We start from the raw sequence: 144,179 nt of genomic DNA, 5'->3' as shown, positions 1-144,179 counted from the left end.
CGAACATTTCCTATGGTTAGCGCGTTAGCGCTCCATAGAATATTTCCGATGTCAACTGCGGGCATTCTACCGTATACGTAGTCAAAATGAGGTACAATCCTTATATTTACAGCAAGCAAATCGTTTAAATACAATACGAAGAAATTACAATGCAGGGTGTTTTGCAACGTTGGTAACTACGACAGCCGTGGTTGCTAAGATGATACAGATCCAGTGAATCTACGTACGTGGAACAGTCGGACAACCCTGTACCCGGCACATTATTAAGGATTTTTTCTTTTCTTTTCTCGTAATTCAAGTTTCGGATAAACATACACGTAATGTTTCTACGCCTAGGTTTTTGTAATTCCGATGGTACCTGTCACTACAAAGCCGTGACGGCTATTGTGTCCTTCCCAGTTCGTGATTTACCCAATACGTACGTCATATCAGTGACGTCATGGGTTACATAATACCACTACTTACGGGTATATATGATATATATCCTATCAAACACATACTTATTAACAATTCAAAGGAACGATATCGGGAAGTGGCTCTCAACAGTCCAAATACACACAATGACAGCATCAATAGGGATTCTATTATTCCGTTACGAAATTAGCTGATGTGGCCGGAGTTTTATCTCATCAAAAGGGCTGGCTAATCCTTTAAATCTTTTAATGAAAATATTGAACAAATAAGTAAAAGTGTGTATACTCGTATATAACACCGGGGTGATCCAGTGACCGGAATAAACGAACCTTTCCCGGTCACCAGTAACGTCCCCTCGTGACACGAGCCGAATCACTGTAATGTTTATACAAGACCTAACACGGATATTGTTTCCTTTTCACTCAATCTTGGATGTTAATCCATTTCACCAATCAAGAGGTTTTGATAAGGTGCCGAAATAGACATAGTAATTACATGGCTGAATACCATTTAGGTGAATTTAACAATGCTATGAATGAATTAAGTCTGAGGTGAGATATGTTGTCCTATATCGAGAAAGCAAGGAATTCCCACATCGAAGAATTTGACCAGGGGCTATCATTGAAATAACTTTAAATATTTTTTATTTCATAATTGTTCTCAGTCTTTTATATTTAGATATTTAATCTGTCTCCTTCATAAACCCTCACAATGAAGTTACAATGTATTAAAATACACAAAAGTGGTTTATTATAAATCGGGCGCCAGGTCAATGGGTTATCCTGAACCCCCCACCACCATTTGAATTAAATAAACCACACGTGGTCTTAGCTCTCTTGCCTGATTAATCTTCAAATTTCAGGAAACAATACGAGATGTTATGATCGATACAGATCCTGGGCCGATCTTCTGGAGCGCTGCACTTTGTCAAATCCCCCTGGAATATTAAAATTGAAAATGTTTTGCCTACAAAACGTCAAAATAAACACGAACAAAGTAAAGAAAGAAGTGAATTTAAAATGTTTGTTCACAATTTAAAGTTTTCAAAACTGTGATAGAAGAGAAAGCACATACTATTATGCCGTAGGAAATGTAAAATGTTCGCCTGGCTTTAGTGTACAGAAAATTATCCTGAAGAAAATATAACCTATTGTTCTGTTCAAGAGAAAATATAAACTGGTGTACTGCTCAAATGAAAATATCATCTGGTGTACTTCTCAAATGAAAATATTATCTGGTTTACTGCTCAAATGATGAAAATATCATTTGGTGTACTGCTCAAATGAAAATATCATTTGGTGTACTGCTCAAATGATGAAAATATCATTTGGTGTACTGCTCAAATGATGAAAATATCATTTGGTGTACTGCTCAAATGATGAAAATATCATTTGGTGTACTGCTCAAATGATGAAAATATCATCTGGTGTACTGCTCAAATGAAAATATCATCTGGTGTACTGCTCAAATGATGAAAATATCATCTGGTGTACTGCTCAAATGAAAATATCATCTGGTGTACTGCTCAAATGAAAATATCATCTGGTGCACTGCTCAAATTAAAATATCATCTGGTTTACTGCTCAAATGAGAATATCATCTGGTGTACTGCTCAAATGATGAAAATATCATCTGGTGCACTGCTCAAATGAAAATATCATCTAGTGTACTGCTCAAATGAAAATATCATCATACGTATATTGTATGTTAATTCTATAAGTATATTATGTGTTAATTATATATGTATATTACAAGTTAATTCTATGAATTTGAAATGATTTAAGTACAAATGGTAGTATGACCCTTAGTGAGCACGTGCTTTTCTTTCACTACAAATAGTAGGTTTTATTTTTACTATTTTCCTACTACTCATTTTGATAATAGTTGGAGATACGTCCTTGTTCCTCTAATTATATTTATGTATTTATAATACCGGAAATCTATAGGAAACTCCTATTATAGACCTAGACTGTTGTCCAATCTCCTTTGTCAATACTGTGACAAATTGTTTATTTATTTATTTTAATCTATTTTATTTCATTTTATTTTTGCAATAAAATATTTTGAAATGAAACCTAACTTGCTACAAAGAAAGCCCAGGTATCATATACGGGTACTATCTATAAGGTATAGCATTCCGGGCATTTATTTCAAATGACATTATATTAGCTCACGTGATCAGTGAATTGGAATGATAACAAAAGGAAGCCGGATACCTAAACATGTTTATGGTTGTAATGTGGGTCCCAGAAAAAAATAGTAAAATTGCCAACAAATAAAACTTTTCAGTAATGCGATACTTGTATCTGAGAATGAAACATAAGTTATAAGAAGTTTGAACCTTGTCACAATCCCGGGTCGTTACTGTCGATAAACAGCACTGGAATGCATTGTGTTGGCGAACTATTGTTCGCCGTCATACCACCACATCACCTGATGGTAGATGAAAGGGAAGATACAATTGTGTACTTTTATAAATTACTTCATCCAAACACTCGGTGGCATATGTCGCGTGGGCCCATCCTACCTCAATCTAGGGGCCATACCAATCTCGATGTTCCCTAACACCCTAACTGTCAGTCAGACATACCAGACATGCTTACCCTAACACTTACAAGCTTTAGCTAACCCTTAAACGTCCCTCACCGATACTATGGTAGAAGAACACCTGTAGTGTCTATCTGCCGTATTACATTCCACTGTCCACCATGTGGGCGGGTTTGACACCCGTAACTCTCCACTACCTACTTATGTAGATCTCCCACTTTGGTAATTGATTATATCAGCCGGGTAGATACAGTTAGCCATAATGAGAGGATAACACCAACAAGCTGTGTCCGTGCTAGAAGGTCTGTCACCTATTTGTTCCGCAGTCAACAACTTACTATGGAGATTTTCAACACACACTGTTTGATAACGAACATTGTGTGTGTCTTTTGTTTAATCATTTCTTCATCTTGCTGATCCTAAATTTTTCACCGTCAAACAAGTACAATGTATTATTTTTCCAAACCATAAAGGATTTTTACCACTGAAATATAAGAAATGGTCACCTTGATATAACTTATATCATCACAGTGATATAAGAATCTTATATAATTTCTCTGATGATATGACTTCTTTTGACCAATCAGAACTGCGCTTTTTATTCACCGCATTGAAGTGATTATTTTGGTGCATTTCTACAATATACATTTGTACATTGCAGTTTTTACATAAAATATGCACTTCACATCAGTTTTGTAAAACAAAATTTTACCAGGAAACAAAAGAAAAAAATTGAAATTATCGTGAGTAGCCCATTCAAATAGCCCTGAGTAGCCTAATCAAAATGGCACCGTCTTGTTGTGAAACGTAACGCCTTAACGGTACGACGTCATCGATTAGCCTTCCTATTCTCGCACATTGTGGTTTTCATTCTTATCGTCTTTACAAAAAACAAATGAAATAAATTGAATAGTTTTCTATTGAATATAACATATTTCACAGACAGAATGAACCGATATTTTTTCGCTCAAGTGAAAAATATAGATATTCTGTTATATTTGTGAAATATATGATTTATTCAACCCTATCATATCCTCTATATATTTGGAGACAGGGAAATCCATTTCTGTAGGAACCTGCCCTGAGTTAGTCACAATGCTCAATTTAATGTAATGTAAACTATTAAACATTATGTTTATAGGAATGACAGATATTTAAATCATTACCGGTGACGTTAATGTTGCAGAACGTTACCTAATATTAACATAAAATATACAAGAACAGGTTTCACAACTTCATAAATCAAATGGCTTTACCTAAAAATGTATCCGCATCAAATTATCCTGAACCTGTTTATCGGTAAGTAATGCCTGGTCGTGGATTAACTGTATAAGATCATGCTGATAAGTAGACATTCCTTCATTAGTACGCTCGACTAAATGCAAAGTCATCTCTGTCACAGAGAACAAATATGTACCCGAAACAGATAACAGGCCTTGTGTTCCATTAAACACGCCACATGTCTGATAATATAACCCGTATGATATGTAATATTTATTGTGATATATCTGTTTTGATATCATTCCAAAAATGCCGAGGCTATGTATAAAATACTGCAGCACGATATCTGATTTAGCCTAGCTACCCGTAAGTCGAATTAATTGGCTTAGTGACATTGTCAACAAGTTCATGTCTTATGATATAAACTTACTTATCATAACGAGACGACTGTGTAACTTTTCAGACTAAATAATAAATTCAAATCGAGGTCAAGACGACACCCGCCATGCAAATCTATGGTAGTGACAACTACACCATTGGCCTTGATAATAAGGGTACATTAAACGTTTTATCACAAAATATAAGTACGTGTCTCGATAAAGGATTTTGCAAGACACACAAGATATTAGCAACTTTCTTAGATAAGGGAAGCCGGAATATAACCATCTAGAAACGGAAACTTTACTGAGGGAATGTTGATATCATTTCGCTAATATACCTCAGTTTTAGCTGCCCCCTATTGGCCAAGTTAATGTTGTTAGTCAAGATCGAGGTAAACAAATATGACAGCGATATACATAATAACATACATCTGTGCATGATGTGTCACTATCGTGAAAATCTGCACTTGTTACTATATACAACATATCTACAAGGCATATCTACAACGCCTGTAATTACCCCTACTCCAAAAAATAAAATATACTAATTTCAAGGTGACACGATTTATAAAAGAGCCTGGTACATCAATGTCAAACAATATCCCAATATAAATAGATTTAATAAGGCGAGAAAAATCTCCAATACACCAACAGGAATTAAAGGAGTATAAACATTTCCACTTAATAAAAAAAATGGACACAGTGATTAGACAAACAACAATATACAAGTCGACATATAAAATTGTCTGTATATTCAGCAAGCCATTTCACATACAGCTTAATTTCAGATACTGTGGGATTCAAGTTCAAGTTCAAGTTCAAGTTCTTTATTTCCTTGAGCCTTACGGCTCATCGGTTCAACAAATATATACATGTACAGAAATGATACAATACAAAAACCACACACTCGCATACACACACTCACACACAACCGGACTAACACATACATTGTACAACAGGTAGAGTGTAGAAGGACATTTTTTTTTTATACTAATAAAAAATCTGTTCTTTGTTTATTACTGTATTTAATATATTTTGCTAAATTTGAAAGATCTTTTTTGTTTACTGTTTCTAGAAGTTGAATAAATTTGTACATACTAGGTTTATTATAATAATATTTCTTAATAAAACGTTTTCTTAGGTCTAAATGAAATACACATTTAATAATAAAATGAAATTCATCTTCAATGTCTCCACTGTTACAATAGGAACAAATTCTTTGATTTCTTTCTAAGTTATTAAATCTACCAATTTCAATATTTAATTTATGTGATGACAATCTAATTCTAGTTATTTCTTTTAAATTAGAAGTACCTATTGGTTTTGATAAATATGGCTGTAAGTAGAACTTTTCACTAATAAACTTGTACAGTGAACACTTGGAAGATGAATTGATTTTTTCTTTACATTCTTGTATAAATATATCACATAGTCTGCATTTAACAATATTCATAATATAATCAGCTGTATAAATATCCCCATTTTGCCATATATACCCAACACCCATTCTATACAGTTCTTCTTTTACTTCATTCAACCATTCATTCCCGTTTTCTAACATATCTTGATAACAAGCATTTAACACACAGTTATTGGTTTGTTTTAATTTCAACCAATATTTAAAAATTCTAAATTTCCTCACTATTACAAAAGGTAATCTCCCTAATTCTTGGTAAATCATACAATTAGAAGTACTTTTCTTAACCCCCAATAATCTTTTTAAAAACTGTAAGTGGATTTTCTCTATATCCGGTGCTTTATGAAAACCCCAAATTTCAGCCCCATAGTTAAATATACTACCGACGTATGTATCAAAAACATGTAGTTGGGTTTCAACGTTAAAAAAAATTTTCTTTGATATTCCCGAAATTGAAAATAATGCTTTTCTTCCTTGTTCAGCAATTTTTTGTTGAGTTTTCTTAAATTTATCATTAAAATTCATTTGTATCCCCAGATAATTAAATTCATCTACGGTTTCTAATACACATCCGTCATATAACCACTTTTCTTCTTTTCTTAATTTACCACCGTTTCGGAAAACCATTACTTTAGTTTTGGTAGTGTTTACAGTAAGGTTCCATTTCTTTGTGTAAAGTAATAAAGTATCTAACATTTTTTGCAGTCCCTCGGGAGTTTCTGCCATTAAAACCATATCATCAGCATACATAATTAAAAACAAGTTAATAGTATATAACGCAATAGATGGACATCCTTCTGTTAGGAAATTCATTTCACAGTCGTTGACATACATGGAGAACAATAATGGTGACATTATTTCACCTTGGAATAACCCATTTTGACATTTAAAAAAATCGGACATATTATTATTATATTTGACACAACATTTCACATTTTTATAAAGTGCTCTTATAATATTCAACATTTTCCCTTCAACACCTTCTTTAATAAGTTTGTACCACAAATTTTGTCTGTTTATAAAATCAAAAGCTTTCTTGTAATCAATAAAACAGCAATATAGTCTTTTCCTATCTTTTAAAATTTTACTTATTAAGGTTTGTAAAACAAAAATGGCGTCTACAGTAGATAAGTTTTTCTTAAAGCCAAACTGAGCGTCACTTAATTTAGAATAATCACTATCAAATTTCATTAGGCGCTCATTTAAAATTGATGTAAAAATTTTACCTAAACAACTAACTAGTGTGATGCCCCTGTAATTATTGGTATCATTTTTATCACCTTTCTTGAAGATAGGTATAATATTGCCTAATGACCATGATGAAGGATAAAAACCAGATTTAAAGATATTATTGAACAATTGGACTAAGCAAGGCAAAAGTACCTCTTTTCCTTTAATAAAATACTCATTTAATAGTAAGTCTGGCCCACAAGCCTTAGAATTATTCAAGTTTCTGATAGCTTTAAGAACTTCACTATCAGATATCTGATTATCTAATTCATGAAACATATTATTTGGTACATTTATGTCATAATCATTTAAAAAATCATTAACCATTAGATTATCCACAGGTTCTGTTGTTGATAATTCACTAAAATAATTGTAAAAATCTTGTTCGTTAAGATTACCATGAACAATATTTTTCTTTTTCCTGAATTTACTGTAAAAAGCTTTAGGATTACTTTTTCTCAGAAAAGCCATCATATTTCCCTGTTGAGCTACATATTCACGTTTTAATTTAGCTTCGAGTTTTTTATAAATACGCTTTTTAGATGTAAAAATGTTTCTATTTTCTTCTGACTTATCAGAATTGAAAATAAATAAAGCGTTTTTGAAATCAGTATATCTTTTCTTACAAAGTTCATTAAACCATGGCTTGTCCTCTACTCGAGTTTTTCTAGTCCGTCTTGGTGTACCTGTAATAGTATTTAAAGGCAATAACAATTCATTTAACATATTTGTAAACTTATTGACACTTTCATCTATACATTCTTGGTTATCTCCCCTTATGTTACAAAATTGTAACAGTTCTATACTATGTTCCTCTAAACAATAAAGCGACCTATCTGCATGGTCCTCAATCCTTTTTGCCTTAGTATATGGACTTTTTGCATTTTCAACAACAGGTATAATACTAGTTTTTACCTCATACAAATCCACTGTAAAGCTAACTGGAGAGTGGTCTGAAAACACATTAAAAATGCCACTTTCAAAATAAAAAAATTTCTTTAAAAAATCATCGGACGACAATACATAATCTATTAGACTTTACCCTCTACTATTTAAAAATGTTATATTGCCATTAATATCATCTTTATGACGCCCATTTACGATTCTTAAGGACGTGGTTTTATATAATGTCAATAGGTGTCTACCAAATTGATTAACACAGGTGTCAGAGTTGGCTCGTTTTGGAGGTACAGGATCACTCGAATAATTAACAATATTTGAAACAACATGCTCAGGACCTTGTCTAACAACATCATCAGTAATATAGTCATCACAAACACCAGTTCTACTATTAAAATCTCCAACTACAATCACTTCACCTAGTGCTTTATATTCATATATCATTTCTTCTAGACTGGCAAAGACATCGATTTCACATTTGTGATAGAAAGTGCTATTTACTGGTGGGAAATAACAAGCAAAAATGTACACATCACTACCTTTGGTTCTGGAATTATTACATAACTTTAGTAAAACAATATTATCATTAATGTTATTTATTACCTTACAAATACCACAAAGAGACGATTTAATAAAAATTACAATTCCACCACCCTTACCATGCGTTCTAGGAAACACACAACTGACGTACCCTTCCAATTCCACTTCATCGTCTTTTTCAACCCATGTTTCATACAAACATATAATATCAAACTTATTTATAATATTTACAAAGTCTTCTATGTCTAATTTGTCCGTGATGGACCTACATACATTCCATGAAATAATGGACAGTCCTTCCACACAATCCTAATAGGAAATGTCGTGGTCCCTACTGGGTGGCTCTTGTCGCGAAGATGGGTTTCTCCACCGACCTCGTGCCGCGTGTTGATATCGTGTATGCAATGAACGAAAATCATGGGAGAGATGAGGTATACAGACGACAGGGGTCGTACTCTCCTTAAAAAACAATATGCTAATATAATAGCCGTCCAATCAAAATACTTTGTCAACAATTGATGATTTAAAAAAACAGGTGCAATAAAATATGGTGCGGAAGAACAAACTTACGCGATAGTTCACACAACATAACTTATTTAAAATAGTTACGAATTGATACACTTAAAAAAATCATACTTAAATAATTATGCTTGTCACATAGCTTACAAACCATGTGAACCAAAGTCGCTGTGGCCTAGTTAAACTCAACCAAAAAGGTCGTTTCCGATCAAATGAAAAGCTATGTGATCAAAGTCGCTGTGACCTAGTTAATTCCAACCAGAAAAGACATCTCCAATCAAATGACAAGTTATTTGAACCAAAGTCGATGTGACCTATTTAACCCTAACAAAAAAAAGCGTTCAATTTCCGATGTGGATACATTAAATATATACTTATATTGTAATAAAACAGAACTTATATGTTGCCAGATGACTGATTAAGTGGAATCCACATTTAAATGATTGTATCAGTGTTATCAACCATAACACCTGCCAGCATTTCGTCTAGATAAAACTAAACAGGTGTCGACTCAATGATTACACACACCGACCAAATCAAAGTCGAGGGACCCATTTGGATCCATCTATTCTTACGCGTGACAAGTTACACACAAATATCAAAACATAAATATCTATATGTAATATAATAAATAAGACAGAAATATATAATATACTGATAAACTAGGGTACAAAAAGGGGTTCGGTAGGTGGTTAGAAGTACCTTTACATGCTGAACACTTTTTATCTACACGCTGATGTCCAGGACACAAGGATACACCAGTACAGATTTGTGTCCAGGAAATCACTCATTGCTAACAGCTTTATTCTGCATATCGAAGAGATAAGTTGAATATAAAAACGACGTCCATATTGATTATTATACCGGGTATATTAATTGTACCTTTTTTTTTTAAATACAATGCATATAAATATCCTTTTCCATTGTTTTCGTTTTGATAAGCATGTGTTATCCAACAGTTCACATTTTTTTACTCTTTAAAATATTTTACAGTACACCCAATAGGTAGGAAATCGTTAAAGGAAAGTATATTATGTATATGATTTAATTGCCTGGTCGTTCTCTACAGCTGTGTAATTTGTAAGCTCGTGCACGGCCTTCAGGACGTGTGGATCATACGCTTGGCTACCTACCCATAAGCATTTTCGTTCTACACAATCATACCTTACACGAGAAGTCGTCTAGAAACATGGCTCGTTCTACACAATCATACCTTACACGAGAAGTCGTAATCAATCGACGATGCCTTAATGCATATACCCAGCAATAGAGTAGAAAGGAGCCAGTCAGCAATATTTTAAAGTGGTGCCACCCAGCCAGAAAGTCGCCAGAAACAAGCACCAGTCAGAACAAAGTGTTACGAATCACCTAAATTATCAACAATTATTACAAGTGTAATGTCCTTTCGATATTTTACGAACAAATGGAACTATTTATAGATGTAGAATAACACTATGTAAAGATGTAAAATAACACTATGTAAAGATGTAAAATAACACTATGTATAGATGTAGAATAACACTATGTAAAGATGTAAAATAACACTATGTAAAGATGTAAAATAACACTATGTATAGATGTAGAATAACACTATGTATAGATGTAAAATAACACTATGTATAGATGTAAAATAACACTATGTGTAGATGTAGAATAACACTATGTATAGATGTAAAATAACACTATGTATAGATGTAGACTAACACTATGTATAGATGTAAAATAACACTATGTATAGATGTAAAATAACACTATTTATAGATGTAGAATAACACTATGTATAGATGTAAAATAACACTATGTATAGATGTAGAATAACACTATGTATAGATGTAAAATAACACTATGTATAGATGTAAAATAACACTATGTATAGATGTAAAATAGCACTATGTATAGATGTAAAATAACACTATGTATAGATGTAAAATAACACTATGTATAGATGTAGAATAACACTATGTATAGATGTAAAATAACACTATGTAAAGATGTAGAATAACACTATGTAAAGATGTAAATAACACTATGTATAGATGTAAAATAACACTATGTAAAGATGTAGAATAACACTATGTATAGATGTAGAATAACACTATGTATAGATGTAGAATAACACTATGTATAGATGTAAAATAACACTACGTATATAGGATTGTGCTAGTATGTAAAGTCAATGATGGTCTTTAAACGGTCGATAGTTCTCATAACCGATATCAGGTTGATAAATCACTAGCACATCCGTGGAGGACATAGAAATGTACATAGTTACAGACTTTCTTAAAGGTTTGGAAGGATAAAAAGAGCAGTATTAAGTATAGAGAAAGTTTAAATGGGCAAAGAGCCGAACAGCGACCATGATGAAGGCATACCACGTTAAAAGGTAACTTCACCTTATACATGTTTAACTACCCCCATTTGCTTTTATTACTAAACGTCAATTGGGAGTTGGAAAGACCAAATTGAGGAGATACATGACAGGATGCAGCTATTGTCTTACTAAGTACAGGACATGCTTCCAACCATTTTACCTCGGGTAAACAGACAACGTAAAGAAAGATCAAAGGGCGACATCAACTTGGTAGATTTGTAATGGCGGATACAAAAAATACTCTACAGAATACGGGAATAGAAGCGACAACATCTATATAACTTTGTAATGGCGGATACAAAAAATCTACTCCTCGTGTCAGTTAACAATCGATAAAATCTTTATTTTTAAGTTGAGAACTATTTGATTACATTGGCAGTGTATTTAATAGGGAAGACATTTTGATATTACCCTTTATTATCGCCAATTTCGACAACTACTTAGCGGCTGTCAGTGGCGCGAGACCTACCCGGAGGTATTACTTACAGGTACTGACCCAGTAAACACGACGCTATCAATTATAAAATACCTATCATTTCGTGGAAAGTATGTTCTAGATGTTATCTGATAGTCCACATCACCTGTCATCTAAACACTGGAGGGGGTCAACAAACAGCACAGGTAGGCTTAAATTACAACACATTCTAAACGAATTGCACAACCAGCCGATATTAAAAAAGGTTGTATAAAACAAACAAATACCAGCTTGTCATGGCACATTAGTATAGATTTATTTCTGCCACATAGTAAATGACTTCAATAAAATTAATGACTGTCTACTATTCGTTCTATTCCAGACTCCTAGCGAACATAGAAGGATGAAACAGCTGTGTCCCTAACATTAATGACGATTTATAGAAGGACGAAGCAACTCTATGATGATCTTTACATCACTGACGAGTCCTAGAAGGACGAAACAGCTGTTTGATGTCCCTAGCATCACTGACGAGATCTAGAAGGGCGAAAGAGATGTATGATGTCCCCAACATCACTGATGAGTCCTAGAAGGACGAAGCAGGTGTATGATGTCCCTGACATCACTGACGATACCTAGAAGGACGAAGCAGGTGTATGATGTCCCTGACATCACTGACGATACCTAGAAGGACGAAGCAGGTGTATGATGTCTCTGACATCACCCACAAGTCAGATCCGCTGTGCGATTATCTGGTCTGTGCCAAAGCTCCATTGTCATGACACGTTATGGCATATTCTAAACCTGATATTTTCATGTTTTATGTCTAGTGTGAAAATAACATGTGCACATCGACGTCGTGTGATATTCGAAAACTTATTCACAACCAGTTGTGCATTCCGTTTCGATGACTACACTCGGGTAGAATGCAATGTCTACAGCTTAACACAATACAATTCGGTTCATTCTAAAGAAACAGAGTGAATCTGAATGACATACAATTTAATTAACTATATTGTGCACGATCGTGTATTCAAATCAACTCGAAAGTGCCCGTTGGGGCAGTGGACCAGTAAATGATACCCGGATGTAAACCTCGTGTATTTGATATGTTCCTATAGTGGTCATCGGTCAGTTGACCAGAAATACCCCGGTCCTCGCCTGTCTGACACATCAGGTGTCCGTCTGGTCAACACTGTAGACCTATCACACCATACAATCACATGTATTATACTACTGTTAGCCTCAGGTGACCTGAAACCAATAGTATATGGCGTTCAGAGTTATTCTTTAGATTTTGATTATACTTTACATGCAGGTTTTGATTATACTTTACATAAGGATTTTGATCATACTTTACATACAGATTTTATTATACTATACATACACGTTTTGATTATACTTTACATACAGATTTCGATCATACTTTACATACAGATTTCGATCATACTTTACATACAGATTTTGATCATACTTAACAAAGATTTTGATTATACTTTGTATAAATGTTTCGATTATATTTTACATAAAGATTTTTTATTATACTTTGGTACCGGTTTTAACATTCTCGTCAGTTCATTTTGTTAATTTTAACACGGAGAAACATTTCACCATATTTGAAATAATGAATGAAAGTCAAACAGGTAATTCGTGTAGGAGATAAGATAACTGATTGTGTTAGTATCTATTTATCATTACATTTATCATAACAGTTAATATTTGATAGTTACAGCTCGTCATCGTACTTGTCTATACGAAACGGTTTATTGTGTTTACTGTTGGAGATAAGGCCAGTGCTATATTGTATACTATATTATGATGGCTCTTCGTACCACAAAGCTATCTACTATACCGACATTATAGACAACAGTATCACAGTCTTACACATGTTAAGTCCTTGGCAGTCACAGAATTATCATAATTGTGAACCACTTACAGTACAACTCTGTAATCAAACGCGGTTTAGAGACAATTGGTCGCAGTTCATTCAGGCATGGCTTCACAGATGGATGATTTCCAGCCCTGATATAACCTATCCATATTCAGGTGAAGATTTATCGACTGTGTTTTCTTTTATAAGTCTGTCACATTTCTATGTAAAATATCTAGCAGAAAGGAATGTACGGGAGGGTACATGGTGGTATTGTGGCTGGACATTGTGATCCTTGGAACAAGATGAATGGGACTTGTATTTGTTTGGTAAACACCTGTGACCTTTGTTTGATAAACACGTGTGACCTTTCTCTCAACTCTTACTCGGTTTCATCAGATAATTATCCAACAAAGTTTGTCCTAGAAACAATCGGTGTGAAAATAAACGCGTCCTCCATTGTGAGATTGCGTTTACGGGAGTGTGAATGAGTAAAAGACCCGGCCGAGACTTTCTCGTATTGTTTTACAAACAAATATGGGCGGAAAATCTGTCTAGAGATAAACATCACAGATTCTAACTTAGGAAGTATGTGTTACAAGTAACGATACCGAGTTTTCTAGTGACAACTACAGAACTCCCAAACATGGCACTGAAAAGTCAAGCAATTGTCCTAAAGTAGACAACAGGTTGAATACAGTCAACATGTTGGTAGACTGGCTAGACTCGTATCGATTTAGCAAGAATTACATTTTTGTTTGATTTTTTGCTACTCCCTATATTTTTAAATAAACTACTTCGTCGGTAATTGACAATTATCACTTAGTAAGTTTACCAGAAGCTAACAAGGATGGAGAAGAGGTTTAAGTAATGAAAACTAAAGAAACACCAGTATGTCTTCCGAAACTAAACAGGGAAGTAATACTACTAATATTTACAACTTAATGATATTGATTTTAAAAAGCTATAAAATCATTCAACATACATTGTATGGCGACAATGGCGTCTAACAAGCAACCTTTATACGGACAACTATACTAAGGGAGTTGACAAAGACATGTAAATTGTTATCATTAGAAACTCTGTATTTTACGTGAAATCTAGAGATAGTCTACACCAAAACATCTACCCTGATTACTATATAACCAAGATATAGTCTACACCAAAACATACCCTGATTACTATATCTATAACCAAGATTACAATTTATCGATCAATTTATTAAACAAAAGCAAAAAACTGCCTACATCTCGCTTGTAAGATCAATTATGGAATATGGATCTATCGTCTGGGACCCATATATACCAAACCAGAAACTGAGAAGCTAGAGAGAATTCAAAGACAGGCAGTCCGGTTCATAAATAAAAAATACTCCAGCCGAGAAGGATGTGTGCCAAAAATGCTAAAAGATTTGGATTTACCATCACTCCAAACAAGAAGAACAGCACAACGCCTCATCTATATGTTCAAAAATGTCGAGGGGTTGGTACCAGCCATACCACCATCTGATTTCCTACAAAAATCTAGACCTAAAAGAGCCATCAGAACACCACGAAACTTGGGCAACTTTATATCAACAAACATTATGGACACATACACAACCAACAACAGTAAACCATACCAAGTACAACGAGCCACAACAAATCCTTACAAAAAATCTTTCTTCATAAGAACAGTAGTTGACTGGAATCATCTGGAAGATTCGGCTGTGTGCGCCGAAACAGTCGAGGGATTCAAAGTATTCCTATCAAAGCCGTGTCAATAAAGGCATTGCCCTCTCTCTCTCCGTCGCGCAAAAACCAGAATTAGGACCTGCGACGTCACGATACAGAATCAGTCTAGATACACACAGTAAATAACAAAATCGTCTTTTCGGTTTGTACTTGGAACACAGCCTAGGTATGGTATAGTTTTATACACTCTATGAATAGTATTGGTTATAGAGACAGGTAATTACTAATTAGATGTCGCGTGATTATGATTGTCTTCAGGTGTGCAAGTGATCAAGACATCTCAATAATTAACAAAACCTTTATCATTGGTAGCTTAAAATAGGTGAGTTAAAACGTAAAAATTTTAACAAGGCTGGTTTATTCCAGCACTTAACATTCTTTAAATGTTGTAACATTAATAATTTCAATAGTTCTCTTCGCTGTATTGGTGACATACAATAAAAGAAAGCGCTATGAATTCCTTTATCTAATACAGTCAGATCCCCTTTGTTTCCCACAGTAACATTGTTTAACGGCTGGGTATATAACAACAAAACCTGGGTAGGTTGATAAAGGGACCAGTCGTGGTTATATTAACGACACGTGACAGCCGTTAATTATAGTTCGGATACGACTGGCACAATTACATAAACACAAAAAGTGTAGCAGTACAGTGCATTACCTGGGACAATGGGGAGAGTGATCGAAAGTCAGGGCAAAATCTCAACATCAGCTCCCGTTAATTTGAAATGTGCAATTTAACAAGGAAAGTTTAAACTGAAGACAGATGTGCTCTCCTCACCCCCCCCCCCCCCCCCCCCCCCCCCACCCCCCCTCTTTTTCTCTTTTTTTTTTTTAAAAAGATGTGGTGTGATGTTGGCGTAAGATTATCGCGAAAACATTAAAATTATACAATACCTAAAGAGGTTACACAACGAGTTGTTGTTTTATTTAGTATAAAGCGAGTGTTTCTGGCAACTAACTCGAATGAAAGGAGTACCATATACAATGACCTCTCGTTGTGTAACCTGCTTCCAACACAATAGAAAAGCTGTTTTGAGGATAAATAGGCGTTTTGTGTCCTCTTGTTTTCTTTTCACAATATCAGTTTGGGTGTAAGGATATGACCTATAGTGAAATGCCACTAATGAATATGCAAAATTGACACTTTCAGAGAAATGTGTAGAAATATTACAATTTATTACAAATCCTAAAAATAATAAGCAAGTTTATCATTTTCAAAGCAATAATTTGATAGCAATTGATGCATTTTTTTGAAAATATGACAAAATCCAACAAAAAACAACGAACTACTTCTTGTGGGTTATCATTTCCGGGAACATCCTTAAACGGCCTTCAAACGTTAGCCAATAAAACCGCGTTGAACCACGTGATTAAAGAATATTCCTGGTCAAAGATCACCGTGTCAACCAATTAAAAAAATATAGTTTATTCCACGAGTAGTATAAAATGAATGTCATTGAACAGTTATAATGGGACATCATACAACTGCTCCGTCCTTCTTTAACACGTCACTGATGTTAGGGACATCACACAGCTGAATATATATATATGCAAAATGCTCACGTGTGTTCCTGTGGAAAAATACGCTATATGTAAGCTGTGTAGAAAACCGTTATATGACACTATAAGACATTTTGTTACAGACTGTACCAATACCTTTACGCTAAGGGATACATTTTTAACAAAAGTGGTTGATTATTATGGAGTGCAGCCTTATCTGATAATCTCTAATCTGTCAGAAGAGCTCCTGCTTCAGACAATATTCAAAGGGAAAATCTCAGACTTTGAATTTGACAGTGATGTTTTAACTGAAGAGTTTACCAAAGACTGTGCGTACCTACTAAAGAAATCAGCTGAAATCTACTTCCGCGCCTAAGTGATGTGAAATAAGATATGCTACTCAGAATGAGTCAAATGGAACAGATCAGATGTGATTCTTAATCACGATGTGCAGTTAACGTTATAATTCAATGTAATTATGTCCATTTCAATTTAACTTCTTTTTCTTTTCTTCCTTTTGTACTCTCGAATTTTGAGGAATAAAGAATGATGATGATGACAGCTGTTTCGTCCTTCTAGGACTCAACAGTGATGTTTGTGACATCATACAGGTGCTCCGTCCTTCTAGAACTCTTCAGTGATGTTTGGACACCACACAGTTGTTTCGTCCTTCTTGGACTCAATAGTGCTGTTAGGGACACCATACAGCTGTTTCGTCCCTCTAGGACTCAATAGTGCTGTTAGGGGAATCATAAAGCTGTTTCGTCCCTCTAGGACTCGATAGTGCTGTTAGGGACATCATACAGCTGTTTCGTCCCTCTAGGACTCGATAGTGCTGTTAGGGGAATCATACAGCTGTTTCGTCCCTCTAGGACTCGATAGTGCTGTTAGGGGCATCATACGGCTGTTTCGTCCCTCTAGGACTCGATAGTGCTGTTAGGGACATCATACAGCTGTTTCGTCCCTCTAGGACTCGATAGTGCTGTTAGGGACATCATACAGCTGTTTTGTCCCTCTAGGACTCGATAGTGCTGTTAGGGGCATCATACAGCTGTTTCGTCCCTCTAGGACTCGATAGTGCTGTTAGGGGCATCATACAGCTGTTTCGTCAGTGTTGGTATGGGGTCAAAGTGTGGAAAATCAAACTGAGCGAAAAGAAATGATAAAACAGACGGAGATGTACTTATCACATAAAGCCCTACCACAGATAGAAGTGTTACAGGTCGAACACTTTAACAATTCAAGATGCAGGACAGGAAATGATATATTTGAAAAATTTAGAACATAAGATAGAGCACAGTGATTTTAGCTGGTCACAAAAAAAAGAGAAGAATTTTGCGAATTTAGGAAATAAGATGGATTGTTGTGTGACTAAGCCGGTTACACAACAAAGATGGTACTACACGACCGAGAACTCTAGAGAGATACACTGAAATGCATTCATCACGTCATAAACGCATGAAGGAGAGATACACTGAAATGCATTCATCACGTCATAAACGCATGAAGGAGAGATACACTGAAATGCATTCATCACGTCATAAACGCATGAAGGAGAGATACACTGAAATGCATTCATCACGTCATAAACGCATGAAGGAGAGATACACTGAAATGCATTCATCACGTCATAAACGCATGAAGGGACGTGTGACAAAGCAAAATATATCATTGACTGGCAGACCATCAAATCAAGATGATAAAAGTTGGATTAAAATAATCTCTTTGTAGATCTCCTTAGATCGGCAGGAACTCAGAATGTTATGGCACAATATGAAGTATCTAGTCCTGTCTACTGTAACAAAGCTTGATATTGGTGCAATGCCGTGCACGTGATATCGTGTATTTTAGTTTCTAACGTTATTACATGGTATTAATATAAACACAAATATAGAATTACTTTTAAAAGGCATATAAATATTATAACTTTCTTTTGAAATTTTGCTCGTAAAAAATTGTTTTAAGATACGTTTACAGCATTTACAGAAGTCGGAACTAATTTAAGTTTAAAATTAGATAATAAAGAATAGAAAAGAGGACCTAGTCTGGTTAGGTGATTGGTGTCGAGACGCCACAGTAAAACATCAATCTGTCTCTAGAAAACAGTGTATAGAACTCGTGTTATTATTATTTAATTGCATTGATATGCTTTGAAGTATAAATCGGTGAATGTACTATTGAGTAACCTAGTCTGTGTGAGTGTTATAGGGGAGACATACTGTAAAGCGAGCACACAAACAAGCACTGTTGAGATATACAATTTAACCCCCTGACCTAGATACCCGACAATGAACATATCAAACATTCATCATAATCTGATCTGTGTCGATGACAGCTTAACACACATCTCTCGAATTCTCTGATGACAGATAGAGTTACGTTGTAGCGACCAACAAAGGCCAGGCTACCCGAGCCATTCTATAGGCCGCTACTATAAGGCAGTATTGCTTGTAGGATTGCCAAAAGTACAACGCCAATTCAAAATGATTATGGTAGGTGATACAAAAGATGATAGGTATTGAGGTAGCATACCTTAGGCTACAACGCTCCCAGACCAAATGACCCTCCCAGAATACTTTTATTGGGTGAATCTTGATTGTGTGCTGTTAACATGTTTCATTTAAAAACAACGTAATACGATTTTTTTTTTTTTTTTTGGTGCAGTTTTATATTTGAACTGTATGGCGCAGTTTGATATTGGAAATATAAGGTGCAGATTTATCTTTAAAATATATGATGAAGATCCATATCAATCTTTCGCCACTTACTGGATGATTTACTCAATCTTTATCTAAATGTTCTATTCATCTGTGTTTTGTAGTCCTTTGATATATATATAAATATGTTTGTTAGCAATTACAAAAGTTTGACAGAATCCATCAAAATATCATTTGTTTAAATCAAAATCAATTCCATTATAAATACATAACCACTATGATAATGACGTGACTGACAGTTCATTTCATTATAGAATAATAAAAAAAAAACGTTGAATATTTGTATTACATTGTATAGTGAATATAGGCCGAATTGAAATTAATTATTAATATGATTAATGCCGATAATTAAATTCTTCTGATCAACGGTTTATTAACCTACGGACAAGGCACCAGATGAATTATTCATTAAACGATATAAATCAGTCCACCAGTCGAAGTATTTTACATGACAAATACTTATAAAGATCACGCTTGGGTCAACAACTAATGTCGAAAGCGTCCTATGTCGTCAACATGTTTTTTCTTCGTGACACATTTTATGTGATTTGAAACCGTGTCAAAGGTCAAATCGAGACTTATGATGTCGACTTAAGCTATAAGAGAAACACAAAGGTGACTGTGGCCTTAATACGGCAGGACAGACTTGTCTATCTATGTCGATAAACACATAAATCATCCCCTTCACCATTCAAACTAGAATATAGCCATTAACATCATCCGTACATAACCTAATACAGTACAGATGTTACGAAATTAAAATTTCATCAACACCAGGACAAGCCTTTATTACAGGATTGACTGAAAATATCCTAACACTTTTTACATACATCTCACGTGGTGCTATTTATATCCCCGCGGGGTCCCTATTTTGTAAAATATATAAGTATGAGATATCATCTTTCAGCCATTACAGTTAAATTTCTCATGCATTTTCCTTTACGGATATAACTTCGTAAAGATCCATATCTTGCACTTTAGATGGAAGATACTCTTTCAGTGCATGGCTTGGTCCAGCGCCTGAAGATAACATCACTGACTCATTGAATATGTCGTAACAAAATTTCTCCAAATAAAATTCACTTTAAAAACAAACATTTCCGCGACCCCGCCATCTGTGACTCTGGGACAGACGCTTGAGATTTACAAATTGGTATGCAAGTCGTCGTTTCTCGGGGTTTTCACAACTGTTGTCATTTTAATGGGATGTTACTTATACCATAAAAAAAACCAGAAATATATACTCGTATATATATTCAAATTCCTCTTACTGAAATTTAACAGTTTCTGCAAACATGTTTATCAAGTACAGGAAGTACAGGTGGTACTCTCATCCCATTTTAAGATAATTCCGTCGTATGCAATTCATATACTGTCGACACCTTCTGGTTTGAATTGTTTGTGAAGTACATTTGTACTGACGAGATTTCTACCAAGTTACTGACGAGATTTCTACTAAATACATGTACATATCTATCATATACCGCGAACGTCCAACTGTTGTGTAGGGATGTTTTTTGTCCTCTAACATGTACTGACATTTAGAATGTAACTGTTAAAGGGTTTGAACTCCATAATTCTATAAGTACTAACGTGATTTACTGTTTAAGTTCACGCATGTCTATTGATCAATCATCTGTGCACGTGACGGATCCAACCAATCGGAGCCCGGACCATCATTTGCTGGTGACTACATGTACATGCCGACTCGGACCAAGTGCAAACGAATAGGCCTATTTCACTAAATGTATTTACTAAAGCTGTTACGTATATTGTAAATGAATTTAATGATAAATACTTTTATTTTGTTCCTATTTGGAAATACATACTAATAAGTATAACATATAATTCTATAGAAGTTATAAGACGAGGAAATGAAGACCGAGGATGTCACTGTTCACTGACCACTCAGTAAACATCAAACGTATCATCTACTACTGGAGCTTATAATCCGTCATCGTTTATAATGAGTAACGTACTCATCAAAGGAGGTCTAATGGGCTTTGATAAATCTATAAGGTGTGTCTCTACTTTCTCCTCCACTCCTCTAGTTCCAGAAGGAAAAGTAGAGCGAGAAAGTCTACATCTATCAATATACAGCACAGGACAGAATCTAGACCGCCAGGATGGAGGAGGCAGAGGACAGAGAGTCAGCAATACATTAAAAGTGGTGATACAAAACCACGAGACAGCTTCTGCCTCCTTCTAAGTCCCGAGTGTGAACACCTGTCCTCTTTTATTGTCAGATCATGTCCTTCATAACTAAATTCTGTCCTACATATAGCCCCAGCCTGTCCCTCATTACCCCATCAGGTCCTAAATAGCCCCAGTATGCCCTTCATCACCCGAACCTGTCCTAAATAGTCTCATCCTTTCCTTCACTGTCCTAAAAAGCCCCAGTCGGTCCTAAATAGACCCAGTCTGTCCGACATTACGCCATTCAGTCCTCAATAGTCCCATCCTTTCCTTCACTGTCCTAAATTGACCCAGTCTGCCTTGATACATGCGAGCAGAGACGTGTATATCACATGTCTGATGCGAGTGGTACATTGCTATAGCAGACATAATTTGACTAACACCAATCCCTAAGAATGTGCACAGCGACCCTCTTACACTAAGCATTGAGGATCAAACAGGAAACAGAATTTAGATTATGTTTAGATATACAAACATTAGCAGTTATTATCACCGCATCTGATATAGGTAGTAATTGAAATCAGAAAAAGGTTCGTGTTAAAACCACGATACAGCGTGAGAAAGAGATGAAAAAGTCATTATATAAACTCGGTGAAATCGACCTTTTCAACCAGACAGAATGCTGAAAGAATTTTGATTGCAACTGACTTGCGTTCAGATTGCAATGCTCAATTAACTACGAGTAGTTTCCAGAACTTGTTTTATTGATGAAATGACCCTCAGTGTTGTTCTTATATATGTGTATAGCCATTGTTTAGCGCGAGATGTTAAAGAGATTGAAAGGATTTTGACGTGACATATTCCCATCTTGTGTAAAGTAATCAACTGTTTCCAGCGTTTATTTCCCCTAAGCTATTTTTCCCTTGGCCTCTACAAAACCTGACATGAGACTTGTAATAAACATTTAAAAACTTTCAGTCACATATTTATTTTGTAGATGCCGATAACCAAACTGTCGATTTGGTCTGGTGAACATATCTTCAATTTGATACCATTCAGAATATATCAAAATCGGGTTACCATGTTGATATTCAGCGAGAGAAAAAAGTATTCATGCTCTTCCCTGGTGTGTTAGGGGTAGCCGAGGAATGTCTGGTCGTGGCGGGCATGGTTAGTTTACGTACAGTGGTATACATAGTGAATGTAAAACTGACTTCATACAGTATTACACTATTGTTGACACGAAGAAATGTATAATTAGCCTAGTAGGTCTACGATGGGAACACTTTAAACATTGTATGTCATAGTGCTCAACCAAACGTTACACGAGACGTTAAAAGATGTATGTAAACCTACAACCTCTATCTACAGTCGGTATTATTCTGTGATAAACCTGTTCTACATCAGAATATACGGAAATGTTGTCATGTGACCAGATTGCATGCTCTAATGGTTCCCTACTGTATCACTTCAAACCCTCACACCTGGACTTATAATTACCAATTAACAAAATCAGGTATGCGAACATAATGCAGTGTTCAATTTTTAAAATTGGTCGCAGGGAAAATAAGTGCGTTCCAAAAAATCATTTATAAAATTTGCATTTTGTTTGCAGTTATACCATTGAGACTGGTGCTCCCAAGGTTACCATGCCCTTCAACGACGGTGATTATTGGACAAAAAGGTTTATCTACAGATGGAGTTACACATTCAAAATGTCCTCAACTTTCTTTTAATAAAACTTGTCCTCAATTTTGCTATTGGCATTCATCTTATCCTGATGAGATATATCATATTACTGTATCGGGACGGAAAGCATGAAGCTATATACATATATGTACAGTTCAGCACTCGTGCTATAGAATGTTTACATACAATCATCTCCATAATGGCCACATCATACCGATCTGCCTTCTGCTCCATTAGACCCGTCCCCCTACACCACACCAGAATAGTAATCATACACTGATGTGGTCTTAATGTCACATACAAAAGGTCACTGGTACCTGTCCGCAGGTAACTCTCAAAAGTAGTGTACCATATCAATTTGGAATGAAAATGCTGAAGTTTTAACGTATCTAAGATTGCTTCAGATCTATATTTGTGTACTATGAAAATTAGGACACATGTTCCTAAACATATACCTAATACAATGTAATACCAAGATTCTCCGTTTCTAAATGGTTACAGGTGTATATTACTGTAATACTAAACGGTTACATGTGTATATTACTGTAATATTAATGGTTACAGGTGTATATTACTGTAATACTAATGGTTACAGGTGTACATTACTGTAATACTGAATGGTTACAGGTGTATATTACTGTAATACTGAATGGTTACAGGTGTATATTACTGTAATACTGAACGGTTACATGTGTATATTACTGTAATACTAAATGGTGACAGGTGTATATTACTGTAATACTGAACGGTTACAGGTGTATATTACTGTAATACTAAATGGTTACAGGTGTATATTACTGTAATACTGAACGGTTACAGGTGTATATTACTGAAATAATAATGGTTACAGGTGTATATTACTGTAATACTGAACGGTTACAGGTGTATATTACTGTAATACTAATGGTTACAGGTGTATATTACTGTAATACTGAATGGTTACAGGTGTACATTACTGTAATACCGAATGGTTACAGGTGTATATTACTGTAATACTAATGGTTACAGGTGTATATTACTGTAATACTGAATGGTTACAGGTGTATATTACTGTAATACTGAATGGTTACAGGTGTATATTACTGTAATACTGAATGGTTACAGGTGTATATTACTGTAATACTGAACGGTTACATGTGTATATTACTGTAATACTAAATGGTGACAGGTGTATATTACTGTAATACTGAACGGTTACAGGTGTATATTACTGCAATACTAAATGGTTACAGGTGTATATTACTGTAATACTGAACGGTTACAGGTGTATATTACTGAAATAATAATGGTTACAGGTGTATATTACTGTAATACTGAACGGTTACAGGTGTATATTACTGTAATACTAATGGTTACAGGTGTATATTACTGTAATACTGAATGGTTACAGGTGTACATTACTGTAATACCGAATGGTTACAGGTGTATATTACTGTAATACTAATGGTTACAGGTGTATATTACTGTAATACTGAATGGTTACAGGTGTATATTACTGTAATACTGAACGGTTACAGGTGTATATTACTGAAATACTGAATGGTTACAGGTGTATATTACTGTAATACTGAACGGTTACAGGTGTATATTACTGTAATACTGAATGGTTACAGGTGTACATTACTGTAATACCGAATGGTTACAGGTGTATATTACTGTAATACTGAATGGTTACAGGTGTATATTACTGTAATACTGAATGGTTACAGGTGTATATTACTGTAATACTGAATGGTTACAGGTGTACATTACTGTAATACCGAATGGTTACAGGTGTATATTACTGTAATACTACTAATGGTTACAGGTGTATATTACTGTAATACTAATGGTTACAGGTGTACATTACTGTAATACTAATGGTTACAGGTGTATATTACAGTAATACTAAATGGTTACAGGTGTATATTACTGTAATATTAATGGTTACAGGTGTATATTACTGTAATACTGAATGGTTACAGGTGTATATTACTGTAATACTGAATGATTACAGGTGTATATTACTGTAATACTGAATGGTTACAGGTGCATATTACTGTAATACTGAACGGTTACAGGTGTATATTTCTGTAATACTAATGGTTACAGGTGTATATTACTGTAATACTGAATGGTTACAGGTGTATATTACTGTAATACTGAATGGTTACAGGTGTATATTACTGTAATACTAATGGTTACAGGTGTATATTACTGTAATACTGAATGGTTACAGGTGTATACTGTAACACTGAATGGTTACAGGTGTACATTACTGTAATAACCACAGAATTAATACAGACAATGTCTCCGAAGAAATCCTCCCCTTGGTGAAGACACAAATCAAAAGAGATCAACATAACCACACCAGTTATCCCACGTAAAAAATACGCTTTAGTCAGACTGTATCAAAGTTCCATCATCTTAAGGAATGTATGGGTAAATAAAACCCTTTTTCTGTACATAAACACTTAGATAAATGTATAATTTAACATGTATTATGGCTATTGTAACTTCTCTCAATGCATGTCAAAATGTATACATCTCTGAACGTTTTTGTCCGAGTGGTCAAAGGGAAACAACTCTAATATCACATCTTATTTTCAGACTAATCCAGGTGTTTAATACATGTGCATGTTTTACATAAAATTACAAAGGCATCAAATCAAATCTAATAATAATTTTAATGAGTACATTCATAACTCATTGTCTTAAATACAATACAACATGTATCTGGTAGAACAAACATACAACAAACTATATCTAATGGTCAGTTTTTAGTATATTTCCATTGACATGTCATGATTTAGATATGTTCATTTTATGACGTTAATATTGGTCACATCATGTGACCCAGTACATTCAAATAATATTTGTTTAACGATTTTATAATAAGCTGCATAATACCAATATGCACACAATTTTTTATGTCTCTCTCTCCCATTATTATGAAGCAGCATAACATGTTGGCTATTCAAGTAAAATATCTGACAGGAGGACAGTTAAGAAACCCATTTTTCTCTCAGACCCACCATGTATAAAATATTTGGAGTTCTCCCATGTGATACTTAACCAATAGCTATAGCTCTGCCATTACATACACAATAGTTTATATAATATTGTCAACCCTACCAGAGTAGTCAGATATCTATTGAGATAAATACAAGATGCCCATGGGCCTGAACGGTCACCTGAGATTTGAAATATTTCATTTAATTTAATTGACCCTTTTTGGCTCCATCCATCAGTTCAAGGGGTCCGTAAGGGCAACATGTGTATACCATCAAGCTGTCATCCCATGTTGATGATGTTAACAAAGTTAGAATGATTTACAATGGAAATCTAACATATCAGTCAAAATTGTGATTTCCCAATATAAACTATAGTAAAGTTTACCCCCTCCCCAGGGTCATGAAATTAATAATTTTAGTAAAGCACCTTAAGACCCTTCCATCTATGAAGAGTATTTGATTCAACCTTATTTGGGTCTTGAGGAGAAGATTTTTGAAATTTCAGTCAATTTGACCCCTTTTAGCCCCACCCATCAGCCCCTGGGGGTCTGTCAGGGCCAACATGTGCATAAAAGTCAAAAATGTGATTTCCCTATATAAACTATAGTAAAGTTTACCCCCTCCCCAGGGGCAAACGTGAGACCCCAGGGTCATGAAATTCACAAATTTGGTAAATGACCTTAAGACCCTTCCATCTATGTAGAGTGTTTGATTCCACCATATCGGAGAGTAGAGAAGAAGATTTTTGAAGTTTTAGTCAATTTGACACTTTTTGGCCCCACCACTCAGGCCCCTTGGGGGTGGGGACCATATAACTCACAATTTTGGTTGACCTTTAGCCATAGAAGCTTCCTGTCAGATTTCATTGAATTTGGTTCAACAATTTTGGAGAAGTCAAAAATTAAATTGTTTACGGACAGACGACAGACAAATGGCGATTAGAACAAGTCACTTGAGACTTCATCTCGGGTGACTTAAAAATACAGATACATGTAGTTAAATACATAGAATAGTGTGCACAAACAGCAAGATACATATAGGTTGGGTGCACATTCTTTGAATGTTGACACTGGCCAGATACGCTATGTGAAAGTAATGAAGTTGAAAATGAAAACCATTTTATACTGTTGTGGGTAACTTAATCAAAATTAAGGAGTAAAATACGTCAATCCATACTTTTACCATTGAAATAGTTGAGATATTGTTCGTCTTTGCCATTTTTTAACGTATTGTTAGCCTTTGTACAGAATGCTTGTGAAAAGTGTACGATTTTCAAATGAACTTCATTTTGATATAGATACTTCATGCATATGAAAGTGGTTTTACTTTATCTTTGTAAGGTTTTTTTTATTTCAGACATTTAATCATTTAGTTATAAAACAATATTTCTATTCAATATTTATTCCAGTAAACTTGAATTGTCCATTTAATCAATAATACATGTAATCTATTGACGTGATTAGTGTTAAGACGTGTACAATATTAATCAACAGAGATAGACTTCTTAGTGCTCAGACTGCTGAAATAAACTGAATTAGTTCCCAAAACATAATCAGTACTTTAATGGAACTTTAAGTAGCATATATAAGTACAAGTATGTTATTACATGGTATCATGTATTTGTTGCTTCATTTTTTTTTTTTACTATATTCTGTACTGCTATATTACTCATTTTGTTGAATGCATGCATGTAATTGAAAAATGCAAAAAAAAAAATGAAAAATACAATTCTAATGTATGCTGTGTGAAACACAGGTAAATCTCAGGTGACTGTACAGGTAAAAAAGGACATCTTACATCAAACAGTATATAATTGCCTTCTCACTGTTTCCTGAAACAGCACCTTCTAATTGTTAAAAAGAATGTTGGCGTTCAGAGAACACCCCTGTTAGATCATCTTTTATCTCCGGATCTCAACCAAGTATTAATCTTTTATCTCCAGGTTAAGTCCTTAAAGATCTGAGCTAGACTAAGTGTAAATAAAAGTTTATAATAAATAGCTACATTAAAAAATACATTAATCTGACTCCTCACTCTCAATAATGTCTTTCAGGCGACCAAACTTTACTCTTGGAGGAGTGAATTGTTTTATTGGTGAGGGAGAGTTTCGTGAAAAAAGGCTGTTTATTCTCCTTTTAGGCCGACCTGAAAAATAACAAAAATTTGTTTACATCAATAATTATTTCAGTTTCCTAAGATTTAAGACCAGAAAATATCAGGAGACATAACCAGTTTCTTTCATTTTAACAAATATATACGACCGTAACCTACCTTGTCCCAGAGTGATGATGTTTTCGGTGTCCAGCTCTGCTGCCTCTTTCCTCAGACGGAGTTTCTTGGCCTTTTTCATGTTTGGTTTTCCTGGAGAACAGAGTTACACATGTTATTTTAAACATTTGTTACGATTCTTTTCACATGATCATTTACGATACACTTAATTTGGAGTGACTGTGTAAATAGTGTCTATACCAAGTCATCATTACTCCACAGGGAATGTTTGGAGTGACTGTGTAAATAGTGTCTATACCAAGTCATCATTACTCCACAGGGAATGTTTGGCAGGGTTCAGTTTGAGTTAAGATAGTCCTGTAGCATTATGTACATAAGTACATTGTAGAAAAACTCATAAATCCACCATCTCCAGTTTTACTGGTACACCATCAAAGTACCAAGAGGTATATATAATATGTTCTACCTGACCTGTACCTTCCATGTATATCTCAGTTGATAAAAAAGGGTCAAGTCCAATTTTATCTCTTGGAAACATCATACATAGCTGGACCATATAGTCAGCCACATCATAATTACTATAGAATATTGTGAACATTATACAGTTTACAAGAAATCTGAATATTGGGGATGTTAGGAAACTTGACATTTTTTTTTAATTACTTAGAAAGACCAAGTGTCGCTGTAAAGGTTGTTTTCTGTGGTTCAAATAGGTTTTTAAAGCTTTTACAAAAAAAAGCAAGTATTTTTCATTGTGAAAAATTTCAGTTTTGTTTTCATGATGTGTATTTTCATAATGTTATTTTTATCCCTGAAAAAAGAGAATATTACAAGAATCACCTGAATAAAATGTTTACTGTACGCCATTAAGTACCACAAAATCCAATATTATTTTGGCATTTTTTCTTTTTTGCAAAAAATTGCTGTTGTAGTGCGGGTGTATAGATTTCACTCCAGGTTTTTTCTCTCTCCATATCGGCTGTGACCGCCACGGCAGTTTAAAAGAATCCAACACGAATCCCTGTTATTATGAAATCTTTTTCTGTCTAGAATAATTTATATAAGCTGTATATCCAGGTAAGTTGCCTTATTTGACACCTGATTAATTCATTAGCATCCCTAATTAACACCAGAAACAAGGGCCACTGCTCAAGATCACCAACACACCTGTACAACACCGCTCAATAGATCACCAACACACCTGTACAACACCTCTCAACAGATCACCAACACACCTGTACAACAATCACCAACACCTGTACATCACCAAAGAAGAAACACACCAAAAAAAGACACAACCCAAAAACCACCCCCAAAAGGATCACAACACACTGTACAACACCTCTCAACAGATCACCAACACACCTGTTCAACACCTCTCAACAGATCACCAACACACCTGTACATCACCTCTCAACAGATCACTAACACACCTGTACATCACCTCTCAATAGATCACCAACACACCTGTACAATACCTCTCAACAGATCACAAACACACCTGTACATCACCTCTCAATAGATCACCAACACACCTGTACATCACCTCTCAACAGATCACAAACACACCTGTACATCACCACTCAACAGATCACTAACACACCTGTACAATACCTCTCAATCAGAAAACAATAGAGGCTTAATCACCTTACCTGTGTTGGTCAGGACATGGGTCTTAGCTGACTGCCAGCAAATGGGTAACATTATATGATTTTATTTTTTTTTCAGGCATTTTAAGCTGATTTTGGGGTGCGTACATTGATGCGTTAACTACAGGTGTTTTTTTATCGTATTCTGTTTGTTACAGAACTTGGTGAGTAAATTAGAGGAATTTTTATGGTATTCTGTGTTACAGAACTTGGTGCGTAAACTACACAGATTTTTATGGTATTCTATTTGGTACAGAACTTCACCTTTCATTCCATGTTTCTCTAGGATCTGTTTAATCCGCCGTACAATATGAGCGTCAGTCTTACAGCCCTCCAGTTCTCGGTTACTGCGGATGGAGATGCATGCCTCACGACAAATCTTTCGTAACTTTGTGATGTGTGACTCCCGCTTTCTGACACCTGACCTCGATTTGCTCTGATGATAAATAACAGCATATTTTATTACCGTCAAATCTGATCGTTCACCCACCTGTCGTAAGTAACCACCTGTGCATCTAATTTTTTTCATTGAAGTGATTTAACAGACATCTGGACATGTGACCCTGGACCACCTGTGTAAAGTGACCGATTTTAATGTTTCCCATTGAAGTGATTTAACAGACATCTGGACAGGTGACCACTGACCACCAATGTAAAGTGACTGATTTTAATGTTTCCCATTGAAGTGATTTAACAGACATCTGTACATGTGACCCCGGACCACCTGTGTAAAAAGACCGCTTCCAGACTTACGTCCAGCATTTGACAATTTTCGTTTCATTTGGAGAGTGTTATATACATGTGTGTGATGGTATGAATTATATCGGTTGTGTTCTCCGTCATCTTGTTAAATGAATTGTAATGTATGTTTATGTATCATGTAATTCCTATATGTTGTGCTACATTCCGAAATAAAATTGAAAAAAAAAAAAAAAAAAAAAAATGAATTGTCCACCTTCGATGCCTACCTTAGGTTCCTCAGAACTTTCCGACCCACATCCACCTTCGATGCCTACCTTGGGTTTCTCAGAACTTCCCGATTTATGTCCACCTTCGATGCCTACCTTGGGTTTCTCAGAACTTCCCGATTTACGTCCACCTTTGCCAATCTTGGATGGTTTAAGAGGTTCATTATCAGAAGAATCCGAGTCGCTGCTGGAATCCTGATCAACAGATAGGATCACTTTAGCATATATTTAGTCATATCTGATACAGCATTGCCTAACTAAGATAAATCTTTAACAATAGTTCCATTAACTAGCTAAACAAGCTATTGCTTCCTTGTTTCAATTTCTTAACTGCCACACAAAAATTCAGAAAAAACAAGAGGCCCATGTGCCTTAATTATCACATATGTTCTGAAATATTTCAGTTAATGTGACCTGTTTTGGCCCAGCCTAATATTAGCCCATGTAGGTTTGTCAGGGACAACAAGTGCTTACCATCAAATTACTATCTCATACTGAAAATTTTAACCAAGTTCGCGTCAAGTTCAAAATGTGATTTCCTAATAATTTAAACTATAATAAAATTTACCCTCCTGCCAGGGACAAAATTTAAACCTCTAGGTCAGTCAAGGCCAATATGAGCATATTATCAACCTGCCATCCCATACTGGTAAAGTTTCAAAAAACCCCTACCCAGAGACAAATGTGAGACCCTAGGGTCATGAAACTCACAATTTTAGTAAAGCACCTTAAAACCATTCAATCTAGGGGTGGCTATTCAGGCAAAAAACAAAAAAACCTTATCAAGATACGAAACTAGATTTAAATTTTATGTTTTGCCAAAGATAAAATTTGGATTCAATTTATCCAGATAGTAGATTCGTTGAAAGATCTTGCTTTCAAGTATCATTTTTGTTTAGAAAAAAAAAAAATCGTCAACAAGCCATAGTTGTGGAAGATATCACAATAGTTATTGACTTGAATATATGCTGCAGACGTATTGAGAACATAGATATCACAACACATCAGTAAGTCAACCGATCGTTACACCACTACACCACATCAGTAAGTCAACCAATCGTTATACCACTACCACGTCAGTAAGTCAACCGATCGTTATACCACTACCACATCAGTAAGTCAACCGATCGTTATACCACTACCACATCAGTAAGTCAACCGATCGTTATACCACTACCACATCAGTAAGTCAACCGATCGTTACACCACTACCACCTCAGTAAGTCACCGATCGTTAACCACACACATCAGTAAGTCACCGATCGTTACACCACACATCATAGTCAACCGATCGTACACTACCACATCAGTAATCCCGATCGTTAACCCTACACCTCAGAGCCCGATCGTTACAACCATCAGTAAGTCAACCACGTTACCCACTCCACATTATCACCACTACCACATCAGTAGTCGACCGATCGTTACCACTACCCACATCAGTAAGTCAACCGATCGTTACACACTACCACATCAGTAGTCACCGATGTTACACCATACCATCAGTAAGTCAACCGATCGTTATACCACTACACCACATCAGTAAGTCAACCGATCGTTACACCACTACACCACATCAGTAAGTCAACCGATCGTTACACCACTACCACATCAGTAAGTCAACCGATCGTTATACCACTACCACATCAGTAAGTCAACCGATCGTTACACCACTACCACATCAGTAAGTCAACCGATCGTTACACCACTACCACATCAGTAAGTCAACCGATCGTTACACCACTACCACATCAGTAAGTCAACCGATCGTTATACCACTACACCACATCAGTAAGTCGAACCGATCGTTACACCACTACACCACATCAGTAAGTCGACCGACCGTTACACCACTACACCACATCAGTAAGTCGACCGATCGTTACACCAATACCACATCAGTAAGTCACCGATCGTTACACCACTACACCACATCAGTAAGTCGACCGATCGTTACACCACATCAGTAAGTCAACCGATCGTTACACCACTACCACATCAGTAAGTCAACCGATCGTTACACCACATCAGTAAGTCAACCGATCGTTACACCACTACCACATCAGTAAGTCAACCGATCGTTACACCACTACACACATCAGTAAGTCAACCGATCGTTACACCACATCAGTAAGTCAACCGATCGTTACACCACTACCACATCAGTAAGTCAACCGATCGTTACACCACTACCACATCAGTAAGTCAACCGATCGTTATACCACTACACCACATCAGTAAGTCAACCGATCGTTACACCACTACACCACATCAGTAAGTCGACCGATCGTTACACCACTACCACATCAGTAAGTCAACCGATCGTTATACCACTACCACATCAGTAAGTCAACCGATCGTTACACCACTACCACATCAGTAAGTCAACCGATCGTTACACCACTACCACATCAGTAAGTCAACCGATCGTTACACCACTACCACATCAGTAAGTCAACCGATCGTTACACCACTACCACATCAGTAAGTCACCGATCGTTATACCACTACCACATCAGTAAGTCGACCGATCGTTATACCACTACCACATCAGTAAGTCACCGATCGTTACACCACTACCACATCAGTAAGTCAACCGATCGTTACACCACTACACCACATCAGTAAGTCGACCGATCGTTACACCACTACCACATCAGTAAGTCAACCGATCGTTATACCACTACCACATCAGTAAGTCAACCGATCGTTACACCAATACACCACGTCAGTAAGTCACCGATCGTTACACCACTACCACATCAGTAAGTCAACCGATCGTTACACCACTACACCACATCAGTAAGTCAACCGATCGTTACACCACTACCACATCAGTAAGTCGACCGACCGTTACACCACTACCACATCAGTAAGTCAACCGATCGTTACACCACTACCACGTCAGTAAGTCAACCGATCGTTACACCACTACCACATCAGTAAGTCAACCGATCGTTACACCACTACCACATCAGTAAGTCAACCGACCGTTACACCACTACACCACGTCAGTAAGTCACCGATCGTTACACCACTACCACATCAGTAAGTCACCGATCGTTACACCACTACCACATCAGTAAGTCAACCGATCGTTATACCACATCAGTAAGTCGACCGATCGTTACACCACTACACCACATCAGTAAGTCGACCGATCGTTATACCACTACACCACATCAGTAAGTCGACCGATCGTTACACCACATCAGTAAGTCAACCGATCGTTACACCACTACCACATCAGTAAGTCAACCGATCGTTACCACTACACCACATCAGTAAGTCAACCGATCGTTACACCACTACGACATCAGTAAGTCAACCGATCGTTACACCACTACCACATCAGTAAGTCGACCGATCGTTATACCACTACCACATCAGTAAGTCAACCGATCGTTACACCACTACCACATCAGTAAGTCAACCGATCGTTACACCACTACCACATCAGTAAGTCAACCGATCGTTACACCACTACCACATCAGTAAGTCAACCGATCGTTACACCACTACCACATCAGTAAGTCAACCAATCGTTACACCACTACCACATCAGTAAGTCAACCGATCGTTACACCAGTACCACATCAGTAAGTCAACCGATCGTTATACCACTACCACATCAGTAAGTCAACCGATCGTTACACCACTACCACATCAGTAAGTCAACCGATCGTTACATCAGTACCACATCAGTAAGTCAACCGATCGTTACACCACTACCACATCAGTAAGTCAACCGATCGTTACATCAGTACCACATCAGTAAGTCAACCGATCGTTATACCACTACCACATCAGTAAGTCAACCGATCGTTACACCAGTACCACATCAGTAAGTCAACCGATCGTTACACCACTACCACATCAGTAAGTCAACCGATCGTTACACCACTACCACATCAGTAAGTCAACCGATCGTTACACCACTACCACATCAGTAAGTCAACCGATCGTTACACCACTACGACATCAGTAAGTCAACCGATCGTTACACCACAACACATCAGTAAGTCAACCGATCGTTACACCACTAACACATCAGTAAGTCAACCGACCGTTACACCACTAACACATCAGTAAGTCAACCGATCGTTACACCACTACCACATCAGTAAGTCAACCGATCGTTACACCAATACACCACGTCAGTAAGTCACCGATCGTTACACCACTACCACATCAGTAAGTCAACCGATCGTTACACCACTACACCACATCAGTAAGTCAACCGATCGTTATACCACTACCACATCAGTAAGTCAACCGATCGTTACACCACTACCACATCAGTAAGTCAACCAATCGTTACACCACTACCACATCAGTAAGTCAACCGATCGTTACACCACTACACCACGTCAGTAAGTCACCGATCGTTACACCACTACCACATCAGTAAGTCACCGATCGTTATACCACTACCACATCAGTAAGTCAACCGATCGTTACACCAATACCACATCAGTAAGTCAACCGATCGTTACACCAATACACCACATCAGTAAGTCACCGATCGTTACACCACTACCACATCAGTAAGTCAACCGATCGTTACACCACTACACCACATCAGTAAGTCAACCGATCGTTACACCACTACCACATCAGTAAGTCAACCGATCGTTATACCACATCAGTAAGTCAACCGATCGTTACACCACTACCACATCAGTAAGTCGACCGATCGTTACACCAGTACCACATCAGTAAGTCAACCGATCGTTACACCACTACCACATCAGTAAGTCGACCGATCGTTACACCAACACCACGTCAGTAAGTCGACCGATCGTTACACCAGTACCACATCAGTAAGTCAACCGATCGTTATACCACTACACCACATCAGTAAGTCGACCGATCGTTACACCACTACACCACATCAGTAAGTCGACCGATCGTTACACCACATCAGTAAGTCAACCGATCGTTACACCACTACCACATCAGTAAGTCAACCGATCGTTACACCACTACCACATCAGTAAGTCAACCGATCGTTACACCACTACACCACATCAGTAAGTCGACCGATCGTTACACCACTACACCACATCAGTAAGTCAACCGATCGTTATACCACTACACCACATCAGTAAGTCAACCGATCGTTATACCACTACACCACATCAGTAAGTCAACCGATCGTTACACCACTACCACATCAGTAAGTCAACCGATCGTTACATCAATACCACATCAGTAAGTCAACCGATCGTTACACCACTACCACATCAGTAAGTCAACCGATCGTTACACCACTACCACGTCAGTAAGTCAACCGATCGTTATACCACTACACCACATCAGTAAGTCAACCGATCGTTACACCACTACCACATCAGTAAGTCAACCGACCGTTATACCACTACACCACATCAGTAAGTCAACCGATCGTTACACCACTACCACATCAGTAAGTCAACCGATCGTTACACCACTACCACATCAGTAAGTCAACCGATCGTTATACCACTACACCACATCAGTAAGTCAACCGATCGTTACACCACTACCACATCAGTAAGTCAACCGATCGTTACACCACTACCACATCAGTAAGTCAACCGATCGTTATACCACTACCACATCAGTAAGTCAACCGATCGTTACACCACTACCACATCAGTAAGTCACCGATCGTTATACCACTACCACATCAGTAAGTCGACCGATCGTTATACCACTACCACATCAGTAAGTCACCGATCGTTATACCACTACCACATCAGTAAGTCAACCGATCGTTACACCACTACACCACATCAGTAAGTCAACCGATCGTTACACCACTACCACATCAGTAAGTCAACCGATCGTTATACCACTACCACATCAGTAAGTCAACCGATCGTTACACCACTACCACATCAGTAAGTCACCGATCGTTACACCACTACCACATCAGTAAGTCAACCGATCGTTATACCACTACCACATCAGTAAGTCAACCGATCGTTACACCAATACCACGTCAGTAAGTCACCGATCGTTATACCACTACCACATCAGTAAGTCAACCGATCGTTACACCAATACCACGTCAGTAAGTCAACCGACCGTTACACCACTAACACATCAGTAAGTCAACCGACCGTTACACCACTAACACATCAGTAAGTCAACCGACCGTTACACCACTAACACATCAGTAAGTCAACCGACCGTTACACCACTACCACATCAGTAAGTCAACCGATCGTTACACCACTACCACATCAGTAAGTCGACCGATCGTTATACCACTACACCACATCAGTAAGTCGACCGATCGTTATACCACTACACCACATCAGTAAGTCAACCGATCGTTACACCACTAACACATCAGTAAGTCAACCGACCGTTACACCACTACCACATCAGTAAGTCAACCGATCGTTATACCACTACACCACATCAGTAAGTCAACCGATCGTTACACCAGTACCACATCAGTAAGTCAACCGATCGTTACACCAGTACCACATCAGTAAGTCAACCGATCGTTACACCACTACCACATCAGTAAGTCAACCGATCGTTACATCAATACCACATCAGTAAGTCAACCGATCGTTATACCACTACCACATCAGTAAGTCAACCGATCGTTACACCACTACCACATCAGTAAGTCAACCGATCGTTACATCAGTACCACCTCAGTAAGTCAACCGATCGTTACACCACTACCACATCAGTAAGTCAACCGATCGTTACACTCAGTACACACATCAGTAAGTCAACCGATCGTTACTACCACTACCACATCAGTAAGTCAACCGATCGTTACACCACTACCACATCAGTAAGTCAACCGATCGTTACACCACTACCACATCAGTAAGTCAACCGATCGTTACACCACTACCACATCAGTAAGTCAACCGATCGTTACATCACTACCACATCAGTAAGTCAACCGATCGTTATACCACTACACCACATCAGTTAGTCGACCGATCGTTACACCACTACCACATCAGTAAGTCAACCGATCGTTACATCAGTACCACATCAGTAAGTCAACCGATCGTTACACCACTACCACATCAGTAAGTCAACCGATCGTTATACCACTACCACATCAGTAAGTCAACTGATCGTTACACCAGTACCACATCAGTAAGTCACCGATCGTTACACCACTACCACATCAGTAAGTCAACCGATCGTTACACCACTACGACATCAGTAAGTCAACCGATCGTTACACCACTACCACATCAGTAAGTCAACCGATCGTTACACCACTACCACATCAGTAAGTCAACCGATCGTTATACCACTACACCACATCAGTTAGTTGACCGACCGTTACACCACTAACACATCAGTAAGTCAACCGATCGTTACACCACTACCACATCAGTAAGTCACCGATCGTTACACCACTACCACATCAGTAAGTCACCGATTGTTATACCACTACCACATCAGTAAGTCAACTGATCGTTACACCAGTACCACATCAGTAAGTCACCGATCGTTACACCACTACCACATCAGTAAGTCAACCGATCGTTACACCACTACCACATCAGTAAGTCAACCGATCGTTACATCAATACCACATCAGTAAGTCAACCGATCGTTACACCACTACCACGTCAGTAAGTCAACCGATCGTTACACCACTAACACATCAGTAAGTCAACCGATCATTACACCACTACCACCAACCGATCGTTACACCACTACCACATCAGTAAGTCAACCGATCGTTATACCACTACACCACATCAGTAAGTCAACCGATCGTTACACCACTACCACATCAGTAAGTCAACCGATCGTTACACCACTACCACATCAGTAAGTCAACCGATCGTTACACCACTACCACATCAGTAAGTCAACCGATCGTTACACCACTACCACATCAGTAAGTCAACCGATCGTTACACCACTACCACGTCAGTAAGTCAACCGATCGTTACACCACTAACACATCAGTAAGTCAACCGATCATTACACCACTACCACCAACCGATCGTTATACCACTACCACATCAGTAAGTCAACCGATCGTTACACCACTACACCACATCAGTAAGTCAACCGATCGTTATACCCACTACACCACATCAGTAAGTCAACCGATCGTTACACCACATCAGTAAGTCAACCGACCGTTACACCACTAACACATCAGTAAGTCAACCGACCGTTACACCACTAACACATCAGTAAGTCAACCGACCGTTACACCACTACCACATCAGTAAGTCAACCGATCATTACACCACTACACCACATCAGTAAGTCGACCGATCGTTACACCACTACACAACATCAGTAAGTCAACCGATCGTTACACCACATCAGTAAGTCGACCGATCGTTACACCACTACCACATCAGTAAGTCGACCGATCGTTACACCACTACACAACATCAGTAAGTCAACCGATCGTTACACCACATCAGTAAGTCGACCGATCGTTATACCACTACCACATCAGTAAGTCAACCGATCGTTATACCACTACACCACATCAGTAAGTCAACCGATCGTTACACCAATACCACGTCAGTAAGTCAACCGATCGTTACACCACTACCACATCAGTAAGTCAACCGATCGTTACACCACTACACCACATCAGTAAGTCAACCGATCGTTACACCACTACCACATCAGTAAGTCAACCGATCGTTACACCACTACCACGTCAGTAAGTCAACCGATCGTTACACCACTAACACATCAGTAAGTCAACCGATCATTACACCACTACCACCAACCGATCGTTATACCACTACCACATCAGTAAGTCAACCGATCGTTATACCACTACCACATCAGTAAGTCAACCGATCGTTATACCACTACCACATCAGTAAGTCAACCGATCGTTACACCACTACCACATCAGTAAGTCAACCGATCGTTATACCACTACCACATCAGTAAGTCAACCGATCGTTACACCACTACACCACATCAGTAAGTCAACCGATCGTTACACCACTACCACATCAGTAAGTCAACCGATCGTTATACCACTACCACATCAGTAAGTCGACCGATCGGTTCACCACTACACCACATCAGTAAGTCAACCGATCGTTACACCACTACCACATCAGTAAGTCAACCGATCGTTTACACCACTACCACATCAGTAAGTCGAACCGATCGTTACTACCACTACCACGTCAGTAAGTCAACCGATCGCTACACCACTACCACATCAGTAAGTCGAACCGATCGTTACACCACTACACCACATCAGTAAGTCAACCGATCGTTACACCACTACCACCACATCAGTAAGTCAAACCGATCGTTACACCAGTACCACATCAGTAAGTCAACCGATCGTTACACCACTACACCACATCAGTAAGTCAACCGATCGTTACACCACTACCACATCAGTAAGTCAACCGATCGTTACACCACTACCACATCAGTAAGTCAACCGATCGTTACACCACTACCACATCAGTAAGTCAACCGATCGTTACACCACTAACACATCAGTAAGTCAACCGATCGTTACACCACTAACACATCAGTAAGTCAACCGATCGTTACACCACTAACCACATCAGTAAGTCACCGATCGTTACACCACTACACCACATCAGTAAGTCAACCGATCGTTACACCACTACCACATCAGTAAGTCAACCGATCGTTATACCACTACACCACATCAGTAAGTTGACTGATCGTTACACCACTACCACATCAGTAAGTCAACCGATCGTTACACCACTACCACATCAGTAAGTCAACCGATCGTTACACCACTACCACATCAGTAAGTCAACCGATCGTTACACCACTACACCACATCAGTAAGTTGACTGATCGTTACACCACTACCACATCAGTAAGTCAACCGATCGTTACACCACTACACCACATCAGTAAGTCAACCGATCGTTACACCACTACCACATCAGTAAGTCAACCGATCGTTACACCACTACACCACATCAGTAAGTCAACCGATCGTTACACCACTACACCACGTCAGTAAGTCGAACCGATCGTTACACCACTACCACATCAGTAAGTCAACCGATCGTTACACCACTACACCACATCAGTAAGTCAACCGATCGTTACACCACATCAGTAAGTCGACCGATCGTTACACCACTACCACATCAGTAAGTCAACCAATCATTACACCACTACCTGATTTATTCCTTACATTAGACGGGACATTCTTCCCCGCTCTCTTTACTGGAGTTTTCCCCTCATTTTTAGGTTTTTTCTGTTTTACTTCCTCTTCCTCACTCTCAGAGTCAGATTCACAATCACTGTCCACATCTTTGTGTTTCTGGATATAAAAGATTGTATCACAAATCTATATAAAGGGGAAAAAGAGTTATTATACATAACACATTTTTTGTCACTAAATAAAAAATATGTCTTGAAATGGAACCAATTATATGCTAGATTTAAAAAGTAACCCAATATACCAACCTGGATTTTGTTGCCTTTCTTTTGTTGATATTATAAGTATCACAAGGAATATATTCAACAACAAGTAAAGATTTTAAAATGACAGCACCCAGGCCACAGACTGAAAATAAGGCTATTCCAGACATTTCATAATTATTATTATTCGCTTGACCTGCCTAAAAAATTTTATCGACGCATATAATGAACTAAAAGCTTGTTGTTGTTTTTCCCCTCAGAATTCACTGTACAATATGCTCTGTTTTAAATATATAAACATGATCCCCAACTTCAGGTGATGTCACAGTTAGGTTTCCTGGTCTGAGTTATCCCCCTTGTCCCCTCCACTACCTGAATTATTACTAACTTTAGACGAGACATTCTTCCCTGCTCTCTTTACGGGAGTTTTCTTCTCATTTTTAGGTTTTTTCTGTTTTACTTCCTCTTCCTCACTCTCAGAGTCGGATACACAATCACTGTCCACATCTTTGTGTTTCTGGATATAAAAGATTGTATCACAAATCTATATAAAGGGGAAAAAGAGTTATTATACATCACAAAGTTTTTATTACTAACAAATTATCACTTATTTAAACAAGAGGCCTAACGGGCCTTAACGGTCACCTGAGATTTGAAATATTTCAGTTAATTTAATTGACCCTTTTTGGCCCCACCTATCAGTCCTTGGGGTCAGTCAGGGCCAACATGTGCATATCATTAAGCTGTCATCCAATGCTGATAATTTTAAGAAAGTCAGAATGAATTCCAAAAGAAATAAAACAAATGATTGTCAAAAATATGAATTCCCTATATAGACTATAGCAAAGTTTACCTCTCTCAAGGGGCAAACGTGAGACCCCAGGGTCATGAAATTCACAATCTAATTAAAACACCATCAAACCCTTCCTTTTATGAAAAGTATTTGATTCCATCTTATATAGGTATTGAGAAGAAGATTTTTGAAATTTCAGTCAATTTGACCCTTTTTAGCCCCGCCCCTCAGCCCCTGGGGGTCAGTCAGGGCCAACATGTGCATTCCATCAAACTGTTATCCCATGCTGATAATGTTGACCAGGTTAGAATGAGTTCCAATACAAATCCAACAAATAATGGTCAAAAATGTGATTTCCATATATAAACTATAGTAAAGTTTACCCTCTCCCCAGGGGCAAACGTGAGATCCCAGGGTCATTGAATTCACAGTTTTGGTAAAGCACTTTAAGACCCTTCCATCTATGGAGAGTTTTTGATTCTACCAAATATGAGAGTAGACAAGAAGATTTTTGAAATTTCAGTCAATTTGACCCTTTTTAGCCCCGCCCATCAGCCCCTGGGGGTCAGTCAGGGCCAACATATGCATACCATCAAACTGTTATCTAATGCTGACAATGTTAACCAGGTAAGAATGAATTCCAATCCAAATCCAACAAATAATAGTCAAAAATGTGATTTCCCTATATAAACTATACTAAAGTTTACCCCCTCCCCAGGGGCAAACATGAGACCCCAGGGTCATGCAATTCACAATTTTGGTAAAGCACCACAAGACCCTTCCAACTATGAAGAGTGTTTGACTCCACCATATCTGAGAGTAGAGAAGAAGATTTTTGAAGTTTTAGTCAATTTGACCCTTTTTGGCCCCACCCCTCAGGCCCCTGGCGGGTGGGGACCATATAATTCACAATTTTGGTTGACCTTCAGCCATAGTAACTTTCTGCCAAATTTCATTGAATTTGGTTTAGGAGTTTTGGAGAAGAAGTTGAAAATGTAAATTGTTTACGGATGCACGACGGACGACGGCGGACAAAAGGCGATTAGGATAGGTCACTTGAGACTTCGTCTCAGGTGACCTAAAAATAACACAATATACCAACCTGGATTTTGTTGCCTTTTTTTTGTTGATATTATAAGTATCACAAGGAAAATATTTAACAATAAGTATAGATTTTAAAATGAAAGTACCAGGCCACAGACTGAAAATAAGGCTATTCCAGACATTTCCATTTCATTATCATTATTCACTTGACCTAAACATCTCTGTTGATATAAACATGATCCCCATCATCTGGTGATGTCACGGTTTGGTTTCCTGGTCTGAGTTATCCCCCTTGTCCCGTCCACTACCTGATTTATTACTTACTTTAGATGAGACATTCTTCCCCGCTCTCTTTACGGGAGTTTTCTTCTCATTTTTAGGTTTTTTCTGTTTTACTTCCTCTTCCTCACTCTCAGAGTCAGATTCACAATCACTGTCCACATCTTTGTGTTTCTGGATATAAAAGATTGTATCACAAATCTATATAAAGGGGAAAAAGAGTTATTATACATAACACATTTTTTATCACTAACAATTTATCACTTATTTAGAAAGTAACCCAATATACCAACCTGGATTTTGATGCCTTTCTTTTGTTGATATTATAAGTATCACAAAGAATATATTAAGTTTAGATTTAATCAAAGTGTCGAGGCCACTCATAGATGCTGTGCATTAGGAAATGAAATACAGGAGAAAAGCAAACATTATATAGATATAAAATGGCATGTAATAAAAAGACATTTTTATTGTTTTTTAAGTGCCTTCCTGAATGTTTTACTGATGATTACCCTGTCATATAAAAGAATTATATTTACTATTATCAATAAAAAGGCTGTGGTTGCATTAAAGTTGTGATGAACAGTGAAGAATTACGTTTTTAAACCTCACTTGAATTGGCATACTATGATAAAGTTTAATTCTTAGATCGATTAATCCGTGATGTCTGTCATGTTTCTTGATAAACCACATCGCAATTCCCTATATATAAGATTCCTGTGAATTACTCGCCCAGTTTATTTTTGTTACTAAGTTTCTAAATTATACTCAATTTACTGCTTTTTTTTCGTGAAAAGAAACTTGTCTCCGAAATTTAATTTGTTTCCGATGAATTGGCCTACCTTATCTATTCCAGAGTCTTGTTGAATCGCACGTTCATGTTATTTATATACTTCATGCAAGCATTTCACTATCCACTGTTTTAAAACATGCAACCGCTTTATTGCTATCAGAATCTCTGTTGCGGGAACAAGCTACGTTAGATTTCGCTTCATAATCACTTCAACCAACTCAACCAGCACGGCCATTTGTGTGTGGCCTATTTCTCGGAGATGACGAACCAAACGGAAGTATTCTACTTTTATTTTAAGTATGGAACGTAAAAACAATCAGATATCAACTAGAGTGTATACGAGTTACCTCCCCTAGCACAAACCAGGAAGCAAGCATAATAATTTGGACAGAAAATAGTTCGGAATACTCAGGGATAAAACGGGTCATTGTGTACGATTTAAGCCATTTTTCTATAATCTATTTGAATTCAACAAATGTCTTCAAACATTAAGCGTGAATCATATTACTTAATCACAAATACTTCGCAGGAGACAAGATTGTCTAGTGTGATGTTAGCGTTTTCCATTCTGAACTCTGATATTTATCTTTGAAATAAGCGACATTTTGATTCCTCAAAGAGTTCTGAATGAATTTGTTTTAACGGAATTTGGCAATGACTACTTAAGGTTGCTGTTTCACAGCACCTAAAAAGTAAAACTACAGTACTGTGATTGGGTGTTATTAAGGCAGAAATGGTAATGAAAGGCATTTTGGAGACCTCTGGTCATTTATTAGAGAGTTATTGTTATTACAGGGGGGACAAATTGTGGTCACTGGTCATGTAATCAGAGGGTGGCTAAATAGAGTGAAAATAAAGAAATGGTTGCTTAGGACAGAGGGTCGCCTAAAAGAAATGGTCGTTCAGACAGATTCGACTGTATTTAACAACAGGGATAGATTTTAAAATGGCAGCACCCAGGCCACAGACAGAAAACAAGGCTATTCCTGACATTTGATAAGTCAGCACCCAGGCCACAGACAGAAAACAAGGCTATTCCAGACATTTGATAAGTCAGCACCCACGCCACAGACAGAAAACAAGGCTATTCCTGACATTTGATAAGTCAGCACCCAGGCCACAGACAGAAAACAAGGCTATTCCAGACATTTGATAAGTCAGCACCCAGGCCACAGACAGAAAACAAGGCTATTCCAGACATTTGATAAGTCAGCACCCAGGCCTAAGACAGAAAACAAAGCTATTTCAGACATTTGATAAGTCAGCACCCAGGCCACAGACAGAAAACAAGGCTATTCCAGACATTTGATAAGTCTATGTACAAATTGTTATCATGTGCTATGGGCTGTTCCGAGGAAAACACGTATGGGACGGGGGAAGGCACTTTGAAATTAGGGGACCAACCTATAGAAGTGATTTAAAATGTTGTTCACCCTTCCACATATCCACTTTTTGTGAATGTTACACTGTGTAGAAGCAATTTTAATGTAAAAATGGTACAACACATTGATACATCCAACAACAGAATCAATTATGTGAATTTAATATGAACCAACCAACCACATATTATTTATCAGTGCTTTTCCCCCTCCCATACATGTCTTCTTGGAACAGCCCTAAGCGACCAGCCTACAATTGAGTTGATATATTAATTAGCTGTTCTATCACTGGACAGAATTATCAAGCAAGAACAGATTATGATTGACCTGCTTAAAAATTCTGTTTAAGCATATAATAAACTGTAAGCTTGGTGGTTGTTTTTCCACAAAACTCACAGCACCATGAGCTTGGCAATATCTGGACAGACTTGGCTCATTGTTTGGTATTGGTGCCAACATCTTAATCTATTATCTGCATCAAATATATATAAACATGATCCCCATCATCAGGTGATGATGTTACGGTTTGGTTTCCTGGTCAGAGTTATCCCCCTTGTCCCCTCCACTACCTGATTTATTACTAACTTTAGATGAGACATTCTTCCCCGCTCTCTTTACTGGAGTTTTCCCCTCATTTTTAGGTTTTTTCTGTTTTACTTCCTCTTCCTCACTCTCAGAGTCAGATTCACAATCACTGTCCACATCTTTGTGTTTCTGGATATAAAAGATTGTATCACAAATCTATATAAAGGGGAAAAAGAGTTATTATACATCACATTTTTTTTATCACTAACAAATTATCACTTATTTAAACAAGAGGTCTAACGGGCCTTAACGGTCACCTGAGATTTGAAATATTTCAGTTAATTCAATTGACCCTTTTTGGCCCCACCTATCAGTCCTTGGGGGTCAGTCAGGGCCAACATGTGCATATCATTAAGCTGTCATCCAATGCTGATAATTTTAAGAAATTCAGAATGAATTCCAAAAGAAATAAAACAAATGATTGTCAAAAATATGAATTCCCTATATAGACTATAGCAAAGTTTACCCTCTCCCTAGGGGCAAACGTGAGACCCCAGGGTCATGAAATTCACAATTTAATTAAAACACCATCAAACCCTTCCTTTTATGAAAAGTATTTGATTCCGTCTTATATAGGTATTGAGAAGAAGATTTTTGAAATTTCAGTCAATTTGACCCTTTTTAGCCCCGCCCCTCAGCCCCTGGGGGTCAGTCAGGGCCAACATGTGCATTCCATCAAACTGTAATCCCATGCTGATATTAATGTTGACCAGGTTAGAATGAGTTCCAATACAAATCCAACAAATAATGGTCAAAAATGTGATTTCCATATATAAACTATAGTAAAGTTTACCCCCTCCCCAGGGGCAAACATGAGATCCCCAGGGTCATTGAATTCACAGTTTTGGTAAAGCACTTTAAGACCCTTCCATCTATGGAGAGTTTTTGATTCTACCAAATATGAGAGTAGACAATAAGATTTTTGAAATTTCAGTCAATTTGACCCTTTTTAGCCCCGCCCATCAGCCCCTGGGGGTCAGTCAGGGCCAACATGTGTATACCATCAAACTGTTATCTAGTGCTGACAATGTTAACCAGGTAAGAATGAATTCCAATCCAAATCCAACAAATAATAGTCAAAAATGTGATTTCCCTATATAAACTATACTAAAGTTTACCCCCTCCCCAGGGGCAAACGTGAGACCCCAGGGTCATGCAATTCACAATTTTGGTAAAGCACCACAAGACCCTTCCAACTATGAAGAGTGTTTGACTCCACCATATCTGAGAGTAGAGAAGAAGATTTTTGAAGTTTTAGTCAATTTGACCCTTTTTGGCCCCACCCCTCAGGCCATTGGGGGGTGGGGACCATATAATTCACAATTTTGGTTGACCTTCAGCCATAGTAACTTTCTGCCAAATTTCATTGAATTTGGTTTAGGGGTTTTTGAGAAGAAGTTGAAAATGTAAATTGTTTACGGTGCACGACGGACGACGGCGGACAAAAGGCGATTAGGACAGGTCACTTGAGACTTCGTCTCAGGTGACCTAAAAATAACACAATATACCAACCTGGACTTTTTTGCCTTTTTTTTGTTGATATTATAAGTATCACAAGGAAAATATGTAACAATAAGGATAGATTTTAAAATGAAAGTACCAGGCCACAGACTGAAAATAAGGCTATTCCAGACATTTCCATTTCATTATCATTATTCACTTGACCTAAACATTCCTGTTGATATAAACATGATCCCCATCATCTGGTGATGTCACGGTTTGGTTTCCTGGTCTGAGTTATCCCCCTTGTCCCCTCCACTACCTGATTTATTACTTACTTTAGATGAGACATTCTTCCCCACTCTCTTTACGGGAGTTTTCTTCTCATTTTTAGGTTTTTTCTGTTTTACTTCCTCTTCCTCACTCACAGAGTCAGATTCACAATCACTGTCCACATCTTTTTGTTTCTGGATATAAAAGATTGTATCACAAATCTATATAAAGGGGAAAAAGAGTTATTATACATAACAATTTTTTTATCACTAACAATTTATCATTTATTTAGAAAGTAACCCAATATACCAACCTGCATTTTGTTGCCTTTTTAGGGATTTCCATTTCGGATGGAAATCCATATTGTTATTGTTATGTTTTTTCTTATTATTATTATTATTATTATTCTTAACACTTTTTTTGTGAACAAAATCTCTCAAAAACGAATGCAGATAGAACGTTCATATCTTAGTACATGATAGACAATATCAAGTTGTCGATCTTGGTGCAATTTGATGTTCATACGTTCAACGGTCAAGGTCACAGATCTATAAATAGAAATTTTTTGGACGTTTTTTGAACGGTCATAACTTCGTAACGGATCGTTCTATTTCGTTCCCGTTCAGTGTATTATGTAGATCAGGGACAGAGCTAACTTTTCTCCATGCCATCTTATCAGAGAATATGTCAAGGTCATGAACTCGCCAAGGGGTAAAGAAAATATCGAAAAAAAAATTCTCAATCTGAAAACTGTTTTCATCCCAAACGAAAGAGTATGATGTACTGAGACGAAATATGAACTTTTTTTGATCGTCGGATGAAAAATGACGGAGATATGGCACTTTGAAAATTTCGAAGTTTTTCCCGCCAAAATTCAAAAATCGGCAAAAAAAGACTAAAATTTTTTCAGCTCCTTCATTTATACACATACAGATTTGATATTTGGCACAACAATAGCATGTAAGAGTAGCTACAAAAATTAATATTTTTCATTGACCTTGACCTTCATTCAAGGTCAAATTATCAAAAAAACTAAAATAAAAAAAAAAATCTTTTGAGTCAGGCTCTTTTCCTGTTCGTTTTATTCCCTGAACAATCAGTGCATCTTGTAGATCATGGTCGGCACAAAGTTTTTTCTAATACGTGTTATCAAAAAATATCTCAAGGTCAAGGTCTAAGCATGAGGTCAAATCAAGGTCAAAAATTTAAAATTCAAAATTAATGATTTTTTTATATGAATCGGAAAGCGCATGATTAATCATGACAAACGGTGCACGTTTTATGGTCGTACGATAAAAAATGACATAGAAATGGCACTTTGAAAAATGTTGGTTTTCCCGCCAAAATTCAAATTTGTCCTAAAAATGCACTAAATTTCGTTTTACTCCTATATCGTTACACATACAGATTTGATTTTTGGTACTGTGATAGCTTGGACGAAGGGGTACAAACTTAATTGCTTTTCATTGACCTTGACCTTCGTTCAAGGTCACAAAGGTCAAATGACCAAAAATCGAAAATGTCACATTCTTTTAAAAACTGTGTATTTTGATCATCTATAGAAGAAAATGCTCTTCTGAAGATGTATGCAACATTTAAAGGTCAAATTATCAAAAATGAAAAACAAAAAAACAAAAAAAAAAAGAACAAAAAAAACACAAAATATCCGAAGATAACAGTATGGTATACACGATACACGGTAAGGTATGCACGATACACCGTACAGGATTCACGGTATTTTTACTGGGTACACGACATACGATACATGGTGTGGGATACACAATATATGGTACAGTACACACGAAACACGGTACGACATACACGATACTTGGTACGAGGTACACAGTACGATATACACAATACAAAGTACGGTATACACAATACACGGTACGAGATACACGGTACTTGGTAGGAGATACATAGTACGGTGTACATGATACACAGTACGGTTTACACAATACACGGTATGAGATACACAATTCACAGTACTGTAAACACGATACAAGTTACGAAATACACAATTCACAGTACAGTAAACACGATACAAGGTACGAGATACACAATTCACAGTACAGTAACCACGATACAAGGTACGAGATACAGGTACAGTTTACACGATACAAGTTACGAGATACACGATTCACGGAGGTCAAGTGATACAAAATCGAAAAATTCAAATTCTTTTAAAACGGTTTATTTTCATCGTATGTGAAAGAAAACGTTATTTTAAAGATTGATTAAAGAAGGGAAGCAAAGAGAAAACGAAGAGAAATCGTAGGTAAAACGTACAAAAGCGTTCGTCAGAACGAGAACATGTCTGCGATCATTTTCTTGTTGGAAATCCCGTGTTTTGATCTTGATCAAATCTAGTTTTGTTGTTGATATTATAAGTATCACAAGGAATATATTTAAAAAGTATAGATTTTAAAATGACAGCATCCAGGCCACAGACTGAAAACAAAGCTATTCCAGACATTTCATAAGTCATCTACAAATTGTTATTGTGGTACTAAGCAACCAGCCCATAAAGGAGTTTGTATATTAGTTAGCTGTTATATGACTGGGCAGAATTTTCAAGCAAGAACAGATTTTGATTGATCTACTTAAACATTTTTGTTGAAATATATAAAAACCTGTAAGCTTGATGGTTACTTTTGACAGAACTAACAGCACCATATGTTTGGCAATATCTTCACTTTAGGCAGGTTTGACTCATTGCTTGATATGGTTCCAAAATCTTAAATTTATGCTCTGCAACAAATATACAAGGCATCGCAAACGATACCAATCCCCTCGCGTGCTAACACATGAACTGTGACGCAAAATGGGGGGTGGGGTTATTGCAGGACATTGAAATAACATCAGTTGTCATTTGCACTGAACTGCAATAGACATGGATGGGCTTATTATCAGGCATGGGCTATCGAGGTATTGCCATGCTGGACCAATATATGAAGTTTGGTCAGGATCCAGTCAAAAATGAAGTCGAAACAACGCTGACAAAGATTTTCTATAAATAGTAACGGTGACCTTGACCTTAACCTTGGCGCCCTGAAACACGAACTTGTTTGAGGTATTGCCATGCTTGACCCATATATGAAGTTCGGTCAGGATCCGTTCAAAAATGAAGTCGCATTACAGCGCTGACAAAGATTTTCTATAAATAGTAACGGTGACATTGGCCTTGACCTTGGCGCCCTAAAACACGAACTCGTTCGAGGTATTCCCATGCTGGACCCATACATGAAGTTTGGTCAGGATCCGTTCAGAAATGAAGTCGCAAGAGTGCTGACAAAGATTTTCTATAAATAGTAACGGTGACCTTAACCTTGACCTTGGCACCCTGAAACACGAACTCGTTCGAGGTATTCCCATGCTGGACCCATATATGAAGTTTGGTCAGGATCCCTTCAAAAATGAAGTCGCAAGAGCGCTGACAAAGATTTTCTATAAATAGTAACGCTGACCTTGACCTTGGCACCCTGAAACACGAACTTGTTCGAGGTATTCCCATGCTGGACCCATATATGAAGTTTGGTCAGAATCCGTTCAAAAATGAAGTCGCAAGAGCGCTGACAAAAAGTGAACAAACGTAATTACGTACGAACGGAACGCTATATCCCCTCCCCGACTTTCGTCGCGAGGGGATAATAAACATGATCCTCATCATCAGGTGACGATGTCACGGTTTGGTTTCCTGGTCTGAGTTATCCCCCTTGTCCCCTCCACTACCTGATTTATTACTTACTTTAGATGAGACATTCTTCCCCGCTCTCTTTACGGGAGTTTTCTTCTCATTTTTAGGTTTTTTCTGTTTTACTTCCTCTTCCTCACTCTCAGAGTCAGATTCACAATCACTGTCCACATCTTTGTGTTTCTGGATATAAAAGATTGTATCACAAATCTATATAAAGGGGAAAAAGAGTTATTATACATAACACATTTTTTATCACAAAATAAACAAGAGGCCCATGGGGCCTGTATCGCTCACCTGGTTGGATTAGACCAAATGTCAAAATAATGTTCATGTTCAAATCGTTTTATTTGTCAATCTCAAAGAATGCTATACAGTCAAACCTGTCTATAGCGACCGCCCAAGGGGAGGCAGAAAAACGGTCACTATAGACAGGTTGCCTTTATAGACAGGTCAAAATTATTGCACCAACCAATTTACTTAAACCTGCCATAAATAAATTGTCATTGAACAGGGCATTCAGAAGACCAGTCAGAAGTTAAATAAATGCATAAACTTTACAAATCTGAAGGGTTTAATATTTAATGATTTGTGGACCTAAACACAAAATATAACTCAAAATGGTCTTATGGATAATATTTTTTAAATATTTTGTTCTGAAATAATGCTATATGTATCTATCAAATTATCTCCCTTTCTTTCATAAAGAAAAAGAATACACAATAATTAATAAATTAATTATATTTGTGTTACTACTTATTATTTTGTGTTATAGTCTTACTTCTTAAAACCAAAATATTTTTTTTTCTGACCCAAATTGAAATCTGGATATTTGTCAGTTTACGACTTTTTATTAGTATTGACTTATTAAAGATGGCGGCAGTACAAACGCTAGTACCGACAGCTACGATTAAGAAAGGCATTATTGGCTTTCATGTGAGTAAATCTTGTTGACAGATATGACCAGTGTTTGTTATTGAAGTGATGTATCCTAGTTGTAATCACAAAATTAACTGACCGTGTCAAATGAAGCCACCTGTGCACAGTTGTAATGTAATACCGACACGCATGGTGACCCGACTTCTCTCTTACCGAGCCCCAGGCCAGGGCAGCTACAGTAATTATAGGCTAACAGGTGGTAGGGGTCTTTTGTTTATATACTCAGGCCAGGGTTGTGGTGGTCCTTTGTTTGTATAATGAAGCCAGGGTCAATGTGTCTGAATTTTCCGGGGATTTTATGAGGGATGACTGCCGAGAGCAGAAGATGGCTGACAGAAATCGGTCGCTATAGAAAACAAATTAGCGACCACCGTTCCGAAATCACTGGTCGTTAGCCACACTAGACAGGTAGTCGCTATACAGAGGGTCGTTATATAGTAAAATCTCACGGGGAATCTTAAAACCGGTCGTTATAGACCGGCAGTCGTTATATACAGGGGGTCGTTAGAGCAGGTTTGACTGTATATGGTTATGGTGTGGGGATCCCAACTGCTTGAAAGAAATAACGAAGTCCAGACTCTCTAAGGGTCTGAAAGACCTCAAGAATTGTTTTTAGAACATCCATTCATAACTTTATGACTGGTAGCGATTTAAAGGAATTACCTCTATTTCCCCTATGGGGCCCCACCCATTTGGCCCCCCAGGGGTCAGTGTCACCATTTATGTAAAATCTGTTCCCCTTCCCCCAATGATGTTTCTGACTAAACTGGGTTCAAATCCATTCATAACTTTATGACTATAGTAGCGATTTAAGGGAATTACCTCTATTTCCCCTATGGGGCCCCGCCCCTTTGGCCCCTCAGGGGTCAGAGTCACCATTTATGCAAAATCTGTTCCCCTTCCCCCAATTATATTTCTGACCAAATTGGGTTCAAATCCATTCATAACTTTATGACTAGTAGCGATTTAAAGGAATTACCTCTATTTCCCCTATGGGGCCCCCTGCCCCTTTGGCCCCTCGGGGGTCAGAGTCACCATTAATGCAAAATCAGTTCCCCTTCCCCCAATGATGTTTCTGACCAAATTGGGTTCAAATCCATTCATAACTTTATGACTAGTAGCGATTTAAAGGAATTACAGTGCAACTTCCGAAAACCGAACCTTCTAAAAACCGAACACCTCTGAATACCGAACGAATTGTCATTGTACGGAATTGGTCCTTCTTTATTATAGTATTAAAAAACTTCCAAATACCGATCCCTCTGAATTCCGAACACCGGACTGATTTTGTGTCCGGTTCCTGTTAAAATATACCAAAAATTACTTCTGAAAACCGGCCTTACCTGGGCGATTATGACACGAGGTCAGGCCAGTCAACCGTGAAACAACAACTGTGACGGGTATTGTGTGAAGCCTTATTGTCTCGGGACCTACGTAGGTGATTTGTACAGGTATCCAATATATACCCCAAGGGGGCATTATGACGGAAGGCCTGGTGTATAATCAACACGACAATTATGAAACAATGCCACACTTCATTGAAGCGCGTCGGTTCGTTTATCTTCTCAATGCAAGTAGAGCTAGAAGCCTGAGTTTCGCATTTAATTTAAATGAGGCCCAAAAGGGGTTGTTTTCGTAAAGAAGCCCGTGATGTTTTTTTTAGAAAACAGCGATGTCGGAAATACGACCAGTATCATCTGATCAATTGTAATTGATATTGAAACAAAACATCTTCACACCCTTTAATATTATTTGATGTGTAAAATATTCTGTATCGGACTATTGGCCCCATCCACATGACGAGGCTTCACCGGATGTAACAAAATGTAGGCCGATCGTAAAGTGTAGTTGTACATGTGAAAATACTGTTTAAAACTATTGTTATAGTCATTTGCCTTTCTTATATATTCTGCAATATATACATTGATTAACTTTCATAATATGCATATTATTCAGACAATCCAAATTGTCTAAGTATGTACGTGCCGTTTTGTAATCGGGTGCATTCTAATAAAACATCGTCCAACCAATTATATCCGGAATTTGACCGGTCATTTTTCGATCAACTTCTCCAAACCGAACCCTCTATAAACCGAACAAATAGTCATGTCCCATGCATGTTCGGTTTATAGAGGTTCCACTGTACCTCTATTTCCACATTAGGCCCCGCCCCTTTGGCCCCTTGGGGGTCAGAGTCACCATTTATGCAAAATCTGTTCCCCTTCCCCAAAGGATGTTTCTGACCAAATTGGGTTCAAATCCATTCATAACTTTATGACTAGTAGCGATTTAAAGGAATTGCCTAAATTTCCCCTATTGGGCCCCGCCCCTCAGGCCCCTTGGGGGTCAGAGTCACCATTTATGCAAAATCTGTTTCGCTTCCCCAAAGGATGTTTCTGACCAAATTGGGTTCAAATCCATTCATAACTTTATGACTAGTAGCGATTTAAAGGAATTGCCTAAATTTCCCCTATTGGGCCCCGCCCCTCAGGCCCCTTGGGGGTCAGAGTCACCGTTTATGCAAAATCTGATACCCTTCTGCCAAGGATGTTTCTGACCAAATTTGGTCAAAATCCAATACGAACTTTTTGACTAGTAGCAATTTGAAGGAAATGTTGACGGACGGACGACGACAGACGACGTAGATGACGGACGCCAGACGCCGCACCATGGCATAAGCTCACCGGACCTTCAGTCCAGGTGAGCTAAAAATGTGTTGAAATGGAACCAATTATATGCTAGATATCAAAAGTAATCCAATATACCAACCTGGATTTTGTTGCCTTTCTTTTGGTTGATATTTTAAGTATCACAAGGAACATATTTAATAACAAGTATAGATTTTAAAATGACAGCACCCAGGCAACAGACTGAAAACAAAGCTATTCCAGACATTTTATAATTATTATCTGCTTGACCTGCCTATAGATTTCTGTTGAAGCATATAATGAACTAAAAGCTTGTTGTTGTTTTTTTCCCCTCAGAATTCACTGTACAATATGCTCTGTTTTATATATATAAACATGATCCCCATCATCAGGTGATGATGTTACGGTTTGGTTTCCTGGTCTGAGTTATCCCCCTTGTCCCCTCCACTACCTTATTTATTACTAACTTTAGATGAGACGTTCTTCCCCGCTCTCTTTACTGGAGTTTTCTTCTCATTTTTAGGTTTTTTCTGTTTTACTTCCTCTTCCTCACTCTCAGAGTCAGATACACCATCACTGTCCAAATCTTTGTGTTTCTGGATATAAAAGATTGTATATCACAAATCTATATAAAGGGGGAAAGAGTATTACACATATTAAAGCCATACTTGCCAACTTTTTAAAATTCTCATGGGGGAGAAAGTGCGTCAGCGACATTTTTGACCGGAAAACACATTTCACGCGCGACACATTTAGCAAACAAAAACTAAGGGGAGATAATTTGCTATTGGAAAATAAATTCCTTGCATGATCACTTAAGCTTCCTTCCCTCACTGAAAAAAAGGGGGGAAAAGTTTATTTCAAGCTTGCCCAATGATCTTTTTTATTCAAGTTTGGAAAGATAATTATATAAGCAACAAGTTACAAAAAAATAGCTGCAAAATTACATCATTTTTAATTATTTCTGGAAATTATTTAACTCACTGTTCACTCTAAATAAAAGTATTTACTTAGATATGTTATGAAAATTATGTTGTAAGATAGATGTCGGTCAATTAAATGCAAATTATCACAATGATATCACTTTCTATAAAGCTTTCTCTCCAGCAGTAAACTTCAAAAGAAAATACTTAAAATGTCACGATAAATATCTAAAGTACAATATAATATCTGAATGAAATTTCAAATGTTTCCTTTGGATTACAACAAAGACAATAATACAAAAAAAAAATAAAAAGGGCTGTACCAGCAGTTGTAATCACTATAGGCTTACAACTCAGTACTTTGTAGGTGGGGACTGATACTTAAATTCAAAGTTTTAACATGACAGTATTTAGTTTAAGAAAGTGAGTATTTGTGGACATGTTTTTGTCTTTCAAAATGTGAATTGGGAAAGTTTCTGCCAAAATAAGTCTCTGCTAATTGACACTAAGTATGCTGATGATACGGTGATTGAAACGACGTTACCTACCGGCAACCAGGCCTTCGGTCTATATGGTCGTTATTGTGAATTTATTTACTTGTGCTAATTATCTAAAGATCAGCCAATGTTTAAATGTAGTTAACATTTCAATAAGTAATCTGTCAAATTTGATACTCCGTTGATAACATTGCCAGTGTTGTTTTCACTTTTTCTGTCTGAGATATACTGTCAAGTAGAAGTCGTTTATGCGCTTGACATCAAAGGCAGTATACGAAGCCATTAACAAGCGTTTAATCAACCATGACTGATCTGCTACAAAACCATCACTACGCGTCCTCAGCTTAATTGGTTTCAATTAATTGTTTATTTATCGGGGTATTAACACCCTTGCAGTCAGTGAAGTGTCAAAATTTCGTTACTGTCTGTGAGCAGGTCAGCTAACTGACCAATGCCCCACACATATGTCTTTCACCAGCCAGCAAGCGTTACCTGTCATAGGCCTAAGTGAATCTAACAAGATGAATAGGGGCTCCATACGGGGTTATCAAGACATATTCTCCAAAATCGGGAGAATACACTATGCTTTATCTATACGATCGGGAGACGGGGCAGGGAGTCTGGATTCGGGAAATTCCCGACTAAATCGGGAAAGTTGGCAAGTATGTAAAGCTTGGTAGTTGTTTTTTTACAGAATTCACGCAACATGAGCTTGGCGATATATGGACAGACTTGGCTCATCGTTTATTTGGTATTGGTGCCAACATCTTAATCTATTATCTGCATCAAATATATAAACATGATTTCCATCATCAGATGACAATGTTACGGTTCGGTTTCCTGGTCTCCTATCATCAGGTGATGATGTCACAATTTAGTTTTCCTGGTCCGAGTTATCCCCCTTATCCCCTATAATACCTGATTCTTCCCCAGTCTCTTTACTGGAGTTTTCTTCTGATTTTTAGATTGTTTCTGTTTTGTTTCTTCCTCACTGCCAGAGTCTGATTCGCTGTCCACACCTTTGTGTTTCTGTATATTAATCAGAATGGAGAAAAACAAAGAACATCTATGTATTAAAGATACAGATCAGTTACTACAAATTACATGCCTCTTTATATAGAGACTCATTCTTTCATTATACAAACAGTTCCAAGTACACACATTTTGTTTAGACAGCATTTGGTTTACAGAGGTGAATCATTATACTAGAATGCTACTGGTTATTGATTTAAATTTGTTTCTTTGCTCCTTCAGCTAGAGTAGGAATCAGGAGTACAATTGTACAACACTAAGTCTGGTGTAGGGACAGTTAAAGTAGAAAACAGTCTTTACAATCAAACACTCGTTACACATCTCACAATGGTTTTGAGTAGGTAGTCAATAAGCACCATACCTTGATTTGACGTTTCCGTCTTTTGACAGGAGATGCTTCCTCTTCTGATTCACTGCTAGATTTGTCCTCCTCAGATGTCTCATCTACCTACGGCCAACAACAGATTATAAATAATTATTACTTTAGTACAGACAATACAATCCCGACTGACCAAGTCTGTCAATATCTATATCAACATCCAGTCACAAAGGTCAACAGGGCTGACCAAGTCTGTCAATATCTATATATCAACATCCAGTCACAAAGGTCCACAGGACTGACCAAGTCTGTCAATATCTATATATAAACATCCAGTCACAATCATGACAATATGTTTTCAGACCAAAGTTTTATATATTGCATTGTATAAATTAAAATTTTATACCGATAATCTGTCCAATATTTAAGATTAATTTAAGATCAGACTTCCAGAATCTACTGATGTTCTATACCAGATTACACGTTATATTGTAGTAGCCTTTCAATTGCAATATTGAAATAACAAAGTTAACATAAAGACTATCAAAATAAAGAATGAAGTGTAGTAAGGGGCGATAACGGAGTTATCGTTCCTTACGGAACGTAATGTATTACGAGCTAATTCGCCTATTTTGCCGGATATAATAGCGATTTGAGGACAGAAAAATTGGCTCATACAATTCGGTTGATACTTTGAACGATTGTAAAACTCGGCTCGATCTAGGTCTGGATGTATCTGGTATCCCTGTGGGAAATCGTATTTATGAGATATTTTGGGTCAAACATGCCAAAATCGTCATTTTGACCGGTAGCTTCTGTTTAACCGGTCCTTAAAAATCAGCGCTTTAATGAAAAATTCTGAAACTCAAAACATAACAAGTAGAGAGAATTCTAAAGAAAATGGAATCTTTAGTTTTTCTATATCTTTAATAGAACGGCCACAATAGGGTTTTGAAAAAGGGTCGTATTTTATCGAGAGTTGGCGGATGTTACGTCACCAGTGACGTAACCAAGTATGTGTGGAATGTAGTGTATTGAAGGCCGGAACGTAATGTACATGCGGCTAATTCAGACCACTTTGCCGGAGCTAACTGAAAAGCGACTCTATACAGTTTGATAAAACTTTCCACACTTATAAAACTCGGTGTGATCTACATGTATGTCCAGGCATATCCCGTATATCTGGGAATAATCTAGTTATGGAGATATTTTGGGTACAAACACGCCAAAATCGACACTTTGACTGCTGGTTTAAGTTATTTTTCTCTGTCGTGTCCGTGATGCAACAGTTTCCGCTTAGGTCACACGGGTACTGCACTGGGGAACCCCCGCGTGGGGAATTCCCGCCTTTTTACACCAGAATCCTACGTCATTCTATTTTCAGTAACAGTGTGTATTTGTGATTTTCTAGATCTCAACACACTACTATTTATCCTCGTATCATATATAAAGTACCCGTTTCATGTGTTACATGTATTTACTCGGGGTAAACAGCTACTGTATAAACCAGAGAAACGCATTCTCCAAAGGGACTTGGATCAGGTGAAACACAAGCTGATTGGCCGGTCGTGTTGCGCAAGCCGTTAACACACTTTTGGGTGTAGATTTGACCTCTACCCCTGACCCGGATGTATACAATCGGTATTTGTTGACATATGTTGACAGATATCTCCTGATAATGTCCAACATTCTGTGTTGAACTTTTATATTTTGTTTCTCAGATGTTGGTCTTGACCAGGTGAAATAGAAAGTTGTAAATGCAATTTTGGGAATTTATTATGAATTTTAATATTACAATGAAACATATAGCGAAGCTAATTGTGAACTCGGTCCCAATATATGATGTTATAACCAGAAGTGATGTTTAGGATTTTGTGTACACTTGTGGAATTGTTTTTTTTAGTATTAATACTCAAGAGGTATTTTAAACTTAGTAATAGAAATACTTTATTAATTTTAAAATATAATGAATGGCAGTATAAGCAACGAAATTCATTAATTTTTTAATATTCTACCATGTTTGCTATGCAACGACTGTTTTGATTGGTTAAAAACCATGATTATTTTCCAGTAATACACGCACGTGTCAATAATAGACGTTTATGAGTCACGGCTGTTACAATGTTATGTATCTAATATTCACCCATTAGGTTAGACGGTTACTGTAGCCGAGTGGACTAATGGTTAGACTTCTTCTTTTTTTTATCAAGACGCGAGTTCGAATCCTACGAAGGCCTATTTTTTTTTATCCTTTTTTTTTAAATTTTCAAAATCAATGCCATATCATAGATGTTTTTGATTGTAGTACTGTAGTGCCTGTAAAGAAATACAAATGTATATATTTTATCAACAAAATAATGCAATACTCAAGATATAAATTACAAGGTTTTTCCGGGGTTTCTTTGCCGTTTTTCAATATAGATCTCAGAACTAAACAGTACATGGTAGAATAGAAATAATCAACTTTCACCTGCGGCCTTCGTTATTAATTTAATTGCAAAATATCCTCGTCCTCGTTGTATATCCTGCAACCATACACGAATCATCGTTAATTATTTCTTAACTATCGTGGTAATGAGATCTCAGGATTCCGATGGATAAATTGACGATAGAATATTATAAAGAATGAAGTGTGGTAACGGAACGTATTCATTTTCGAAGATTTTAGTTATTGTCCAATTGCAATGAAATTTAAATTTGGTATGTAGGTACATCATGGGACACTGGCTACTCTTGTATAACCTCACTTAACAATAATTATATTTTACCGAAAAGGTCGCCATTTTCTAGCCTCTGATTGGTCCAAATCCTTTAGATATTGTTTGATTTCAATGAAATAGGGGTATTATGGGACAGCAAATTAAACTTAATGGGTTTCATTTTCTTGGCAACAACACAGTTTTACTTATTTTTTTAACGTCCTATAAAATGCCAGGATCATTTAAGGACGTGCGTGGTTTTCGTGGTGGAGGAAAGCTGGAGTACCCGGAGAAAAACCACCGACCTAGAGTCAGAACAAGGTATCTGCCCCTTGTTTGTTTCGAACTCACAACCCAGAGGTGAAGGGCTAGTGATAAAGTGTCGGGACACCTTAACCACTCGGCTATGGCGGCCCACAACACAAGGTCTTATCTTATTGGTCGAAATGTAGATAGAGAGCGATTTTGATGAAAACTGCTGGAACAGAGTTATCGCCCCTCACTACACTTCATTCTTTCTGTGACATCCTTCAGGTGTCACCCCACTAGTAGAACATGTATTTTTGTATTTAAAATGGCATTTCTAGCTAGATTCCAGAACCTACATGATTTCTATATTCTACTGACTATGATAACAAAGAATGACTATAGCTTGGACACTTAAATTCTGAAATGCTTTCAAGAGGGAAATAGCAAGATTAAATTGATCGTAACAAATGAATTATACCTATTTTACTTAATTTCTTTTCCACAAAAGATATATCAATACCAACAACAATCATTTAGCACAATCATTTAGCATGTATCATTTAAAACTGATTTTTGATGACATTTAATAAAATCAATCTTACACAAGTAGAATTGATTACTAAATCTGTGTCAAAGTTGATTGTTGATTACCAATAATTCTGATTATTGACACACTAATACTAAATATTCTAATTTTAAACAAGGGCCCAATGGGCCGAATCGCTCACCTGTAATGCAGTGATCTTTTTATATATATGGATCCTGCAGTTATTTGAAAACATGACCCTGAAAGTGACCTTGAATGTGAGTCAAGGTAATTCTTTTGAACAAACTTGGTAGCCCTTCACCCCAGCATGCTAAAGACCCAATATCAATTCCATGGGACTCTTGGTTATTGAAAAGAAGTCGTTTAAATATTTCAGCCTTTTTGACCCCTTTGACCTTGAATAAAGGTCAAGGTCATTCATTTGAACAAAGTTGGTAGCCCTTTACCCCATCATTCTACAGACCCAATATCAACTCCCTGGGACTCTAGGTTATTGAGAAGAAGTTGTTTAAAGATTTTAGCCTTTTTGACTCCTGTGACCATGAATGAAGGTCAAAGTCATTCATTTGAACAAACGTGGTAGCCCTTCACCCAAGCATGCTACAGATCTAATATCAACTCCCTGGCACTCTTGGTTATTGAGAAGAAGTTGTTTAAAGATTTTAGCCTTTTTGACCCCTGTGACATTGAATGAAGGTCAACTTTATTCATTTGAACAAACTTGGTAGCTCTTCACCCCAGCATGCTACAGACCCAATATTAGGTCTCTGGGCCTTTTGGTTATTGAGAAGAAGTTGCTTGAATGGAAAAGTTGACGCCGGACAGACGGTTGGACAGACGGCCGGACGCCATGCCACGGCATAAGCTCACTTGCCCTTCCGGAGCTAACATTGATTGAACCAATACACTTATCTTATCAGACTTAGGAGTATTACACTTCTGAAGTTTATCATGACATTACTAACCTCTAATGACTTTCCTGTCTGTTTGGATTTCCTCCTTTTGACAGGTGATTCTTCCTTTACATCGGATTCAGACTGTGTATACACAACAACTACTGGTTACACAATCATTTTATACCTCAAACATTTAATTTCTGAACTAGAATTTAAAAATGCTTTTGCTAAAAAAAATCAAGCCAAAAACTTGTACCAGCAATGTAGTCTAAGTTTGTTATCTAAAATGAAAAAATTTGTAAAAGGGTAAAAACTCTTGATCAGAATCTGAAACCACTGTCTGAACATAAAAGGTCTTCCTAGTAGGTAGTATATACAGTCAAACCTGTATTAAGCGGCCACCCAAGGGACTGACAGATATTGGCTGCTTAAGACAGGTGGCTGCTTAAACCAGGTTGGCCAGAAACGGCCTGTTGCCTAATTCTTTTTTCAACAGATTATTGAATTTATCATATTATAATGCACGTATTGATATTGATAACAATATACCATGTACAGTGTATTTTGAAATGAAAACCAACAAAGATCAAAGTTTTGATGAATTTGATAAAAACACCTGATCATGTGATCATCGCGGATGTCTACTTCCGGCAAAAAATGGCTGCTTAATACAGGATGATACAACGACTAGGGGCAGATTTTTGTGGCCATTGGCCGTGTTAGACAGGTGAACGCTTATTTAAGGTTCATTATATATTTTTCCATCGGGCGGACCACAGACTGGCCGCTTAACGGAGGTGGCCGCTTATTCAAGGTGGCCGTTCGAGCAGGTTTGACTGTATAGGACACAAGACCTGGACAAACTCACAAATGAATGACAACCACAAACCCTTCATTATTGGACAGGCAGTCGCACAAAAGAAAAAAAACATGAAACACATGGTACTGTAGTCATATGTGCATGGTCACACAGAAGTGTTGTTCCAATTAATCAAATTCGTCGAGTATCACTGGTATATATGAGGTGTTTGACCAATTAATCAAGTAAGATATCTGTGTAATCAAGTTTCGTCGGGAATGCCGGCCATCATGATCAACAAATGAATATTAGCTGAATGGTATAACAAATATGAAGTTTGGTATAACACGGGAGAAGTTTGGTATAACATGTGAGAAGTTTGGTATAACATGGGAGAAGTTTGGTATAACACGGGAGAAGTTTGGTATAACATGTGAGAAGTTTGGCGTAACATGTGAGAAGTTTGATATAACACGGGAGAAGTTTGGTATAACACGGGAGAAGTTTGGTATAACATGTGAGAAGTTTGGTATAACACGGGGGAAGTTTGGTATAACACAGGAGAAGTTTGGTATAACATGGGAGAAGTTTGGTATAACACGTGAGAAGTTTGGTATAACACGGGAGAAGTTTGGTATAACATGGGAGAAGTTTGGTATAATATGGGAGAAGTTTGGTATAACACGTGAGAAGTTTGGTATAACATGGGAGAAGTTTGGTATAACATGGGAGAAGTTTGGTATAACACAGGAGAAGTTTGGTTTAACACGGGAGAAGTTTGGTATAACATGGGTGAAGTTTGGTATAACACGGAAGAAGTTTGGTATAACACGGGAGAAGTTTGGTATAACATGGGAGAAGTTTGGTATAACATGGGAGAAGTTTGTGTAACACAACACCATATGGTTTACAATAGTTAATTTTATTTGTACTTCACGTTGTGTCTATTTGGTTATAAAGTTTATCACATCCATGTACATTGTTCTCTCTAACCCTCACCTCCGCGTGGCCTCTCTTCTCCCTCCCCAAGGGAGCTCTCCCTTCCCGTCCGGGGGAGCTCCCTCTCCTTCAGCGTTCTCCTCTTACCCCTTTAGCTTTCTCCCTCTATATCTAATATCCCGTGTACTTAAGTTTAGCAACGTTCCTTCAGCCCCGCCTCTCTGCATATAATTAACATTGCACGTGCGGAAACATATGTACCTGACACTGGTAACTGTAAAAGTCTGAATTTTGGCGAAAAATCTGAGTTTTAAAATACATATCTGAATTTCAGCCGAAAAGTCTTAGTTTTTCAGATATACATTTTATATTCTGATAAGTTGGGGGGAACTCAGATAAGTATTATGAAATTCCGATTTGCATGCTGGAATTCAGATATGTTGGGTAAAATTCAGATGTTTTCTTATTTGTGCCCTCGGGCACCCCTTCTTGCCGGCGAGAGCAGCACAGGGTTTCACACCTCCCGCGGAGCCGGTGTTCATGGTCCACCGGCACCAGCTTACCTTTACCTGTGCTGTTATAAATCATCCGCGTGCGACTCGCGATCGGTCGGTCACCAATTCAATCATACATCGGTCGCTGTAAACTTCAACATTACGGCCGGTAAAGTGTTTTAATTTGTGCTTATCTTCGTCTGTTTTTAGTGTAATGGTCAGTGTCGTTGTTCCGTCATCTTCGCTAGCCAAGGCTTCTGATTACGTTACACTACACGAACCCTTGGCGGATATAGTCGTGTTCAAACCGTCGCGCCCTGGAATCCCAGGGCATCCAATCAAATCGCGTTTTACACTCGGGCTTGGTTTCGCAGTAAACAAAAATTGCGGCACCCAGTACAGAGCTACAATGTCGACTATGTCATGGCATTTTACCTATATACAGAGACATGCAATCTTTAGGGGAACATTCGCAGTGTTTGATAAATCTATTTAAGTCATTGATCACATATCTCATCGAAATGACACAAGCCTCCATGTGTGTTTGTTAACATCACAGATGAAGTAAATCGGTAAAGCTCGTTTTGATTGGTCGAAAATTTCATGCGTAAAGAGTGGTAATTTTGAATCTCCGCTAGAGGGCCAGAACTGACGCCTATATCCGCCAAGGGTTCGTGTAGTGTAACGTAATCAGAAGCCTTGGCTAGCGAAGATGTTGTTCCGTGTGTGTTTGATACTTTTCTACCTCCGATAACAAAAGATCTGACTGCACGGTGCGGTGATGCAATCGGACCGACGACGTTTTGTACAAGGGCATATCACAATCGACAACCAATATCTCTTATTTCCAATTGGTATCTAAGCTTAATTAAAATGATATTCTCAATAAATCTGTTCACGTGTTGTGATCTGTTGAAACAGTCGGTTCGTAACGTAAGTAGCCGCCCATATGTACAGTACTGTGCAGTGTGTAATTAATAAAAATCGTGTGTTGATACCGATATTCACACTGTTATAGACCTAATATTAACTATATATGCGCTGATCAGCATATATCTAACGTAAAAAACGGACCCAAACCCACATTGTATCTTTATTTTTGTGTGTATTTTTCACCCGTTCGATAACTTGTTGTCACATGACTATTTATACGTCTGGCCGAACACAGCGCCAGCAGGCGGTCTATTTTAAGACCGATCAAAAGGCATACTTACGCAGTGTGTCGCCGTAAGTGTCGTGTTCTCTTTGACATTTTCATAATTGTCTCAGGGAGCAGGTTCGTTATATCATAATTGTGTTTACGTTAATATAACACTATTGCCATTTTCTTGTTTCAGGTGTCCGAGAACTGAAAACATCAAACCAACTTTCTTACCAGTTGCCTTTCCTGTATCTAGCCCTGGCGATTCTGACTATCTTTGTTCAGTTCAAACACACTCTTAGAATTTGATCATTTTTAAATAATTTGATATGTGCATCGTGTAAAATTTTGACAAATTTCTTGATATACTGGGACGTATATTCTAAATAAATGGTATACGTAAATATTATACCGACACATATAATGTATCATGCTAATTTTCTGAATAGAACTTGCATGTGTATCGTTTATCGTAATGTTAATACTTTTGTGAAATGTAACAGGACCGGATGTATTGTTAATCGGGATAACTTTCTATTAATAATGGGCCGTATTTTACCATATTGGGTCACATTTTGATAATTCATTAAGCAGAACAGGACGAAGCGCACAGCGTACGACTATTAGCTTATTTCTCTTATATATTTATATAACAGGATATGTGTTGCATAACATTTTGACAATTTTCTTCATATACAACAATTTGATAAAGCTCCACATGCTAACGATGTAATGTAATTGGTCTCTAGGCCAATATAAAGGAAGGAAAACCAAAAGATTATTTTATGTAATGATTCGTCGATGCACAGGACTTAGAATATGCCGGTCAAGCTGATGTCCATCTTCCTCAAAACCATTCTTGAAGTGGAAATATTTATCAATTGATGACCAGCAAGAGGGCGTCTTCGTCATTTCGTCAGCTGAAAGACCGTAAGGTCGTAATACAGCGGACGTAACACCTGTTAAGTAAGTAAGTAGAGCGAGTGGAAGCAGTCAATGCAAATTCTGGCAACTTGCAACCACATTACTGTATGATATCAACTGCACATGCATCATTTAAACCAGCTATTTGACAACTTCGTTAAAGCTGAAATAAATGCATCTTCCAAATCCGAAAATAATTAAGGAACAACTTAACCAAATGTTGGTATTTTTTTGTGAGTAGAGTAAACCACATCTGTATAGATTTACGGATACGAGTCGGAATGGGTACGTGTCGTCTGATAAATTAGTCGTATGGGATTTGAATATACAATAGGTTTTTGAATGCCTTTATTTATCACCGTTAGTTGTTACGTCAGTTGTTCCACGGACTTTTGATTAGATACGTGTCCGTAATAGAACATAAAACATTAGAAACACAAATTAACTTGCCGAACTTGTTGAATTATTATAGTGTTCCATTTTGCAAGTATTATATGATCGATGTCGCAAATGTCCACTTTTTTATTAGTGTGAAGGGCTTTCGTCCTAGGGGCTAATGTCCCGGGGGCTAATGTCAAGTGCGGGCTTTTGTCCGTACCCCGTTTGTGTACATAGCAGGGAGCGGTAAAACGGCTGTAAAACGTCAACATTGAATCGTCTGATATATGTGAAAATATCCCGTTTCACAAATGATGTAAAACTAACAAAAATATGTTATTTTCGTGGTTATATAAATAACTTGCTGCAGTTACGAAAGCGCCAACGCTATCAAAAATTACATTTACATCAGGTCAGAAAAGAATGTCTACCGGACGTACCTGACACTTGCACATGGAAAAAGAAAAGGTTAGAATTATTACTTCAATGCATGTGCTCATGTGTTCACATACTTTTTAACATGTAATTACATAATCATAAATACATGAAACTTTGATGTAACGAATATAAAAATACACTCTCCAATCATCGTTGTTTATCAGCCGTTCCACGGTTGAACCTGTATATATATGATTTTGTGAATTATGTTAAATAATATGTCTGTAAACTGATGAGCTAATTCGCTCAAAGTCCTAAAGAACTTGAACTGGATGTACCTGACACCTGCACAAGGCTAATGTGGCCACCCGTGGATAGCGCTTTGACAGGTAGGTAGAGTACCTTTCTAAAGGACGCCTCAAGTCCGTTTGATCTGATTCGAGTACAGGTAAGGGACATAGCTTGGAGCAATCAGATAATCAAGATGCTTATTGATTAAACACAGCAGTTGTTATTGATGATACGCAGGTGAGTTAAGCAGCTCGATATCAGCATCTCGTTTTCTTCTTATGTAACATTGATCAAAATATATAATCCACACATGCATATACATGACCCCTCCCCAGGTCCTAGATTTCGTTTGTCGATAATTAACAGTCGATTCAATTTACGTTAAAACATACTATTTTCAGTCAGGAGTATGGAATTTGCCACCCGACATCGTCACTTCTAACCGCTGGCCTCAGGTTTGGCGGAGTTTTGTGGGGACTGTGGAGAAAAACAGAAACATTTGCTTCATAGCAAACTTTTTATTTGGCTATTTACTTATATCATTTGTACACCACCTAAGATGTTTTCTAATTAATTACAAACTACAATAGGCGAATTAATAATCGACCGAAGAGTTCATAAACATAAGCAACAATAATGTTCCGTTGTTTATCTACTAAACTTGTGTAACTGTTCCATGTTTTATGTCTATGTGTCATCGTTTATAATTTTAATTGTGTCAAGACAGAGACGCGTTATCTGATATTCACGTCTCGGGTCCAGGTAAATTCGTGCAAAATACAAGTCTTCATACACGCACTCTTTCTTATTGCATCACTGTCCCTAAAAAAAATAAAAGATAATACTAAATACTGTTTAATCACTTAACAGTTCGCATTTATCTTAAGTATTTATCCCGGTTAAATACTTACTGTAGATTATCGTAACGAATGTTTGATCAAAGTATTACAATGGGTCCTTGCTACGGGAATCCACGATACATCCTTAATTTGTACCGGTTTGGTATCGGTCGTCAATCCATAATTCGTTTTACCAATTTTGCGAACTTTATTGTTAAGGTGAGGAGTTTTCATAAGCAAAACGTTCATGTACTAGATCATTGTTTCAAATATGGTGTGGTCACTGCCCTAGTCAGTTACAATACACAACCTCTGCTAGTCCAGATGACACTGATTACAGGTCAATTATCTTGTTCACTGGACCGTTGAGAAGTCGGCGTGCCATCGACAATGTCGCGGTGTCGAGTTCTACAATAATATAAATATAGGGTATAGGCAGGAACTCATTACACACCCATGACATAGGAATGCATATTTAAACAAATTTCAAGACCATGAGCTGTGACAAGACTACTATATTCTGTATGTATCCTGGAATCCTTCATACTGTGTTGCTTTTGGAAATGAATTGAATTACGTAATATCCTATCTCGAAGGTAAAATACAGAAGAGTCCTTGTTGAGCTACGGGGAGAAATGGGTACTTGCTGTGGCGACATCCCGTAGGGAATGGAGACCCATATTTTATCGACTAAATCAGTATCCCAGGGTTAAGATGAAATGTTCGTTCATGTATTGTATGAATAAAAAGATAATCTACACGTAACGTTTCGGATTTTATTAGAAGATTTGACATCGGTAAAATGATTCCGGCTATGATTTTATGAGTTTAACTTTATGAGGGTCGGGAGTAAAACACGTAAAATGAAAGCAAAATGACGCTTATAAATCCAGATACATTTAGAAAATTATATAAAAAAAAAAACGTTAAACAATTTATACGTCCCATTCTATTTAGAAAATTATATAAAAAAAAAACAACGTTACACAATGTATACGTCCCATTCTATTTAGAAAATTATCGAAATGTTGCAGGATATATCAAGAACAAAATCTACATGGCACACCATTTACGTCTGTCCAATTATCTTAAGAAAATGATCAAATTTTCACCACTCTCTACCCTCGATTATATTAAAAATACAAAAACAAAAACAAAACAAAAAAAAACGCCCCGCTATAAATCACGAAGAATTATCAAAATGTTGCCGATATATATTCGTACCGATACATTAAGAAACTTTGATGCTCGAGTTCTATTCAGAACATCATCAAAATGTTACACGATATATACGTGCGATTCAGAAAATTATCGAAATATTTTTCCGCGATCTAAAATATATATTTAAATGTGTATCTCTGTTGTATTCGGCAAAGTATAAAACATATTGTACGACATACATGTCGTGAAATGAGTCCTGATATGCCCCATTATTTTATAAGCAGAAACGTATATAAAGGTCACATGTATGCGATATATACGTCTACGTATTTAGGAAATTATTAAAATGCTACAGGGTAAATATATCAAATAATGTTAACGGATATAGGTATACAGTATATATCAAAATCAATAAATAGCAAGCATCGTTCAGGCCAGGCACAAAGAAGAAAACTGCAACTGGTTAGAAATTTGGTCTAATTTTTCTGCAACCGTATTACAGCCATGGGATACCTGAAACAAGAATATAGTAACTGTGTTATATATACGTCAAAACAAATATACGATTAAGTTGTTCACAAAGACTAACATTTTCCAATCTCGCCAAATAATCATTAACAAAACGATGGTTCTGTAAGAAATATAAAGGACAGCAGCGACACTTACGGTAGGTGATTCTGTTTGTGCTGGTAGCCCATGACAGACGTACGGCTTTTGATCGGTCCTAAAATAGACCGCCTGCTGGCGCTGCGTACGGCCAGACGTATGACTATCATGCGATCGCAAGCCATCGAAAGTGTGCGAACAATTTATACACCGTAGCAGCTAGTAATGTTGATTTGGGTCCGATTTTTCGTCAAGTGCACATAAATAATGTTTGGTTTATAACAGTGTGAATATCGGTATCAACACACGATTTTTATTAATTACACACTGCACAGTAGATCTACTTTACATATGGGCGGCTACTTACGTTACGAACCGACTGTTTCAACAGATCACAACACGTGAACAGATTTATTGAGAATATCATTTTAATTAAGCTTAGATACCAATTGGAAATAAGAGATATTGGTTGTCGATTGTGATATGCCCTTGTACAAAACGTCGTCGGTCCGATTGCATCACCGCACCGTGCAGTCAGATCTTTTGTTATCGAAGGTAGAAAAGTATCAAACACACACGGAACAACGACACTGACCATTACACTAAAAACAGACGAAGATAAGCACAAATTAAAACACTTTACCGGCCGTAATGTTGAAGTTTACAGCGACCGATGTATGATTGAATTGGTGACCGACCGATCGCGAGTCGCACGCGGATGATTTATAGACAGCACAGGTAAAGGTAAGCTGGTGCCGGTGGACCATGAACACCGGCTCCGCGGGAGGTGTGAAACCCCGTGCTGCTCTCGCCGGCAAGAAGGGGTGCCCGAGGGCACAAATAAGAAAACATCTGAATTTTACCCAACATATCTGAATTCCAGCATGCAAATCGGAATTTCATAATACTTATCTGAGTTCCCCCCAACTTATCAGAATATAAAATGTATATCTGAAAAACTAAGACTTTTCGGCTGAAATTCAGATATGTATTTTAAAACTCAGATTTTTCGCCAAAATTCAGACTTTTACAGTTACCAGTGTGATCATTGCTCCCCCTCCAAGTAATCTATCTACTATTGTCATTGCTTATCCTGACTATAGCAATACCATCTAAGATTGGAGTGATCCTTTCCCTGTTCTATCACTCAGGAAATCACGCGGCCTACACCCCTGAGCTCTGTATCAAATTCTACACTCAACCTGTCAATCACAGGTGTTGTTTTCCCTAGTCGAGTATTGCATGACTTCTGACCTGCTCTCTCTGATAATTACTATTTTAAATGATGTATTAAACTTCTACATATTCTAAGCCCATTTTGTTACATACCTTCACCGCCAAGAATATTAACTAATATTCCGTAATCAATATACAAAATGGCACATTATCATGCTAATCAATATGTATGAAAGATATTGTAATCTATTATAATGAATACTCCGTTTCTCTCGATTCATGTCCATTATACTTCTAGTGTCCTAGTTGAAACACATTTCTTGTTTAGTCCGTTTCTAGAATACTTTCAAAAGCTTCCGAGGTATGTCCTATTAAGAATGAATACTATCACTTTATACCTGTCCAATAAACTTAAAGCTTCCAGTGTCATATTCTAAATGCTAACATCCAATTGTACATGCAATAAATTTTTCACCAGTCAGTTTATTTCCTGGTATCAGTTCACAACACAGCACACGACAATTATAGTTCAAGACGGCAATATTTCAATTCACAAAATGAATCATCCCTTTACTAAGGTACTTAATCCAACAGTTGACGAAAGCAATTGATCCAACAGTTCGTTTACTACTATAATTGTTATCAGTTTTTGATAGTTTAGACGACAACAGTCTATTCCACGTACAACAAACACCTTGTCAATATCAAGGTCACACAAGTTACAATTCCACAGAGTTCCAATCACGATAATACAGAACCTGACACAAATAATACTAGCTATTCGGTCACAGGTAGTGCTCAGCAAACTTCGGTAACAGATTCCATCGCTAATCCACAAGGTGCGTCTCCCACCTTACATAATAACGGAAAACTTTGGTACCATCCAAATGTTCTCCAACAGGGCCTATCCGTCCCTGCCATGGCGATGGGGTAACTATTCACGTTCCCACGAAGCGTAATCCTCACTTCCCGTATCAGCAAACGGCATCACCTCTGAGAAATAATTCCAATTTCTCAACTCTTCAATGGAATATGTTACAGAATTACCGACTCACCAAACTAACCACAAATTTTCGCCCAAGTGTTAGGTTTCGTTACGATTTTTCCTAATTCTTCATCAACACACATATCTACTGTATTTACTTGCCTCATTGCGCTATACATCATGAACCCCTTCCGTGGTCACCATGTGGTTCAGATACCACTCTGAAAAGTTTCACTTGTCCATTATTGACACCACATCCACATGATCTCAAGACAATGATATCTTAGGTCAAGTAAATTTCACGTGGCCCTTTTCAATACTGTTTTTACAACACAAGTTTCACTTACACAAGAATGAATACACTGGTCACATCCTCAGTCACAGCATCGCTATTGTTACTACTATTTACAGTTTCGTATCACGCAACATTGTCAACAAACTGCTGCTTTCTCTAAAAGTAAAGTTTCTCCAGAAACAAGGGTTGTCTAGGTCTCTTCCTTCCGATGATAAGGATAGTGATTATATTTAACCTCTTCATAACGAATGCCCGTTTATACTTTATCAATTTTAATTAGTCCAATATAAACCTGTTCCTATCCTGGTCACGGCACCAAAATAAACTCATAGGTGTAACACAACACCATATGGTTTACAATAGTTAATTTTATTTGTACTTCACGTTGTGTCTATTTGGTTATAAAGTTTATCACATCCATGTACATTGTTCTCTCTAACCCTCACCTCCGCGTGGCCTCTCTTCTCCCTCTCCCGTTCGTGCTCTCCCCAAGGGAGCTCTCCCTTCCCCGTCCGGGGGAGCTCCCTCTCCTTCAGCGTTCTCCTCTTACCCCTTTAGCTTTCTCCCTCTATATCTAATATCCCGTGTACTTAAGTTTAGCAACGTTCCTTCAGCCCCGCCTCTCTGCATATAATTAACATTGCACGTGCGGAAACATATGTACCTGATCATTGCTCCCCCTCCAAGTAATCTATCTACTATTGTCATCGCTTATCCTGACCATAGCAATACCATCTAAGATTGGAGTGATCCTTTCCCTGTTCTATCACTCAGGAAATCACGCGGCCTACACCCCTGAGCTCTGTATCAAATTCTACACTCAACCTGTCAATCACAGGTGTTGTTTTCCCTAGTCGAGTATTGCATGACTTCTGACCTGCTCTCTCTGATAATTACTATTTTAAATGATGTATTAAACTTCTACATATTCTAAGCCCATTTTGTTACATTTGGTATAACACGGGAGAAGTTTGGTATAACAGGGGAGAAGTTTGGTATAACACGGGAGAAGTTTGATATAACACGGGAGAAGTTTGGTATAACACGGGAGAAGTTTGGTATAACAGGGGAGAAGTTTGGTATAACATGGGAGAAGTTTGGTATAACACGGGAGAAGTTTGATATAACACGGGAGAAGTTTGGTATAACACGGGAGAAGTTTGGTATAACACGGGAGAAGTTTGGTATAACACGGGAGAAGTTTGGTATAACAAGGGAGAAGTTTGGTATAACACAGGAGAAGTTTGGTTTAACATGTGAGAAGTTTGGTATAACACGGGAGAAGTTTGGTATAACATGGGAGAAGTTTGGTATAACACGGGAGAAGTTTGGTATAACATGGGAGAAGTTTGGTATAACACGTGAGAAGTTTGGTATAACACAGGAGACGTTTGGTATAACACGGGAGAAGTTTGGTATAACACGGGAGAAGTTTGGTATAACACGGGAGAAGTTTGGTATAACATGGGAGAAGTTTGGTATAACACAGGAGAAGTTTGGTATAACACGTGAGAAGTTTGGTATAACACGGGAGAAGTTTGGTATAACACAGGAGAAGTTTGGTATAACACGGGAGAAGTTTGGTATAACACGGGAGAAGTTTGGTATAACACGGGAGAAGTTTGGTATAACACGGTAGGAGAAGTTTGGTATAACACGGTAGGAGAAGTTTGGTATAACACGGGAGAAGTTTGGTATAACATGTGAGAAGTTTGGTATAACACAGGAGAAGTTTGGTATAACATGGGAGAAGTTTGGTATAACACAGGAGAAGTTTGGTATAACACGTGAGAAGTTTGGTATAACACGGGAGAAGTTTGGTATAACACAGGAGAAGTTTGGTATAACATGTGAGAAGTTTGGTATAACACGGGAGAAGTTTGGTATAACATGGGAGAAGTTTGGTATAACACGGGAGAAGTTTGGTATAACACGGGAGAAGTTTGGTATAACATGGGAGAAGTTTGGTATAACATGGGAGAAGTTTGGTATAACACGGGAGAAGTTTGGTATAACATGGGAGAAGTTTGGTATAACATGGGAGAAGTTTGGTATAACACAGGAGAAGTTTGGTATAACACGGGAGAAGTTTGGTATAACACGGGAGAAGTTTGGTATAACATGGGAGAAGTTTGGTATAACACAGGAGAAGTTTGGTATAACACGGGAGAAGTTTGGTATAACACGGGAGAAGTTTGGTATAACATGGGAGAAGTTTGGTATAACACAGGAGAAGTTTGGTATAACATGGGAGAAGTTTGGTATAACACAGGAGAAGTTTGGTATAACACGGGAGAAGTTTGGTATAACACGGGAGAAGTTTGGTATAACACGGGAGAAGTTTGGTATAACACGGGAGAAGTTTGGTATAACACGGGAGAAGTTTGGTATAACACGGGAGAAGTTTGGTATAACATGGGAGAAGTTTGGTATAACATGGGAGAAGTTTGGTATAACATGGGAGAAGTTTGGTATAACATGGGAGAAGTTTGGTATAACATGGGAGAAGTTTGGTATAACATGGGAGAAGTTTGGTATAACATGGGAGAAGTTTGGTATAACATGGGAGACGTTTGGTATAACACGGGAGAAGTTTGGTATAACGCAGGAGACGTTTGGTATAACATGGGAGAAGTTTGGTATAACATGGGAGAAGTTTGGTATGACATGTGAGAAGTTTGGTATAACGCAGGAGACGTTTGGTATAACATGTGAGAAGTTTGGTATGACATGGGAGAAGTTTGGTATAACATGGGAGAAGTTTGGTATAACATGGGAGAAGTTTGGTATAACACGGGAGAAGTTTGGTATAATACGGGAGAAGTTTGGTATAACACAGGAGAAGTTTGGTATAACATGTGAGAAGTTTGGTATAACACGGGAGAAGTTTGGTATAACACGTGAGAAGTTTGGTATAAAACGGGAGAAGTTTGGTATAACACAGGAGAAGTTTGGTATAACATGGGAGAAGTTTGGTATAACACGGGAGAAGTTTGGTATAACACGGGAGAAGTTTGGTATAACATGGGAGAAGTTTGGTATAACATGGGAGAAGTTTGGTATAACACGGGAGAAGTTTAGTATAACACAGGAGAAGTTTGGTATAACATGTGAGAAGTTTGGTATAACACGGGAGAAGTTTGGTATAACATGGGAGAAGTTTGGTATAACACGGGAGAAGTTTGGTATAACACGGGAGAAGTTTGGTATAACACGGGAGAAGTTTGGTATAACACGGTAGGAGAAGTTTGGTATAACACGGTAGGAGAAGTTTGGTATAACATGGGAGAAGTTTGGTATAACATGTGAGAAGTTTGGTATAACACAGGAGAAGTTTGGTATAACATGGGAGAAGTTTGGTATAACACAGGAGAAGTTTGGTATAACACGTATAACATGGGAGAAGTTTGGTATAACATGGGAGAAGTTTGGTATAACATGTGAGAAGTTTGGTATAACACAGGAGAAGTTTGGTATAACATGGGAGAAGTTTGGTATAACACAGGAGAAGTTTGGTATAACCCGTGAGAAGTTTGGTATAACACGGGAGAAGTTTGGTATAACACAGGAGAAGTTTGGTATAACATGTGAGAAGTTTGGTATAACACAGGAGAAGTTTGGTATAACACGGGAGAAGTTTGGTATAACACGGGAGAAGTTTGGTATAACATGGGAGAAGTTTGGTATAACACGGGAGAAGTTTGGTATAACATGGGAGAAGTTTGGTATAACATGGGAGAAGTTTGGTATAACATGGGAGAAGTTTGGTATAACATGGGAGAAGTTTGGTATAACATGGGAGAAGTTTGGTATAACATGGGAGAAGTTTGGTATAACATGGGAGACGTTTGGTATAACACGGGAGAAGTTTGGTATAACGCAGGAGACGTTTGGTATAACATGGGAGAAGTTTGGTATAACACGGGAGAAGTTTGGTATGACATGGGAGAAGTTTGGTATAACCCAGGAGAAGTTTGGTATAACACGGGAGAAGTTTGGTATAACAAGGGAGAAGTTTGGTATAACACAGGAGAAGTTTGGTATAACACGGGAGACGTTTGGTATAACACAGGAGAAGTTTGATATAACACGGGAGAAGTTTGGTATAACATGGGAGAAGTTTGGCATAACATGGGAGAAGTTTGGTATAACACGGGAGAAGTTTGGTATAACACGGGAGAAGTTTGGTATAACACGGGAGAAGTTTGGTATAGCACGGGAGATGTTTGGTATAACATGGGAGAAGTTTGGCATAACATGGGAGAAGTTTGGTATAACACGGGAGAAGTTTGGTATAACACGGGAGAAGTTTGGTATAACATGGGAGAAGTTTGGTATAGCACGGGAGATGTTTGGTATAACACGGGAGAAGTTTGGTATAACACGGGAGAAGTTTGGTATAACACGGGGGAAGTTTGGTATAACACGGGAGAAGATTGGTATAACACGGGAGAAGTTAGGTATAACATGGGAGAAGTTTGTTATAACATGGGAGAAATTTGGTATAACACGGGAGAAGTTTGGTATAACACAGGAGAAGTTTGTTATAACACGGGAGAAGTTTGGTATAACGCGGGAGAAGTTTGGTATAACACAGGAGAAGTTTGGTATAACATGGGAGAAGTTTGGTATAACACGGGAGAAGTTTGGTATAACACAGGAGAAGTTTGGTATAACACGGGGGAAGTTTGGTATAACATGGGAGAATTTTGGTATAACACAGGAGAAGTTTGGTATAACACGGGAGAAGTTTGGTATAACATGGGAGAAGTTTGGTATAACATGGGAGAAGTTTGGTATAACACGGGAGAAGTTTGGTATAACACAGGAGACGTTTGGTATAACACGGGAGAAGTTTGGTATAACACGGGAGAAGTTTGGTATAACACGGGAGAAGTTTGGTATAACACAGGAGAAGTATTGTATAACATGGGAGAAGTTTGGTTTAACCAGTAATACTAGTAGTATCAGTGGTAGACAGTATTGATTTATATATATATATGTACTATTTCTCTTTTGAATGAGTGTATTATGCTTTACCTGAAATGTCCAGTGTCACTGTCAAAAGTAAAAAGATTAAGCATGACATTTAACAAACCTTTGCTGGCTTAATCTTGGTTTGAGAGATTCTTCTTGTTACATGCCTAGGTAACTTTACCTTTTCATCAGAACTATTGCAGTGGCTTTCAGCCTCAGATCCACTGTGGTGACTTTCATTGTCAGATCCAGTGTGGTGACTTTCGTTGTCAGATCCACTGTGGTGACTTTCATTATCAGATCCAGTGTGGTGACTTTCGTTGTCAGATCCACTGTGGTGACTTTCGTTGTCAGATCCACTGTGGTGACTTTCCTTGTCAGATCCACGCTGGTGACTTTCATTGTCCGATCCACTTTGCTGACAATCGTTGTCAGATCCAGTCTGCTCCTAAGTAATTACAGAATCAATTAATTAGTTTTCATATAAACAACAGATCAAAAGGCCAAGAGCACCTGCATCGCTCAACTGGATATTTCAGTACTATCATATATATATTATAATTTGATACAAATGTTTTTTCATACTGTAATATATAAACATACTCAATTCAGAGCTTTTCCCATATGAAGCATTATGCTAAATTATGATTCTGCTAATTGTACTTTCTTTGGTATGTACAGTTTAAATTTCTATATCAAATAATTTTAGCGTACCAATTCATCAATGCACTAATCTGTATCAGAAATGCGCTACAATTTGAGTGCGCCAAATAAAGTACACTTTTACCGTATTTTGAGCTGCCTCTCCCAACAATGGTTCAAAACAAATGTGGACAAAATCCTGTAATTCTTATTAATTAAAGTAGGATTTTAAGAGTTTACTAGATTTCCCCTATTGTGCCTCGCACTCCCCACTCTGGTCCCAAGGAAGCCACATTAAATAACGATGTTGGATTGAGATCTTCGCCCAATATATAATGCCCCAGATCAAATTTCATCAAAATCAAATCAGTCTTTCAGAATTGTATGATATTATTGTGAAAGGTGACTGAATATACAATGTTATAAATTCAATATCGATATTGCCGACAATGGCAGGTGTAGTCTACGATCACACAAGTATGGGTGTGTAAAATACATCTTAATACGAGCTTGACCAAGTGTAGACTACGATCACACAGGTATATATATGGGTGTGTAAAATACATCTTAATACGAGCTTGATTAAGTGTAGACTACACTGTCAAAAAAAAATTGTAATTGACATGCACGGTCTAACACCACATTCGGGACGAGGTGATATAAACACCATCGCTTAGAGAAGTCAGCTCGTCACGTACATTCACAACACTATGGTAGCGATTTAAAGGATAGACCTCCATTTCTCCTTTTGAACCCACCCCTAAAAAGCTCACCAAGGGAGCCAAACCCTCCATTTCTACACTTTCTCCAATAATGGTTCATTCCCTTACCAAATTGCGTCATAATTCATTAAGGCCTTGATCAGGGATTTAAAGGAAATGCTGATAGGTGATGGACAGACAACTGGTCCCTCTGACCAAGTAAGCCAAAAATCTCGTCAAAATCAACATTCCCCTAAAACAAGGATTGATAGTAACAATAGTCTAAAGCTATATAAGTACTTGAATCTTTATAATTATAAACTGCACGAATTCATATAATAAAACTGTTTTCATTTACCGCTGATTTTTTCCTCAGGTTTGCCAAAGAAAGCCCTTCGTCTGAATCAGAACTGTCTGACTCAGCTTTGGAATTCTTTCTAATCACTGCAAGAGGCATTTCTTCCTCGGATCCAGAACTGTCCGGAGAAACCTGTTTTTTCTTTCCTCTTTTGGCAGGAGACCTTCCTTTTATCACCAGCATTTCTTGTCGTAGGTGTAGTCTCTTTTCCTTTTCCATTCGACATACACGTAACTTTATCTTCAGATTTCTTCATATTTTTTGACATTTTCTTTTCAGCAACTGAAGTATTTTTTACACATTTTGAGTTCTTTACTTTCGGCGGAGTTTTTTCTTCTGTTGAGTTTAGTTTTCTTCGTTTAGAAGCAGATGTTGAAACAGATTTTGAAGGTTTTTTCTTGTTTTCATAATCACTATTTTCACATTCACTGTAATCAGAAGGACTCTCTTCATCACTAGAGATCATTCTTTTCTTCGATTTTTTTCTATTGTGATTTTTCGAATGAGAGATTTTTTTGCCCCCCTCGCCATCACTAGACAGCTGAACACTCTCATCAGAGGAGCTCTCGATCCGCCCCTGTACTGGTTTGGACTCCTTCACAGGTGTAAACGGTTTCCATGTATCTTCATCATCTTCCTGCACCAAATGATATTTCTTAAATTTCAGCTCCTCTTTCTTTCCATCTTCCTGAGATGGTTTGGTGTTATCCTCCTCATCCTCATCACTTTCCTCCGACACTGGTAAAGACATATCGTCATCATCACCCTCAGAGTTCATCACCACATCCAGGACTTCATCCACTCTGTACTTAGATCCACTAGACTGAGTTCCAGCATTTCCTCGGCTCTCACAGCTACCATCAGAACTTTTTTGTAAAGAATCTTGAGAAGAATTTAACATTTTATTTTGTGACAAAGTTTCAACCAATGAAAATGACTTTTTCTCTGCTCCTTCCATTTTCTTCTTTTTATTTGGGGTTGACACATTTTTCCTTGGTGTGATTTGTTTTTTAGGACTAGATTTATTAATTTCTATGGAGTTGTTTCCCTTCCCTTTCCTGGACTCTGTCGGGTTGCTGTTCTCTTTCTCATTCGGACTATCATGTTCTTCCTGCTGGACATCTGTCTTGTCTTTTTTTGTCTGAAAAATAATCAAAGGAAAGATTTGTCTTTTCATCAAAAATAATTTTGCTGGATAATTTTGTTAAACCCTCTCTATGTTTTCCGAACATAGAAACTATGACAAAATTAAAAATATATGTGAAATGATAGAATATATACCCTAATTATGAAGGTATCATGTGAGGATCAATACCGAAGATCTTTGTTATTGTAAACAAAACTACAAAACTACCCACTGGTTATATGAGGGATCACTAATACTGTGCTCTACTATTAAGGCTTTTTCTAGGGGATTTTTGGGGCCGAAAATGGGCCCCATTCCCAATTGAAATTATTTCCTATTTAGGCCAAATTCCCAAAATTAGCAGTTTACCAATTCACCAATTTTCTTCCCAAAATGAGGCAAAAATGAAAGGCCCCATCCCAAACTCAGGAGAAAAAACCCTGACTCTCTATATATGTAAACGAGCCACATAAGATGTAAACGAGCCACATAAGATATATCATGCACACATTCGCAAACTGGTTTTGTTTTGAAGAATGGCAGACTGGCAACCAAAGCCATGAATCAGAAGTAGTGATGGGTTAAAATTTTAACAGTGATGATTGGATAAAATCGGTTAGTATCAACCAATCAATTTTCGATTATTTATCGGTAATTAGCCTACCGTGACAAAAAATCCTTTAAAAGATATTGCTGTTTCGTTCGTTACTCAGGGATTTAATAAGCCTATATTATCTATAAAGCAGAATTTATTGCCATTTTGATTTAATACTAGTGTTTCAACATTATTATCTTTATTGATGAACAGTTATATACATTAATGTGTAAATCATAGTTAACAGCATGACAGTAAGAAGTTGTAGTTAAGAGCAAAATTACATAGAACATACATGTTCATTTGTGTAGTATTTGATTTTACGATGTCTGCATCATTTGAGCGCTTGAAATCAATGACATCTATTACAAAGCGTTTTAATGATCAATATCTAAAACAACAAAGATCGCACGCCTCTAGGCGTGATGATGTTACATGTTTGAAAGTGATAACGTTCATATAAGTTAGGTTCGGAAAATACTTTATGGCTTCGGAAATCACGATGTTATCATTTACAAAATTTCAGAATGGGTAGAAGAAACATTCAAAAAAATTTTCCCCAGCTTTAATAATTGGGAAACTTCATTGAAATTTTGGGAAAATACAACATTTTTGGCCTAGGGGAAACAGCCGATATTCGGGGGTAAAACAGGCCAAACAAAAACACTGTAGGGTCAAACACTAACAGTACATACCAGATTTTCAAGTAAATTTGTGACGAGACGAGCCAACTCCACTTTTTCCTCCACATCCAAGTGACTCCGACCGATATGTTTCTTGTATTCTTCTCTTATCATGCGCTTTGTCAAAACACTGCGAGAAAAAAAAAATGCATTTTTCTTAACATCATTCTTCATGACAGGTCCTGTATAATTATAACATTAAGTTATTTTCACCAACGGAATCTGAAGGATTATACAAATAACACACTACTCTGTAGTGACATAAAGTTTATATAAATAATATTGCACAACATGTCATCACTTCATTGACCCCTGGCTGATAGAGAAACGAGACTCTGCCTGATGCACAAAATTATTAACAACCAATTCAAGTAGTCATCAGCCAACACAATACAAGTGCAATCAATGATTGCAAAAGCTCACTGGCAGCAGCAATCACACTATGCATGCATTTTTTATGTATGTATAAGCATGTCATTTTGAAATTGTATGTCACATAATGTTGCTCCTAGACCTCTAATGGATGTATAAACCAAATAAGAAGGGTGTGGACTTACAAGCTTTTCAAAACTAACCCCCAAAATCTTTAAAGTGAGTTTTTGTGTCAAAGTCAACAAATGGTAAAATGCCAAAATGACAATTTTTTTCTGCATGATTTTGCCATAACATCACTAATAGACCTCTAATAAAAATATAAACCAATTTAGAAGGGCACGAGGTGTATACTTTTGGACTTACAAGCTTTCCAAAAACTGACTCCAAAAACTTTAAAGTGAGTTTTGGTGCCAAAAAAGTTAAGTCCACAAAATGGTAAAATGCGAAAAAATCACAATTTTTTTCTGCATTATTTTGCCATAACAGATATCACTCCTAGACCTCTAATGAATGTATAAACCAATTAAGAAGGGCACGAGGTGTATACTTTTGTTTGGACTTGCAAGCTTTCCAAAAACTTACTCCAAAAACTTTTAAAGTTTTGGGATGGGACGCGGACGCTGGGGTGACAGCATTAGCTCTTGGTTACTCGTAACGGGTGAGCTAATAACGAGACCCATACCAACAAATAGGCAATCAATGCTTACCCATCACAAATCATTTCAACTACGTATACCACGCTGCAAAACCATGAAAACAATTTTTTTCCACGTACAATATCTGAGTAGAACAAGATCCAGATCTTTTTTTTTAAGACAGTGCATAATCCGCATATATTCCCCAAAATTAATTAATACCTATATAACGTTACACATCATTTTTCGTTTTTTAGGAAACAACTGCATCTCTAGTATTTTTCTCTCTCTCATTATATTACATTATCTTAAACTTGTTGAAGTTGGTCATTATAGTATATAGGTCTCTGTCATGATCATTTAGAAGTACTGTAGTATTGTAAAAGTTGCATGGGAGGTCCCATCTCGAACTATTAATGAGTGTTTACGTAATTTACAATATAATATTGCAGATGCCGATCCATGCTTAACTCTCTGAATTTACTGGCTCTTATATTCAGATCTTTTTGTATCACAAGAAAGGTAGTTAAATTTGCATTCTGTAGATATACAATACCTGTCAAAAAAAAAAAAAACACGTAAAATCGTGTGCAGCGATTGTATGCAAAGCGATCCGCTACTGCCGCAACAACTGTATTAATGCTACAGTACTGAACATAGCTATGAGAGATAGATCTAGTACTTAATATAAGTATACCGGTTTACATTCTACAGTTTTGTTTCCATGAACCGCATACAGTTACAACAGGGGTCCGTAACAAATGATATGATAGATGGGTCGCGAACTTGGCTAAGAATGGGATGAGATATCTTTTTCGTGGTTTTGATATGCATATCAGACTCGTTATTTACCTTAAATCTGATTTTTTCACAAGTCTTTTCACAAACACTTCCATTTTTGTTTCGCTGTGACTTCGCGCCATAGAACATTCCTATCTCCACTAAAAAAGATCTCCATTCTTTCTGGGTTGCTTTCGTTTATGTGGTTGGAGCGATTCGTCTAAAAGTAATGGTCGGCCAAATTGAGAAAAAAAATGACTACTTAGCTTTCAGTATTCGCTATTGTGTATTTTACTTCAAAATTTTATAAATATGTATATATATATAAATAAAAAAAACACACACACACACACACAAAAAAACCGGAGACTAACATTTCGTGTTAGACCAGAGAATATACCCTGACTATATATACCTTGACATTTTATATCTTACTTTTGATATGGACATAAAGGCTCACAGCCTGCGTCCATTATTTATCGTATCAAATATAATCAAATCGTATTAAATCGCATTAAATCTTATTAAATCGAAATAGTCACTGAACATGCAGACGGAAATAATGAGTGGACAAATAATATCTTCTGTATTTTATCTTTAAACGACCGCACATAAACCAGGGACATATATATTATACGTCCCTGCATAAACGAATTTAAAATGTTTAGTGGGATCGCAGTTTGACTAGAAGTTAGTCCTGTTAGGGTACATAGTCTGCAAAAAATGACATTATATATATATCTAGAGCGAGCTCAATACGAGAGCGACTGCCTGTGTCCCGGTAATGAAGGACCTTATATATACGTGTACATGACCTACAGTGAGAGGTAAGAAACTGAAGCTAAAAATTAGACACGAGGAGACTTGATAGAACGTATGGACAAAATAACAAGTCAAATTTATTATACTGAATGTTTTGATAGAACTCATGTACAAAATAACAAGTCAAATTTATTATACTGAATGTTTTGATAGAACTCATGTACAAAATAACAAGTTAAATTTATCATACTGAATGTTTTAATGGAACTCATATACAAAATAACAAGTCAAATTTATTATAATGAATGTTTTAATGGGACGCATGCACAAAATAAGTCAAATTTATCATACTGAATGTTTTAATGCTGCCTTACAATGTAAGGAGTCCACGTATCGCCACACTGACAGAGCAGAGACCTGTAAATATACCCAGAAAAATCAACCAGATTGTTAGAATGCTCATTAGTATCAGCCTTAAATATTAATTCTTTCAAAAGTCAGTCAGAAATCAAGAAATTTCCTTCAAATCAATACTCAAAACGTTGACAGTATTGATCACACCGGATAGAATCATCTGATGGTCTCTGCAAGCTCTGTTCATTCGAAAATGTTTAATGTTTTTAAGTAACAAAACACTTGACGCAACAAGAATATGACGAAAAACGGGCTCACCTTTATGAGAATGACCAAAAAATAAATTATTACTTATTATCAAAGTTTTTCAACCGGGGGGAAAAGATTCAACTAATTTTTCCCGAGACATTATTTTTGAGTGAAGGTGCGGCCTTAATGGTACCACGAGAGCTCCATATAGACTTTATCAAACCATGTTAAGCTGTCGCTTCTGTATTTATTTTAAAACAATTGAGAAACAAGTTACATCAACTTAGATTAATCACGCATGTTGGCCCGGATATAAGCGCGCGAAACTAGGGGTCTGAGAGTGGGAGACCGGAGAACCAGGGGAAAACCCACGTGGTCGGCCAGGCGACCCCATACCGCTTCACGTCCGATCGGGGAATCGAACCAGAAATAAACTTATCTTAACTTACCTTTTCTTTACGTCTTATCTACGCGATTGTGAAACAATATACCTTTAGGTACATTTCTGAACTTGAGTTTCTCGGTTGTGAATTATGTCCCTGTTTATAATGTAAACACAATGGCAGATAATGAAACGGAACCGCAAAGACTGTGCACTGAATTAACAAATATCCAACGTCTGACTTCATACATCTTGTATTTTACAAGGGATAGAATATTTCCCAATGACATAATGATGTCGGACATACAACTTCCCCACTATCATCATCACCTTTCGTGTTGTAGGATCAGCTGGGGCATGTTAACACCATAAGGGAACACAAGCTAGGATGCTACTATCTAGAAATGGAAAATTAACCACATGGAAATTGAAATAATCAAGTTTATCATAATGTTCAGTTATAAAAGTTGTCGCTGTTGGTTATGTTAAAGGTAAGTAATTTCTTTCAGTGTCTAAGATTCTGTTCAGGGACATTGACACACAAGTTCATCCGTTGTCATTTTACATTTCCTATTCTTTATTTCCTTTATTTGACTTTCGTTTCCAGTGCGATCTTTTCATTACCTTGCTTCCTTCTGTTGATGTCTTCTTGACACCGACCGTCAAATTACATTGACTATTGGCGTCTTTCTAATTGTACCCGTCCAGATATGATACTTGCTGTTGGTGTCACTTTGACACCCGTCCCCATATGATCCTACCTTTGATGTCTCCCTGACACCCGTCACCATATGATCCTAGCTGTCGATGTCTCCTTGACACTCATCCCCATATGATCCTAGCTGTTGATGTCTCCTTGAAACCCGTCCCCATATGATCCTGGCTGTTGATGTCTCCTAGACACCCGTCCTCATATGACCCTGGCTGTTGATGTCTCCTTGACACCCGTCCCCATATGATCCTAGCTGTTGATGTCTCCTTGACACCCGTCCCCATATGATCCTAGCTGTTGATGTCACCTTGACACCCGTCCCCATATGATCCTAGCTTTGATGTCACCTTGACACCCATCCCCATATGATCCTAGCTGTTGATGTTTCCTAGACACCCGTCCCCATATGACCCTGGCTGTTGGTGTCACCTTGACACCCGTCCCCATATGATCCTAGCTGTTGATGTCACCTTGACACCCGTCCCCATATGATCATAGCTGTTGATGTCTCCTTGACACCCGTCCTCATATGACCCTGGCTGTTGGTGTCTCCTAGACAACCGTCCCCATATGACCCTGGCTGTTGGTGTCACCTTGACACCCGTCCCCATATGATCCTAGCTGTTGATGTCACCTTGACACCCGTCCCCATATGATCCTAGCTGTTGATGTCTCCTTGACACCCGTCCTCATATGACCCTGGCTGTTGGTGTCTCCTAGACAACCGTCCCCATATGATCCTAGCTGTTGGTGTCTCCTTGACACACGATCTCATGTGACCCTGGTTGTTGGTGTCTCCTTGACACCCGTCCTCATATGACCTTGGTTGTTGATGTTTCTTTGACACCCGTCCCCATATGATCCTAGCTTTGATGTCTCCTTGACACCCGTCCCCATATGATCCTAGCTTTGATGTCTCCTTGACACCCGTCCCAATATGATCCTAGCTGTTGGTGTCTCCTTGACACCCGTCCCCATATGATCCTAGCTGTTGATGTCTCCTTGACACCCGTCCCGATACGATCCTAGCTGAGCCTGTTGATGTCTCCTTGACACCCGTCCCCATATGATCCTAGCTTTGATGTCTCCTTGACACCCGTCCCCATATGATCCTAGCTGTTGATGTCTCCTTGACACCCGTCCCCATATGATCCTAGCTGTTGATGTCTCCCTGACACCCGTCCCCATATGATCCAAGCTGTTGATGTCTCCTTGACACCCGTCCCCATATGATCCTAGCTTTGATGTCTCCTTGACACCCGCCCCCATATATGATCCTAGCTGTTGATGTCTCCTTGACACCCGTCCCCATATTTGATCCTAGCTGTTGGTGTCTCCTTGACACCCGTCCCCATATGATCCTAGCTGTTGATGTCTCCTAGACACCCGTCCCCATATTTGAGTCTAGCTGTCGATGTGTCACTGACGGCCGTCCCCATATCACCCTGTTACCAGTAGTTTCCTCTAGATACCCATTATGCGTGACACTGACTGACACGAGGACGCCAAACCCAATACAAACATCTGAATATTATTAGCTTTAATTGTCAGTCGAATCATTGTGATTCGTACAGTTCTAAACACACTTGTATGGCACAGAAATATGAATGTTTTTAACGTCAACTAAAAATTGAAACAACTTAGTTGTGTAAGCTGACAATGTGTCCATCACTGTTTAATTGTGAGTTCGTCCGTGTATCATGACAGTGTGCAGATTGATACTGAATTCTCTACCGTGGCAGCTCTATTTATAGAGTGTATATAAAAATAGATCCGTGTAGATATTAGCATACTGCATGTTGTGTATTCGGTTGGCAGGAGAGACTACTACGTCACCACAGGATTAATGTTGAAGGTAAGCACGTCATGACCGATCTGGGTAAGTTTAAACGATGTTGGACTTTTGCTTCCAGAACAGAATATCTTTGGGTAAATTTGGTAACGTACAATGGGAGTTGAATTGCATGCATTAACATGTCAACTGTCAAATTAATCATGTTAGTATTGAGCAGTCAGACAGAGCAGGTTGTCTGCACTGTAAATCACAATAACTTAGACATAACATTGCAGTGTTGTTTCTCTAGATGCATGCCCTCCAATGTTTCTGGCCCACTTCCATCCCAGAACTGTTTATCCACGGGCATATATACATAGGTCGGACCAAGTCGAAGTGTAGTTTTATTTTCTGTTAATAATCAAAGGATGGTATATTTTAATTGCTACATAAGGCCAAGTACCCATCTGGGTGCCGTTTCTCGATGTGTACGTACATTTACGGGTACCCAGGATAACGTCCTATATAACCAACTGAAATATAGATTTTTACAATGTTGTAGCACAGCCCGACACTACCAGCCAGCACACACATAGTACGCCCACTGTTGTTACCAATAGATTAGAAAATCACTCATGCATTTCCGGTGTATATATTATATATATATATCCCGCTCGTCCTGTGAATTAGACACTTGAATGATTTTATTACATATAGCTCGTTGAATCATGAAAACAAATATTTTGTTTCCGAGAACTCAAGGCTAGGTTTATAATGACGAGTTTGAGTAACGAGATAACCCCCAATGATAACGTCTACGTATAGACCGTCGTGCCGTCGTCCTGTTTCACCCCCAGCTGATTTGAGACACGGTGATGAGAGGCTTGGTAAAGTTACATTGCTGTCACATTCCTGTTATAAACGTTAGAGGAAACCAAGATAAGGATTTTTTTTCCGTTTTCTATGAAGTAACGGTTTTTTTCCTTTTATTGCAGATATGTCTTAGATGGCCATGGTATTTACTGTGGAAACATTGTGATTAATCTGAACGCTATCATGGATTAACTTCGAAAGAAATCGTTTGAGAACCTGTAATTCCACCGAAACCACGAACTCTCCACTTCCTAAAATATTCTTTTTTATTTCATTATGGAGATGTTTGATTCTATGTGTCGGTCCTCGATGTACCTATCGGGACTAATGAACATCGTCACTGGCCGAGAGGACGAGTTGGCCCTCAAGAGAAAAGTAGATGAAATGATGTGGTATCCACACGACACAGACGATCTCCACCGGAAATACTTCGGCGGAAGTCGATCTGAAGGATTATGGTTACCAGGATCTGATATGGACATCATGCTGGTTGTCAGGGATACCGTTGTATTAAGTCTGAACGCAGATGAACACTACAAGAAGTACTTACGACGCCATGCATTGATTATGAGGAATGACGATTGCAGGCCTGGTCACGTGGTACTGCAAGTTGGAAATATTTCAGTCTTCACGAAATCCGCGTTTCAGTTGGCCATTATTGAACACAAAGGTATGAAGGTTGTGTCCAGTAGCATGTTCCGAAGCAAATTAGCATCGTTACACCCAGAAGTCGTTGAGCATGGTCCATGCGCCAGTATCTTGGATAATCCCGATATTGAAATCGATGTAGCGACCGGCTTCCACTGTCCTGAATGGCCAGATATAGCTCGTGACTGGATTACCAGGAGTAGGCCCCATGGTTGGCCGACGGCTGATATGATCGAACACATCGTCAAACAGGGCTGTCATGTGGTTCCTATAGGAGACAAGACATCAAAAAACGTGTCTGTTGAATGGCGCATATCTTTCTGCCGAGCTGAGAGATATTTGGTACATTCACTCAACCACCTTCAGTTCAAGGTATATGCTCTCCTGAAACTGTTTCTGAAGCAGGTCATCAATAAACATTATGAAGTTCGAGACCTCATTTCCTCTTACTTTTTGAAGACAGTAGTTTTCTTCGTCGCCGAGAACACACCAAAACACTTTTGGTCAAATGGTGCTCTCTTATTCATCAACTATCAGAACTGCTTAAACATGCTGGCTAATTGGGTACGAGAAGGTTACTGTCCAAATTACTTCGTTCCCAAAAACAACATGTTTCTCGGTCGAGTATTTGGAAAAGGACAAGAAATCCTTGCTAATATTCTAGATAAATATTGTAGAAAAGGCATGGTGATGTTAAAGGAATGCGAGTATTTCGAGAATTTGAACACAACCCCTTCTATGAAAGATTTGGTGGATTTGGAACTGGTGTTAATGAACGCCAAAGAAAGGGAATTCAGAAAGGACATGATTGTATACATGTCAAATACGGTGATATATCCCATGGACGAAAGGAATGCAATGAAGTCAATGAGACGTTCATTGAAGTTCTTCGGTGACTCCGAAACGTTCGAAGATGAGAATATGCGCTGGATTCTTCTGCTGAACACATTGCTTGGTAAGCTTTCAATACTGGACGATAAGCAAGAAAAGCAAGCTTCTGACACTGATGACATGAATCAGGAATCGAAGTCAAATGAGACCAGTACATCAACAGTGACACAGAAAGCGTCAAACACCAGCTTAGAGCAAAACATCACACACTGTGATACGTCCTGCAGTTTATCAACCACTGATCCGAAATCAGATCGCGATGGAACAGAGTGTAAAGTGACTGGTCTGACAAGGAAACAAACCAACAAAGAGCGATACAAGGAGTTACGCCGATGTAAATACTCACTGATGCACTGTACACAGGTAGACTTGAGTAGGGGCTGGCTGACACTGGCCTCTTTCCTCTACATGCTAGGTAGTTATAACAGCGTCTTACGAATCCTACGACAGGTAAAAGAGTCCTACTGTCACTTCACAGTCTTCAAGAGCTCTAATGGGGGTATCATGCCGGATCAAGATCGAGATAATGCATACAAAAAGGACATTTGTATCCACGGCCTTTCGATTAGAAACAAAACGGCTGCAGTCCTGTCTCTCGACGTCTTTGTCAGCGACATCAACCGTTTCTGCCTAGATGAGCTGCGATGTTTGGTAGAAGATATGTTGACGGGGTTACATATACCCCCTCTACCATACGCTGCCTTTGTGGCGTTCCTTTGCCACTACCGTCTCGGTGACCTAGAAAAACAGTACCAAGCGTTAGAAGAACTCCGAACCCTGACGTCACACAAGGAGCAAGGGGCGCATATACATCCAGTCGTCCATAACCTTGTAGGATTATGCCTCGAACTGACCGGCGACAAGTCCGCAGCTATTGACCAATATACGGAATCACTGAGGAGGAGACCAACGCATAACGGAGCCAATAAAAGATTGAAGGAACTGGGGATCGAAATGATCTACCAGCGACCGCTACAGTCGTAGACAGTTACGTCTACAGTACAAAGACCTCGGGATAGAAATGACTGACCAACGACCTCTACGTCTCACGTACACAGACCTCGGGATAAAATGACTGACCAACGATCGCTACGTCTCACGTACACAGACCTCGGGATAAAATAATCTACCAACGACCTTTACGTCTAACGTACACAGACCTCGGGATAAAATGACTGACCAACGACCGCTACGTCTCCAGTACACAGACCTGGGGATAGAAATGACTGACCAACGACCTCTACGTCTCTAGTACACAGACCTCGAGATAAAATAATCTACCAACGACCTCTACCTCTCAAGTACACAGACCTCGGGATAGAAATGACTGACCAACGTGCTATACGTCTCACTTACACAGACCTCGGGATAGAAATGAATGACCAACGACCTCTACGTCTCGCATACGCAGACCTCGGAATAAAATAATCTACCAACGACCTCTACGTCTCACGTACACAGACCTCGGGATAGAAATGACTGACCAACGACCTCTACGTCTCTAGTACACAGACCTGGGGATAGAAATGACTGACCAACGACCTCTACGTCTCTAGTACACAGACCTCGGGATAGAAATGACTGACCAACGACCTCTACGTCTCTAGTACACAGACCTCGGGATAGAAATGACTGACCAACGACCTCTACGTTTCACTTACACAGACCTCGGGATAAAATAATCTACCAAGGACCTCTACGTCTCATGTACACAGACCTGGGGATAGAAATGACTGACCAACGACCTCTACGTCTCTAGTACACAGACCTCGGGATAAAATGACTGACCAACGACCGCTACGTCTCACGTACACAGACCTCGGGATAAAATAATCTACCAAGGACATCTACGCCTCACGTACACAGACCTCGGGAAAAAATAATCTACCAACGACCTCTACGTCTCACGTACACAGACCTCGGGATAAAATGACTGACCAACGACCTCTACGTCTCCAGTACACAGACCTGGGGATAGAAATGACTGACCAACGACCTCTACATCTCTAGTACACAGACCTCGAGATAAAATAATCTACCAACGACCTCTACGTCTCAAGTACACAGACCTCGGGATAGAAACGACTGACCAACGACCTCTACGTCTCACTTACACAGACCTCGGGATAGAAATGACTGACCAACGACCTCTACGTCTCATGTACGCAGACCTCGGGATAGAAATGACTGACCAACGACCTCTACGTTTCCAGTACACAGACCTCGGGATAGAAATGACTGACCAACGACCTCTACGTCTCACGTACACAGACCTCGGGATAAAATAATCTACCAACGACCTCTACGTCTCATGTACGCAGACCTCGGGATAGAAATGACTGACCAACGACCTCTACGTCTCACGTACACAGACCTCGGGATAGAAATGAATGACCAACGACCTCTACGTCTCTAGTACACAGACCTCAGGATAGAAATGACTGACCAACGACCTCTACGTTTCACTTACACAGACCTCGGGATAGAAATGAATGACCAACGACCTCTACGCCTCACGTACACAGACCTCGGGATAGAAACGACTGACCAACGACCTCTACGTCTCACGTACACAGACCTGGGGATAAAATAATCTACCAACGACCTCTACGTCTCACGTACACAGACCTCGGGATAGAAATGACTGACCAACGACCTCTACGCCTCACGTACACAGACCTCGGGATAGAAACGACTGACCAACGACCTCTACGTCTCACGTACACAGACCTGGGGATAAAATAATCTACCAACGACCTCTACGTCTCACGTACACAGACCTCGGAATAGAAATGACTGACCAACGACCTCTACATTTCCATTACACAGATCTGGGGATAGAAATGACTGACCAACGACCTTTACGTCTCTAGTACACAGACCTCGAGATAAAATAATCTAACAACGACCTCTACGTCTCCAGTACACAGACCTCGGGATAGAAATGACTGACCAACGACCTCTACGTCTCACTTACACAGACCTCGGGATAGAAATGAATGACCAACGACCTCTACGTCTCGCATACGCAGACTTCGGAATAAAACAATCTACCAACGACCTCTACGTCTCCAGTACACAGACCTCGGGATAGAAATGACTGACCAACGACCTCTACGTCTCTAGTACACAGACCTCGGGATAGAAATGACTGAACAACGACCTCTACGTCTCACGTTCACAGACCTCGGGATGGAAATGACTGACCAACGACCTCTACGTTTCCAGTACACAGACCTCGGGATAGAAATGACTGACCAACGACTTTTACGTCTCAAGTACACAGACCTCGGGATAGAAATGACTGACCAACGACCTCTACGTCTCACTTACACAGACCTCGGGATAGAAATGACTGACCAACGACCTCTACGTCTCTAGTACACAGACCTCGGGATAGAAATGACTGACCAACGACCTCTACGTCTCACGTACACAGACCTCGGGATATAATAATCTACCAACGACGTCTACGTTTCACATACACAGACCTCGGGATAAAATAATCTACCAAGGACCTCTACGTCTCACGTACACAGACCTCGGGATAGAAATGACTGACCAACGACCTCTACGTTTCCAGTACACAGACCTCGGGATAGAAATGACTGACCAACGACCTCTACGTCTCTAGTACACAGACCTCGGGATAAAATGACTGACCAACGACCGCTACGTCTCCAGTACACAGACCTGGGGATAGAAATTACTGACCAACGACCTCTACGTCTCATGTACACAGACCTCGGGATAAAATGACTGACCAACGACCTCTACGTCTCACGTACACAGACCTGGGGATAGAAATGACTAACGACCTCTACGTCTCCAGTACACAGACCTCGGGATAGAAACGACTGACCAACGACCTCTACGTCTCTAGTACACAGACCTCGCGATAGAAATGACTGACCAACGACCTCTACGTCTCACGTACACAGACATCGGGATAAAATAATCTTCCAACGACCTCTACTCTCGTAGACAGCCACGTCTGCACTTTTTTCTGAGGATGGAAGTGCGGTAACGGTGTTTATTGTTTATGTGGTATATAACATGTGTAAAAGTTGAGGAATTTATAAACTTTATTGAATAGATTGTATGGTGATTGTCTACTTACAAGTTACGACTGTATCGTTCGATATACCGGCTGTTTATACTATTCGGAATTCGTTATTAATTGGACAGCGGAAGTGTTCCGAGTACAGGTAATTTGGCGCGAATATTGCACGTGCGGATTGCCGCGGTTGTCTATATAAGCCGGTACACATGTGTAGTTCGCCAGTCAGATGGAAAGTCTTTGTAGGACTGCCTGGCTCAGCTCTCCCCGACTCACGTAGTCAGATGGAAAGTCTTTGTAGGACTGCCTGGCTCAGCTCTCCCCGACTCACGTAGTCAGATGGAAAGTCTTTGTAGGACTGCCTGGCTCAGCTCTCCCCGACTCACGTAGTCAGATGGAAAGTCTTTGTAGGACTGCCTGGCTCAGCTCTCCCCGACTCACGTAGTCAGAATGAAAGTCTTTGTTAGACTGTTATGGTAACACTCACTATCAGTAGTTTTGTGTACTATCGTTATAGTATGGCCATGTAGCCGCTAGTTTACTAAACTACTGTCATGTTGTCCTATAGTATGTGTGTGTTGAGTGCGTGACAGAATTGTATAATTTGTCCCTGTGTCTCTGTGTATTTGTACATAGTGTTTAGTGGTATCCTAATAAAACTACCTGAACTTTATATATCTTGAGTTTGTGTTTATTTGCCAGACTTCACGTACAAATTATGACCCAGAATGTAAGACCCTGACGGACCCAAGATCACCGAACCTGGGTATAAATATTTTAAAGGTGTCGGTTTGAGGTGAAAAGCCGATCCTTTTACACATGTAATGTATAATGAAGGTGTTTCATCAGAATCGTCACGTTGGTATGTATAAATGTTAGTCTGGCATCTTTTATGATAATGTAATCAACCTGATGATGCATTATCACACATCCTGTATATAACGAATGTCTGCAATAACCAACCCCAGCGACGACTTGTTTGCCTAGCGCCACGATACTAGATTTCATTGTAAAATGAATGTACCGAGGGATTACAATAATGGAATAAAGGAAATGGCGTGTCAGTTGAATGAAAAGGACCTCTGTAAGTAACGAGCATGGCTTTCATCCGAGCCGTTATATGAGAAGTTGCATGTATTTGGGTGATACTGGCGTAGGCCTTGACAAAATAATGGCAACACGTGTAACATGTCCAATGCAAAGAGATGACAATCTAGCGATAGTGATTTGATCGACCCCAGTTTTCCGATAACGGTTAGTGTCATTGACAATGTACATAGTTTTACAGTTGTGGACAGAAGATTGATGCTTTGTTAGTGTAAATTAATGTAATGGCATTGAATACACATCGAACAGTGTTTATTCCTTAAATAGACTTAGCTTGCGATTGCCGCGCCACCGTCTTTAACTTCCACGTCTTCTTCAGACTCGTGTGCCTTATGTTATACATATATGTTGACATACAAAAACAGAGTTGAAATTTCAGTAGCATTTCTGTAACGTGAGTAGATTTTGTGAGTTGTGTCCCTTGGTTAGACATTTGCATTTTTGTATATATCAAAGTGTTTTATCAAATTAATTCTCCATTGTTTGTACGCAGAATGCGGCTTTCTGATTGGTTGAGATTTTTTTCCCATACTATTACTATGAAAAAAATTCTGAGAATGGCACGAAAAATGTGACGTCACAATACGACAATTAACGTTGCGTATTGATTTGAGAAAAAGAATCCCATATAAAACCAGTAAAATTGAACATTAATTGATGTAAATTATTTTTTAGTTTCATAGGGGTATGAAAAAAAATTGTTTGCTTGCAGTCTTCTGTAAGAATCCGCGTACAGTTTGCAAACAAATGTTTTTCATACCCGGATGAAACTAAAAATCAGAGTACTGAAAGTACTGAAGACACAAACGAAAACAAATTATTTTAACTGCTTTTGTTTAGTGGGGACATGGTCAACTTTGTATGGAACATCACCAATACCTGATTAGGACTAGGACAAAATATTGGCAAGAAAAGAAATTCATATCTACTTTTGATTGCAAGTGCGTCTTGGCAGCTAATTGTCAGAATAGGTACTCGGGTAATCTTATTTGACATCTTCAATGGGTTAATGTATACGTAGTTGTAGATGTAATATTAAGGTCCTAGATTACCTCGGGATAAAATGACTGACCAACGGCCGCTACGTCTCTAGTACACAGACCTGGGGATAGAAATGACTGACCAACGACCTCTACATCTCTAGTACACAGACCTCGAGATAAAATAATCTACCAACGACCTCTACGTCTCAAGTACACAGACCTCGGGATAGAAACGACTGACCAACGACCTCTACGTCTCACTTACACAGACCTCGGGATAGAAATGACTGACCAACGACCTCTACGTCTCATGTACGCAGACCTCGGGATAGAAATGACTGACCAACGACCTCTACGTTTCCAGTACACAGACCTCGGGATAGAAATGACTGACCAACGACCTCTACGTCTCTAGTACACAGACCTCGGGATAAAATAATCTACCAACGACCTCTACGTCTCATGTACGCAGACCTCGGGATAGAAATGACTGACCAACGACCTCTACGTCTCACGTACACAGACCTCGGGATAGAAATGAATGACCAACGACCTCTACGTCTCTAGTACACAGACCTCAGGATAGAAATGACTGACCAACGACCTCTACGTTTCACTTACACAGACCTCGGGATAGAAATGAATGACCAACGACCTCTACGTCTCACGTACACAGACCTCGGGATAGAAACGACTGACCAACGACCTCTACGTCTCACGTACACAGACCTGGGGATAAAATAATCTACCAACGACCTCTACGTCTCACGTACACAGACCTCGGGATAGAAATGACTGACCAACGACCTCTACGCCTCACGTACACAGACCTCGGGATAGAAACGACTGACCAACGACCTCTACGTCTCACGTACACAGACCTGGGGATAAAATAATCTACCAACGACCTCTACGTCTCACGTACACAGACCTCGGGATAGAAATGACTGACCAACGACCTCTACATTTCCATTACACAGACCTCGGGATAGAAATGACTGACCAACGACCTTTACGTCTCTAGTACACAGACCTCGAGATAAAATAATCTACCAACGACCTCTACGTCTCCAGTACACAGACCTCGGGATAGAAATGACTGACCAACGACCTCTACGTCTCACTTACACAGACCTCGGGATAGAAATGAATGACCAACGACCTCTACGTCTCGCATACGCAGACTTCGGAATAAAACAATCTACCAACGACCTCTACGTCTCCAGTACACAGACCTCGGGATAGAAATGACTGACCAACGACCTCTACGTCTCTAGTACACAGACCTCGGGATAGAAATGACTGAACAACGACCTCTACGTCTCACGTTCACAGACCTCGGGATGGAAATGACTGACCAACGACCTCTACGTTTCCAGTACACAGACCTCGGGATAGAAATGACTGACCAACGACTTCTACGTCTCAAGTACACAGACCTCGGGATAGAAATGACTGACCAACGACCTCTACGTCTCACTTACACAGACCTCGGGATAGAAATGACTGACCAACGACCTCTACGTCTCTAGTACACAGACCTCGGGATAGAAATGACTGACCAACGACCTCTACGTCTCACGTACACAGACCTCGGGATATAATAATCTACCAACGACGTCTACGTTTCACATACACAGACCTCGGGATAAAATAATCTACCAAGGACCTCTACGTCTCACGTACACAGACCTTTTTAAACCATCACGAATATTAGAAAAAAAGAATCAGTCGCTATAATTAGAGATGAAATTTTCAGTGACGTCTACATCTGCATGCAGACAGCCACGTTAATGCGGTACGCGTTCTGTAAACGAAAAACTTCATGTGCATTACGTAGGATATAATCAATAGATCCGAAGTCAATATTAATATTCACAAGTCCATTTGACATTTCGAAACCCTATTCAGTGAGAATTTATTTAACTTTTTATTTGCAAACATGCGTATGGTACTCGACTGCCGTTGTTGTGATATTGTCATGATGAATAGACAACTTTTTTTCTTTCGTAAAAAAACATCTATATAATCTAACCATCTGCAGACTACATCAATCACATGCAAGTTAATATTTCAGTGAGAAAATGACATTCAAAGTTGGGTTTGATCACCTACACTTTCTTTTATTATTGTTTACATTACTGAAAGATGGCGGACAAAATCGGATGCTGGATGAGTGATTTTTCAATGTACAAAATAACAACGATATTCCGACGAAACTTTATCAATATTATAACCCATTCAGTAACATGCCACCAAAGAAAAAAAACCACATAGATGTCGATGATGAAAATTCAGCGTGATGTTAGTAGATTTTTCTTCCGGGTCACAGGTAAGCAGCAATATGGCGCCAGCGAAAAGTCGATTGTATCAGGTGGTAGAGAATTTGTGTATCCCGAGCCGAGCCCGAGCCGAAGACCCGAGCCCGAGCTTTGGATATTTTCGTTTTTCTCCTTCATTACTGAATGGATTAAAGTGATTTTTTCTACAAAGATTTGATTTCAGGTTTTAAATCAATCCATGTAAGTGGATTTTCTTAAAATGTATTTTAACGTCCTAAATCGACGATTTTCATTTTCTAGGGGGAGAATTTGTGTAGCCCGCAATCAAGCGTGACTATTCATGTTTTTTGCTAATTATTTCCGATACATGCTATTATTGAGAAATATTACTAGATACAAACAACAAGTAAATATAGCTGATTCTAAAAATATAAATTTCAACATATATCTAATGTGACTTGGTGTCAAATTTTGACATTTTTGTAACCGCGCCGACGATCAATGAACTCGCCGTGTTTACCGAGCAAGAAGTGTGTGTGTGATATTATGTCTTAATGTAAGAATCTAAGAGAGTGTATAAAATGCACTAGGATGTAGTTAGGCGTGATACTGACAGAGCTGACAGGTTTCAAACTCCGAAACATACAGACTACAAAGACTGAAGAAGTTTTTATTGAAAGACTGTAAAAATCTGACGTATTGTAGCAGAGAGTTGTCGCTCAAATTAGTGATGATGCAAGCAATAACTGTTGTCTTCAAGGACACATTTCCATGCCAAGTGGGGTTTTAAAAACGATGACAACAATTATATTTTTCATTTCTCATGATGTACAAGATTTTATTAATCTGAATTTTATTTAAACATATCTTATTGCCATAAACAAGTAATATGGTACCTGGCTTTCACAAGTAACATGGTACCTGGCTTTAATAAGTAACATGGTACCTGGCTTTCACAAGTAACATGGTACCTGGCTTTAACTAGTAACATGGTACCTGGCTTTAACTAGTAACATGGTACCTGGCTTTAACTAGTAACATGATACCTGGCTTTAACTAGTAACATGGTACCTGGCTTTCACAAGTAACATGGTACCTGGCTTTAACTAGTAACATGGTACCTGGCTTTAACTAGTAACACGGTACCTGGCTTTTACTAGTAACATGGTACCTGGCTTTAACTAGTAACATGGTACATGGCTTTAACTAGTAACACGGTACCTGGCTTTAACTAGTAACATGGTACCTGGCTTTAACTAGTAACATGGTACCTGGCTTTAACTAGTAACATGGTACATGGCTGTAACAAGTAACACGGTACATGGCTGTAACTAGTAACAGGGTACCTGGCTTTAACTAGTAACATGGTACCTGGCTTTAACTAGTAACACAGTACCTGGCTTTAACTAGTAACACAACACCTGGCTGTAACTAGTAACATGGTACATGGCTTTAACTAGTAACATGGTACCTGGCTGTAACATGGTACCTGGCTTTAACTAGTAACATGGTACCTGGCTTTAACAAGTAACATGGTACCTGGCTTTAACTAGTAACATGGTACCTGGCTTTAACTAGTAACATGGTACCTGGCTGTAACATGGTACCTGGCTTTAACTAGTAACATGGTATCTGGCTTTAACTAGTAACATGGTACCTGGCTTTAACAAGTAACATGGTACCTGGCTTTAACTAGTAACATGGTACCTGGCTTTAACTAGTAACATGGTACCTGGCTTTAACACGTAACATGGTACCTGGCTTTAACAAGTAACATGGTACCTGGCTTTAACAAGTAACACGGTACCTGGCTTTAACTAGTAACATGATACCTGGCTTTAACTAGTAACATGGTACCTGGCTTTAACTAGTAACATGGTACCTGGCTTTAACATGGTATCTGGCTTTAACTAGTAACATGGTACCTGGCTTTAACATGGTATCTGGCTTTAACTAGTAACATGGTACCTGGTTTTCACAAGTAACACGGTACCTGGCTTTAACACGTAACATGGTACCTGGCTTTAACAAGTAACACGGTACCTGGCTGTAACATGGTACCTGGTTTTCACAAGTAACACGGTACCTGGCTTTAACTAGTAACATGGTACCTGGCTTTAACTAGTAACACGGTACCTGGCTGTAACATGGTACCTGGCTTTAACTAGTAACATGGTACCTGGCTTTAACTAGTAACACGGTACCTGGCTGTAACATGGTACCTGGCTTTAACTAGTAACACGGTACCTGGCTTTAACTAGTAACATGGTACCTGGCTTTAACTAGTAACACGGTACCTGGCTTTAACTAGTAACACGGTACCTGGCTTTAACTAGTAACACGGTACCTGGCTGTAACATGGTACCTGGCTTTAACAAGTAACACGGTACCTGGCTTTAACTAGTAACACGGTACCTGGCTTTAACTAGTAACATGGTACCTGGCTTTAACTAGTAACACGGTACCTGGCTTTAACTAGTAACATGGTACCTGGCTTTAACTAGTAACACGGTACCTGGCTTTAACTAGTAACATGGTACCTGGCTTTAACATGGTATCTGGCTTTAACTAGTAACATGGTACCTGGCTTTAACTAGTAACATGGTACCTGGCTTTAACTAGTAACATGGTACCTGGCTTTAACTAGTAACATGGTACCTGGCTTTAACTAGTAACATGGTACCTGGCTTTAACAAGTAACACGGTACCTGGCTTTAACTAGTAACACAACACCTGGCTGTAACTAGTAACATGGTACATGGCTGTCACTTACAGGTTTTTAAACATGTATCATTCCATTATCACAGGTCTGATGTATGTTTATCTTAATGAAAATCTTAATACAAAAGCATAAAATGGCACCCATAGAGTAAAAATATATCTGATACCAACAAACAAATACAAGAATTCCAAAAATGGACAGATATTGACAATAAATCAATGTTTTATGAAAATATATTATTCCAGTCTATTACATTCTTTGCTATTCTACGTTTCAATCAAAGATAAAGTCAGTATATACTTTAATAATAAATTCAACTGCTTCATGAAGTTAACCAAATACATTTTGTATATCGTAATATATTATTTTATACCACCAGGGAGAATGTAATGTTGATGTAAAGTATATATTGTATGTAATGCTTCCCCTAATGTATATACATGTATGTATGTTATTGTATGTCTTGTAAAAGAATTAAAATGAATAAAAAATGATTAAAAAAATATGAAGTGACTGTGATATATAAATTCTGTTTGACATGTCTACACAAGAAATGTGTGTGTGATATTATGTCTTAATGTAAGAATGTAAGAGAGTGTATAAAATGCACTAGGATGTAGTTAGGCCTGATACTGACAGAGCTGACAGGTTTCAAACTCCGAAACATACAGACTACAAAGACTATTACAGAGAAAATTCACTTAAGTGTATGACAAAAAAAAAAGTCATATTATGACATTTTACGTGACTGTATTCAACATCATAATTAATTACAGCATCAATATATTCACATCTCTAAAAATGCACTTCCTAAAAAAATATCAAAAATTGAGAATGAAAATTTGGATATTCTTTAATACATTTGTATTCTTAATAAAGAATTACCAAATATGAGGAAAAGACTTGAAGAACATGTACATGTAGCTAAGAACAGTACAAGGCTTGATTTCACAAGGAGAGAGTGTGGATGGGGGATTTTTCAAAATAATTAATGACCATAGTATGACTGTGTATAAACTATAATTAACTTAGTATCGATCAGTACTTCATTAACACTCAAATTAAAATTCTTTATTGACTGTAGGCCGTACGGCCCATAAGTACATATTATAAACAAAACAATACATGATAATGGCATAGAACAGCAATGCTACAGTACAAATACAAAGAGGAGTACGGATTAAAGATATAAAGATCAGATCTTGTTTGCTTCAAATATAAATTTGCCTCAGCGACATAATTCTTTAATATTTTGTACACTTAATAACTGTATTAATTTGAACATTGAAGGCTTTTGCCAATAGTATTTCTTAATGAGGCGTCTTCTTAAATTGGTATACTTATTACATATTAATACAAAATGGTATTCATCTTCTATCTCAGTCGTTGATTTACAAATTAAACAGTGTCTCAAATTTCGATCAATATTGTTAAAGCGGCCAGTTTCAATTGCTAAGGAATGCGCAGACATGCGTAGTTTAGATAAACATATTCTGAATTTCATAGGTATATACTTAGTTAAATAAAACTGAATAGAAAAATTATCCACAATATGTGTATATAAAACACATTTCGAGGACTTTTCTAATGCATCTCTCAAATACTGTTGGGCTTGGTCAATAATTCTTTGTCGTATACAAGGTGAGTTATTTTGTGATTGACAGAACCATATTTCGCCGAAACCTAAAGAGCATAAAGTGTTTTTACTTAATAAAAGATAATATGCAGTATTCAAAATACATTTTTTTTGTGTCGAGTAGTTTGAACCGTTGTGTGTCCGGCTAGTGTTTCGGAGGTCCCGGGTTTGAACCCCGGTTTGGCCGTGCATTTTTCCACTCTAAACATTTACATTAATACACAGTATAGCCAATGCTTTGTTAAGGAAATATTTATGACATCTAATGTAATTCGTCAAATAAATGTATTACCTAACATACAAAAAATAGTTTTCCTAAATCATGATTGAACTCCCAACTTTCTCCCATACATAAAATTTTTTCAAAAAGACCAAAATATTTCATTTTTATATTGGCAAGGCATTGCCATATTTTCCCACAAAACAAGGTATAGACACTTTCAAAATTCATGGAGGCAGAAAAGAGGAGAGTCTCAGGATAGGTGAAATAGGACGGACACAATGTCAATTTAATCACATTTTTAAACATAAATATATATTTGAGATTTTAGAACAATATTGACAATACTGTTTATTAATGACATTTAAATCAACGTTTATATCAAACTTTCATTGCACATTCCCATACTAAAATGTTAAACATAATTAATACAGTAAAAATCTAAATATATAACTTAATTAAACCTCAACATAACAGGCAATTTTGATATCATTATCAAATAAAATATTACGAAGCTTTCAAGTTCCAAAAAATCAATAAAATTTGATCAATTTGACAGCCAAGCAAATTTTACCATGATGAAATGATTTAATATGCTTGTGGTAATTTAGCTGCCGACAATGTTCAAAACTTTACCAAGTTATATATATATAAATTATTTATTGATAAACAATCGGGAGACAAGCTATGCTGTTGTAGATTAAATGAAAATATCAAATACAAATGTAATTGCTTTTGGACATGTTTCTTCAATTTTTTGATAAAATTTCATCCTAATGAGAGTTGGCTCCCTTGAAAATGTGGACCGGTATAAATTGTGTAATGTGAGCATTTTTACATTGTTTTATTTTCAGTTTCACCCCAAGAAGGGATAGTGTAACTCCATAGGGATTCTTTTACCAAATATCAGCACCCTAGTACAATCATAAAGTCATGTATTATTACCTTTCAACACTTGCACCAAAAACTTTGAACGCAGAAATATTAAAAGTCCAAAAATTTAAAAATTCTGATTTTTTCTCAAAAAAATCTTTTAGTTTAACTCTGGCAGGGGATAGTTTAACCCCAGAGGTACTCTTTTAGTAAATATCAGCACCCTATTACACTCATAAAGTGATGTATTATTACCTTTCAACATTTGCACCAAAAACTTTGAACGCAGAAATATTATAATTCCAAAAATTTGAAAATTCTGGTATTTTCTCAAAAAATATCTTTTAGTTTAACTCCGGCAGGGGATAATTTAACCCCCACAGGAACCATATTACCGTAATAACTATGCCTTTCAACACTTACTCCAAACATTTAACATTTGAAAAACCAACGCCGGCGCCGGCGTTGACGTGTCTAACTCCATAGAGACTCTATTGCCAAATATCAGCACCCTAGTACAATTATAAAGTGATGTATTAAAACCTCTTAACACTTGCACCAAAAACTTAACACAGAAATATTCAAGTCCAAAAATTTGAAAAAATCTTGATTTCTTTTTAAAAAAATCTTTTAGTTTAACTCCGGCAGGGGATAGTTTAACTCCAAAGGGACTCTAATGCCAATTATCAGCACCCCAGTACGATTATAAAGTGATGTATTAATACCTTTCAATATTTGCACCAAAAACTTAACGCAGATTTAAAAGTTCTGTTTTTTTCCCCAAAAAAATCTTTTAGTTTAACTCCGGCAGGGGATAGTGGATAGTTTAACTCCAGAGGGATACTATTGCCAATTATCAGCACCCTAGTACAATTATAAAGTGATGTATTAATACCATTCAACACTTGCACCAAAAACTTAACGCAAAAATTGTCAAAAATCTGGGGTTTTTAAAAAAAAAAAATCTGTTAGTTTAACTCTTGCAGGGGATGGTTTAACCCACTCAGGGACCATATTACCATAAATTATTATGCCTTTCAATACTTGCACCAAAAACTTAACATTTGACACACCAACGCCGACGCCGGAGTGACGACATAAGCTCTCACTCTTCTCTGAGGTCATGACCTTTATACAGGATAATGATTGGTTATAATTATGATGTTACCATTAAGCTCATAACAAATATTTACAGCATACACACCCGGTACTCTCAATAACATATCAACACTTACAACACATTCTCACACACCCGGTACTCTCAATAACATATCAACAGTTACAACACATTCTCACACACCAGGTACTCTCAATAACATATCAACACTTACAACACATTCTCACATACCAGGTACTCTCAATAACATATCAACACTTACAACACATTCTCACACACCCGGTACTCTCAATAACATATCAACAGTTACAACACATTCTCACACACCAGGTACTCTCAATAACATATCAACACTTACAACACATTCTCACACACCCGGTACTCTCAATAACATATCAACAGTTACAACACATTCTCACACACCAGGTACTCCCAATAACATATCAACACTAACAACACATTCTCACATACCAGGTACTCTCAATAACATATCAACACTTACAACACATTCTCACACACCCGGTACTCCCAATAACATATCAACACTTACAACACATTCCCACACACCAGGTACTCTCAATAATATATCAACACTAACAACACATTCTCACATACCAGGTACTCTCAATAATATATCAACACTTACAACACATTCTCACATATCAGGTACTCTCAATAACATATCAACACTTACAACACATTCTCACATACCAGGTACTCTCAATAATATATCAACACTTACAACACATTCTCACATATCAGGTACTCTCAATAACATATCAACACTTACAACACATTCTCACATATCAGGTACTCCCAATAACATATCAACACTAACAACACATTCCCACACACCAGGTACTATCAATAACATATCAACACTTACAACACATTCTCACATACCAGGTACTCTCAATAACATATCAACACTTACAACACATTCCCACACACCAGGTACTCTCAATAACATATCAACACTTACAACACATTCTCACAAACCAGGTACTCTCAATAACATATCAACACTAACAACACATTCTCACATATCAGGTACTCTCAATAATATATCAACACTTACAACACATTCTCACATACCAGGTACTCTCAATAACATATCAACACTTACAACACATTCTCACATACCAGGTACTCTCAATAACATATCAACACTTACAACACATTCTCACATATCAGGTACTCTCAATAATATATCAACACTTACAACACATTCTCACATATCAGGTACTCCCAATAACATATCAACACTAACAACACATTCCCACACACCAGGTACTATCAATAACATATCAACACTTACAACACATTCTCACATACCAGGTACTCTCAATAACATATCAACACTTACAACACATTCCCACACACCAGGTACTCTCAATAACATATCAACACTTACAACACATTCTCACAAACCAGGTACTCTCAATAACATATCAACACTAACAACACATTCTCACATATCAGGTACTCTCAATAATATATCAACACTTACAACACATTCTCACATACCAGGTACTCTCAATAACATATCAACACTTACAACACATTCTCACATATCAGGTACTCTCAATAATATATCAACACTAACAAAACATTCTCACATATCAGGTACTCTCAATAACATATCAACACTTACAACACATTCTCACATACCAGGTACTCTCAATAACATATCAACACTTACAACACTTGAGTTACATATTCTAGCTGCCATATCATGATCCATCATTCTTTTTCAAAATAAGATCAATATTTGTTATCATTTATCAAAAACACCGAGCTGATGACAGCACATAATGATTGTAATAAGTCATTTAATTAACAAAATGATAGAACTTTAATATCATAACCAAAACAAGACAGATCTCCAATCTACCAGAGATTACCTTTTGACAGCACTTAGAGGTTTTTCTTACCTTCCTCCGCACTAGGTTGATTAACTTTTGGACAGGTAATTGATAAAAAAGCAAAGTCCTTTACCATATGGATATATCATAAAATATGTAACATAAAACATCTAATAACTGTATACTGGAATTGGATTAATAAAAAATAATAAAAATGTCATAATATCACAGTTAGTCCCTAAAACAATTGTGCACACAATCAACACAACAGAAAAACCTTAATACTGATGGGTTATTATTCACTATACCTAGAATACATAGATGTCAGCCTCAGTTACCATCACCTTGTAAATCAAACTGAAAGACTTGTCAGATACTTTGATGAACATCAACAAATTTTGGGGTCGGCATACTGCTAAAATTGGCTGACTTTTTTCTATCTTGGTTACTGCTTCTCTGTGATCATTATATAATTCATCAGCTCAGTGATTGGTCAGGTTGTTTTTTGACACCAGTCAAGACTAGCTAGTAGCGTACCTTATATTTTGCAATGACATTCACTGAGTGAAGTTAGAGCGAAAGTGAAGTGTATACCCAGATAACATCAAGAATCACAGGTCTTTGAAGAAACCAATTGTTATTTAATAGAATGCTATTCCAAAAGGATTTCCACAGGGAAAGTCCATTGTATTCAAACAAAACAGCATTAAGAAGGTACAACTTACTTCACATATAGTCAAGGGCAATCTTTCAGAAGATTCTCTCCATTGAGAAATACATCATAATTATTGAGATTTACAACCAATCATTCACAGTGACATTAACATTAAGTGTTGATCAAGACATACATATAACTGGTTACTAGTTACTATATCTTTGTGTAGCAGATCGGGTTTTAATTGTAAATACTGTACTTAGTTGTATGGTCGCCTTCTAGTTTCGGGCTAGGGGGAATTTCCCTTTGGCTCAGTCGGTAGAGTGGCAGACCAGTAAGCCGAGGGTCTCGGGTTCGATCCCGGCTGGCTGCACACTACTGCTCCTTGAACTTTTACACTTGTTTAGATAAATCAATCTGATAGTAACGGAGCTCCATGATCCTTTAATAATCGGGTCTTGTTGTAGAGCTACCCAATAATAGAAATTCAAATCTATTCTGCTCTGTTCACTATTATACAGGATTCAAGAATCACTCAAATGTACATAAAAATATTTATACTGCCACTGACTTGTCAAGCTAATTGTAATTCTTTGGAGAAAGTTGTATATTCAAGTGGCCCACAGGCCTTATTGGTCATCAGACTTTAAAGACACCAGTACTAGTGCGGTATAAAACTGTAAAGTTATATAGACACCAACGGGGAATCAATGTGGGAATTTGCACCAGTTTGAAAAATAATTTGATTAGAACCATCTCAGGATCATTTCTGACAAGATTCAACTAAATCCAACATGTGGATTTGGAGAAATTTTGAAATGTGTTTTTCAAGACAGCAGCCATGACAGCCATTGCACGAGTTATCGCAGAGAAACAAATTTTCTATTTTTAGTAACAGTGACTATTGACCTTCGGACCTGAAAAATTCTCCCAAGCAAACACTTGTGATAAGGAAGATCATGAAATTTGAGTCTGATAGGCCAAATGGACCTCGAGTTATTGCACAGAAACATCTATGTGGACGCTGTTGGTGACGCCAATGTTATACCTGTAGGTCACAAAAATAAGCACTGATCGACTAAACCTGGTGCAAACAAAGTTTGGTCAAAAACTAAAGTATTTAAACTAAACACCTTTTACAGAAACAGTTGACAGATGGGCAATCTGTTATTATAAACTAATTGGTTATTATAACCAGCTAATGGAAAACTTAAGATACAATGCAGGATCATTCAAATACCCTCATTACTGTGACCTCGGCATATATTCGTTAATAATTTTCTCCAGTTCTATCTTTTCATCCTCCAGTTTCATCCTTTTACGTCTCTCTGTTGATAAATCCTTTTCCACTCCCATCCTTTTACGTTTCTCTGTTTCCTTTTCATTTTTCTCTGTCTCTAATTCATCTTCCAGTTTCATCCTTTTACGTTCCTCTTTTGATAACTCCTCCTCCACTACCATCCTTTTACGTTCCTCTTTTGATAAATCCTCCTCCACTACCATCCTTTTACGTTTCTCTGTTTCCTTATCCTTTTGTAGTTGCACTGAAATTAGCAAAAATGAATGAGGTAACATCTAAAACCATAAATTAATGAGGTAACATCTAAAACCATAAATGAATGAGGTAACTTCTAAAACCATAAATGAATGAGGTAACATCTAACAAGAGGCCCAAAGGGCCTTAGCGGTCACCTGAAATTTGAAATATTTCAGTTATTTTAATGACCCTTTTTGACCCCATCCATCAGTCCTTTGGGTCAGTCAGGGCCAATATGTGCATATCATTAAGCTGTCATCCCATGCTGATAATTTTAAGAAAGTTAGAATGAATTCCAATAGAAATAAAACAAATGATTGTCAAAAATATGAATTCCCTATATAAACTATAGCAAAGTTTACCCTCTCCCCAGGGGATAAACGTGAGACCCCAGCGTCATAAAATTCACAGTTTAAGTAAAACACCATGAAACCCTTCCTTCTATGGAGAGTTTTTGATTCTACCAAATATGAGAGTAAAGAAGAAGATTTTTGAAATTTCAGTCAATTTGACCCTTTTTAGCCCCGCCCATCAGACCCTGGGGGTCAGTCAGGGCCAATATATGCAAACCATCAAACTGTTCTCCCATGCTGATAATGTTGACCAGATAAGAACAAGTTCCAATACAATTCCAAAAAATAATTGTCAAAAATGTGATTTCCCTATATAAACTATACTAAAGTTTATCCCCTCCCCAGGGGCAAATGTGAGACCCCAAGGGTCTTGAAATTCACAATTTAAGTAAAACACCATGAAACCCTTCCTTCTACAAAAGGTATTTGATTCTATCTTATATAGGTATTGAGAAGAAGATTTTTGAAATTTCAGTCAATTTAGACCCTTTTTAGCCCCGCCCCTCAGCCCCTGGGGTTCAGTCAGGGCCAACATGTGCATTCTATCAAACTGTTATCCCATGCTGATCATGTTGACCAGGTTAGAATGAGTTCCAATACAAATCCAACAAGAGATCCCAGAGGGATCTTGGCGCCCACCATTGAATGATCTTCATAGGTTCCATGTCAGATTGATCTTTTCTCTACTTTTCCCTTCATTTTACTAATCTGTGCAAATTGAGACATCCCTCCAGTACTTTTCAAACAAGGGAGTCCTGGCTATATAAGAAATTTGAGATTTAACAATAATGGCTGTTTGTTTGTCAGGTTGTTTTCAGGACAGACTGGTCCAAAAATGCAATACAAGGGACCAAGGGGAACCCACTAATGAAATTTGAGAAAGATCCATTCAGTACTTTCTCAGAAATAGTGATAACAAACTTCAATTGTCAAAATCCAAGATGGCTGCCTGTCAGCCATATTGTTATCCGATTGGTCTCAAATCGCAATGTGCATAACTAGGCACCAAGGGGAACCTACATATGAAATTTCAGAAAGATCCATTCAGTACTTTCTCAGAAATACCGATAACAAACTTCAATTGTCAAAATCCAAGATGGCTGCCTGTCGGCCATGTTGTTTTCCGATTAGTCTCAAAATGCAATATGCATAACTAGGCACCAAGGGGAACCTTCATATGAAATTTGAGAAAGATCCCTTCAATGCTTTCTCAGAAATAGCGATAACAAACTTCAATTGTCAAAATCCAAGATGGCTGTCTGTTGGCCATGTTGTTTTCCGATTGGTCTCAAAACGCAATATGCATAACTAGGTACCAAGGGAAACCTACATATGAAATTTGAGTAAGATCCCTTCAGCACTTTCTGAGAAATAGCGATAACAAGAATTGTTTACGGACGGACGGACGGACCACGGACCACGGACGAAGGGTGATTTGAATAGCCCACCATCTGATGATGGTGGGCTAACAAATAATAGTCAAAAATGTGATTTCCCTATATAAACTATTGTAAAGTTTACCTACTCCCCAGGGGCAAACATGAGACCCCAGGGTCATGAAATTCACAATTTTGGTAAAGCACCACAATACCCTTCCATCTATGAAGTGTGTTTGACTCCACCATATCTGAGAGTAGAGAAGAAGATTTTTGAAGTTTTAGTCAATTTGACCCATTTTGGCCCCACCCCTCAGGCCCCTGGGGAGTAGGGACCATTTAATTCACAATTTTGGTTGACCTTCAGCCATAGTAACTTTCTGCCAAATTTCATTGAATTTGGTTAAGTGGTTTTGGAGAAGAAGTCGAAAATGTAAATATTTTACGGACGCACGGCACACGATGGACGACGACAGACAAAAGGCGATTAGAATAGGTCACTTGAGACTTAGACTTCGTGTCAAGTGACCTAAAAACCATAAATGAATGAAAGTCAAAATAATGTTCATGTTCATATCGTTTATAATAGCTTTATTTGTCAATCTTGAACAATGCCATATATGGTTATAGTGTGGGGATCCCAACTGCTTAAAGGAAATAACGAAGTCCAGAATCTCTGAGGATGTGAAACAAGAGGCCCAGGGGCCTTAACGGTCATCTGACTCTAAATTAAAAGGACCATCTCAGGATCATTTCTGGTAAGTTAGAGCTGAATCCCACTGGTGGAATTTGAGAAGAAGTTTGAAATAGGTGTTGTTCAGGAAAACCATGATTGCGCAATCATGTTACAAAATGGCCGCCATAGCTTCCATTTCAAGGTTTTCACGCGGCCGAAAAAATAACAACACTAAGTTGGCTCGCCTTCCTTGACATCCTCACCCATTTCCAGCTCAATAGCACCAATGGAACTGGAGAAGACGTTTAAAATGTGTTTTGCAAGATGGCGGATATGGCGGCCATCTTTGATTTAAGATAATTCCTAAAAATAACAACACTTGGTCGGGATCATCTCAGGAACATTTCTGGCAAGTTTCAGCTCAATAGCACTGGTGGAATGTGAGAAGAAGTTTAAAATGTGTTTTCAAAATGGCGGCTATCGCGGCCATCTTGGATTTCGGTTCGGCCTGAAAAATAACAACACTTGGTGGGGATCATCTCAGGATCATTTTTGGCAGGTTTCAGCATAATCCCACTGGTGGAACTGGTGGAACTGGTGGAGAAGAAGATTGAAATGTGAAAAGTTTACGGACGGCGGATGGGCAACGACGGACGACGGACGAAGCACGATGACTATAGGTCATCTTGACCTAAAAACCTCAGTGATTGCTTTTACAACAATATTGTGTTTAAAGATACTAAGTCCCATAGGCTGGGGAATGACCCTTGGACCTATTTTTACATCAGAATTGTGTTTATCCCTTAACGTCCAGTGATGCGATACACGATTATGGGATGGAGGGTCACAGCAACAATTTATGCAAAATCTGTTCCCCTTCCTCAAGGATGCTTCTAACCAAATTGTGTTCAAATCCATTCATAACTTTATGACAAGTATCTTCCCCCAAGGATGTTTCTGATCAAACAAAGCTCAAATCCATTCGTAACTTTATGACTAGTAGCGATTTAAAGGAATTGCCTCAATTTCCCCTACTTGGCCCTGCCTCTCTGGCCCCTTCGGGGACAGAGTCAACACTTATGCAAAATATGTTCCCCTTTTGCCAAGGATGTGACTGACCAAATTGGGTCAAAATCCAATAGAAACTTTATGACTAGTAGCAGTTTCAAGAAATTACCTCTATTTCCCCTATTTGACCCTGCCCCTCTGGCTCCTTTTGGGTCAGAATCATCACTAATGCAAAATCTTTTCCCCTTCCCCCAAGGATGTTTCTGACCAAATTAAGTTCAAATCCATTAATGACTTCATGACTAGTAGCGATTTAAAGAATGGATAACCACTTTTCATCTACTCCACATGCATCATGATTGAACCTTTATGGTTTTGGGTAAAAATGATAATTTGATGTGTTATCTTTTGATCCACAGTACCTATTCCTTTACTACCTCTCATGGTTTGCCACTTCAACTTAAAGTCCTCTTCACTTGGAAGCTCAAGCTCTGAAAAAATAGAAGTTAAAGAGCATTTAAATATATGTGAAATTATGGCTATAGTTGATTAATAAGAGAGGTAAAGTACAGACAGTGACACATGTAATCATTCTGTATATTCTTTTGTGTCTATACACAACAATACATTCTGTACTGCGTTTCAGTAAGAGTTGATCTCGGATTATAAGAAGCATGTTTTGCCCCAAATTTGTCAAACATTTTTATTCAGATAGCTTACCATTATCCATGAGGTACTGGGTGAGGACAGCTGTAACATCTTCTGTAAAACCGTACTCTCTTGTCCTGACGTACCGTTTAATCATACTGTCGACTTCCTTGGTTTCTATTACTGCTGTAACTGAAATTAAAATAATACTTTTATTAGATAACTGACCTGTTCAGCTTCTAGGTGACTTTTATTCTATGCTGTGTTATCATACGTCCAGGTCTTTGGATATTTGTACAAACCGTTGTATATTTTCGCGATCTGAGTGGGTCCTGGATGAATACATAGAGGCTATCAGTAGTGAAAACTGGCACTGTTGTATGGATTGCCGATAGGTTGATTGGTACAGTGAACCAAGCATCAAGTCATAACTTCCAGATAAAACAAGGACACAGTCGTCAAGATCCCCCGCCCATGCAAATATTGTATTACATGAAATTGAAGTGGACAACTTGCATAAACAAGACATCCCAGAGGGATCTTGGCGCCCACCATTGAATGATCTTTAAAGGTTCCATGTCAGATTGATCTTTTCGCTTTTTTTACCTTTAATTTCCTTTTACTAATCTGCGTAAATTGAGAAACTTTCCTTCAGTGCTTTTTAAACAAGGGGAACTTATATATGACATTTGAGATTTAGCAATAATGGCTGTCTGTCGACAATGTTTTCAGATTGGTCCAAAAATGCAATACGACAGACAAAGAGGAACCTACATATGAAATTTGAGAAAGATCCCTTCAGTACTTTCTGAGAAATAGCGATAACAAGAATTGTTTACGGACGGAGGGACGGACGGACGACGGATCACGAACGCAGGGCGATTTGAATAGCCCACCATCTGATGATGGTGGGCTAAAAATGCATATGAGTCAACCGATAGATTGAAGTCTTCTGAAGAGATCAGGTGCAGATTTTGTATGGAAAAAATAAGTTTTAAAAATAATAGAAATTTGTGTTTTATAAGCACTTAGAAATTTGTGAATGATATTTCAAATCAATATTTTGAATTATAACATGATAAAACTTGTAAAAGGAATTCAGTAAGTATTTTGCACAGAGGAATAATTACTTCAAATGACTGACAACTTCTCAACAATTACCTAAACCTTTTTAAAGAAATGTACAATTAATGCCATTATAGAAAATCATTAATACAAACACTGCATTGGCTAGACTTGCTCATAATAACCAGGTTGGATAGTATTGCAACAGCAATACAAAGTCCCCTGCCTGAACCAGGAGTGCAACTATTTATTTCCCATTTTTTAAACTACGTGTTATACTGATCAAGTATACCAAGTTTCGTTAAAATCGAGTAGTACTTTAGGATTGTCCGGATACGCCTCAACCAATGAGAAGTCGGCGGCTATTTTGAAAATTGGTTTTTCGAAAAAAAAAAAAAAAAATGTAGGATGCACAACTACAAATATGTACATGTTATACTGATCATGTATACCAAGTTTCATTAAAATCGGAGTAGTACTTTAGGATTGTCCGGACACACCTCAACCAATGAGAAGCCGGCGGCCATTTTGAAAAATGTTTTATTTCGAAAAGAAAAATTGGGATGCACAACTACATGTGATACTGATCATGTATACCAAGTTTCGTTAAAATCGGAGTAGTACTTTAGGATTGTCCGGACACACCTCAACCAATGAGAAGCCGGCGGCCATTTTGAAAAATGTTTTATTTCGAAAAGAAAAATTGGGATGCACAACTACATGTGATACTGATCATGTATACCAAGTTTCGTTAAAATCGGAGTAGTACTTTAGGATTGTCCGGACACACCTCAACCAATGAGAAGCCGGCGGCCATTTTGAAAAATGTTTTATTTCGAAAAGAAAAATTGGGATGCACAACTACATGTGATACTGATCATGTATACCAAGTTTCGTTAAAATCGGAGTAGTACTTTAGGAGATGTCCAGACAAGTCTCAACCAATGAGAAGTCGGCGGCCATTTTGAAAATTGGTTTTTCGAAGAAAAAAAATGTGGGATGCACAACTACATGTTATACTGATCATGTATACCAAGTTTCATTAAAATCGGAGTAGTACTATAGAAGGAGTTGTCCGGACAACTATTGCGTGACAGACGGACGGACGGAGGGTAAACCTATAGTCCCCCCGTTTTTCAAACGGCAGGGGACTAATTATGTGGATATACCAAATACGTAACATAATTTCTTACTGTAAGTGTATATTATCTATGGGTGCATCATGATGGATAAAAAGGCGACTGCAAAAGGTCACTTAAGACTTCATCATGGCTGACCTTAAAATTTCAGGACAATCATTATGAGTTTATCAGTAATTTCTAACCTTGTCCCTCAGTAGGTGTTTTTGGCTGTACCTCTGCATAACGACCTTGCTGAGTGTTCTGCCCTTGCAGTTGGTTTCTCTCTAGCTGTGGATCCCGGACATAAATGACTTGGGAATCAAGACGACAAGGTCCATTCTGTGTCTGAAAACAGGTACCGCATCACAGTGTCATACATAGCAAGTTAACATGAATGTTGCTACATATTGTAGTTCTAAATCTGATTTGGCAAAAGATCACACACCACTTACAGTTTATTTTTGTTGTTACCTAACATTTGAATGATCATATCAACAGCAAAATCTCAGGTAAAGGCAAATATAGAAACTGGGCAGGTAAACTAACATTTAAGCAAGACCATAATCATATCTAATTTTTCAGCATAGCCGTCTAATTTTGTTTTGGCCCCGGATATGATGCGACAGCTGGCGTTTCTGGTCAAGATGAAGTATGTAATTGGTCAATGTAGCGGTCAATGCAAAATGCAGATATGCAGTTAAAAACGAAACAAACTTAAGATTAAATGCAAGCTTAATAAGTGTATGTATCTTTTCAAATAACATATTAATAAAATCATATTCCTGATTCAAATGCAGTCTTATTATTACCAAAAATGATTCAAACTGATCTAATTTTGTTATCCGTGCTGAAATGCATTAGTTCGTTGATTTACCACACAGCATTAAAACTATGCCGTTTATCTTTTTTAATGATATTTCTTAAAATAAACATGCACAACTAGGGACCAACTGAAACCTACACATGAAATAATTTGAGAAAGATCCATGAAAAGCATTCTGAGATAAAGCGATAACAAACTTCAACTGTACGAAATCAAAAGTCGCCTGTTGGCCATCTTATTTTCTTATCAGTCTCAAAATGGAACATGCACAACATGGGACCAAGTGGAACATGAAGGAGGAATTTGAGAAATACTTGAAAAACTGTCTGACAAATAGCAATAATAAAGTTTACCTGCCAAAATTCAAAATGGCTGCCTGTCGGCCATCTTTAGTCCTGATCAGTCCCACATTGAAAACATTATTTATTGTTACTGAGATCAAGAAATGATAAAGATGGTTGTGGGCCAAAATTCAATATATCATACTGTCCTATCTAATATATATTAGGCACACGATTAAAAGGGTGCAAATCTGTCATAATATTTTGACAAAATAATTATATAGTGTAATTTCAGTACTAGTAACTACATTGTTAGTAGTATATTCACATTATTTACTGGTGAATCTCCCTTGTTTCCACTGGAGTCCTCAACTTCAGGCACATAGTCATCAATATTAATATCTGTAATGACAAAACATATACAAAACAGTGTTTTATGGAAGTTTCCAACCAGACAGCATATGTTCTGGAAGATTCCTCTAATGACCTAGACAACATACAAAGATACAGATATGTAATGAAGATGAGGTGAACCTACATGATGCTCTAGAAGACTGACTTAACAACTTCTTGGAATATCCACAGAGAGCATTGACTTTGGTATTGATTCATATCCCATTAAATAAATAAGGTCATTAAAGGACTGGGTAGTGTGCATGTTTAAATGGAGCCCAAACAAGCAAATTCATGGAATTTATGTCCCCTGCATGCTTTCTTGACATTTTGTAGGTAAACTAAGGAGTAAACATATCATTATAGTTAAACAGAATGACAAATTCTTTTGAGCCATTATGTATTGCTTGAAACAATATAAAGAAACAAGCAAATAAAGTCTAGCTTCAGGGCTCTCGCTGGGCTGTATTTGGGGCCGAAATTCGGCCCCATTCCCAATCTAAAATAGTATGTTTTTTTCACAATTACTCAAGCTGATTTTCATAATTGCCTCCGTGTTAAAAATCAAAAAAAAAGTCAAAAATTTTAAAAATGAAAGAAATCAAATGAAATATTTTCATGCGATCGTCAAACCCGAAACAAAACATAACTGGAATGTTGTGCGCAGATCAGACGCGCATAAGTTGTCTCGCTCAATCAGACTCTTGTTAGCGGTAGTGCTCTTCCACTATCGTGATCAAGAGTCTGTTTGACCAAGACTACTTTTCAGTAATCATGGTGAATGTACATGTGTTCATCAACAACGTGCTTTCGAATGTGACAGAGAGATAGACAATGTCCCGAAATTCAAAATATCACCGAAAGAAAATTGACTGTAAAACTGTTTCGAAATGTCAGAAGATTGATGTGTTGTTCAATCAGAAAGCGTTAAACATAAAAATTACCTCTACATTTTGTATTTCCCCTATATGACCCTGCTTTCTGGCCCCTTGGGGTCAGAATTGTCATTAATGCAAAATCTATTCTCCTTCCCCAAGGATCTTATAGAATAAATTTGGTTCAAATCCATTCATAACTTTAAGACAAGTAGCGATTTAAAGGCATAACCTCTATTTCCTCTATTGGGCCCTGCCCCTCTGGCCCCTGGGGTATATGTATCAGGGTATCTGTTCCCCTTCCCCCAAGGATGTTTCTGACCAAATTAAATTTAAATCCATTCATAACTTTATGACTAGTAGCAATTTAAAGGAATTGCCTCAATTTCCCCTACTTGGCCCCGCCTTTCTGGCCCCTTCGGGGACAGAGTCACCATTTATGCAAAATATGTTCCCCTTTTGCCAAGGATGTGACTGACCAAATTGGGTCAAAATCCAATAGAAACTTTATGACTAGTAGCGATTTCAAGAAATTACCTCTATTTCCCCTATTTGACCCTGCCCCTCTGGCTCCTTTTGGGTCAGAATCATCACTAATGCAAAATCTTTTCCCCTTCCCCCAAGGATGTTTCTGACCAAATTAAGTTCAAATCCATTAATGACTTCATGACTAGTAGCGATTTAAAGAATGGATAACCACTTTTCATCTACTCCACATGCATCATGATGACCTTTATGGTTTTGGGTAAAAATGATAATTTGATGTGTTATCTTTTGATCCACAGTACCTATTCCTTTACTACCTCTCATGGTTTGCCACTTCAACTTAAAGTCCTCTTCACTTGGAAGCTCAAGCTCTGAAAAAATAGAAGTTAAAGAGCATTTAAATATATGTGAAATTATGGCTATAGTTGATTAATAAGAGAGGTAAAGTACAGACAGTGACACATGTAATCATTCTGTATATTCTTTTGTGTCTATACACAACAATACATTCTGTACTGCGTTTTAGTTAGAGTTGATCTCGGATTATAAGAAGCATGTTTTGCCCCAAATTTGTCAAACATTTTTATTCAGATAGCTTACCATTATCCATGAGGTACTGGGTGAGGACTGCTATAACATCTTCTGTAAAACCGTACTCTCTTGTCCTGACGTACCGTTTAATCATACTGTCGACTTCCTTGGTTTCTATTACTGCTGTAACTGAAATTAAAATAATACTTTTATTAGATAACTGACCTGTTCAGCTTCTAGGTGACTTTTATTCTATGCTGTGTTATCATACGTCCAGGTCTTTGGATATTTGTACAAACCGTTGTATATTTTCGCGATCTGAGTGGGTCCTGGATGAATACATAGAGGCTATCAGTAGTGAAAACTGGCACTGTTGTATGGATTGCCGATAGGTTGATTGGTACAGTGAACCAAGCATCAAGTCATAACTTCCAGATAAAACAAGGACACAGTCGTCAAGATCCCCCGCCCATGCAAATATTGTATTACATGAAATTGAAGTGGACAACTTGCATAAACAAGACATCCCAGAGGGATCTTGGCGCCCACCATTGAATGATCTTTAAAGGTTCCATGTCAGATTGATCTTTTCGCTTTTTTTACCTTTAATTTCCTTTTACTAATCTGCGTAAATTGAGAAACTTTCCTTCAGTGCTTTTTAAACAAGGGGAACTTATATATGACATTTGAGATTTAGCAATAATGGCTGTCTGTCGACAATGTTTTCAGATTGGTCCAAAAATGCAATACGACAGACAAAGAGGAACCTACATATGAAATTTGAGAAAGATCCCTTCAGTACTTTCTGAGAAATAGCGATAACAAGAATTGTTTACGGACGGAGGGACGGACGGACGACGGATCACGAACGCAGGGCGATTTGAATAGCCCACCATCTGATGATGGTGGGCTAAAAATGCATATGAGTCAACCGATAGATTGAAGTCTTCTGAAGAGATCAGGTGTAGATTTTGTATGGAAAAAATAAGTTTTAAAAATAATAGAAATTTGTGTTTTATAAGCACTTAGAAATTTGTGAATGATATTTCAAATCAATATTTTGAATTATAACATGATAAAACTTGTAAAAGGAATTCAGTAAGTATTTTGCACAGAGGAATAATTACTTCAAATGACTGACAACTTCTCAACAATTACCTAAACCTTTTTAAAGAAATGTACAATTAATGCCATTATAGAAAATCATTAATACAAACACTGCATTGGCTAGACTTGCTCATAATAACCAGGTTGGATAGTATTGCAACAGCAATACAAAGTCCCCTGCCTGAACCAGGAGTGCAACTATTTATTTCCCATTTTTTAAACTACGTGTTATACTGATCAAGTATACCAAGTTTCGTTAAAATCGAGTAGTACTTTAGGATTGTCCGGATACGCCTCAACCAATGAGAAGTCGGCGGCTATTTTGAAAATTGGTTTTTCGAAAAAAAAAAAAAAATGTAGGATGCACAACTACAAATATGTACATGTGATACTGATCATGTATACCAAGTTTCGTTAAAATCGGAGTAGTACTTTAGGAGGAGTTGTCCAGACAAGTCTCAACCAATGAGAAGCTGGCAGCCATTTTGAAAATTGGTTTTTCGAAGAAAAAAAATGTGGGATGCACAACTACATGTTATACTGATCATGTATACCAAGTTTCATTAAAATCGGAGTAGTACTATAGAAGGAGTTGTCCGGACAACTATTGCGTGACAGACGGACGGACGGACGGAGGGTAAACCTATAGTCCCCCCGTTTTTCAAACGGCAGGGGACTAATTATGTGGATATACCAAATACGTAACATAATTTCTTACTGTAAGTGTATATTATCTATGGGTGCATCATGATGGATAAAAAGGCGACTGCAAAAGGTCACTTAAGACTTCATCATGGCTGACCTTAAAATTTCAGGACAATCATTATGAGTTTATCAGTAATTTCTAACCTTGTCCCTCAGTAGGTGTTTTTGGCTGTACCTCTGCATAACGACCTTGCTGAGTGTTCTGCCCTTGCAGTTGGTTTCTCTCTAGCTGTGGATCCCGGACATAAATGACTTGGGAATCAAGACGACAAGGTCCATTCTGTGTCTGAAAACAGGTACCGCATCACAGTGTCATACATAGCAAGTTAACATGAATGTTGCTACATATTGTAGTTCTAAATCTGATTTGGCAAAAGATCACACACCACTTACAGTTTATTTTTGTTGTTACCTAACATTTGAATGATCATATCAACAGCAAAATCTCAGGTAAAGGCAAATATAGAAACTGGGCAGGTAAACTAACATTTAAGCAAGACCATAATCATATCTAATTTTTCAGCATAGCCGTCTAATTTTGTTTTGGCCCCGGATACGATGCGACAGCTGGCGTTTCTGGTCAAGATGAAGTATGTAATTGGTCAATGTAGCGGTCAATGCAAAATGCAGATATGCAGTTAAAAACGAAACAAACTTAAGATTAAATGCAAGCTTAATAAGTGTATGTATCTTTTCAAGTAACATATTAATAAAATCATATTCCTGATTCAAATGCAGTCTTATTATTACCAAAAATGATTCAAACTGATCTAATTTTGTTATCCGTGCTGAAATGCATTAGTTCGTTGATTTACCACACAGCATTAAAACTATGCCGTTTATCTTTTTTAAAGATATTTCTTAAAATAAACATGCACAACTAGGGACCAACTGAAACCTACACATGAAATAATTTGAGAAAGATCCATGAAAAGCATTCTGAGATAAAGCGATAACAAACTTCAACTGTACGAAATCAAAAGTCGCCTGTTGGCCATCTTATTTTCTTATCAGTCTCAAAATGGAACATGCACAACATGGGACCAAGTGGAACATGAAGGAGGAATTTGAGAAATACTTGAAAAACTGTCTGACAAATAGCAATAATAAAGTTTACCTGCCAAAATTCAAAATGGCTGCCTGTCGGCCATCTTTAGTCCTGATCAGTCCCACATTGAAAACATTATTTATTGTTACTGAGATCAAGAAATGATAAAGATGGTTGTGGGCCAAAATTCAATATATCATACTGTCCTATCTAATATATATTAGGCACACGATTAAAAGGGTGCAAATCTGTCATAATATTTTGACAAAATAATTATATAGTGTAATTTCAGTACTAGTAACTACATTGTTAGTAGTATATTCACATTATTTACTGGTGAATCTCCCTTGTTTCCACTGGAGTCCTCAACTTCAGGCACATAGTCATCAATATTAATATCTGTAATGACAAAACATATACAAAACAGTGTTTTATGGAAGTTTCCAACCAGACAGCATATGTTCTGGAAGATTCCTCTAATGACCTAGACAACATACAAAGATACAGATATGTAATGAAGATGAGGTGAACCTACATGATGCTCTAGAAGACTGACTTAACAACTTCTTGGAATATCCACAGAGAGCATTGACTTTGGTATTGATTCATATCCCATTAAATAAATAAGGTCATTAAAGGACTGGGTAGTGTGCATGTTTAAATGGAGCCCAAACAAGCAAATTCATGGAATTTATGTCCCCTGCATGCTTTCTTGACATTTTGTAGGTAAACTAAGGAGTAAACATATCATTATAGTTAAACAGAATGACAAATTCTTTTGAGCCATTATGTATTGCTTGAAACAATATAAAGAAACAAGCAAATAAAGTCTAGCTTCAGGGCTCTCGCTGGGCTGTATTTGGGGCCGAAATTCGGCCCCATTCCCAATCTAAAATAGTATGTTTTTTTCACAATTACTCAAGCTGATTTTCATAATTGCCTCCGTGTTAAAAATAAAAAAAAAAGTCAAAAATTTTAAAAATGAAAGAAACCAAATGAAATATTTTCATGCGATCGTCAAACCCGAAACAAAACATAACTGGAATGTTGTGCGCAGATCAGACGCGCATAAGTTGTCTCGCTCAATCAGACTCTTGTTAGCGGTAGTGCTCTTCCACTATCGTGATCAAGAGTCTGTTTGACCAAGACTACTTTTCAGTAATCATGGTGAATGTACATGTGTTCATCAACAACGTGCTTTCGAATGTGACAGAGAGATAGACAATGTCCCGAAATTCAAAATATCACCGAAAGAAAATTGACTGTAAAACTGTTTCGAAATGTCAGAAGATTGATGTGTTGTTCAATCAGAAAGCGTTAAACATTTTAAGTCCGTTCGGAACAACCACGAGTGAAAGTGTAACTGTTGATGATGATCGCATTGAAACTACTAAATCTACCACAACAACCACGAGTCAGGCTGAGGATGCTTTACCAGACCGACAGCTACAGAATGCTATTAACAAATTTAGAGCATTAAGAGACAGGGCTTTGGACTTATGAAACAACAATAAACTACTTTGAATCTATAAGAAAAGAAATTTTTAGTTGTTTTTCTTATATTTGTCAATATCTTAAATTTTCACAATTTTAGTCAATACCGCGATAATTTTCACAATTCTGAAGGCCCCGGCCCCATTCACACTAAAGTGAGAGAGAGCCCCGAGCTTATATATATATGTCAGATGTTAAATTGAACATGTATTACAGGATAAAGTAAACTGATTTTGCAAGACCTCTCTTCTCATCAAGAGGTATCGGCTGAGCCTTTACAGATATTGAAACCTGTTCCTAAATTTGAAAAATTTCGGAAAATATTTGGGAGAGTTATTTAATGGCAAATAACAATTGTTTTTCATAAATCAAAGGACAATAACTGTGTAAGTAATTTTGATGATAATCCATTAATATTATATTATATTAATACGGACGGACAGACGGACGGCCGGACAGACAGACGGACGGACAGACGGACGGAGGGTAAACCTATAGTCCCCCCGTTTTTCAAACGGCAGGGGACTAATTATGTGGATATACCAAATACGTAACATAATTTCTTACTGTAAGTGTACATTATCTATGGGTGCATCATGATGGATAAAAAGGCGACTGCAAAAGGTCACTTAAGACTTCATCATGGCTGACCTAAAAAGAATCAGGACAATCATTATGAGTTTTTCAGTAATTTCTAACCTTGTTCTTCAGTAGGTGTTTTTGGCTGTACCTCTGCATAACGACCTTGCTGAGTGTTCTGACCTTGCAGTTGGTTTCTCTCTAGCTGTGGATCCCGGACATAAATGACTTGGGAATCAAGACGACAAGGTCCGTTCTGTGTCTGAAAACAGGTACAGCATCACAGTGTCATACATAGCAAGTTAACATGAATGTTGCTACATATTGTAGTTCTAAATCTGATTTGGCAAAAGATCACACACCACTTACAGTTTATTTTTGTTGTTACCTAACATTTGAATGATCATCTCAACAGCAAAATCTCAAGTAAAGGCAAATATAGAAACTGGGCAGGTAAACTAACATTTAAGCAAAACCATTGAATCATATCTAATTTTTCAGCATAGCTGTCTAATTTTGTTTTGGCCCCGGATATGATGCGACAGCTGGCGTTTCTGGTCAAGATGAAGTATGTAATTGGTCAAGGTAGCGGTCAATGCAAAATGCAGATATGCAGTTAAAAACGAAACAAACTTAAGTTTAAATGCAAGCTTAATAAGTGTATGTATCTTTTCAAATAACACATTAATAAAATCATATTCCTGATTCAAATGCAGTCTTATTATTACCAAAAATGATTCAAACTGATCTAATTTTGTTATCCGTGCTGAAATGCATTAGTTCGTTGATTTACCACACAGCATTAAAACTATGGCGTTTATCTTTTTTAAAGATATTTCTTAAAATAAACATGCACAACTAGGGACCAACTGAAACCTACACATGAAATAATTTGAGAAAGATCCATGAAAAGCATTCTGAGATAAAGCGATAACAAACTTCAACTGTACGAAATCAAAAGTCGCCTGTTGGCCATCTTATTTTCTGATCAGTCTCAAAATGGAACATGCACAACATGGGACCAAGTGGAACATGAAGGAGGAATTTGAGAAATACTTGAAAAACTGTCTTGACAAATAGCAATAATAAAGTTTTCCTGCCAAAATTCAAAATGGCTGCCTGTCGGCCATCTTGAGTCCTGATCAGTCCCACATTGAAAACATTATTTATTGTTACTGAGATCAAGAAATGATAAAGATGATTGTGGGCCAAAATTCAATATATCATACTGTCCTATCTAATATATATTAGGCACACGATTAAAAGGGTGCAAATCTGTCATAATATTTTGACAAAATAATTATATAGTGTAATTTCAGTACTAGTAACTACATTGTTAGTAGTATATTCACATTATTTACTGGTGAATCTCCCTTGTTTCCACTGGAGTCCTCAACTTCAGGCACATAGTCATCAATATTAATATCTGTAATGACAAAACATATACAAAACAGTGTTTTATGGAAGTTTCCAACCAGACAGCATATGTTCTGGAAGATTCCTCTAATGACCTAGACAACATACAAAGATACAGATATGTAATGAAGATGAGGTGAACCTACATGATGCTCTAGAAGACTGACTTAACAACTTCTTGGAATATCCACAGAGAGCATTGACTTTGGTATTGATTTATATCCCATTAAGTAAATAAGGTCATTTAAGGACTGGTTAGGCCTCGTCATGAGATTCTGCAGATTCCAGAGTCAGTGGTGCAGGCGTCCAAACCAGAACAGGAAGGAAGCGGTCGGCATCAACATCTGTAGACCAGGCTGAAAGCATGTTGGAATTGCGAAACGTTATCGGAAACACATGTATTAGTAGACAAGGACTGGGAATGCAGCAATTTCAACAGTGGAAACATACATCAGTTACAGAAAGACGAGGGATGGCTTAGAGTGAAGTAAGAATGAGTAGAAGAGGATCCCCCGGACCATTGACAAGCAAAAGCAGTGAAATGGGACTTACCTGACAGGAAACTATATATCATGGTCAGAACTGTGGAGAAAGGACCAGTACAGGCTATAGCTTTCCTGTAAAGGGCCATGTATGACACGCTACCTTCCCCGGCAAATCTGCATCAGTGGCAGCTTACTGATGACCATAGTTGTCAACTGTGTGGGAAGGCGGGGAACAATGTCCCACATCCTATCAGGGTGTCCAGTAGCATTGTCACAGGGATGGTATGGATTGCGTCATGACAAGGTCCTGCGTAAGCTTGCCATCATAGTAGACGCAGAAAGAAGGAAGAAGTGCCAAAAAATAGCAGTAGGTCAAGAAAAGTTCTTCTTGAGGCAGGGGGAAACAGTACTTCAATAATATTAGAGGTTTACACGATAGGAAACTTTTGACAGGCTGTCATGTAACGCAATATCCACCAATGTAATCAGGTGGAATAAGACCTCATATACGTATAGGAGTAGGGGAAACAGCAGAGGCAAAGAAACCAGTTATTTCATCATTACTGGACAGAGGAAGGTACTGGGAGTTGAAAGTAGACCTGGATGGGAGACTTGTGTTCCCAGGTATTGCGGAAACAACATGTCGCCGATACATGGTTCTCTCGGCGACCCAGTCCAAGATTCTCATCCTAGTGAACTCACTGTACCATGGGAGGAGAACTGTGAAGAGGCACATGAGTGGAAGAACCTGAAATACGCTGACCTGACATCAGACTGTAGAGAAAAGGGCTGGAAGGAGTGGATGTTTGCAGCTGAGGTTGCTTGCAGAGGGTTCCCAGCACAGTCGGTGAGTAGATTAAAGCCAAGTCATCGGCCTTGAGAAGACTTGAAGCGGCAGAAAGAGCATCATGCTGGGTATGGCACCGTCGGAACGACAAATGCTGGAAGCCAGGATCCACCGAGTAGTGGCTTGGTCACCACTACTGACCCACCAACCGGAGGTTGTCATGGTTCATGGTTGAAACATCCGAGGAAAGTTGGCAACCACCAGATAATGATGGAAACTGGTATCGAGTACCACTGGGCAGGAAAACCAGGTATTTTCAGACAATGCCAGGAAAAGAAGCAGCATTAGATCGACTGTAAGTCATATGGGAGTTATTGCATGGAAACAGCAGAAACAAAAGTTTTTGTTAATCAAGGGACCATAACTATGCCAATTAATATCTGGCAAAAGTGGCAGTTTAACTTGGCCTAGCCCTTAAGGCATTTAACCATGTTATCAAGTCTGAAGAAAATCTGTTGACAGCTGGCATGGTCCTTTTTGGTGAAAAAAGAATAAACTAGAACTGTCATTCAGGGGGCCAACTCATAACCCCCGCCCCTCTGGTGAAGATTTTCCAACAAAAACCTATTTTTAGTGAACGGGTTACCACGGCAACCAAGAAACCTGCATGCATATATGTACACATTATGAGTCCCTAACATTTCTGTGTATTTCAAATGAAATCGGTTGATATCTATATAGGAGTTGTCCGAGTTGTTTCGACAAAGTTTTCCACAAGAATATGGGTATTGAAACTTGGTAACCATGGAAACCAAAAATTCTGTAGAGAAATATCATGCATGCACATTTACACATGTCCCTATCACTCCTGTGTAGTTTGACTTGAAGCATTTCACAGGTTTATGAGGAGTTGACTAGACAAAATTTCCCCTCACTCAAAAAACGAAGTATAGCGACCTGGTTACCATGGTAACCAAAAATTACAACACGATATAGATTATGCACATCTACAATGTATAAGGGTTATTGCCATAAAGTTTCATTGAAATTCCCTCAGTAGTTTAGGGGGAGTAGCCAGTACATCGTTGTGTCTACAGACAGACGGACGGATGGAGGGACGGACGGAACAACCGGATTCCAGTATCCCCCCCCCTAACTTCGATGCGGGGGGGTATAAAAAGAACATGTATGAATCGTCTTTTAAACTCTTACCCTGTTGAACTACAAATTTTAAACTGTAAACCAGCCAAACTCCCTGTTGACATCTCCTGTGCCTCTAGGATTTGTACTTTTGTATTTGTATCACATCTGCAACGGTTTTTATCTGGGGGTATAACTACTGCTTCTATCTGGAATTATAATAAACTGAGAATCAGCAATATGATAAGTAACTTATTTCAGTGCTTTCCTTACCTCGATCTTCACTACTAGACAAGGGTTGTTTTACTGGTTGAACAGAATCTTCAATGTCCAATGACGATGGATCCAATGAGTCCAAATCACACCAACGGCATTCATCTAGATCTTTATCTTCCATTTTCTGAAATTGATATTTCTTTAATTAGAATAAAATCAATAGGCAATACAGATCTATGACACCTTATTGCATAGCCAGAAGTACCTGCAACTTACACCACTACATCAGGACCCTGTCTCCAAACAAGAGGGCCTTGGCCCTTAACGGTCATTGGACAATTAAACAGTTATACATGTATATATAAAGCAAAATTACAGCAAACTTCCCCTTTTGAGGCCCCGCCACTGGAGCTCTGGCCCCATAGGTCACACCAGCCTCATTTATAAACAAGAGAATATTACATTATATTTTCGATTCCATACATTAAGTAAACCTAGTTGTTGATACAAATAAAGTTTTGATTACAAAAACTACTTATTTCATTTCAAATCTTGCCTTTTTTAGATCGCGGCGATGATCACGTTTTTTTTTTGTTTACGCCCGGTCCCGTACCAAGGGCAGACTACTCTCCACCGCCCTGTGCTAAGTCTACTGGTTTATGAGTAGCGTGTATTGTCTGTATACATATACCAGATGTTCTATAGCATTTGATACATAATATGGCAACCTAGCTGTCGTAAGAATGTTACCGGGCTCTGCGACGAGGACGCAGTTCTACAAAGAGCCCATTGCTATATTTGTTCCACCCACCCACCTACCTACCTACATAACTACTTACAGTAAAGTTTGAGAATTCTTCTTTTTCCTATATATACTGATTTTTTTCCTTGGAAATTAAAAAAAATCTACCATTTGAAATGCATTCAACAAGATGACGTCTCATACAATCAGTATCGAATTCTAAATCCTCATTCCCGTTGAACCCATAAAAGCAAAATTCTACTAGGTTATAATTAGCAAAAGCGAAAATTCCAGTCAACCCCATTCGTCTGCTGATGTACGTTAGGTAAAATCGTTTTCAAAAGTTTCCTATTTCCCCCATATGCTGATGATATCTGCATTTCTAAAGATGCTGACAAATGAACCTTATGTTTAGTATTACATATCCAACTATCAAGTACATAATAATGTATAACGTTATATATACTTCGCTACCATGTACCTCTTTTACTGATACTACCCAATGGTTATCAACTGTATGATGGATTTGTGCTGCTGCTGCTGTAGTTGGTTTCTTTCGCAGTGCATAATTAATCCCACCTACCGTTTTTCAAAACTGGTGCGTAAATTGTATCTTGCATACCGTTTATATGGGGAAACTGTTTTTTTCAGAATGTCTTGAATGTAGCACATGGTATTTCCACAGATCTTTTTCTTTTTATCCATTAAAATATCATTTTTTTCTTCAAAACTTTTGGTACTCTTACCGTTATCCATCCAGATACGCTTTGATTCGACTGGCTTACATAGTGACGGTCTATCATCTGAAAGATCCACTAAAATCTCACTTACCTTTGATTTGTGTCTTTTTGGCAAAGAAAGTCTTTTTCTGTTGGATTGTATCTTAAATTAGGACTACTGTTCATAACGGGCTCATCACTCTGGGTATCTTCTACCGACTGTCTCATACTTACTTCTTTTGAACGATCTTCTGTCTCTTCTATGATATTTGATAACCTCCTATGTGTTAAAGATAATCTCGACCTAGGTTGTTTTTTTCGGAGTACCGATGTCCGATATATCGTAGAGAGGAGAAGCTGTTGCTGATTTTATAGGAGAAACTATTGTAGTGCTTGGTGTTGAACACATAAGTACTGATTCGCCTAACTTAGTTAACTTACTGTCTGGCGCTGGAACTATATCGGTATCGCTTATTTATCCTACCCTTTATTAAACCTAGGCCATCATCAGGATGACAAACTATCTTTCGAAACTGTACATCGTCAGGATCTTGATATGCTTGTATTTGTTTAGATACCAGATTGTACTTGGTGCATAACTATATATATATAAATATTCGTAGTAGACTATACACAATATTAATTTTTTCCTACTTTTTCACTATTGTAATTTTCGCGAAATCTTTCACTTGTTAAATTAAATTACATCACAAAAACATTGTTTGATATAATTGATAATTAATGTATCTAGAATAAAAGTCATTTATAAACATCTGGTTTTAGACAATACACGCTACGCATAAACTTAGCACCGGGCGGTGGATCGGGAGTAGTATGCCCTTGGTACGGGACCGGGCGTAAACAAAAAACCCAGTGACCATCGCCGCAATCTAAAAAAAGGCAAGATTTGAAATGAAATAAGTAGTTTTTGTAATTAAAACTTATATTTGTATCAACAACTAGGTTTACTTAATGTATGGAATCGAAAATATCATAAAAGTAAATCTTTATTTACGAATGAACAGCCAAAAACCGTAACTTTTCACGGTTGAGTGCGGCGTACACAAAATCACACTCTGAAAAATGTAAATCGACGATTACTAAAGTTGTAGGTATTACTTCCATTTCATTTAAAATGTTTGATTTTTAAAATAATAACATGAATTTATTAGAAAAAAAAAGAGATTTATTCATCGAGGCATTGTTGAGAGAAAAAATAATATGTGTATATTCCTGGTACGGAAATCAGGTCCGGGACCGGGTGCGGCGTACACGAAATCACGGGGACCGACGCGCTAGCCATGTTAATATACATAAACAGGTCGGGGAGAAGTCTTGATTTCACTATTATAGTGGTATTCCACTATAATAGCGATATATAGCTATATAAACAGCAGCAAATTGAAGCATTTCCACCAGAAAAGGGCATACCTGACAAAAAGCGAGGGTTATGGTCGGTAGGTACATAATCCATGTCCTTGGTTGTTACGATAACTGTGTTAAAAGTGAAATTCCACCTGACAATTATTTTTGCAGTGTTCATCTAGAGCTATCTCAAAATTTAAAGTGCTGCCCGCCTCTACAACAGATTTTGGCAAGCTGTTCCATATATATCTACTATTCTTTGACTGAAAAAGTTTTTTCTTATATCCAGACGACATCTTTTCTTATATATTTTCTTGGAGTGGCCCCTGGTTTTGTTTGTATTGTCCATTTGGAAGTAACCTCTAGTTATTCGTGAATCGTATATATTGTTAATAATTTTGAAGACGTTTATCATGTCTCCTCTAATCCTGCGATGCTTTAGTGTTGGTAGTTTTAATTTCTCTTTGCGTTCCGTATATGCCATATCCTTAAAGCCAGGTAGTAGCTTAGTCGCTCTTCTTTGCACATTCTCGATAAGATCAATATCTGTCTTTGGCTTTGTAAGGGCTCCAAACACTGGCGGCGTACTCTAAGTAAGTGGGGTCTTAATAGTGCTTTAAATAATAATTTAAACATTTCTGTATCGAGATACACAAATGACCTAATTAATCCAACTATGCTGTTTGCCTTGTTAACTATACTATTAATGTGTGTTCTAAAACTCAAATTATTATCTATCATTACGCCAATGTCCTTTTCACTGGTAATATTATCTAGTTGAAGCCGTCCTTCTCCTGGTCAAGACATGAAGTATGTTCTTATTTCTGAAGCTCTTATGGACAATACTTTACATTTATTTGGGTTAAATTTAAGAAGCCACGCGTCTGACCAGTTTTATAATTTGTCCAAATCATTTTGAAGAATCAAAACATCCTCCTTAGTCTTTATCTGCCAGAATAATTTCGTATCATCAGCAAATAATGGTGAGGGGGACGCCGTAATTTCTGGGAGGTCATTTATATACAGGACAAATAAAATTGGGAGTTGCGTTGATCTCCCAGAAATAAAGCTGAATTGTTGGTTACTTAGAAGATTATTTTTATCTATATGACTGACAATGCTAGTCTTCACTACTTTCTCTAATGTTTTGACAATTATACTTGTTAGGCTTACGGGCCTATAGTTACTTGGGTCCGATTTTGGTCCTTTCTTGTAAATTGCTGTTATATTGGCCTCCTTCCAAGCTTGTGGTACTTTTCCTTCTAGAAGAGATTTATTAAATATATTTGCAAGTGGTACACTGATATTTTTCCTGAGCTCTTTTAACACTTTAGGATGCATCCCATCTGGTCCTGATGACTTGTTTTCGTTGAGATTTCCAAGCAGCTTTTCTATGGCTTCTGGAATACATATAATTTCTTCAAATGGGTGGATGATTTGTCTATTTTCAAAATCTGGGATCTTGTCATGTGGCTCCTGTGTGAATACACTGCTAAACAAGAGTCTTACAAATCTGTGTAAATTCAGAAACAGCCCTCTATAGCTAGAACTTTTCAAACAAGGGGAACCTATATATAAAATTCAAGATTTAAGATGTTGTTTTCAGATTGGTCCCAATATGCAAAACTAGGCACTGAGGGGAAGCTACATATGAAATTTGAGAAAGATCCCTTCAGTACTTTCTGAGAAATAGCGATAATAAACTTCAATTGTCAAATTCCAAGATGGCTGCCTGTCGGCCATGTTGTTTTCTGATTAGTCTCAAAATGCAATATGCATAACTAGGCACCGTGGGGATTCTGCATATGAAATTTGAGAAAGATCCCTTCATCACTTTCTGAGAAATAGCGATAACAAACTTCAATTGTCGAAATCCAAGATGGCTGCCTGTCGGCCATGTTGTTTTCCGATTGGTCTCAAAATGCAATATGCATTACTAGGCACCAAGAGGAACCTACATATGAAATTTGAGAAAGATCCCTTCAGTGCTTACTGAGAAATAGCGATAACAAACTTCAATTGTCAAAATCCAATATGGCTGCCTGTCGGCCATTTTGTTTTCAGATTGGTCTCAAAATGCAATATGCATAACTAGGCACCAAAGGGAACCTACATATGAAATTTGAGAAAGATCCCTTCAGTACTTTCTGAGGATTAGCGATAACAAGAATTGTTTACGGACGGACGGAGGGACGGACGGACGACGGACCACGGACGCAGGGCGATTTGAATAGCCCACCATCTGATGATGGTGGACTTCTGCTTTATCAACATCCTCAACAGCCATCTGTTTTTCATCATCATTTAATCCTTTTAAGCCCGAAATTCCTGTTTTTACTTTTCGTTTTGAATTTACATAATTCTAGAATCGTTTTGGTTTTAGCTTTATATCCCCTGCTATTCTTCTTTCTCTATCCCTTCGTGATTTCTGTATATCCCATTTTAATAGGTTCCTGGCTTTAGTGTATTCTTTGTATTTTGCCTCACTTCTTGTTTCCATATAGCGTTGCCACATTCTGTGTTTTTTGTTGATTTTTTTACATATCATTTCGTCGATTGGTGGCCTATCTTCCTCGGGTGACTGTTGTTTCTTTGGACTGCTTACTGTTTAGTTGTACTAGCTTCAATAATTTCGGTGACTATCCTGTACATTTCCTCAGTATTTCCTTGAAGGATTTCCCTCCAATCTTTGGGAAAATCCTGTCTCATACCATCATAGTCTCCATGGATAAACTTAAACCGTGATGTTTCTCTGTTATTGGTGGTAGTCTGACAGTTAAAGTTGAAGCTTAAGACTAAATGGTCGCTACATCCTATGGAACTCTCATATTTGACATTATTTATCATTTCCTCTTCATTTGTTATAATCAGAGCAAGGATATTGGGATTGTTACCTTCTCTACATCGTGTGTAATTTGTGACATGTTGGTATAAGAAATTATCCCGCAGACATTCTATGAAGTAATCACTTTCCTTGTCGTTGTTGGAAGACCATGACTCCCAATCTATTTTCGGTAGATTAAAATCGCCCATAATGTTAAGTAGTACATGGCTATACTGGTTGGCGACCCTTTATCGTGAAGTACCCATTATCGTGATTTTAATGGCGCGTCAACACACGTGCCATTTCTTGTGATTTTTTCGTGCTGAGGAAGTCGGTCATGACGGTAACCTTTGATGAAATTAAATTCTGATAGTTAATTTATATATTTACATGTCTTAATATCTACACTATACCACTCTTACCTTTAAAATACGACAACAGTCAGTGGGGATGTACGATACCAGCTCTAATCTTCGATAATTAGCCTTTATTCACCAAGCGTCTGCTATCTGACAACACAACAGTGTTTACAAGACACTGATTGATAACGATTTGAAGGGAGATAATGCTGTGTAACTATTCTAGGCAGCAGACACAAAGCACGCCAGGAAGCGAAAACAATGAGGGACCGTCGTGGGTCCATTTCTTTTACGATGACATACTGTATCTACTAGATAAATTGCAGATCTCTATTTTTTTTTTCAATGAGTGTTTAGTATTTCACAGTGTAGCACTCTCAAATTCAATGAAACATATATAATTTAATGAAGGAACACATACATTTTTTCAACAGTATACTGTACATATATATACATACATGTTAATTAATTGCATTTCCCTCCATTGCCCAATTAATGTAACCAATCGGTCTGATCCCAGTTCTATTTTGAGGATATCATTAACCCAACCCTAAGGGATTCCACATTTTTTTAACAAATATCATGTCATCATTAAATACGAAGATCATACTTCAGACTTGTTTATTTATGAAACAGTCATTCTAACTGAAGAAGACAGGCCTACATCCAGTGTGATTCAGTATTTCTTATGTCTTTTTATTGTTATTTCTCTTTTGTTCATGTTTAGTCGTCAAATTACAGCTAACAATTGGATCGTACGTGAATTCACCAACTGGAATTTATATTTATATATGTATATTTCAGCGAGTTTTAGATTATCTTTACTGTTTAACATTTTAGTTAAAATTTATGTGTTTTCTTTCTATGAATTTCCTTTAAATCTGGTGCTGTTTAGCCCTAAATGACTCATGTATATTGATATTTTCTCAGAATATTAAAAGGTAAAATAGAAATATTCTAAATTAAATTTTGCATCATAAAAAACAATAGCAACCCTTAAACCAAATATTCGAACTCTAGTACAGTTATTTCAAAATATTTTATTGTCAACACAACATAGTATTCTTACATGTATAGAAATTATCAATATTCAGTACTGTTATAAAGGAGTTTACTGATGCCTTTCAAGACTTGCACCAAAAACTTAATACTTAGCAACAAACGCTGACTCCGAAGGCGGGTTGACAACATAACTTGATATCTCGACCAGCTCATACTTCAAGTTGCACTATCTATTTGAATAGCAGCATTTTGAGGGCAGAAATGAATTTCACCAAACTGCAATGTTACAGCACACTGTATTTCCTCTTGAAAGAACAAAAAAGAGGAAAGCATGACCATATTCATCTAATTAGTGCTGTAGGAGCAGTAAAGACTAGGAAGTAAAATCTTTCTCAAGCTTCCATGCAGTGACGTACGCCTGTGTCTGGGCAACTTATTGCGACACACAGTTTAGTGGCAATATTGCGAATCTCACGCAATGACATTTAAATCTTATATCTTTCGAGATTTTTGAAAATATTTCAGGAACAAATGAATTTATTCTTGATATAGATCTAATATATTATCATTAACAAACAAAAACAAAATAAAAAACATCATGTTAAATCTCAGTCGATCGCTGATTGAAACGGAAAACGACCTCCAGATCATCTCTCCTCATTTCCCTGTAACAAGGACACATTTTTGAAATGGTTGTCTTAATAGAGTTAATTCATTCTCTCCATATACTTTCCAGTACATCTTCCATAAGAAGAAATTTACTTAATATCAAGATCAATACACATACACCATTTTGCCATGTATTAAAAGTGTGGATTGTTATTAAAGTTAGAAAATGCCTCAACGAATATCCACGTTCCTGTGAAAATTAGTAAAAATACTCTGTATAAGATTGATCAAAGTGACATTGACCTTAGAACCCTAAAGGTTAACTACTTCATGGTATTGTCCTACATGATAAAATGAAAAGACATGAAAAGGGAACTACCACTTAATACCGTGTCATCATAAATGTACAATTTAATACACTTGATGTATTTGCATTCATAGGTTTCCAGTAAAACGTGTGGAAAGAAGACGAAAAAATACTACTCGTGTCCGCAATAAGTCCCTGCTTAGTCATTTGATATCAATACAGAACCTGTCAATGAATCACACTTACAATGTACCTGATAAACAAGCTGTCTATTATCCATTCATTATTTCATTAAATGGCATGTCAGAAATAATAGACCTAGGTTCCATTAAATTTAATCAAATTTACTCAAATAGTATCATCAATGCAATAGAAAGCCACTCATCACATTCAATTTAAAACACAATGAAATAAGTATATCATACAATGTCATTCAAAGTCCTGTTGTCTCCCACTTCAGTACCTCCACCCGCTGTTTGTCGTTCAAAAACCTCAGAAAGCATTTATGCACACCTTACTGATCATGGTCATTTAGGCGCTTTTTAAAAATCAGACGACAAATACAAGGTACAACGTTTTTCGATTTGTTTCGTTGTTATTGTTTTTTTAAATGGAAATATAAGTTTAAACGAATAAATATGTAGAAGCATAATATTCGTCATGTTCAAGATTTACAGAAACATGTGAAAATATATGTCTTATAGCCGAAAGATGTTTTTCAGTGGCGGACATTGCGTCTCTCCTCCGTGTCATTAGGTCCTACCCAAGAATGTTGATTCGTCACAAACAAGCCGCGATGCTTCACCCAAAACATGGGAAACTAACATGAATGTATTTTTTAAATCTTTCCATTGACTGGTGTTTTGTTGAAAAATATTTTGCAGAACTATTTTTAATATTTTTTTTAAATAAATCACTATAATGGGTACTGTACAGCACAGTACACGAGGCACGAACGCTACTCCAACAATGTTAGAGGTTTTACACGGCGAGATACTTTTGTCGCAGTCGGCAAAATAATATCCGATAGAAAAAGAGCCGACCAGCGGCCTCTTATGTTATAGGAGTAGCACGAACGTATGGAACGCCATAGCTGCCTTATGTGGTAACTTGTATTATATGATGTATTCGCTTCATTATATGAAGTGATTGTTTCATTATATGAAGTGATTATTTCATTATATGAAGTGATCGTTTCATTATATGAAGTGATAGCTTCATTATATGAAGTGATAGCTTCATTATATGAAGTGATTATTTCATTATATGAAGTGATGGTTTCATTATATGAAGTGATCGTTTCATTATATGAAGTGATCATTTCATTATATGAAGTGATCGTTTCATTATATGAAGTGATCGTTTCATTATATGAAGTGATCGTTTCATTATATGAAGTGATCATTTCATTATATGAAGTGATGGTTTCATTATATGAAGTGATGGTTTCATTATATGAAGTGATCAATTCATTATATGACGTGATGGTTTCATTATATGAAGTGATGGTTTCATTATATGAAGTGATCATTTCATTATATGACGTGATGGTTTCATTATATGAAGTGATGGTTTCATTATATGAAGTGATCGTTTCATTATATGAAGTGATTATTTCATTATATGAAGTGATGGTTTCATTATATGAAGTGATGGTTTCATTATATGAAGTGATGGTTTCATTATATGAAGTGATCATTTCATTATATGAAGTGATCGTTTCATTATATGAAGTGATGGTTTCATTATATGAAGTGATGGTTTCATTATATGAAGTGATCATTTCATTATATGAAGTGATCGTTTCATTATATGAAGTGATGGTTTCATTATATGAAGTGATCAATTCATTATATGACGTGATGGTTTCATTATATGAAGTGATGGTTTCATTATATGAAGTGATCATTTCATTATATGACGTGATGGTTTCATTATATGAAGTGATGGTTTCATTATATGAAGTGATCATTTCATTATATGACGTGATGGTTTCATTATATGAAGTGATGGTTTCATTATATGAAGTGATCGTTTCATTATATGAAGTGATCATTTCATTATATGAAGTGATTATTTCATTATATGAAGTGCTTGCTTTATTACATGGAATGGGCGAGTGAATGTTTTGTTATCGTTGTAGTTAGATGCAAAATTTCTTGGAACAAAATGGCGGTCCGCACTGACATGGAAAAGGTTTTGACAAAACTTGGCTTACAGACTGTTATTCCCGAGTTTCAGAAAGAGAAAATTACACCAGATATTGTGAGCGTTTTGTCAGCATATGAACTAGAGAGTATTGGAATATCAAATAGAGCAGACATGATGAAGCTCAGGCTAGAATGTTCAAAATATGGTTGTAAGTCACTAAAGAGAAATTCTGTTGACTGTACATGTGGAGCCCCAGAATACAACATTCCAAAATCAATTCTAGAAAGTCTTCTTCAAATCGGGTTCAAGATATCCGACATTTCTAAACTGTTATCTGTATCAGAGCGTACATTATATCGGAGAATGGCAAGATATGGGTTGAGCAAGATGAATTTCTCGGATATAAGTGATGACGAACTTGACTTTGAACTGAACAGGATAACTAATGATCATCCATTATGTGGTGAAAAACTTCTAAGGCAGATGTTATTGTTAAAAAACATAAATGTAGAAAGATGGAGATTGAGAGATAGCATTCATCGTATAGATCCGAATGGCGTTAAAGAACGAACAAAGGGGAGACTTCATAGGCGAATCTACAATGTATCTTGTCCTAATGAATTGTGGCATATCGACACAAACCATAAACTTGTTCGGTGGAGGTTTGTCATCATAGGTGGCATCGACGGCTATAGCAGGATGGTTATGTTTCTGAAATGTTCCGATAACAATACATCAAGAACAGTTTTACACTATTTCATGTCCGGTGTAGCAAAATATGGCATTCCCAGCCGTGTACGGTCCGACAAAGGCCTCGAAAACGTTGCTGTTGCAGACTACATGCTGTCTATGAAAGGGGAAAGTGGAATGATAACTGGCAAAAGTACTCACAATCAACGTATTGAGAGGCTCTGGCGAGACGTTTTTGAAGGTGTTCTCAGCTACTTTTACAATTTATTCTATTTTTTGGAAGATAATGGAGTATTGGATAGCTTCAACGAGACTCATTTGCAAGCTCTTCATTACGTATACTTGGAAGAGATTAACCGAAAGTTAGAATTTTGGGCAGACGCATGGGCTTCTCACAAGTTGCGCACAGCAAAATCTTCTCCATTAGCGCTTTGGTATTCGGGTCAATTGCAAAATCCAGTAGGTATTGTAGATGGAAATGAATTGAGTACCTATGGCACTGAAGGAACTATATATGACAATGCTACTGATGATGGGGAAAGACCAATATTTGGGGCTCTTTCCGATCTAAGTATCCAATGCAGACACGCTTTGGAAGAAGAAATGCCAATTCCACGACACGATGTGAACCATGGGTTTGACGATTACACCAAATGTGTTGATATTATTGATAGATTCAAATAGTTACAAATGTCAACTGGAATCTGTGTATTAACAGCCTATACTGGCTATAGCATTTGTGTAGCGAGGTTATCCTAGCAGCAGAAACTGAAAACTGTTGTTGTTATAAATAACTTCAAAATATTTACATGTCTTCAAAGTGTTTATTATTTGAATTATCTAAAAAAAAATCAACAACTAAACAATGGTACTGCATGTGCGGAACAACATACCCCGTCCCATGCCAAAGTTTCATAGGGGTACATAGATCCTCCCTGATCGAAATCGTTTAACATTATAATTACTTACAGGCTGAAATCAATACACATTGGATTGATTTCTGTCTGAATAATCTCCCTTTGCTATTTTCCCATGTACATGTATGCTAATTTAACATACATTGAATACAGTATATGTTAAACATAAATGCATTTTGCAGTATTACACCATTTGCACAGTTTTTGGACAAAATCTTAAGATTTTCTAGTTTTAAGCCAAAATAGCACACAGAGGGTCACAATTCAAATGCATGATAACCAATTAAACTCAACATCGAACCTGGCCTTGGTTTTTGTATTTTGTACTTGCTCAGAGAGGTTCATTAAAATCAAATGATATTTTAGTGAGTCATGCTCTGCAAACTGAAGTCTGTGTGCTTTTAATTATGACCATATTTGGCAAATATGCATGCAATACTGTTACGAAAAAGTAAAGAATGTGCAACAAAACCTGTATCATATGTTAAACATAATTGCAATTTGTAGCGCTCAGGCACCGATCCAGGAACTTATAATCTGTTACAAGATATTTAGCTTTTACAAAAGATGTTGCCCATGATGACCTTGACCATAAACCTTGACTGATGACCACCAAACTATCTAATCAAGTGTAGAATATGATGGTAAACTGAACATTATGAATATGAACTGAATCTGTAGTTTTATACAAGCTATCTTGCACATAAGTATATTACTGACATTACATACAAAGTGAGTTATCTCACCCACCCCTCCACTCCAACATGCATCAAGGTGGCTGTTATAATGTATAATGCAGTTAAACTTGTGACAATGAGTATACAAAGTAAAAACAACCTAATGACTTAAAATTCCTCAAACTCATACTTGTTCAACACATTTAATTACCATGGTATGTAAGTACATGTACCCGGTATGTGAAATTTAAGCAATAATATGAAGCTTCTATATGCTAAACTTTGATGTACACAGACAGAAAAAAAAAACTTTTCAAATTTCATATCAAAGATAATGAAAAAGTACATCAATGATTGCATTCAAGTTAAAATATATCAAATTATACTTGACATTATTTTTGCTTTTCAAATTATCTTAATAATCAAAAGAGGGTCTCTTTAGTATGAACTTGGTAAGGAGCAACCTATTTCACCTTACCTTAAAATTGACCAGTGGCAATTGACAAAACTTAAATGATAACAGAGGGAGAACTTCTGATTGTAAAGAGTCTTATTTCATACAATTCTACAAATATAAATGTATCTTTGCAATTTAGACTCCAAGGATTAATGATGAGACAGGAGGACAAAAATAAGCATTGTGTACTTTAACTTACAATCTCTGTACAAAAGATATCCATTTTAAAGTACAACAAGAGAGACATTGGAGTTTTAAGATTTACTAATAATCACTATAATCTAATCGAATGTAGTACTTGATAGAGTGAAAATGAGTTTTATCTGTGGATCCGGAGGTGTTCATGAATTACAAAGATTCACATGGGATCTTGGTGCCTACATGACATTATCTGTTTTCCATTCTTTTCTGTCTTCAATAACAGTCAATTATTATAATCACAGCATGCTTTAATTTAAAGGTTTTAATACTTTTTGACTTTGTTGCCTTTAAAGCAAGGCAAATTCATTCATTAGAAGAAAAAAATTTTAAGCATACAACCGGACAAGTTAGAACACTAGGGCTTTTGGTTACTTTTACCAACAAAGTGACTATACAATCATTCTCTGACATCACGCATCAAATAATCAAATCAGAGTTTCTAAACAAACATTCTCTGACATCACGTATCAACTAATCCAATCAGAGTTTCTAAACAAACATTCTCTGACATCACGCATCAAATAATCAAATCAGAGTTTCTAAACAAACATTCTCTGACATCACGTATCAACTAATCAAATCAGAGTTTCTAAACAAACATTCTCTGACATCACGCATCAACTAATCAAATCAGAGTTTCTAAACAAACATTCTCTGACATCACGTATCAACTAATCCAATAAGAGTTTCTAAACAAACATTCTCTGACATCACGCATCAAATAATCAAATCAGAGTTTCTAAACAAACATTCTCTGACATCACGTATCAAATAATCAAATCAGAGTTTCTAAACAAACATTCTCTGACATCACGTATCAACTAATCAATCCTTCTCTGACATCACGTATCAACTAATCCAATCAGAGTTTCTAAACAAACATTCTCTGACATCACGTATCAAATAATCAAATCAGAGTTTCTAAACAAACATTCTCTGACATCACGTATCAACTAATCAAATCAGATGTCGGTTTTAATGATTTCTAATGAATTTCAGTGCAGTCCATAATATGTATTGCAGAAAGCATAGTCAAATAACATAAATAGATCATTATCTGGTGGCTGAGGGATCTCAAGTGATGCCCTAGCTAATTTTAAACAGTTGATGCACGTATTCGCTGTTGGAAGAAAGCTTGATGAAGGCAGGACTTCATGAAAATCTATGGATGGATGAAGGGTAAATCCAAGGACTGGTTCCTCACTGGCACCAGTTGCGAACTGTAAAACTTTAGACAACGTTACACCTTCCCTTCTTCCACCTGAAAAATTAGTTTTAAATGTAAATTAGGCATAATCAGAGTCCTTTACCTCCCCAAGCAAGCTATTACACTAATGCTATACAAACAAAAATGTTGCCTAGTATATAATTAAATGCTTACAAAGTAACTGGCAGCCATATTTTTTTTCAACTTGACGGATCTACTAGTACACAGTATCCAGTATATATTTTCATTGTTCTAATCATTATAATTTTCTATAACCACTTTTATTCAGTACATAGTCTTATGAATACCATTTGGGTTTATTAAATCAGCGACTGCCTCGGCAGACGTATATGTGTAATTGTAATCAACAAAAACAAACGCGAAAAGACTAAATGAACTCCATTATTTCTTGAAAAACAACATTATCCATTGGAATTGATAAACACAAGTATTGAAAGGGCAAAATCTATACCCATCAATGAACTACGGAAAGTGAAATCCACTCCAGAGAACACTAATATACCTTTCGTAGTCACGTATAACCCATGTCATCACAATATTGTGAATAAGTATTCCCTATCCTACATGAAAGTCACAAAATGCAAAATCTGGTCCACCTGCAGTCAGATATCTTACACAGTAAACGACAACACGACCACCAAATTTTAAAAAGATACTGACAAAGGCAAAGTTTGATGAGTCAGTGGGATGCACCTACTCAGTAACAAAATGTGGAGACACACGTGGAACCAGCGCCTATATCCTTGAAGGGAACCAAGTACTTTTAAAAACCGGCAAAAAAGTGACACCCAATAATAACTTAAACTGTAAAAGTAAAAACCTTTTTTATGTCATCATATGTCCAACATGCAATGAATTTTATGTTAAGCCAAACAGGAAATGCACTAAGTGAAAAGGTCCGAGTTCACAAGCAACAAATACGCTCACCAGAAACTCTTAAGATTCCACTTAGTACACATCTCGACACATGTGGTTAAGGTTTTTTTTAACATATTTCCATTCTACAGGATGGGAGATATGGGAATAATCAACCGACTGTGTAAAGAAAATATGTTTGTAAAATTATTTAAACCATTATGGAATGGACATTGACTTTTTAATGTTCTGATACCTATACAAAAATAATGTAACTTAAGACAGGACCATTACCTCCCCTGCAGTTTTTGTTCATTATGACGTCATAACACATTATGATGTCATCCTGTTCCTAAGCAATAAAACAATAGTCTTAAGATGGCATAGAAGCCTGAAAGCGCTAGCGATAATGTCGTGTTGGTTTTCTTTTGTTTTTGATATATATATATCTATGGGGCACGAAGTAATCGCAACAGTGTGGACAAATACAGGTTGTCATCGGAGCAGTCTGATTTCAAGACAACACGCACATAATATACAATCACACGATACACAAAATCTATTAAGCACCTGTAATAAAAAAAGAACAGCACCATTTGTATATATCTATGAATACAC

The 144,179-nt window shown here is 37.5% G+C and overlaps 6 protein-coding genes and 1 long non-coding RNA gene across 33 annotated transcripts in view; 1 reads left to right on the top strand and 6 right to left on the bottom strand.

Moving 5' to 3' along the window:
- Nucleotides 1-28,212: 28,212 nt before the first annotated feature.
- Nucleotides 28,213-80,366, bottom strand: LOC117333624 (ABC transporter F family member 4-like). 14 transcript variants are annotated; one of them, XM_033893008.1, is made up of 16 exons: nt 79,950-80,366; nt 78,430-78,696; nt 62,935-63,006; nt 58,517-58,603; nt 58,042-58,152; nt 56,171-56,299; nt 52,171-52,299; nt 48,488-48,616; nt 46,710-46,865; nt 43,998-44,153; nt 42,225-42,353; nt 41,607-41,735; nt 31,490-31,636; nt 30,738-30,909; nt 28,867-28,956; nt 28,213-28,740 (listed from the first exon to the last, which is right to left on the bottom strand). In XM_033893008.1, exons 1-16 carry the CDS (start codon nt 80,166-80,168, stop codon nt 28,613-28,615), a joined length of 2,250 nt encoding a protein of 749 aa, XP_033748899.1. In that variant the 5' UTR covers nt 80,169-80,366; the 3' UTR covers nt 28,213-28,612. The 14 variants fall into 14 exon arrangements, with proteins under 14 accessions (XP_033748899.1, XP_033748902.1, XP_033748900.1 ...); XM_033893011.1 differs by having other exon boundaries at nt 31,538-31,636; XM_033893009.1 differs by having other exon boundaries at nt 43,998-44,126.
- Nucleotides 80,202-84,286, bottom strand: LOC117332354 (protein gar2-like). The gene is made up of 4 exons (XM_033891239.1): nt 84,216-84,286; nt 82,366-82,483; nt 80,266-81,090; nt 80,202-80,231 (listed from the first exon to the last, which is right to left on the bottom strand). Exons 1-4 carry the CDS (start codon nt 84,284-84,286, stop codon nt 80,202-80,204), a joined length of 1,044 nt encoding a protein of 347 aa, XP_033747130.1.
- A 4,095-nt stretch (nt 84,287-88,381) lies between these two features.
- LOC117333623 lies at nt 88,382-94,141 on the top strand. 2 transcript variants are annotated; one of them, XM_033893007.1, is made up of 2 exons: nt 88,382-88,457; nt 89,372-94,141. In XM_033893007.1, exon 2 carries the CDS (start codon nt 89,526-89,528, stop codon nt 91,770-91,772), a length of 2,247 nt encoding a protein of 748 aa, XP_033748898.1. In that variant the 5' UTR covers nt 88,382-88,457; nt 89,372-89,525; the 3' UTR covers nt 91,773-94,141. The 2 variants fall into 2 exon arrangements, with proteins under 2 accessions (XP_033748898.1, XP_033748897.1); XM_033893006.1 differs by having other exon boundaries at nt 88,441-88,481.
- Nucleotides 94,142-99,876: 5,735 nt separating this feature from the next.
- On the bottom strand, nt 99,877-104,533 carry LOC117333622. 12 transcript variants are annotated; one of them, XR_004533963.1, is made up of 5 exons: nt 101,711-104,533; nt 101,375-101,424; nt 101,282-101,331; nt 100,617-101,102; nt 99,877-100,491 (listed from the first exon to the last, which is right to left on the bottom strand). It is a non-coding gene; the product is annotated as an uncharacterized LOC117333622 (long non-coding RNA). The 12 variants fall into 12 exon arrangements; XR_004533960.1 differs by having other exon boundaries at nt 99,877-100,591; nt 100,710-101,102; XR_004533961.1 differs by having other exon boundaries at nt 99,877-100,809; nt 100,978-101,102.
- A 1,099-nt stretch (nt 104,534-105,632) lies between these two features.
- On the bottom strand, nt 105,633-118,246 carry LOC117333695 (stress response protein NST1-like). 2 transcript variants are annotated; one of them, XM_033893114.1, is made up of 5 exons: nt 117,525-118,246; nt 116,296-116,437; nt 113,979-114,098; nt 113,681-113,749; nt 105,633-109,852 (listed from the first exon to the last, which is right to left on the bottom strand). In XM_033893114.1, the coding sequence occupies exons 3-5, from the start codon at nt 114,061-114,063 to the stop codon at nt 109,554-109,556; spliced, it is 453 nt and encodes a 150-aa protein (XP_033749005.1). In that variant the 5' UTR covers nt 114,064-114,098; nt 116,296-116,437; nt 117,525-118,246; the 3' UTR covers nt 105,633-109,553. The 2 variants fall into 2 exon arrangements, with proteins under 2 accessions (XP_033749005.1, XP_033749006.1); XM_033893115.1 differs by having other exon boundaries at nt 113,696-113,749.
- On the bottom strand, nt 116,291-133,571 carry LOC117332353. The gene is made up of 11 exons (XM_033891238.1): nt 133,524-133,571; nt 132,458-132,760; nt 128,516-128,642; nt 125,767-125,840; nt 124,535-124,676; nt 122,667-122,740; nt 121,438-121,579; nt 119,551-119,670; nt 119,253-119,321; nt 117,534-117,598; nt 116,291-116,437 (listed from the first exon to the last, which is right to left on the bottom strand). Exons 1-11 carry the CDS (start codon nt 133,569-133,571, stop codon nt 116,291-116,293), a joined length of 1,311 nt encoding a protein of 436 aa, XP_033747129.1.
- Nucleotides 133,572-142,316: 8,745 nt separating this feature from the next.
- LOC117333620 overlaps nt 142,317-144,179 on the bottom strand; it is a 6,971-nt gene continuing 5,108 nt past the window's right edge. The window contains exon 5 of the mRNA XM_033893003.1: nt 142,317-142,739. Coding sequence (XP_033748894.1) covers nt 142,474-142,739 — 266 coding nt within the window. The 3' untranslated portion in view covers nt 142,317-142,473. The remainder of the gene's footprint in view (nt 142,740-144,179) is intronic.

This window comes from Pecten maximus, chromosome 8, assembly GCF_902652985.1.
Source record: "Pecten maximus chromosome 8, xPecMax1.1, whole genome shotgun sequence".
In the NCBI taxonomy this organism is placed as follows: domain Eukaryota; kingdom Metazoa; phylum Mollusca; class Bivalvia; order Pectinida; family Pectinidae; genus Pecten; species Pecten maximus.
This window is presented reverse-complemented; position numbering and strand designations above follow the sequence as displayed.

What these genes read in the sequence shown, in the direction of transcription:
- LOC117332353 (XM_033891238.1), bottom strand. Translation starts at nt 133,571, where the DNA reads ATGGCTGTTGAGGATGTTGATAAAGCAGAAGTCCACCATCATCAGATG. An exon ending in AACACCTACTGAAGAACAAG is followed by an intron (nt 122,741 to 124,534) that starts GTTAGAAATTAC and finishes TTGTCATTACAG; the next exon opens with ATATTAATATTGATGACTAT. An exon ending in AACACCTACTGAGGGACAAG is followed by an intron (nt 119,671 to 121,437) that starts GTTAGAAATTAC and finishes TTTTAATTTCAG; the next exon opens with TTACAGCAGTAATAGAAACC.
- LOC117333624 (XM_033893008.1), bottom strand. Translation starts at nt 80,168, where the DNA reads ATGGAAAAGGAAAAGAGACTACACCTACGACAAGAAATGCTGGTGATA. An exon ending in ACCTGAGGAAAAAATCAGCG is followed by an intron (nt 78,697 to 79,949) that starts GTAAATGAAAAC and finishes GTAATTACTTAG; the next exon opens with GAGCAGACTGGATCTGACAA. An exon ending in GAAGTTCTGAGAAACCCAAG is followed by an intron (nt 30,910 to 31,489) that starts GTAGGCATCGAA and finishes ATTTATCATCAG; the next exon opens with AGCAAATCGAGGTCAGGTGT.
- LOC117333623 (XM_033893007.1), top strand. Translation starts at nt 89,526, where the DNA reads ATGGAGATGTTTGATTCTATGTGTCGGTCCTCGATGTACCTATCGGGA.
- LOC117332354 (XM_033891239.1), bottom strand. Translation starts at nt 84,286, where the DNA reads ATGGCGCGAAGTCACAGCGAAACAAAAATGGAAGTGTTTGTGAAAAGA. An exon ending in CAAATTTACTTGAAAATCTG is followed by an intron (nt 81,091 to 82,365) that starts GTATGTACTGTT and finishes ATTATTTTTCAG; the next exon opens with ACAAAAAAAGACAAGACAGA. An exon ending in AAGAAAAAACTCCGCCGAAA is followed by an intron (nt 80,232 to 80,265) that starts GTAAAGAACTCA and finishes AAAATACTTCAG; the next exon opens with TTGCTGAAAAGAAAATGTCA.
- LOC117333695 (XM_033893114.1), bottom strand. Translation starts at nt 114,063, where the DNA reads ATGATTAAACGGTACGTCAGGACAAGAGAGTACGGTTTTACAGAAGAT. An exon ending in CCAGTACCTCATGGATAATG is followed by an intron (nt 113,750 to 113,978) that starts GTAAGCTATCTG and finishes CTATTTTTTCAG; the next exon opens with AGCTTGAGCTTCCAAGTGAA. An exon ending in GAGAGGTAGTAAAGGAATAG is followed by an intron (nt 109,853 to 113,680) that starts GTACTGTGGATC and finishes TGCTAATTTCAG; the next exon opens with TGCAACTACAAAAGGATAAG.